Source organism: Anser anser, assembly GCF_964211835.1.
Source record: "Anser anser genome assembly, chromosome: 3".
Lineage (NCBI taxonomy): Eukaryota > Metazoa > Chordata > Aves > Anseriformes > Anatidae > Anser > Anser anser.
Window position 1 is genome coordinate 10378579 of NC_139722.1, and position 142022 is coordinate 10520600.

General features: G+C 45.0%; 3 protein-coding genes and 1 long non-coding RNA gene across 11 annotated transcripts; 2 read left to right on the forward strand and 2 right to left on the reverse strand.

Annotated features, from left to right (window-relative positions):
- Window positions 1–11172: 11172 nt before the first annotated feature.
- Window positions 11173–81608, forward strand: PUM2 (pumilio RNA binding family member 2). Of its 8 annotated transcripts, none has more exons than XM_083830555.1 (21): window positions 11173–11494; window positions 35130–35198; window positions 40379–40484; window positions 40779–40966; window positions 41610–41782; window positions 45111–45381; window positions 45683–45776; window positions 47618–47743; window positions 48926–49065; window positions 50683–50821; window positions 56973–57116; window positions 58129–58410; window positions 63187–63423; window positions 69957–70224; window positions 70780–70909; window positions 72769–72897; window positions 73158–73295; window positions 74954–75079; window positions 76091–76212; window positions 77475–77667; window positions 78626–81608. In XM_083830555.1, exons 2-21 carry the CDS (start codon window positions 35148–35150, stop codon window positions 78755–78757), a joined length of 3189 nt encoding a protein of 1062 aa, XP_083686681.1. In that variant the 5' UTR covers window positions 11173–11494; window positions 35130–35147; the 3' UTR covers window positions 78758–81608. The 8 variants fall into 8 exon arrangements, with proteins under 8 accessions (XP_083686681.1, XP_083686683.1, XP_083686685.1 ...); XM_083830557.1 differs by having other exon boundaries at window positions 11188–11494; window positions 72769–72903; XM_083830553.1 differs by lacking the exon at window positions 11173–11494 and adding an exon at window positions 11626–11807 and having other exon boundaries at window positions 72769–72903.
- Window positions 78725–112688, reverse strand: LOC310897203. Its single transcript, XR_014582124.1, has 3 exons — window positions 93390–112688; window positions 85636–86099; window positions 78725–82350 (listed from the first exon to the last, which is right to left on the reverse strand). It is a non-coding gene; the product is annotated as an uncharacterized lncRNA (long non-coding RNA).
- On the forward strand, window positions 92151–117843 carry SDC1 (syndecan 1). Its single transcript, XM_083830561.1, has 5 exons — window positions 92151–92452; window positions 113058–113139; window positions 114188–114675; window positions 114896–115025; window positions 115585–117843. Exons 1-5 carry the CDS (start codon window positions 92396–92398, stop codon window positions 115749–115751), a joined length of 924 nt encoding a protein of 307 aa, XP_083686687.1. The 5' UTR covers window positions 92151–92395; the 3' UTR covers window positions 115752–117843.
- Window positions 117844–126035: 8192 nt separating this feature from the next.
- LOC310896061 (uncharacterized protein) lies at window positions 126036–129610 on the reverse strand. The gene is made up of 2 exons (XM_083827900.1): window positions 127579–129610; window positions 126036–127503 (listed from the first exon to the last, which is right to left on the reverse strand). Exons 1-2 carry the CDS (start codon window positions 129035–129037, stop codon window positions 127289–127291), a joined length of 1674 nt encoding a protein of 557 aa, XP_083684026.1. The 5' UTR covers window positions 129038–129610; the 3' UTR covers window positions 126036–127288.
- Between the last annotated feature and the right edge of the window lie 12412 nt (window positions 129611–142022).

Here is a 142022-nt window from a genome sequence, read left to right on the forward strand (position 1 = left end):
TCTGGTCATGTTACAGAACTATTTCAATAACTGTTCTCCTGTTTTAATGAAGGATCTTTTCTGAAGTAGAAATGTAAAGCTCTGTGAAGGAGCTGAGAGGAGCTTTTCAAACCTTTGCAGTTCTTGCTTGTACAAATAAAGGATTTCTAATCTAATGCTGTAGAAATAGAATTTCTTCAAACTTGATCATGTCAAAATTTCTGTAAGACCACTCAGATAACACGGATTAATTAATTGGTATGTCAATAGCCTCAGTCAGTTCCTAAAGGGAATCTATTTCTAATCCCAAGATCGTTGTTACTCAGTTCTAACTGCTGCTACCTAAGGTAATAATGAATCTAATTAATCATGATAAGAACCTGAGGCTATTCCTGCTGAAGCTGAGACAGTCTGACTTCTCTGGATTTTTTTTCCATTGACTTTGTTCATTTTTTGGCAGGTATCAGCAGCGTGGAGTAGCCATAAGATATTTTAGCCAAATGGATTGGCACAATTATCAATGCATTTGTCAAAGCTGGCTATATAAAAGTGCACCTCACCACTCCACTTCAAAAAAAAAAAAAAGTGTATGATCAGGAGTGAAAATAAAATACTGCTTTCCCCTTCTGGGGAGTAGCAAAACTGTGTTCTTCAAGCTGTTGTGCAATAAATCTGCTACCCAAGCAACTCTCACTTTTCATGTACCTTTGACATTGCGATGGGTGGTTGCCATCTACTGGTCTCTGAACAATAAAGCAGCTTTGTCCAGTAAAATATGGCTCACTCTACATTACTTTTTTATCTCTTGCATTATAGATTAAAAAGGAATCCTACAATAAATATTAGTTCTTAAAAATTAATGTAGCACAAATAGACAGCATACTGGATTCGTGGATGAAAATTCTCCACAATGTCATTAGGGCTATTTTTATCCCAGCAATAGCTACAAGGACTAGAGGAAGCTAATTTAAGGTAAAGGCCAATGTCAGTAGTAAGATCTAGACAAAACATGTGGGCAACTATTTCGCAATATTTAATTTTAGGCCCCAGGAGTGGTATTTGGAACACAGCTATAGGTTTGGCTTCCTTGTACTGTGCTTGGGAAAGAGTTATAAATCTCAGAATGGGAAGTAAAAATAACCCACAGTCTGAGGATGGAGTGGCCAAAGCCATAGCCTGTAACTTCCTTCTGAGGCAGGCACCTTTATACCCACCAAAAAAAAAAAAAAAGAAATTTTAAAAAGTGCAAGGATCAAGATTTTCTTCTTTAGAAAACAAACAAGCAAACAAACAAACAAACAAAATAAGTTGTGCGAGATGAGCTAACAGTTACAGAACACATTCAGGACATCAGATGTGGGTCCGATGGCCTTCTCTACTTGAGAACACGGGAAGCCTTGAATCCAAGAAGGATACCTTCACCTCCACAATGCAGGCTTTGAGCTGTATTTGCGGGCAGATCGTGGTATCTGTACTTGCAATATAACTAGAGATGCCTGCTTGGAAAGAGGGAGGGAGTAAAGGCTAGGAAAGTGGAGCTCTGAAATAGGCCTTGCGCCCAGAAGAAAAAATGGGGGCAGAAGGAAAACATGTCCCAGGTGCCCTGCATGAAAATAGCAGAAGGAAAAGAGGACTCATTTAGAGATGTCAGCCTGGAGAAGGGGTGCCCTAGAGTGTTGGACCCTGATCCCCTGCCTCCCCACTGCCTCCTGGAGCTGAGACCCCAGCCAGCCTCACCCCACTGGAGTTGGTCTGGACTCACCGGGTCTGTCTGACCCAGGGGCCAGCAGGGCTTGGTTATCCCCCCAGGGGTCAGCAAATAAACTCTGGTTGTGATTCTAAAAACGCCAATGTGTGTGAGCTGCAGCTGGCAAAAGCAAACAGCCTGGGCTACTGGGAGTGGGATGAAAAAAATAGAAATGCGTGGCAGCCCTGGGCTTCACAACCACAATAATCACTAAAACTGAGCTTGTGTAAGTTTGGACAGTAACTGCCTTGCCCTGTGATGTTACAATAGCATATCTGAGCCCTGGGGATTAGGAGGGAATCTCAAAAATAAGAACTTACCATAAACTGAATTAGTTCTTCCGGCTGGGTCTGCAGGCAGCCTCCAGCTGGGGCCTCCGAAAGGTGAGCTCGAGGCTGCTGCTGCTGCTCAGTAAGGGCTCAGCACGTTCTGGGTCTGCAGCTATTAAACTTTGAAAGATTTCCTTTAGTTTCGCTGATTTTCTGCATGAAGAGGTAGTTGGTATCCCACATTTTGCCAATCAGATAGTAAACATTTTGTTCGGTTATCCTACTGTGTTCAGGAGGAAGTTACTCCTGTCGTACTGTACCTTCTCTGTGCTGCCCAATGGAGCTGGACACAGGGCACTAATAGCCCCACTCCTCAGTGTTTCATGGAAATACACTGAATTAAAAGAAATGTTACAGAAACTAGTAATGGAGTGACACAAAACCAGAACCATAGCTGAAAAGAAAATAATTACCGCTTTTATCAGTACTGATCCCGCCGCTGCTTGCAAAGGTCAGGAGTAGTGACTTGAAGTTTAAACAAATATCAAATAAAAATAGACAATTTCATTAGAAAGGTTTATAATGAAATTAGAAAAGATAATTCTGCTTCTAATATGCTTAGAGTAGCATTCTGAAGGTAAACAGGCAAATAAAGATTGCATTTTTACCAGTGGACCCTGCAAACATCAGAAACCAATACAAGCAGAGACAATCCCAAGAAACCCATGGAGGGAAACAGGAGAATATCTGTGTAAGTGCTCATCCCCCAGGCTGGTGGAGTAGTGATTTCAACAAAACAAAACAAAACAAAACAAAACAAAAACTATCAGAAAACAACAGTCTTAGACTTATGCTGGCTCCAGAACTCCCTGCCTTGGCCTTGCAGTTACTACACCATGTGCTGTTGCTACATTTTGATACATCCCAGGAAAGGAATACTATATTCATTTTTTTCCTTCATTCCTGTCCACATCCATATTTCCTGATTTGATATATCCATATATACAAATAGTGTATATATGCGTAAATATACAGTGTTCCAAACATGTCCTATTTTCTTTTTCTCTTCCTAGCATTGCTTTAAATTTGCCTTAATAATCTCTTCGCACCTGTCTGCACTCTTAAGGATTCCTTTCAAATCTTGGAATTAATTATTTTTATTTATTAAGTTTAATTCAAAATCAGATTATCTTGTGCTATATGAAGTCTGTTTTGCAGACTCATTATCAAATGAGTGCAGTCTTTCTAAATACCAGGATACAAATCAACATTTTCACTGAAAACTTTCTGCTAAGGAAGATTAAAAAAAATAGAATTAAAACACGGCTGTATTTTCAACTTGGAAATTCTGTTTAATCACTTAAATCCTCTCCTGAATTTATGAACAGATGTATAATTGTACTTTAACCGATACTAAATGGTTTATTATTTTTAAAACAAACTTTTACAACGCATGCTTAGAGCTTAATCTATAACTTCATGTTCACTATGTTAGGTATCACTCTATAATAAAACAGTGTTGTCTGTACAATTCTTTTTTAAAACATCATAATATTACTGGTCAAAATCATTCCAATTTTTCTTAGATGAAAAGGGGACAAAGCGACTGGATGTATATAACTCGAAGACTTCAAGACTTGACCGAAAAACCACCAATTTTTTAATGAACCCCTGTCCTGTAAGTGACATTCGTGGTTATACTGGCTGTTAGAAAACAGGACAGAGGACCAGCTGAGGTGCCGTTTGTTAAATGAATTACAACGCTGTGTTTTACACCCATTGAAAGAGCCACTTCTGCACTTTGTGCCTGCTCCTTTCCGCCCTGTGCAGCTGCAGTGTTGTGGCTGGGGGGTGCAGCTGGGGGCCTGAAGGCTGCTCCCTTTGCCATCGCTGCTGTGACAGCATCTTCCTCCCAACAGCCCAAGTGCCTGAAGAGCTGCTCGCCCGTCTGCCGCTCTTCTTCTTGCATCCAGCTCTGGTGGTGCAGCAGAGCAAAGGGCCTGCATGGGGACGGAGAAAGACACTTAGAGAACCACACCAAGGAAGAAAAACAGAGTAACATGGCCTGCAGCAGCTCATGGAAGTTTTGTGGGCTGCCCCTCTGCCTGTTTGCCTTCTTTTGGTCACCGTGCGAGTGCAGGGCAGGGCTGGGTCGTCTTATCCCTGCCTCACACTGCCATCCGCATGTGGGGCAGATCTGCCTTCCACTGTTCTTCCCCGCCTCTGGGGTGGGATGTGTTTCAGCGCCGCGTCGGGCACAGCACGAGGTCAGGCTTTGCCCACGCATGCTCCAAGCATTTCATTTGTGGAGTGGGTATGGGCTGTGCCACGGGCTCCTGGCCATGCTCGGAGCACTGCGAAGTCGATCTCATCCTAGGATAAGCTTAGTCAGGGACAAGGGGGCTCATCCCATCTCCATGCTGGTTACTGCCTAGCTTTTTAAAAAGCCAGCACAGGCGTTTAATTTTAACAGTCTATTTAATTATAACCTTGCCTTGACTCTGCCAAATGTCAAGGAAAAAAAATAATGTTTGCCTGGAAAAGCCACATAGGTTATGATGCTCTTCTCTATCTATCTCTGGCTGGTCCTTTATGAAGTTGGAACATGTATTTTGCAGTTAATGGCTCGTCTTTCATGGCGTTACCAATAGAAAAACTAATGATCTTGGGAAGAAAGTGATGTGTTGAGATTGTAATTACTCCCATCTGTAGCTTTGGTTGAAGTTATAAATAGATACGAATAAAAGGATGAAATGAATTACACATCTTTTTGTGGGCCTTACAGGGGAAGTGTGTGTGGGAGAGGGGAAAAAAATATCCTACCAGGTTATAATTCCATTTGGTATTTTCATTCGAGATTGTATGATGAAAAGGACTGTGCTTAAAGGCTTGCAGGATTCTTTCTGGTCCTAGATCATAGCTTCCTAATTGCCCTTGTCAGTGATGCAGTCAGCTGATAAATTCGTGACATAACGATGATGTCCAAGAATCCCTGTTAAGTAATGCTGTTCTCTTGAATGCAATTGGGTGAATGTACAGATGTCTTCCAGTTTTTAGCCATTAGCTAAAATGAGTGGAAAGGGACTGTCATTTATACACATAAAGTTCCTGTTTTGCAGTCCACTAACAGGATGTATTAGGAGGGAAGAAGAAGTTTTCCAGCTGAACTGGATTTCCGTCTGGAGCCAGCTAAAGCCAGTAGGCAAAGCAAGCCTCGGGCCGTGGGGTGTGGGCCGGTGCCTACTTTTCCTGTGCCAGGGGAAAGGGAATTGATTATTCCCCTTTGAACAGCTAATCTCTGCTTCCCACTTGCGAAGCTCTTTGCCCCCAGTGGTACAGGAACAGCAAGGGCATAGCTGGGTGGGTGGTGGGTTCTTCCCCGAGCGGTTCCTGCAGAAAAACAAAGTGCTGCTCTTCCTTCTCGCCCCGCCTTTTCCATTTTCTGCCACAGACACGGCTGGCTCTCGGGCCCCCACCCCTGCGCTGGGGGGTGCGGGTGCAGGAGCGGCTGTTGGGCCCAGATAGGAGATTAGGTGAAGACAGGGGTCCTGTACTGCAAGGGAGGGAGAGCTTATATCGTCGCGATGGCTTTTCTGTTTGGCTCTGTGTTTAACTAACTGCCTAGGAAGAGGAATGCGTTGGAAACAGAAGAGGTACTTCAAAAGTCTGTAAAACCTGCAGATGTAGTTAAAGGTAAGCCCACATATGTACGAGTACACTGGCACTGTTTATGCAATACTTTATGCAATGCATGCATAACTTTGACACCTACTTTTCAGTATTACAGTGCTCGACCATTTTGTTTATGTGCAGGAAGCAAGCTAGTATTTTCCTTCCTGAATCCCTCTCTGGCGTTGTGTATTCATTGTGCGATGCCTTGTTGCTCCGAAGGCACATTTGGCATAGAATATGCTTTGCGTTCTTTATGTGCCAAGGAGGGCTCGTGGGTATGCCCTCACAGGAAAATGGCAAGCCAGAAGGGTGGCCTTTACCAGCTCTGAGTCGATATGGCTGTGCTGCGTTTTGGTATTCAGATGATGTGTTCAGCCATGTAGACATATTCTGTTGCTTTTGGTCAGCCCTCTTGACACAGTAAGAACAGGAAATTCTGGGGAGCTTCAAGTATCATTAAAGATAAAAGAAAAAATACAGTAAATTACAACACAAGTGTAAGGATGTGTTGTAGTAAAATATAGTAATTACAACACAAGTGCAAGGATGATCACTGATGTCCAAGGCTACCTTAAGCAAAGTCCCCTTGGTGCAGAGCTAGTTCTTTTGATCCCTATAAGAAGAACCTGCTGAGGTCAGGAGGATCAGTATTGGATGCAGCAATAGGTATATGAGGTATTGATGAACCTGAGAAGAGACAAGTGATAGAAGCACACAGTACTGTTGCAGATCTTTGTTCAAGTTTATCCTCTGTACTATGGCTCCTGATCTGTAAGGATTCAGAGAACTTCCAGTTCATTTAAGTTACTGAAACTTCATGCAACAACATTACAATTTACGGATGTGCTGTTAGGATTCTTAGAATGGTTTTCCTTAGCAGAAAAAAAAAAATCCCATGTTCTTCCCACTCTCCCTTGTTCTGATATGTCTAAACTATCTTCCTCCTCTTCTAATTGCACAAAAGAAAATATTATCTTTTATTCAGAGCTCTTGTGATTACTTCCATTGCCTGGGATAGTTCTTTGAACTTCTTTCCCTTCTGTCAGAAATTAGAGTGTTTACTTATTACCGCTTGATATATGAAATGACTGAGAATCAATTTAATGCTTATCTTTGAGGCGTCATTCTTTGTACAGAGTAAAATACAGGATCCTCAGTTCTCAGAGCCATGGTCTGCATTCAGCATGAAGGGTTTCTGGAACTTATTTCTCCAATGGAAAGAAAAACATAATTCTATTGAGACACGCAGGCTTTTTTCTGGAGATAAGCACTGATAGCCACTCTGTTGCGAATGAGGTGAATATGAATCTAAAAAACAGCTGGCGTTATCTCTGGCTTTGCCACTCCGCAGCTATTCACATTCATGTACACGAAGTAATGTCATTAGTCACTCTTGTTCAGTTACAATGACCGACTCTGGTTGTTGTGACTCTGAGGTATGATTATGAACCTTGTTTATACCTCAGCCAATTACCAGGAGGTGAATGAGTCAGGGAGAAAAGCTGTCTTACTGGTGAAACAAGTGCTCAGCTGACACCTTCTCTGTGATTCTAGCATAGACTTACTTGGCAAAGCGCTTCCACAAAAGATACCTCTTTCTTGTAACAAGTTCAGGGAGACGTACTGCAGGGCTGCGCACGCCATTCAGCGATACCTCCTTCATGCATTTCCTTTAAACCTCTTGCAGAACAGCTCCTCTGGAAAAGATGATAACGTTTACAGAAGCAATGACCATCTAACTGAAGGGCAATTCAGCCTCCCTACATTTGGAAACAACAGCATAGTAATGAGGAAGCCCAAAAATTGGATCAGTGACAAAAATTATTAAAATTCAGCTTTGAATCTTCTGTTGGTTCTAAACTGAAGCATTCTCATTTGTACTTAGTACCTTATGCCAATTGCTAGCTTGTCCAAAAATAAAAAACCCACAAAAGAATAGATGGACAGGGGAAACCAATGAACAATTTTGAGCAATATAGTGGAATTGGCCTTCAGCACGCTGGTAGTGTGGCTGCTGGCGAATGGTTTACAGGAATCATACTAAAGGAAGGCCTTTTTGTAACAGTTTTTATGTCGTTAAATGGGGAATTTGAGGATGCTAAGGTAACTCGGAAGAGTTCTTCACCCCATACACACATGGAAAAGGGTTTTAAAATGTGTAGCTTTAACCACTAAAATTAGGCAGTTGCATACATGGGCCCAAATGTTTCTCTGTCAGAAGAGAGAGGACTGAGACAGGAGCAGGCTGTGAAGTTTGTAAGAATTAAGGCAACAGCATCAGCAAAAGCAACTGGACTGAAGAGTCAGCCCCGAGTTAGCATGGTGAATGGCTATGGCGGGGAACAGCTGTGCTTGTGGAGCAATGGTTTGGCAAAAGGATGCGCGGGTGGGAAAGTCCCTCTGTATGAAGAGCCTGCAGCGTGCAAGCAGAGCTCTCTGAGGCCCCAGGGACAGGCTGGCCAAAGGGGACTTTGGGTGCACTGGGCTAGAGTTCTTATCTCAGTAAACACTCCTAAGTATCACAGTCACAGGTGGCCTAAAACATGAAGTGCCAACTGATTCCTATAGCCATGCATTTAGCAGTGTGTCTGGTGAATGTAGGATTTCAGAATTCCTTTGGTTTTGTTGTTGGTGGTGGTGGTGGTTTTTTAATTAACAAATTGTATGTCTGTTGACAAAGTGGAATCCAGGACTGTGCATTAGTTGCCCAGATGTACTATGCAGCGTGTGGGACAATTAATAACTTCAGAACAGGATCTGCTCCTGTGGATGCACAAAGCATACATCTGGGTCAGCATATCTCAGAGATGTAGGTAACGAGGGATGTGCTGAGGGTATATACCACCACTCCAGGGCCCTGCTCTGGAATGTGGACAGATAGCTCTAATCGCCTCAGATCTGCAGTGCTGTGCTTCCCTGTGAAGGCGGTAGGTAGTTAGTTAACTGTGGCTCTTATTTCAGAGAGCCGAGCCAGGCTCACCCTTTTATGACTGCTCCTCACAGGCAGTAGCATGGTAGTTAGACTGCAAGGCCAGCAAGAAGATCTGAGACGAAGGAACTGGAATTCTTCTCTGCACCGTGACCGAGCTGCAGCAGAGGACAGCCGAAGTAGTCTGGTGATGTTCAGGATGCTCTGTAAGGAAATCAGACCTGTGGGGCTTAAGGAAAGGAAGCAAAGCTGGGTGCTCCCTAGTCCTGGAAGTGTAAAGGGGTTCATACTGGTTTAACTGACTGCAGCCTTCCTTAGGAACGTGCTTCTTTTCTGGAGATGCTTTGAGAAGGTCTATCGTATCAAGTTGTTTAATTTCCATGGAGAAATACCTCTGTTTTAATTAATTCAGGTTAATTATTTGCTGCCACACAAGATCTAACAGCCCGGTCTGTCAGAACTGCTGGCAGACGTGGATGTCCTGGCACAGCAAGAGGAATTTTGCTCATGTGGAGAGTTGTATGTCCTGAAGTATGTGGCTTTAGAAAACATAGACATCTTCAGGATTAGACACTAGCTGAGTGGGGATGGTTAGGACTGCAGCTTTCATTTTGAGTCAGTGCTCTTCGATTAATTGACTTGCCCATGGTTGCACAGGTATACTGTGGAGGAAGGCAACATTATCCCAGTTTTCCACGTCCCTGTGTATTTTTCTAAACTGTAGGCTGTACATCTGGTTAGTGTTTTTCATTGAGGATGATTATTCACAGGAAAAAAAAAAAAAAAGCAAAACTGTGTTAGTTTAGTTTATCAGAAACATTTGGAGTGTAAGCAGAGCCCAGTCAGCTGTTAATACCTCCTTTAAAAAAAAAATAAAAAAATAAAAAAGCTAAGAAAAGCATTTTGTAAGGGAGTGACACCAAGTTAACATATCTAAAGTATTAAGTACTTTTGAAGTTTCTTCTCAGAAGAAAGGTAAGAGAGGAAGACTTTTCTTGAACTTTTTTTTGTGTGTGTGTGTGAGCCATAAACCTTAGAGATGTTGTTAAACTGCAATGTATGTGGTTGTGGTATTTCTTTATTAGAAAAACACTTCAGAAAATAACAGTGATCGTATTTCTCAGAACAAATCCTGAACTGATCGCACTTGAGCATTTTTCTGTTTCTTTCTTGATCAGTTGGGGTTTTCCAGAACTGAGGAGCAGCTCGATGTAGAAGTTCTTCAAGCTTGTGCTTACCGTGTATACGTTGAATTCTTCCCAAACACTTAATGCTTTATACAAGCACAGTTTGACGCCGATCAGAATTATCCCGGACAAACTGGGTCTTCAAAAGTGTCTGCGCTGTAGAGCTGGCATAACATAGACCAGCTGCTGTTGTAACTTTGGGAGGGCAAGAACCGTTAATGGGGTTTCTTCAGTCCCAGCCTGCCCGCATGAAGGGAAGGTTGTGAACTGGGGGCTGTAACTTGGAGGCCTTCTCTCCTCAAGCAAGCAGGGGATCTGGCTTTCTGGCCCTGCAGCCCCCCTGGAGAGCCCGGAGGTGGCAGTGGGACAGGACGCTGGGGATCACAGGGATTAGCAGCATCAGACGTCTGGCTACTTAGCTGACTAGGATTAAGCTGAAGAAATCATCTTCATTTCTTGGGAAAACACTTCCAGCTCTATCGGGAGCTGGGAGCTTTTGTGCTTTTAATCACATCTATAAACAGTGAAAACAGCGAGTTTTCTCCCTCAATACACCCCTATTTTTAAGAACGCAGTTAGTGGTCACAGACACCTCGTCCCCAAAGGGCTGCAGCGAGCGGCAGCAGACACGTGTGGCGTTCCTGCACCCCAGCTCTCTTCTTCTTGTCCTGTAGCACCCAGAATTAGCCCTGGGACCACGGACCAGGCCTCCTTCTGCCTACGGGCGGCCGTGCTCCGCGTAACCGATAACGCGATCCCTGACGGTTCGACTGTGGATGGCATCCGCGTGCCGCTTCCTGAAATGGAGTATTCCCCAGCGGGGCTCCTTTAGGAACTGCTAAGAAGACAAAATAGCACATTTCCTGACAAAAGCTGTATTTTGAAGTGCCACGGACAGGCAGAGCCCCCCCCCTTTCCTTGGGGCTACTAAATGGGTAGAATTTAGGCTGAATTCGGCGTGTCTGACAAAGCCCCATTGCTAGCAGTGTTTATTAGCGTGGTATTCAAGGTCCAATATTTAACTTTCAAGGGGAGGAAACAATCGAATCCTCCCCACACCACCACATACCAATTACCGGCGCACTACTTTATTAATAACTCCATGCGTTTCTCTTTATTGTAAAAAAAACAAACAAACAAAACGTGACCCGCCCCGCGCGCCGCGCTTGGGACGAAACGCACGGAAGGCGCCGCTCAGCCCCTCGCCCACCCTTTTGTCCCCCAAACCCCGGCCCGGGGGGGACTGAGGGGGGCGTGAGGGAGGAGAGAGGGGAAGGAGAAGGGGAAGGAGAAGGGGACGGCGAGATGGCGGCGCAGGCGCCGTGAGCGGCGGAAGGAGCCGGGGGCCGCCGCCGCCTCCCTCCCGGTGCTGGGGAGCGCATGCGCTGGGGCGAGAGGCGGCGAGGAGGAGGAGGAGGAGGAGGAGGAGGAGGAGGAGGAGGAGGAGGAGGAGGAAGGGGGGGAGGGAGGTTTGCCGCGCTCTCGCTGTCCCTCTCCCTCCTCTCCCTCCGGGCTCGCCCTCCCGCCATGTTGTTGTGAGCCCCTCGCCGCGGCCGAGGGGGGGGGTGGGGAGGCGGCAGGAAGGAGAAGGCGCCGAGAGGAGGAGGAGGGAGGAGGGAGGAAGAAGGAGGAGGAGGAGGAAGAAGGAGGGCGGGGGTGTCCCAGGGCCCGCTCCGGCTCCATCGCAGCGAGCAGCGCCGCCAGCCAGCCCGTGAGTACCCGCGGGGAAGGGGTGGAAGAGCCGGGGCCGCGCTGCTTCACACCCCCCCCCCCCCTTCCTTCAATCCCCCCCCCCCTTCTTCTTCCAACCCACCGCCCCCCTCCTTTCCTCCAGCCCCCTTTTGTCTCCGGCCTCGGCTGCGCGCCGAGGGAGGGGAGAGAAAAGGAGGGGAGAGAAAGGAGGGGAGAGGAGGAGGGAGGGGGCCATGTTGTGGCAGGTCCCCGGGCGGCGCGGGGCCTGCTCGGCGGCCGCCCGCGCCTCGCCGCCTTTGTGTCCTCCCGCCTCGCCGGGGAGCGGCGCCGAGGTGGGGAGGGAGCGCCGTGAGGGGCCGGGGGGTGGGGGGGGGCGGCATCGTGCTCCGGGGCTGCCGGGGAAAAGGGGCCTCGGGGAACTGCCCCCATCCCGGGGTGGGTTGGGGAAAGGTTGGGGGGGAGGAATTAGGGGGTGTGGGTGAGGGGGGAGCCCCGCCGGGGGGCGTGGGGGCGCCGTTTTGGGACCCCCCCCCCCCTCGTTAATCGTGTGGGGTTGGGGTGAAGCGGGCTTTGTTTAAGCGGAATGGTGAAAACTTGTGGCTTTGTTGGTTTTTTTTTTTCCTTTTTTTTTTTGTTTTTTTAAACGCGTTTTGAGGGTGGAACGAGAAGGCCAAACGCTTGATAGAAGTGTTCAGGTTTAATTTTTCTTCCGACCTGGCCGCGCAGACAACAATAAGGAAAAAAACTTGAGAAAAATGCCAGCTGTCCGAGTGGATCCGACTTACGGCTCGGGTTTTTAATCTCCTTGGCAGTCCTTGCGCAAAGATTTTTGGCATTGTTCTGTTTCGTGTTTTTCATAAGCTCAGGCTCCAGTTCCTTGAGAGAAAATGAATATATTCGGGATGCTTTATGCCCGTCTGGCTCGCCCTTTGGAGCACGATAGCTGACCACCAAAACACGCAGCGTGTTTTTACGGGAGATGCGATAAAAGAGGTTTTTATCAGCTGGATTTCGGATGCTCTTTCGGAGTGGTGTAGCTGCGCACGAGCTATATAGGTCATTGCAAATGAGAATTGGTAAAACTTTTTTGTATCGCCTAATTGTTTGTCACTCATGTGCAACGTATTAACGGAGTACTTGGAGATTTCTCCTAGTGTATCTTTTATTCTCTTTGTTGAGTCTCAACTGAGAGGTGAGGCTTTTTTACTTACCGTGAGTCGATGGTATGGATCTTGGGCTGTGGAACATGAGTGCATTTAAGATATAATTACTACCTCACATTACCATTTTCAGATATAGAACGTGGTTTGCTGTTATATTTAGCAGTGTCTAGGTCTAAAACCAAGTGTTGACAATAGATTCAGTTTTGTTGAGAAGCTGAATTATTTTCTGCCTCTCTCTGATCTACAACTCCGTGCCAATCTGAGCACAGTGTGTTAGCTTGCTGGGAGAAGGAGGCTAGACTGAAAAGGCAAATGATAATTTGATGGTGGTATAGCTTGGGTTGCATGTGTAGAAATGACACGAAATCACCTGGCGGTTTTCTGAAGTGTTCAGAGAGTTGAAAATTTGGAGTTTGTCCCAGCAGAATGGTTAGTAGGCAAATGCATGTGAGAAACTGCTTGATAATGCACATTCTGTGGTTTATTCTGTAGATATTGCACGTAGGGAAGTATGTTATTTGTATAGGTTTTTTTTCAGGGTTAACTGGAAATTGTCGCTTTTTTCTGTAGCATCACTCTACTACTTAATGTTTTTCTCTGGTGTTTGGGATCCTGGCACAGTGCTGAGGTAATTACGGTCATATCTGATGTCATGACTGAGTTCATAGTGTGAGAAGCGGTTGGCTGAAGAAGCTGGACTTGCCTGTGTTTTAAAGAGAAGCTCTCTTGTATTGTGGCAGTGTGTATGGGATGTTGTGTAGCCTTGTGGTGCACTGAAAGCTTTGGGTACGTGTTTTCCTCATGGTTTGCTCTCGGAAGAGTTTCTTTGCCGTGTTCTCATTGGGCAAGGTATTGCAGATGTTTGGGGCAAGTATATTACCAGGACATCAGCTTGTTGAGTACTGTGAACTAGATCTGATTTTCAGCAGCATTTTCTGGTTCAGTTTTAGATTTATTTTTTTCCCCTTTGATTTAATGATACGAGTGTGTATTGAATAATCTGCATGTGTAGAATTTCTAAAAGCATTCTCTTTGATAACTTCATTTTTTTTTCTTTGTACAGTGGTTACTAAAATCCCAAAAAGATTAGACCAAGTGTTTATACACAGAGGCAAGTAATCCAGTAGATTGTTTAAATTCTTGCATGTCTTCATGCCTTTTTTTTTGAATGTAGAAGTATAAAAAGAAAATTTCACTGTGCATTGCACTAAAAAGAACCTTAAATTCTCTTGAATGTTATTTCTGTGTTGGGCTCTCTTGTGAAGCAAGCATTAATGCCCTGCTTTAAAAACATTTCTGATAGAAAATCTAGAAAGGAAACCACACTAGGCCGTAGAACAGACTTGCTTTATAAATACTTTTCATTGTATGTGTCACGTGTATAGGTATGTGAGTGTTATCAATCTTCTTTCTGATCTCCAATAAATTTAGTTGAAGATGCTTACCTCATCTGATGTGAACTTCCCCCACCCATAACATAGCTGTTGTCTTGATTATTCCACACAATGCGACCATTCCAGTGTTGTCACAAAGCCAGTGCCCAGGCTCCTGTCCCAGAAAAGGGACAAGAAGGCTTTCGCTTAACAGCTTGTTTCCTCCTGCCCTAACAACAAATACCAGCTATGTCGTGCTTCTAATAACGAAGTCGGAGGCACTTCATCATCACGTAGTAGAAAAGAGTTTCAAATGGCATCAGAACATGTGAACAGATTCAGTCCTAGCTGCCTCGGTGTAATTTCGAACAAGTTCTATAAAATTTATTTTATAGTAATGGCTTGTACGCTGAAGCTTTATGGCAAGGTTGAGTGTAAGTCCCTCTCAGAATACCTGCTGTGGCTTTTAGTGTTTTCCAGGCTGTTATGTGAAATGTTTAGCTTACAAATCAAGACCAGGTGTTATCTCTAGAAATATCTTTAAAGATTCTATCTCGTAATTCGTTAACTTTTTTTTTCTAAACACGTCTATTTAGGAACAGTTCTAGACAAACAGAAGAAATGTGTCTGAAGAGGTTATGACGACCATCTTTCTAGTAGAGAAAAAAGCATAAAACTCTGAAATACAGCAAGAGTATCTCTAATAATCTGAAATTGGAATTACTGCTAGTTCCAAGTCTGCATCTATTTCTGTATTCAAGTCCCACACTAAACTCCAGAGTGGCAGTGTGATCCTCTGTCCTCTGCAGGCTGTGCTAATACCACATCTGCAGCCTTTTTAACAGGCACAATTTTACAATATGTATTTGTGTGCATTGATCTAAATGATCTGATGTACGTTTCATAATTTTTGTTTCCAGATTTAATTTTTCATAAAGTTCTAAAATAGGTTACTTCTTACTTCACTGAGGAATTGGCAGAACTCTGTTAGAAGTAATAGGTCTGCCTGTCTTTATGCTTTAAAGCTTTCTGCAGGTAAATCCTAATTGAAAAAGATTGTGTCAGACCTGTGTTTGAGAACTTTGCTTTTAGTTTTCATCCTTTTATTTTGAGAAAGAAGTTTAAGACTGAGGTATCAAACTAGTTGTATAAATTCTATGCTGTGTGGCTGGTCTGAAGTTTTACATGGAATTCGTTAACAAATTTCTTCAAAGGGGAAGTGATTTTGAAAAAGCTGGGTTCGTGTGTTTAGTTCACGAGTATTTACACGTGCCTATTGTTTAAATACAAAGCTGGACTCACTGGATTCTACTAACCTTGTGCAGTTTGAGCTAGAAATAGCAAATACTACTTTTTTGACCCTTTTTTTTAAGCATCTTGCTGTTTATCTCCATTATAAGTTCCTTAAACTTCAGTTCTGTGAATGCGGAATGAGTTGTGTAGTGTGAAGAAGCCACAGAACTGATTTTAGTAACATGTTTTCATAGTAAAGCAAATACCTACTGTAGCAATACAAATAAGACAAAGTAGCTTTAGATCTTGTTATTCACAAAGCCATGTTTATTCAAGATTATAAAACCATCCTGCTATCATATATCTACACATACATACTTTCCCTTAATGATTGGATATGCAGTAGTCGAAAAGGCTAGATTAAAAATGTAGGAACATGTAGAGGGATTAGAGGGCTGTGGTTCCTTTTGTCTACATCTTCAGATCTAAGTGTCCTATTTTGGTTAAGTATCTTTCTATATATGTCAGTTTTTATTGTTTGGACTTGACGTTCTTGTTTAGCATGAAAAGTGAGATATTTCTGTAACTTGAAAATTCAAGTAATTCCTTTTTTTTCTCCACGAAAGTGCTTACTTAAGACTGTAGAGGAGATCTGGTTTCTTATATTTGTAGTCCTATTGACTTAGAAATTAGACCGTTTACCTACTAAAGATTGATAATACGTCAGTTATGGTAGACTGAGAATCGTGTGTCCAGGGAGAGGTATTTATTTTTTTTATTTTCTTTTACCTGCAGAGGATTTTTCCAACATCGGAGAGCAATTTTTGCTATTGTTGTTTATACTCGTTTCAAGTAGACTAAGTATTTCAAAAGGGAGTTGGCAAACTTCATTTCAATCTGAGCCTGAAATTTTTGTTTCATGAAAAACCCAAAATATACTATATAATATATAATATATATTATACTGTACTGGGTTAGTGGAGTTTAATGTCCATTAGTTACATAGCGTACCAAACTTGAAAGGAAAACTGAAGTTGACATACAAGAATGAGATGTAGTTCAGGTGGAGAAGTTAGTTTTCTGTGCTACTTCATTTCATGGTCTACAAATGTATAAAATCAGACATAACAGTATGACAGAGTTAGTGGTATTACACATCATGCTGAGTAATAATGCAAAAGAAACTACTGCCATTATGATCTGAAATTATATTTTGATTGTTTCTGGCTAGAAAATTTGCAGGCAACCATTTATAATATATGAAATTCTACCATATTAGTATACTGTCTTGAAAAAAGTATTTTATTTATTATTAGAGGCCTAATTTGATAATGGTATTTAAAATTTAAAGTTTAAATAAATCAGTAAAACTTTAGACAATGAATGGCTTGGATTTTTTGTTGAAATCCTAATTCTAAGAACTGCGCATTTAAAGATACGTAGAAAAGCCTTTTGTGTTATTATTAAGACCTTTTCTTTTTAGGTTTCTATGTGGAATGACGTTCCATGTGTCCTCCTAGGCATGAATGAAGTGGCCTGGCAGGAGACCAGAGGAATGATACGTGCCAACGCTGGTCAGGAAGCAAGTGGGGTTGGAATAGGGGTTGCCCCAGCTGGAACGGTAGTTGGAGCAGCAGCAGGGCTCAGTGCAGGTGGAAACACTCCTCACCCCATCCCTGCAACTGCAGTGTCAGGTGCTTCCAGTGTCCTCAGTGGATGTTCTCAGGATGGTTGGGTATTTCTTCCAGAGACAGGCTGGTGAGCAGCTGAGTGGCTACTCCAGGAAACACCGCTGGCCCACAGGAGATAGCATTCATATAGATCGTTCGGTAGGTAGCCTGTTTGTTTTACATTGAAACAGCGATGTTTGGTGTTCAGTCCCCATCTTTAAGAAAGATACGTGTGAGTTAAGCCACCTTTTCAAAGCCTGTAGCAATCCAAAGTCTAAAATACTCAGTTACTTCTATTAAAGCAGTTATAAATCAAACTGCGTAAAATAATTTCCAAATGCTCAGTTTGGACCTTTCATGTAATGTGTATAAGCATTTCATATTTCTGGGAGTACCTTGTTTTCATCAGAATGCTGTCAAATAAAACCTGAATTCATGCAAAACAATTTTTCTAGTTTAAAAAGGGACTAGCTTCTTGCCAGCTTTATGAGAAGTAATACGGATTTTGCACACAATCTTACTTGTTACGCTTGCAGGTAAAAAGTTTTGGTTGAGGTGAAATAGAAGCAGTACAATTAAGTGTAGATCAAAACTTAACATACTCCTGTTGCAGATGATAACCTGGGGGGAAAAAAAAAATCCAGTTTTAAGCTCTTACTCGCAAGTGTTTAATTGATAGAGCTTCCTCGTTTTTCTTTAAAAACTTGATTTTGAACTTCAGATAGGAATGTTTTTCCCCAGTGACTCTTGTAATGTGCCACCCTTAGGGCCACAAGGAACTTGTTTTACCTTCCCAAGCACAAGAACTTACGGGATGTGTTCCAAAGATGTAGTAAACGCAGGAGCAAGTGTAAATAAAATGTGCTGCTCTTAAAACCAGGAGTATCTGTCTGTTTATTTTTTCTCCAACCTTTTTTTTTTCTGATTCTTTGGTGCTTTTGACTTTTTTTTCTGGTTTTACTCTTCCACTCTTTTTCTTCCTTTTTCACCGATCAGTATAGCAAAATAAATCTTTTGCCCTGACATCCAGCTCTATGCTATATAACCTTCTGCGTTACATTTATACAGAAACTGTAGTGCAGCTCTTTAAAAAGAAAACTGCAATATTCTACTTGTCCACTTGGACATACTTCCTGAATGTGTGAAAATGTGTTTTTTTTTTTAACATTCAGTCTGTTACAAAGGCAGCTGTGCTGATTTTCACTAGCATTTCACAAGGCTCATAGGTTGTGTAGATAAAATTATTCCATCCTCAGTGGGAATCAGAGCTACATCTTAATCAACAGCCTTGTTTAATAATTGGTTAGATCCATCAAAATATTTCTGCATTCCTTTAGCAGGTAAATGTCATAAACATAAGGTGTGTTTTCAGGTAACTTGGGTGAGAGATTCAAGGGAACTACTCTTATTTTTTGTAGCGCTTTCATAATTTTATACACTATAAAAATTTGGTGAGGGGAAAACTGCTGTGCATTATTACCTGTAGGAAAATAGTATCTTCCAACTTGCCGTAATCAATACTGCCTCTGTTCTGCTGTTTTTCACTGTTCCCATTCATCCTTGGAAACATGAACTAGCAGAAATCACGTACAGATCAGGAGACTTCTCCGCTTGAGTTCTCTGATTTGAGTCTTCCTCTGTGTGCCAGTGCTTTAGGGGATTTTTGTTAAGAGAGAAGTTACTGCATTTATTTATTTACTTTAAAGAGGCAACTCTTGAGTTTAGAAGCACTGGATCAAGTGGGTTTTCTAAAACCTTAATTTATGCAGACTGGTAGGAACTCAACTAGTCACTATTGTTCTCTAAGCATTGGGTAGATAAGATCTCTGATGAATATATGGAGATAATTTTTTCTGATGCATTTGGAGAGAGATTGCAAAGAACATTAATAGAAATAAGTGTAGTAGATAACAGTTGTTCTAAGTAAGTAGAAATGAAGACACTGAAATCTTTTATTCAACATACATTATCTAAGCATATCTTAAAACTGTGGATTTGACATAGTTTTAGCACATTTTAGTGAAGTCACAGCATGTGAGACTGCCAAAACAATTTTAAAAATGCTTTTTAGATATAAATAGCAAGACTGAACCATTTTTTGTAAGACAGCAGAGCTCTAGCTCCACTGCTTCCAGTAAGAACTTAAACTGTATAGAAAGTAAAATACAAAATGGAAGTTAGCAATTTCAGCAGGGATTTTTTTCAAGTAAAAATAAAGCAATCCTTATTTATAATATATGAAAAATTCTTACGGTGATGTGAAACCTTATAACTCTTATGGCAAGAAACACGCATAAGCCCGAGGCCTTAGAAGGAGGATAAAGTAAACACAGAACGTGGAAAAGCCTTGTGTTCTCTTCCATAATAGAAGATACCTGAGACTTTTGACTGACTGAGTGGTACGGAGAAGTGAGTCAATACAGTTGTGCGCAGTTTGTTTTTAAGAGGAACATCAACTTGGTTGGAATCACCGATGGATTTTGAAGAATCTTCGAATTAGTTGAAGTGTTAAGGAAGTGAAGAAGTCTGTTCTAAGTCAGAATAATAACTTAATAAACATGCTCAATTCATTCCTGGGAAGACTAGAGAAACCTTATTTTGTTTTCTTGAAAGCCATCTGAAATGTCTGCGAAAGAACTGAACATCTTATTAAGCATAAGGCAAGACAACATAATAAAGATAATTATTTGTCTAGTAGGCTATTTAATTTTTGCTGCTGTTAAGACTGAAAAATTGCTTGTCAGTGTCCTTTTGTAAGGGATTATTTAGAAATGAACTATGGTAATTATCAGTGAAGTGTCAATTGTTGGAAAGCAGTTCATATGAATAAACTGTAGCATTGGAGGCCTTGATAGCATGAGGAAGCATCAAGTGGATTGGATGGTCCTGCAGTTCCGTGGCAGTACTGGCAGCTTAATGCGTGCTGCTCTGGAAATCATAGAATCATAGAATATGCTGAGTTGGAAGGGACCCACCAAGGATCATCGAGTCCAACTCCTGGCACCACACAGGTCTACCCAGAAATTCAGACCATATGTCTGAGAGCACAGTCCAAACACTTCTTAAACTCCAACAGGCTTGGTGCAATGACCGCTTCCCTGGGGAGCCTGTTCCAGTGCGTGACAACCCTCTCAGTGAAGAACCTCTTCCTGATGTCTAGCCTAAACCTCCCCTGTTTCAGCTTGACACCATTCCTGCGGGTCCTATTGCTGGTGACTAAAGAGAATAGGCCGGTGCCTGCCCCTCCGCTCCCCCTCGTGAGGAAGCTGTAGACTGCGATGAGGTCTCCCCTCAGCCTCCTCTTCTCCAGGCTGAACAGGCCCAGTGACCTCAGCCGCTCCTCACATGTCTTCCCCTCTAGGCCCTTCACCATCTTCATCGCCCTCCTCTGGACACTCTCCAACAGTTTAATGCCCTTTTTGTACTGTGGTGCCCAGAACTGCACACAGTACTCGAGGTGAGGCCACACCAGCGCAGAGTAGAGCAGGACAATCACCTCCCTCGACCGACTAGCAATGCCGTGCTTGATGCATCCCAGGATACGGTTGGCCCTCCTGGCTGCCAGGGCACGCTGCTGGCTCATATTCAACTTGCCGTCAACCACAACCCCCAGATCCCTCTCTGCGGGGCTGCTCTCCAGCGTCTCGTCGCCCAGTCTGTACGTATAGCCAGGGTTGCCCCTTCATCATGAAGACCATGGTGGAAAAACTTGAGGTGCCGCTCACATTTAAGAGAAGAGCAAGGAAGTTCAAACACACCACAGTTGAATGGAATTTACCTCTCAGTTGAGTTGGAAAAATCTTTGATGTGAAAACTTGTTTGACCCAGTGTCTTAAATTAAGTAGCCACTCTGCCTGGAGGCTGATATAATTGGCTCATAGAAGGCTTCAGAGTAACAGTCACATGAACGTGTGATGTTGTTAACACTTGTATTCTGTGTTTTTCTAAGGTTGCCTCAGCTGTAGCAACAGGAAATTAAAGTGATGGACAACAGTTACTCGCATGGCGAAAACTTCATTTGGGAAGAGTTGAACTACTCGCCAGAGGGGAGGGCTGTGCAGAATAATTGGCATCATAAGGGAGGGCAAGGCTGGAGAAGCACTCGCTTGCATGAGAGACGATATCCAAAAGTCTTTTGGCATTGGTTAGCTGAAACGTAACGCATGCACAAGTCCGTGATCCAAGATGACAAATCCCAAACTGTAATTTGAGTCAGGTGGCCTCCGTTGTTACCCCTTAAAATAAACCAGAAGGGAGCACGTCTGTTCAGTGAATGACAGGATTAAGCACAAATTTCTCAGTCTAGAACTAACTGTACCTGGGTTTCATTCATCTTCCTTTAGAATATTTAATATCGGAAATAGTTATAAAGGATAATAAGCTAAGTATAAAAAGCTGCCTCAGTTGGGTTTTTGCCTTTTCTCTCCCTCCCTTAAGAACAAAAATGTGCACCAGATTCTTTGCTGGTACCATATCTGAGGAAGACCACTGTCCGCTGTGGCATCATCCTTTCATTAACATCCCCTTAGGGCTGCAGGTAGGTTACTGATCATCATTAATGCACGTCAGTTCTGTGTGAATTTTTGAGGCTTAGTGATCAGCAGTCAATTGGTAATATTTGGTTTTACATAGATGAGGGTTTTGGGAAGTTCAGGGTATCTTTGCTTGGGTGTCAAGAGCACTTGCATATGTTCTTGCAGATGCTGAAGCAAAGAGGTACAGCAGGGGGATGCCGTCCATGCTGTTCATTCTGTATTCCTCCCTGTCTGCCCTATCTACTACTCTCCCTCATACCAATAAGAAGTTCATCCATTTATTTAAATGGAGTTATGAATTTGAAGATGAGGTTAGCTGCTTCTGTTCTCTTTGTCCTAGTAGAGGGGAAGGGTAGGAACTGTTGGTGAAAACATTCAAGTCTTGCAGCTAGGTCTGCCAGAGCTTCTTTGTCAGATCCTGGAGAAGCAAAAGAGAAATGCCGTGATTGTAGCAGCTTTTTTGGAGCTTCCTAAGGATAACGGCACTGTAAACAAAAGAATATAAATTGCATCTTTGCCCAAAGCTTCAGTTAGGCTTCAGTTGCTGTAACTCATTTCTGGTAGAATTTATAGGTTTCTGGAGAAGTTCTGTGAATGGCTGCTGACAAAAAATCCTTTTTGGGGTGGGAGGGGGTAATAGAGCAAAGAAGTGTCTTACTAAGTTCCAGAGCTTTTTTGCACTCATGGTATGGAGGAGGAACTGTGTATCGGTTTTTACAAGTATTGAGAATGACTTCACGAGGATCTGTTTGAATTAATTTAGCTACAAGGAAATGCGTGGATGTTATTAAACTAATAAAATGTGCAAATGTTTTAACGTTGTTGCCTCCAGGAGCAAATGGACAATTCCTAGCAAAAACTTTGCCTTCGATTTAAACAATAAAATTGTTTTTGACATTCAAATAAGATACGCACATACATTTGTGCAGTGGAAATGGGGAGATATTTTTCCCGTATGAGATCTCACAGCCACGTAGCCATCCCTTGGAACAACGATCGTCGTCTCATCGCTCAAATTGGGAACAACAAAATCTGTTTTCTCACCTTAGAGTGGGAGTCGCGTTTCCTGAATCATTAGTTCTTCCTTTTGTAGAACCCACGTAAAACCATCCCTAGAAATCTGAGTGAGCTTGCACACCGTATTTTTTTTTTATTTCCTAACTTTGCACCTTTAATTTAGTTTAAAAATAGTTTCAGTTGTTAAATAAATTTTAATTTTTTTTCAAAGTAGCTTTCATAAACAGATAGTTAAGACTTTCAGGTGCTAAGCAACTATGCAGCACGTAAATAGAGTCCTGCCAAAAGCGTAAGTTTTGTGCTAGATGATTGATGCTTCCTTCTCCTGGTCAAGTTTACATCAGTCTGAAGCTGTGTTGGAGATGGTTCATTTCTGTTTCTGCCTCACAGGTTCTGTAATAACCTTGTTACAAGTGTTGTCTTTTGGTGTTTTTCAGCATTTTTAATTATATTTTGCTATTTTCTTTATTTAATCACAGGAGCATTTTCCTCCACTTAACTAGAAACCCAGTAAATGAATGTCAAATTACTGTTTTAAGCAGCTTTTCAAATTTGCAAACTAGCAAAACTTTTCAAACCCCACAAATTACGAAGAGAAATGTTAGAAAGATTTTTTTGTTTTGGTTAACAGAGAGCTCAGGTGAGGGTGTTTGATTCCTCTTTTGGAAAACGTATGCCCTGTTAAAACTTGTTTAATAAGTTCATGACATTTTTCATCGTACTAGTGCTGTATAATTTGCAGGAAGTCCCCCAAGGTTTTTTGGGGTGAATTTTAAGGTGGTGACTTCTTGTGCACTAAAAAAAAAAGTCTTGCACTGTGCATTTTTGAAAAATCACTGTATTACGTGCTTGAGACTGCCACAGTTCTGGCAGCAGACTTAACTTTCATAGCCGGAAAGAGGTAACTGTTGTTCCCATCTCTTTCATCAGAACTAGGTAAAATAGTGTATTTTTTGGTGTGCTGCAAGGTGTTTTCATGTAATTTAACAGACCAAAAAGCATTGGGAACTTGTCTGTAATATGTTTCTTTATCTAGAGAGAGGAAACACTCTCTAGCTATGAATTCTGCAGATACCTGATTTGTGTTTATCAGTTTTGAGCACATAGCACGTGGAATAGCTGTCTTAATGGTCGGGACAATGACCCAAGGGAACGGTACAGAACTGCGACAGGGGAGGGTCAGGCTGGATATTCGGGGAAGGTTCTTCAACCAAAGGGTGGTCGGCTGCTGGCACAGGATCCCCAGGGCAGTGGTCGCAGCACTGAGCCTCCTGGAGTTCAGGAAGTGTTTGGACAGCACTTTCAGACACTTGGTCTGATATTTGGGTGGTCCTGTGCGGAGCCAGGGGTTGGACTCTGATCCTTGTGGGTCCCTTCCAACTCGGGATTTTCTGTGATTCTGAGGAGAGCAATTGCAGTCACATTCTGCCTTGTACAAACAAGTTCATTGCATGTAAGGTGTTCTTCAGAGACCTTTACTGAATCATTCCTTCCAGTCATGTTCGCTGTTCTGATGCATCTGCATACTTCCTACATACCCTGTTCACCGTTTCGAACCACGGCTGATAGTTTCAGCTCTGAGTTACTCGGCCAGTCCCCACATCTGCATACTGTCTCAGATGCTGTCAACCTGTGAACTGCTACCTCCTCTTTGTGAATTTCAGTACCGGTTGCATCTGTTACTGTAAGTACATTCACAAGTGTGCTTGTACTTTTTTTTGAATTTGTTTGTGCTTTCTGACATACCTCAACCTTTTGCCTGCCCTGATGCCTCCGAATACCTGGCACTTGTGCACTGTTAAGTGTCTTAGTGTGAATGGTTACTTTATTCTTACTTTACCAATTCAGTTTCTTGTATCAGTCTTTGTAACTTGCCTTATACTTAGACTGAAAGCTTTTTGAAGCAGAGCCCTTTATGCTTTCTTGTTCAGTAATTACTGTAGTGAGTCTGATATGGTACTCCAGCAAAACAAATGGCACGCAGTCATCTCAGCATTCTTTGATTTACATACAGATAAATTATCCTTTATACTTGTACAGCAGTAGTTCTGTGCAGAATCGTTTCAGGTCTGTGAGGAATTACTGACAGCAGCATAAATCTGAATGGTAGTGCTGCTTTTGGAGATGACGTGGAGAACGTGGGCTGCAAGCAGCAGACACATTCATGCACATTCATGCACCTTGGAGACTGACACAATGGGATGCACAGACCCCAAACTGCTGCTGGAGCTGGTTGAGGTTTCTTTGCATTTATTCCCATGTGCTCCTGGTTCTAGGCGGGTGTATGCCTGAGCCTGGTTCCAGACCTGATTGCTGTCCAATAGTGGAGTTTTGTTCCAGAGCTAATACTTTTGGGAGGAACTCTAGGGGAGTTTGTGTAGACACCCAGGATGAGCTGGTGGGAGCCGGTTAGTTTTGGAAAAAATGGCTGCAAGTAGTCATTCAGGCTTTCTGTAATTATGATGTATTTCTTCGTATTTTCTAATTCAATATCTTGTTGTTCAAGTTGTCGAGAAATAAAAATATTTTAAATTGGGGTCATTGTTAATTATTTTTCAAATACAAGTTCTTACCCGCTGATGTAGAATGTATTTAGCTTTCTGTTTTCGTGTGATTAAAACCAGGGCTTATGAAAATGTGTAACACTGCTTTATTGCACGGAGGTGCTGCCTTCTGTTTTTTGAACTACTTTGCTTTGGTAGTTTTCAGTAAAGTCAGGGTAATCGGGATGCTTATGTGTCTTTGTGAAGATTTATGTGAAAGCTTTTTCATTTTAGCGAAGACAGGAGGTTGGAATTCAAGAAGCATAGTGGTGGGTAAGTATGTGAAGGGAAGCAGGGAGGTAGCACATAACACATAAGATCTCCTTTAATTTGATAGATGGTTGTTCATAGTGTTGGTAATACACGTTTGTTTGGGGGCTTGTCTTTTCCCCCACAGTTGTTGCTTCTCTCTACTTGTAAGTTCTGTTGTTTACGTGCTGATAGCTACCTTCATAGACAAGTGCGCTTAAATTTTTGGTTTTCTAACTGAAAAGATTGAAGAATTTGGCTTTTAATCTATTGTTACGCAGATGTATTAATGCCAATCTTTGAACTCATTTTTGTTACAAACCTTTTATTATTTTCATTTGAATTGTAAATAGCCTACTTTATTTCCAGTAGCTTAATTGTCATCAGTCTGCGGTGTTATTGGAGACTTTTTTTTTTAAGTTCCTTTGAAGGACTATGCTGGCTAACGTTTAATGGGATATTAATGTCCAAGGCTAAGCTGCTGCTCTTACTGAATTAGAAATGAGGCTTATTGAATTAGAAGTAGTCTCTTTGTAGGTTTTTGTACAGTTGGCTGTTTTTTCGGCTTTTAGGCAATTGTAGAAATCTATGGCTAATTTCAAAATGCGTGTTGTCGAAAGAGAACATCCTTAGCAAACAGCTGAAAAAATTGATAACAGCCATTTCTGTGTGTCCATTCCATTGCTGTAGGCAGATAAAGTAGAAGACACATACTCTTCCCTATAGTAATTATTTTAAAATGCGTTGGAACAAGCACGCTTTAGTGTTCTCTGCATAACCTTCTCCGCTGTCCTTGATGTTATGCAGAGAGTAGCGCCTTGAAGAACGAAGGTAGATGTTGGTGCTGACTGACATATATTTGAAACTTTGTTTTTTTCACTGACGTTTTATGGTGGCGATGCAGGGGAGTTGTGTGTTCTAGCAGCAGCTATCCTTCAAGCAGCTAGGTGTCCGTGCTTACATAGGGGAGTGAGAAGTTTAAAAATCGTGAATTTCTTTGTACTAGTGTGATTCAACTCGCTGGCTAAAGAATTAGGCACTTCCATTTCTTCGTCTCTGGCTTTAGTAATCACTTTGAGAAGATGTGGTGGTTTCACCTTGATGGGCAGACAAGTTGCACCATGCTGCTCTCTCACTCCCCCTCCTCAAAAGAACACGGGTGAAAAATATGGTGACAGAAAGCTCATGGGTTGAGATAAGGACAGGGAGATCACTCACCGAGTGCCATCATGGACAGAACAGACTCAGCATGGGGAGATTAATAAAATTTATTCCTGATCACTAAGAGACTAGAGCAGTGAGAAACTATAATCACCTTCCCCCCATCCACCCTCTTCTACCTCCTCCTCGCGAGCAGGGCAGGGGAATGGGGAATAGGGGCTGTGGTCAGTCCCTGGCGCTTCATCTCTGCTGCTTCTTCATGGTCACTGCCCATCCTTCCCGAACTGAGCCTGCGGGGGCTGCCCACAGGCAGCAGCTCTTCAAGAACTGCTCCCACACGGCTCCGTACCACGGGGTCCATCCCCCAGGAGCAAACTGCTCCAGCACGGGGCCCCCACGGGCGGCAGCTCCCCCCAGACCCCCTGCTCCTGCGTGGGCTCCTCTCCACGGGCTGCAGCTCCGGCCCGGGGCCTGCTCCTGCGGGGGCTCTCCATGGGCCGCAGCCTCCTCCAGGCCACATCCACCTGCTCCACCGGGGGCTCCTCCACGGGCTGCAGCGTGGGGATCTGCTCCGTGTGGGACCCGTGGGCTGCAGGGGGACAGCCTGCTCCACCAGGGGCCTCTCCACAGGCTGCAGGGGAACTTGTGCTGTGTACCTGGAGCACCTCCTGCCCTCCTGCTGCACTCACCTTGGGAGCTGCAGGGCTGGGTCTCACTCCTCACTCTCCCAGCTGCTGTCGTGCAGCAGTTTTTTTTCCCTTTCTTAAATCTTCTCTCACAGAGGTGCAGACAGCGTCGCTTATTGGCTCTTGGCAGTGGTGGGCCCCTTTGGAGCTGGCTGAAACTGGCTCTTATCTAACATGGGGCAGCTTCTGGGCTCTTCTCACAGAGGCCACCCCTGCAGCCCCTCGCTACCAAACCCTGCCAGGTAAACCCAGCACAGATCCAACTGCTGCTGTTCCCTGGTTCCCTCTTACCTGCTGGAGAAATGACCTCTCTCTTTTTTTTTCCTCAGGGTACATTGTTTATTATTTTTCCACTTTTTCCCTGTTTCCGATTCTATGATATCTAAATTATATTCACTTTTCTGTTTGCTATGTAAAAAAAATACATTAGCAAAGAAGAAGCCTTGATTACAGTGTAGAAGGCTGATTTATGGAGATTTTTACTTGATTCTAGTCATGTACATTTTAATTGTTCTGATTCTTTATGAATTGTTAACAGATTGAATCAAAGCTTGTTGACTCTGTTAGAATGTAGTAGATGTATATTTAATTAATCATTACTATATATAAATTGTCCCTAGTTCCTGTCTGTGTGTAGATGATTTTTTCTGTACAAAGTTTTCATTTTCAGAAAAGGCAAATTTCATGCCTTTGCGTAGCATATAACCTACCGAGCACAGAAATTTTTGTCAATTTTTTAACTTTTTGAATAAAAGCTAATTATGAAGTCACGAAGGTTGGTGTCTTAAAATAGCAGTGCATCATTTCCATGTCACGCTTCCTGATAGCAGTAGCTGTATAGTATTAATACTCACTGACAAAGCTTTTCAGTGCAGAATAAAATACTAATGGGTGGAAATCCCTCATGAGTTCCTGAATTCCTGTTACCTTACCGGTGTCACCTACCACCGTGTTACGGCAAGGTGATGCTACTTGACTAGCTTAACAAGAAAAGTGCAGGTTTTTAAAACGAGAAAAAAGCAGTTTTGCAATGTGCATACATTAAGTAATCAGCATCAATTAAATAATGAGCATGTTTAGACAACTGCAATTCAGGCTTTGTTTCACAGCTTAGTTTTCAAACCTGAATGGATTTAGCGGCTTCCCTTTTTGTGTGTGGAATATTTCTGCAGTGGGGTTAGAGATGCTGAATAACATAACAGTGCAGTAGGGGGAAGGTTAAGAGTCTCACCTTAACCGTAACTGTTTATTGCTGAAGATAAACCTGTAAATTTTTGTGTATGAAAGTTCTTCAGTTGATTTACAAGGAGTAGAGTTCAGTCAGTCCCCCCCGCCCCCTTTTTTGGGGGGGGAAGAATTGCCTTTCCTTGTAGCTCATTTAAATAATAAAATAAGTGTCTAAATAATGTATGGGTAAATATTATTTTAATAAATTAAAATAAATTTCCTGTTCACAAAAACTCTCACTGCACAAGTTTTTATGGTTTTTTTTTTCTTTCCTCGTTGAAGCTGTCGGGTAAATTATACCTAAACATTTAAGCAACTTCAGATTTTTATTTTACAGAATTCTGTAATATTTGTCTTCCTGTTACCTTCCCTAGAAACTCTTTGGAGAGGTTAATTTTTTACATAATTAAGACTTCATTGAGAAATCTGCCAAGATATTTGGCTTGTATTTCAAGGCATGTAGGAACATATCACTTCAAATGGAGCAAACAGTGACTGTTAGGAACAGTTGCAAGTTCTGGTTTCACAGCCGCGTTATTATTAATTTGTGAGGCTGGTACTTCTGCCTGTGGGTGACTGTAGGGATTAAAGTCCTGAGTTTGAGGACATCTGACGGTAGTTGAGGAAAATTTGTGCCACTGAGCAAAACTTGTGCTGGTTGGGTGGAAAGAGGCGTAAAAGCCTGTGCAAGGAAGAGATAAGTTTCTTACATGACAGAAGGCTTGTTTGTGGGGAACGAGTGGTATTGCAGGTTTCCTAGAGCACATTTCATTTCACAGCCAGGAACAGAACCCAAGGTTTCTGAATCTCACAGGGCCAGTGTAACCACCAAATGGACCGAAGGAGGTGGAAAGATGTGCTTCGTTTTCCTCTGCCTCTCTTGGTGGAGGCGGTGTCCTGTTGGACTTGGTTTTTACTCTCTGTTGGTAGAGGACTGGGAAATGGATCTGTAATTGGCAGCTGTGCCAGTGTCTTGTGGGATGTCATCCGGCATATTGATACATATATGTATTTTATTTGTTTGTTTATTTATTTATTGCTGTTTGTAGGAATTTAGGAAGTTCCCTTCTTCAGCCTGCGTGATTCCAGATTCCTGGTGCCCCTACTGACAAACAAGAAAAGCAAGCAAGCAAGCAGAGGGTTACCCAGCCACTGGTGGTTGTGTATACACGTCAGGTGTTGGGGTCACCCCACACTTTTGTGCCTTGCATTTTCAGTGGGTCAGGAAGTGCTCTTGCAGCATGTTTCTCACTATGTGCTACAAAAATACTACCTCGATATTATAGATTCATTTTTTCACTGTCACTGGTAGGGATGCTTCTCAAACTTGTGCTCTAAGGAACAGTAACATGCAGTGATGGCTGATGTGGGGCAACTAAACTGACAGTAAATTTCCTTTTGTTAGAGTATCCGAATGTGTGAAGGGTCATGGAGTGCAAAAGTAAACATCTAGATCTCAGAGTATCAGTTCAGAAACCTAAAATATACAGATTAAAGAATTAATTCGTTTGCTTGTGGAAATTTTCAGTGGGTTTTTAGGACACTAATGAAACGAAAATCGTCAAGTACATACTGGGGAAAATACTGTCCTTTTGAGATTTTTAATGTGTGGATGTGTGTTAGAACTTAAAATAGGTTGCCTAAGTGTTTTTTCCGAAACGCCTAATGAAGTTGTTTTCTTAGACTGCTTCTTTAAGCAGTCTTGTAATTCACTTTGGAGTATTTAGGCAAGTCTGCAGTTGTGTTACTGTCGTATATGTTGCTCAGAAAATATTACTTATTTTCAAAATGCACTGTGCCTGTAGATGTTTAACTCAGGAGCATAAACGTCTACTGGGCAGCTTGGTATTGAGCGAGCTTTTGGCTCTTTGTTGCTTCAAAGAGGTATGAGTAGATGCATCTAGCCAAAGGCTGTTTTAATCAAACAAATGCCTTGTTTTCTTAAAAAGTTACGCTAAATATTTAGCAGTTTGTAATTAACTTAGATACAAAACATGGTTCCATTATTACTTATGATTCTAGAAGTTGCTTATTCAGCTGCCGAAGCGCTTCTGTTATCTGGACACAGGAATGGCTAGCCTCAAAACTAGAGTAAGGAAACTGTGAAACTGGCAACATATTCTGGAGTAGAAAACCATGTGTACAGCCCTGAACTACTGTATTTGATAGTAGAGGCTTTGGGGTTTGCAGTTTAGGCTTGTTGCATTTTTTCCCTTGTTCTTCGTTATAAATCTCTGCTAGATTTGTCTAATGCTTTAATTTATATACAAAAAATAGTATTTTTCTTCAGTCATTTCAAAATGCTGAAATGTTAAATGAGCTTTTTTGTATTTCTTGTCAAGTGTCCAACATAACAGTACAAGACAGGATTTAACTTAATTGGAGGGCTGGCAGAGTCGCTACGTACTGTGTTTCAAAATACCGCCATTTCTGTGTACCTATACTAGTTTAATTTGCTGATGTGAAGTCTCTGCCGTAAGAATATACTATATATAAGAAGATAAAAGCTGCAGAAGAGCCACCCCCTGTAGAAAACTACTGAAAAGGAATTTTGCACTGAAGTCTTTCAGCAAAACACAGAAGGAGGCTCAAGCATTCGCCTTGCGACCAGCAGCTTCCCTTTCGTTCCAGTCACGATGCTGTAATTGCCAGGTGTTGAATCTCGCCTAGGACCACAGCTTCAGCAGCAAAACCCATCCTGTGTTCTCTGTCTTGGGGTTACAGTATTGACCTGGGAAGGGAGAGATGGGAATCCAAATGTCTTTATGCAGGAAATGTGGCTTATGGGCTTCCCGGTCAGCTTGTTAGCCCACTTCTGGTGTGTAAAGTGAGAAGATCATCTCTCTTTTGATTTTAATTTTATTATTTTTCTCCCAAATATATATATTTAGAAAGGGCTTATCTTTGCTTGTTTTATCACAGAAAATATTTAGGAGCTTATTTGTAGCAGGATTCAGAATTATTGGAGAGAGTACCACTACTCTCTCCTATATAATACACATATAACTTCTGTAACAATATTGGAGAGAGTACCTACCTCTCTCCTAGGATTCAGGTGCCTAGATTCCAGCAGGGGAAATAATTTTAAGCAGCATTTCTTGGGGTAATTCTAGATGGCCGTGCAGTCAGCAGCCCGGCTCCTTGATGCCACCCCGAGTTCAGGGCATGGTTTCCAGTTTCCACCTGGTACCGCCGGTGCTCGACCCCACCGTGCTCCGGAGCAGCTCCTGCTCGTTGCTTTCCCCGTCCCAAATCCATGCTGCAGCCAGCTCAGCGGGCTGTGCTGGTGAAATCCCCATGCGCAGAAAAGGGAAAGAAAAACCTGAATCAAAGGTTAAACCCTTTACTCGATGACGACCGAGTTAATTGCAAGGGAAGTGGCGAAAGCTTCCACGGGAAGAATGGCTGAACTGACCTGCTCAGCAGTAGATCCCTAGGCCTTTTTACCTCTAGCATCAGCTCAGTTTGGTGGTTGGATGTTGCAGCGTTCAGAGGGAGGATTGTCTGGTGGACAGACAGCGAGGTAGGAACGAGACAGAGTCGAAATGAGAGCCCTACTCCGGGAGTTCGAACAGAGTAAAAGAAGGTTTTTACATATATGTTTAGATTTAAAATACATTTTTGGTATATATTACAGACAGGGCAGAGAGGGAGTGTAAATTCAAGAAAGAAAGCGTCTATATTTAAAAAAAAAACACTATTTTTGGACTCAGCGTTAAAACCTCCTGCTTAATACTGTGATGAATAATGGACTAATGTACGCCAGCACGTTGTATCCAGTTTCAGTGGAAGTGGAAAAAGAACGGTTTCAGAGTATCCATGAACTTTTTCCCCTTTCACATACTGATAGAAAATTCTGATCCATCCTTTTAACATCACTGTGTGAGAATTGTAATACCGAAAGGATTTTTTTTTTTTGGTGTGTCGTTTCCATTCGTGTGTAATTTAGTGGGCCCGGGGAATGATCTGACATGTATCAGAATTGTGGAACGACTGCCAGCTTCTCGTAGTAGGAAATGTTTGTTCGCTTTCAGCTCCTGAAAACTAAGATTAGATCTAGCAGCTAATTCCAAGAGCAGGTAGGTGGCAAATGGAGGAAGAGCAGACTTCAGAGTGATTGTGGGGGAGAAGACAACGAGAAAATAGATGTCACCAACCAAAACCATGAAAAATTTGTAAATGTTGAGTATGTTTGTTAATAAAAAAAAAGGTTCAAAGGATTTTTTTTGGTGTTGTTTTATGAATTATGCTAGCCAGGGAAGGAATAAAAGTTTTCTCAAACATTTTTGAATATTCTGATTTTCTTAAGGTAAGACCGTATTTTCTGCAAGAGAAATATGTCTTAAAAATGCATATTTCTGGAGCATATGAATTAGCTGAACGTTGGCACTGAGTTAGAGAAAACATAATTAAAACTTCCTGGTAGTGTGGATAACTACCCAACGTCTCTTTTCTCAGGAGAGGGCAGGTCTGTATGCGTGGTGCTAGGTGTAGCTGGCTTGCCTGTGTTGTAGATGTTTTCTTCTGTGGTTGTAGAGATCGGGGCTAGCACTGACAACAGCAGATCTTCTCCAGATATTAGTGCTGCTTGCATTTTCGCCAGTCTGCAAGCTAATCTGTGAAACCTGTATTCATGATACGGGACAACATTTTGTGGCTGCTGTCCTTGATGGAAAGGCAAACTGGGACCCTCTTTGCTCCGGTAATAGGACTGTTATTTTTCGTGCTGCTGGTAGCAAGAGATAACGCTAACTTAAATTTCGGCTTTGTAAGAAAGGGGCGAGTGAGCAGAACCAAAGTTCAGCGTACTCAAGTTTATTTTCAGTTTCAGGAAACTTCAGTTGACTTGAAACTCAGCAGGAAAAAAGAGTTAGCTGCGCTGTTACCCCGCTTCTTGGAGTGCCTTTTCTTAGAGATTCGGAAGTGTGTGTAGCCTTGTGCTTGAACTTTGTTGAGCTGGGGAAAAATAAGTATTTGCTGTTAGGTCTTGTACAAAAAAGATACCTATTTATTTATTTATTTAGTTGAACAGTGATTATTTGGGTAGAATTTATGGTAAACGTGGCAAACATGAGCTATAAATTTTGTTTTGAAGTCCTGTTAGACCACAACCACATATCTTGAGACAGAAGTACCTAAAGTACTTCTGAATTGTAATTGAAACTAAAGTGCATGACTTATTTTGGGGAGCGGCTTACGGTAAGATACTCAAGTCTCCCAGCCATCTACAGACAGAATTCTAATAAATTCAGAAGTTCTTCAAAACTTGAAACTTCAGTTTTCCTTTCTAAAAAATTCCTGTTCTTCTACAGCTCATTTTTCCATGTGCACGCACAAAGATTTGATTATCCCTCTGAGCTAATGAAGAGCTTGTTTCACATAGTTTACAATTAACCTAATTTTAAATTAATTTGAAAAATGTGTTTAGCTTTCTTTTTAAAGATACATGACAATCTGCTTACAGTGTTTAAAAGAATAAAATCAACATAATTAACTTAAATGTCAGCATCTCTGGAAAAAAGGCCAAGGTGCTGATATTTTTTTCGTAATTCGCTATGAAACTCAATTTGCTCTCACCGAAATTGTTCTGAATTGGCTTCGAAATCTGACTTTCAGAGGGAAGATTTCATCTTTGGTCTGTGAACTTTCAGAAGTATAGAGAGACAACCTCAAATGTAATGGTTTATAATGATTATGGGGCAATAACAGTACTTTAAGAGTAGAATGTTGAGATTAAAACATCTATTGGCAGGCAATAAAAACTTCCTCAAAGCTAAGAACGAATTGGTGAAGCTGCTTGTGCCGGAATATAAGCACAACATTTTCTTTGCCTAGCATTTGAGTATTTTTTTTAAAAGTGGTCTTAATGTGTTATCAGCTGTATGGAATAACTTTATTTTGCTGTATCTGTTAATGTGAACAGGTGGGTTTATTAGGGGAGACAAAATCCTTGGGAGAGACGGGCATCAGGAGGAAAACTTCGATTTTCCTTTCTTTACACTTGAAGAATTTGTTTTCATTATTTTACCCTGCTGCATCTCCCTAGTGAGAAAGACGGGAAGAGAAGAAACAACTCCGAACTTCCCTTTATTTGTTTTTCTAAGCTAATTATGGCTTTAAAAATTCCTCGTGGAAACAAATTTCTCAGGAGAGAACGCCCCTGGTGCTGCATGCCGTGGAAAAGGGGGCTGCTTGTCTCAGCACCAGCTCTTGCACTTGTAATACACCTTCTGTGTTTAAAAATACGAAATCCACCCCCACCACCCCCCGCACACACAGAAGAGTGCTATTTCCTGGAAGAAGGCAAGAGAAATTGTGCTCGTGCAGTCATGCAGTCACTTACTAGGCTGTGATAGCAACGCGCTACGAGTAGCTTTTGTGACCCGTCTTGTGAGCTTTCCTTTGTTTGCTGCTAAGTGTACGCAGTAACATTGTGTGCAACCAGCCATCCCCTTTCTGAACTATATTCAGTGCTCAGGTCTTCAATTTCCCTTTATTTATTGCAAATACAATATTGGTCACTGTTTCCGTGGTGAGTGATTTCCGTCTGGATATATGAAGTTTATAGTTTTTAAGTTTTCCGTGGAATTTCTTGCACGTTGTTTATTGTATTAACTTGGCTCATTAAATTGGTCATTAACCGTGGCCGTTCACGAGATCGAGACTCAGGTCCAGCCTAGGTTGGGTAGCAAATTTTGTGTGCTCTCAAGTGTTAAAAATGCGGAGTATTGCAGGCTAAACTTGTGAAAACACATTGGACTGTGTAACGGATCACTCTTTTTTTTCCCTTCCTGCAGGTCCGATCTGTGGATGAGATGAATCATGAGTTTCAAGCTCTTGCCCTAGAATCTCGGGGAATGGGAGAGGTAACTATCGAGGGCTCAAAATCCAGCGGGAGGTTTGGAAATTCTGATACAATCTAAGAAGTCAAAAACTATATCAAATGGAGTATATAGCTTCTTTTAAGACCAAATTGATTTTTCAGGCCCCTGAGATCTCCTTCCTAAGGTGAAGAATGAACTAAGTGGCTTGCAAGAGTACTGGGATGGGTGCTGTTACTGTGTCAGTCTCAGCAGATGACTGATACTGTTGGGGAAGTGACGATGTCATTTCTTTGAAACCTTGCTCAGTTTTATGAAACGAGGCAGGTTTTCATTGCCACTCTGTCTAAATGAGCAAAACAGTTGCTACCTCCAACAAGCCAAGGAGGCTAGGATCTGCAAGGGGTTTTGGCTTCAGGGAAAGAGGCACTGGCACAGCCTAGCAGAAATATGTGGTAATTTACTATGCCTTTCCTGTTAATTACTCCTTAAAAGAAGATTTTAATCTAGCTAGGTGGAGAGGAGGAGTTTTTTAATTTCCTTTTTTTTTTCTTTTTCTTTTTTTGTCAATGTACTTTTTGAAAAAGCTGTGAAGGTAATAGAGGGTAACTCAGGGAACTGCCTTTGAAGGACCTGAACTGTTTGAAAAGTAATGAGCGTGCATTAGGGTTACTTGCCATGGCAGGATATGGTAATGAAATAAATTCCTATTGAACAAAGATTTCAAATACTGGTCCATTTGTTTTGCTGGATAGTAGATAAAGCTTTTTGATAATTGAACCAGTGATGAGTGATATTTCTGCTTAATTTTTTAAAAAAAATTACAGGACTGTATGCTGAAGGGAAGCTTTAACTTACAAAAAACAAATGTCATGTTCTAGGTGCTGAACACTTCTTGGCTGACACGTTGCTATTCTTATTTGGTTTTTCTGATGTTAATGAAGCATTTAATGTATTCTGCAGAACTATGAAGATTTGTTTTAAAAAGAAAGCAGTTCTGGTGGAGTAATCTAGTATCAGAGATTAGTATTATATTGCGACCCTGAGCTTACTAGGCTATTACACCTTTCATTTTGATAGTGTCTTCCAGGTGTCTTCATTTAACACAGCTTTTCAAATCAGTGGGTTGACTTAGTAGTTTTCTTAATGTATTGCACAACAATAGATTAGTTCATGGAATGTATTCCAGGATGTTTTGACCTTCTTTTTTGTTGTTTTAACAGCCGTCCAAACTATTAGAGAAAATACCCTCGTAATTAGGCGTGTAAACTAGAATTGGTAGTTGTACGTTCTGTGCTTCCTTCTGTGAGGAAAGGCTGAGAGACCTGGGTCTGTTCAGCCTGGAGAAAAGAAGACTGAGAGGGGGTCTCACCAATGTCTAAACACCTGAGGTGTGGGAGACAGAGGGATTTGACCAACCTCTTTTCAGTGGTTTGTGGGGACAGGACGAGGGGCAATGGCCACAAAATGGAGCACAGGAAGTTCCGCACCAACATGCGGAAGAACTTCTTCATGGTGAGGGTGACGGAGCACTGGGACAGGCTGCCCAGGGAGGTTGTGGGGTCTCCTTCTCTGGAGATACTCAAGGCCCGTCTGGACGCCTACCTGGGCAGCCTGCTCTAGGGAACCTGCTTTGGCAGGGGGGTTGGACCCGATGATCTCTGGAGGTCCCTTCCAACCCCTACAGTTCTGTCATTATGACTGCTTCAGAAGGCTTGAAAGGGAGGTCATTTCAAGGGCTCTGCTTCTAGCTATCGGGGAGTTTTCTCCCTTAATTTTTCTCCATAGATAGGTAAATCTCTCTGAATTGAACTTAGTTTCTTGTTCATAATTCTTAGTCTTCTCGGTCTTTTTTTTCCACCCACTGGGATTCAATGCTTCCTAACATTTGGAGCCCATTAGGTCTTACTTTTCACATCGTTACTGAAATTAAGATTGTTTGTGAATCCTCAAGCAAGTATCACTTCCAGGTGCTAACACAAAGGAATATAGTACAGAATCTGTTTTCATTGTCCCAGAAAATATTTGGAAATAATACATTCTGGAAGACCTTCTGTGAAGGTATTCATCTGAGCTGGCTTCCGATAGAGCCTGGTGTGAGTCAGTATCGGGAACAGGACTGGTAACGTGAGCCAGAAGTACCGGTTCGTAGAGTCACGGGATGATCCTCAGCCTCTGTCTGTCTTGCAATTCACTGCTAATTCATTCCTTCTGTAAAGAAGCAGCCTGAAGTTTTATTAGCGAGCGATCTGCTGTATTGCAGGCATCTTTCTAAAAAGGTCTCCTAAAACTAGCTGTTAGACTGGTTAAACGCAGATGCTGCTTCTGGCTCCAGCTCGCAGAAGCTATCATGACCCTCAAGGTCACGATGATATTCTGAAGAAATACTGACACGTGTTGCTATTTCTCTTCTCTGGGCATCTGCTGTTTGCTATTTCAGGGCTGGCATATTGGGCTTCAGGACCCTTAGTTGACCTAATACAGGCATACATAAAAATTAATTGTCAAACAAAATATAAAATAATTTTATTCAATAACATCTCTTCTGACAGAAAATGAGAGAATCAATATGCACATAAATTTTGTTATAGGGAGAGTGTATCCATTTCTGGTGTCAAGACTTCATTTGGAGAAACTGTAGAAAGCTGTGTAGGAATAACTTCTGATCCTAAAAAAAAAGTCCTTATTTTAAGACCCAGTAATTGAGACTGCAGTTACTTATCTGAGCTGGTTGAGAGGCAGCTTTAGTGTAAGTGGTTATCGTCTATGCATAGAAAGGGCTTTGTTCATCTAGCAGAGACATAACGGGGTTCAGTGCCAGTACTGGAAAAGATACTTTGAGGGTACTGTTGGAAGAGCTTAGTAAGAAATATGGCAATTTTTTTCCATTATTTTGAATTAGGAATTGATGTATTTTTATAAAGTTTCTCTTCAACTACAACTGACTGTGTTAAATGCAGGAAATATTGAGCAAAAGGCATACCAAAGGGTAAAGCAAGGTGATTATAGTTACTTTTTATATTTGTGATGACCTGTTCTTGATTACCTTTTTTTTGTGGAACTAATCAAATGATTTTTTTCTTGCCTCTTAAACAGAAACACAATTACTCATTTTTTCTTTAATCTTAAAAAAAAAATTATTTAGATATTGGAGGGACTTCTTGTATGTGTTAAATTCAGCCAAAAGTTTTTCTTTAAATCTGTTCAATCTTAAATTTAGCCTCTTGAGGTATAGATGATGGCATTATGTTCCGAGTTGAAGATTTTCTCTCCGTACTGGAATAGTTAAGGCTGTAGGAAGTTGAGTGTATATTTGGAACTAGAGTATGCAGTTTCAAACAGAAGAAAAAAAACGCACACAAAACCCCAAACAAACAAAAATTAACCCACGTACTTTAGCCTGTGCACCTTTTTATCAGTGGACAGTTTCTTCCTCTGACAGAAATCCTGCAAATGAGTTTTGAAATCAAAGCCAGTGTTGCAGTGTGTTCTGCTTGAATTTGCTTACTGTTTGCCATAGTTTTGTCTGAACACCTGTGTGACGGTGGAATTGTAAAAACGATGCTCCACTTTCATACTGGAAGGTACCTGCTAATTTTATGACACCTAAGACACTGTTTGATCAGTTTTTTTTCTGACTTCTGCTTTTGTTATTCCTTACAGCTCTAATCTCAGCTGGAAATATCTTTGAATTTCTGTTGGGTTGCATTTAATATAAAATGTGGTTCTCTTTCCCTCTCTCAACACTGACATTTCACAGATGTCATGAAGTGCTTGCTTGCTGTTATAATAATGTCACAAAATGAAAAATAAGTAGTATCGTGGGCTTGGTACAAAATTACCACATGAAGCAGAAAAAGATTAATAGATTGTCTAGGTTGATCTGAAATTTGCAATCTTTTGCTTTTTAGTTGAGCTGTAGTTCTAAATTCCATGAATCTGTTTTCAAACCTTCTGATGGCTGGCTTCATCCAGCTCTTAAACCTGTGGTTAAATTAACATCCCGGTGCTCCCAAGGCGGTGGTGGTTCTCCCGTGTATTGAGGGAGAGGACATCTGTCAGGGCAGGTCATAACTGCGATACTCCTGCAATTATAGTACAATCCCATAAATAGTTATGTTGGGCTTTGGCTGTTGGTCATCTCTAACCCAAGTCTTTCTGTGTTACTGAATTTTTTATATAAAGAACGCAGGGATTTCAGTATGTAGCTTAGTTAATCAAAATATTTTTGTGATAAGAGTTCTGGGAGACACAGGAAACATCAATCAGCAATCCTTAAGTTACCAGAGGGGAGCTCCTTTCACCTCTGTTGTTTCATTATTAATATCTGTGACCTGCTAATGGCAGTCTTAACCTCTACTTTAAGCAGTTTTCATGAACTCTTTCAAAGCTACATTAAGAAAAAAACCTGTTGTTAATAGTTTCATCAAGGCTCATGTTAGGCAGATGTGAAGTTGAATGATTTTTGTCTGTCAGTTAAGCAACAGGAGAGAGATTCTTGTTTGTGTGGTGCTTCGGTCATGTCACGCGAAGCCTTCTGTTCGAAGGCAGTACAGAAGTGGTTCTGATACTGACAACTTTTCAACTTGAGCTTGAAACTTTGCTTTAGAAGGAGTAATGAAAAAAATCATACAGCTAAATGAAACGGCTGGTACGTGGAGGCTGCAAATGTGGTGGTCAGCGACTTGTAACCAGCAGATCCACATGGTCTGGAGCAGCTGACTTGTCACGGTGTGGGTTAGTTGCTTACTGAAGTTTGGAACGTGATGTGTTTGAGTGAGCAGAGCTTTATAATGAACTGCTTCTGTTTCTGTTCGTCATGATGGTGTTAGTTAAAGGCCAAGCTTCTGAGCCAAAACAGAGAGGAGGCAGTGTTATGTTAACGTTTCTGAGAGGATTGACTTAGTTTAACGCAGGGATTAATGTGATTAACTTTCTATCAGAGCTGCTTCTATATTCACTATCAGTTCTTCATAACTTCAGAATCTGTCTTGTTGGGGTCATTCGAACAATTTTTTATGCAGCATCAGCAACAACTTTTTAGTCTTTTTTTTCATTATTTCTTGGCTGTGCACGCTTCCTTATGTAAAGCTGACTTTGGTATTGGCCTCTCTAAAACAAATTGCCTGTCCTCTTTGTTATATTGTTTTTTTTTTTGGCTTTTTTTTTTTTTTTACCTATCTATAAGCATATTTTAAATTAACCAATTTTCACTTTTTAAACAGCTTCTACCTGCCAAAAAGTTTTGGGAACCTGATGATTCAGCAAAAGATGGACAAAAAGGGATATTCCTTGGTGATGAGTGGAGAGAGACTGCATGGGGAACTCCTCGTAAGTGATGAATATATGTACTGAAAAGTCAGTCGCGTTTAGTGTTATTTCAAAGTAAAACAGTACAATAAGTGTTAGGTATATGTTAAATTTCGTTTTTCCTTTTGTTTTAACTGTAGAAATCTATGTTGCACTGGTGGTTGTGTGCTAGAAATACTTTTTGAAAGTGAGATTTGGAATTTTTTATGTAATTGCATTTTGGTTTCATTTCATTTCTCATCTGTAATGAAATGCAAAAATATAACAAATTGTATTCAGAAAGTACAATTGTGATTATTTATTTATTTTTAACAGACCATTCTATGTCCCAGCCTATTATGGTACAGAGAAAGCCTGGACAGGGTTTTCATGGAAACAGTGAAGTAAATGCTGTATTGTCTCCGCGATCAGAAAGTGGTGGCCTTGGAGTGAGCATGGTAGAATATGTGTTAAGTTCCTCTCCAGCTGATAAATTGGATTCCCGGTTTAGGAAAGGAGCTTTTGTAAGTAATATAGTGTTAAACTTGATTAGTTATCTACTGTAGTCTTACTGATTTACATGGTTATATTTTCCACCTAATTTGTCCATTTTTTTTTATCTCTTCTTTTTAGAAGGAAGTGTGTAGTTGCTATCTGCCTTTCTTCCTTGGTTGGAGGGGGCAGAAGAGGTCAGAGGGAAGTGGTTTGGGAATCTTGACTAAATAGCTGTCTTAAAAACAGTACTTTCCTAATACCTTTAAATAAAGGTAGGAAAAAAGATTGCAAATCCATTAATTTAAAATCTGTAATGGGCTTTATTTTAGAACTTTCTATTTTGTGTTTCAGTATAAGGCGGTTTCATGTACTGGATGTTTTAACTGTGTAAGATAAAGTTTAATTTGAGGTGTTACTGCTTTAACAGTGCCGCTATAGTTAAGGTTGAGTTAGCTCTTCCATTATAAATCTTGGCATTCCTTTTCACATTCTGGCAGTTATTAATTGCATGTGGTTGAAACTTGATGACCAAGTTACCCACCAAATGCAATTTCATTGAAAACAAACTGTTTGTATTGTTTACGTGCACTGTAGTGTAGAATTAGGTCACCTTGTGGTGCTCCTATTGTGTTCTGTTAAATACTCAGAATCAAACAGATTCTTTTTCCTCAGGGCACTAGAGATGCTGAAACAGATGGACCTGAGAAAGGAGATCAGAAAGGCAAGGCTTCTCCATTTGAGGAGGACAAAAACAGAGATCTTAAACAAGGAGATGATGAGGATGTTACTAAAATAAATGGCAGAGGTTTGCCAAATGGAATGGATGCCGATTGCAAAGATTTTAAGTAAGCTTTTAACTGTTTCTCAAGAAGACAAGCATGTCTCTTAAGGCATTATTACAGTTCTGGTTTGTGTGTCAGCTTTAAGCATTATCCAGCTGCAGATTGATTCTTGCTGCTACCTCACGTCCTCCCTTTCCCACTGTGCCACATGTTTCTTAGGATGTCATTAGTGTGTGTATCACTTCTCATGAGACAGGTTCATCTTAATAAAGTCTTTCTTCAGAGTAAATGAGTACCTTCTCGATGTGGTGAATTAAAGAGGGATGAAAGCTTTCACCCTTTTAATTGCAAAGAAAATTCCTTTCTCTCTCTGCTTCTTTTTAATACTTTATAACTTTTGCATCTGATTGTTGTTGTAGAGAGATAGTCCTACAGAATTTTAATTTGCCTTCTAATTTTGCTGGTGGATACCGCAGTCTAACACAGCTACTTCCCCACAAAAGTTTTTGTAGAAACCATTTATTTGGCTAAGGAGAAACAATGTATTTCTCTATTCACACAGCTGAATGTTATCTATTCGCAATATAGAATGATGTTACAGTTTAATTGCTTTCTTATGAACCAAAATGGAGCAAGCTCAATGTTTTTGAAGTACAAACTCGTATAGGACAGCACAGCCAGCCTGTTTTTTTTTTTTTCCCCATAATAATAAAATGCATTTTAAATTGGGTGTTTTTAGAGGATTAATCTTTGGTTTTAAATGACTGGTGCATTTATAACTGTCACACAGAAGAGTTAGCAGGATTAGAAAACTAGAGTGCTGCTCATAAATTGGTATCAATGTGATGAATGTGACCGAATAGTTGTGATTTCATTAGTTTATAATTAAACAAGTATATTAAAATGTGTGTTTGAATCCCATATGTAAGTATTTCCTATCCTTTAAAAAAAAACAAATGTAGTCACCTGAGGCTAAGGAAGGAGTTTTCAGGCCTATTTTTCAGGACACGTTGTTGAAAAGAATATGTATCAACCATATCAGAGAGCTCAAACTAATTAACTCCTTTCGGATGCATTCCGCCATATGTGAAATAAACTTGCTTCCAATATTATAAGTAGCAAATGCAGAATAAATTTTGTCCCACTTTTCTTTTCCAGAATCTATTTCAGTTTTAAAATACTTGTTTGTAAAGTACTTTTTGTACTATTTAAAGAGGGAAATGACTAAAAACGAGTGCAAAAAAGCATCCAAAGCCAGTAAACCTCTCAAAACATAAGGTCATCCGATTTAAATGGCCCGTATAAAGTGATGGTATAGGGCCCTCCACGTAGAGGTTTATAATTGAAGTATTGACACAACTTTAACTATAGCAAGAACAGCACCAATATGAGGAGCATCCTCTGCTAAGTAAACATAAGTATTAACAAAGAAACTTTGTCCTGTCTGCCTCCTTGTATTTTTATTGTACTTACTCATGGCATTTTTTAAACTAAAATACGTACTGAAATAACTGCCTCTTCCTTTTGTTCTTCACTTTTTTGATGCTGTGTGTCACTTGGGAAGAATAAGGAATGTTAAATGGCTTCAAACTCAGGTTTATTCGTTGAGCAAGACACAGTTACTAGCTAGGATACTTAGATGATAGCCAGTACGTTGTAGATGATTGAATATGACAAACGTGACAAACAAAACAAACAACCGATGACAAACAAACAAAAAACCCTAGTATAACTGTGCTTTATCTTGAAGTATTTTGTCCAAAGTAGTAGAACATATAGTGCTGTTGACTTAGCTCACTAAATATCTCTTTAGAGTTGATACTAGCAAGTGCGTAAGTACTAGCAGATTTCTTTGCATTAACCTTATGCTTTGGTGAAGAAGAGGGACTTCAGCTTTGGAGCCCTGAGGAGGGAGGAGAACAGGTACTAAAGGCTGTGCCTCTATCTTAGAATTAGTCTTCTGGCAGTGTAGTCTTGGAATAGATACGATTTTAGTCCTGTAAGATTGCTTTTTCTGGTTATGAACCCAGTCTTCACAGATAAAGCAGACTTGACTGGAATTTGTGTGTTACCTGAGAAATGATAGATAGATATAATCACAGTGCTCAACACAACTAATGTGTTAAGGGATTATAGACTCTCACACAGCTCACTCCTGGTAGCTGACTTTAAATTATTGTCAGTAAAGAAAGGCTAGTCTAAACAGCAGGTAAGATACCAGTCCAAATTAAGGTACCTTAAATCTAACCAAATACAGGGTTGGGAATCTATTTAGGATGTGAATCTGCTGACGTCTCAGTTCAGGTGTTTGCGTGCAGGTGTTTGCAGGTGCACTGGGGGATTCGCCTGCAGTCAGTGGAGGTGCAGTCAGTACAGCTGTGGAGATGTGAGAATGATTCAGTTTTCACCCTAAAGTTAATTCCTAGTGACTGGTCAGTTGAGCTGCTATCTAGGCTCTGTCAATGGCACTAATTAAATTTTCATCCTCAGTGGGGTTTTAAACACCAGTGCACCTACAGATGCCTAAGTGTAGCTGTCTAAATCCCAGACAGTCACCTCCAGCTCTTCTCGTTTGGAAAGCTGAACTTCAGGGTTTTGACACAGTAAACAGTTTCCAGCTGCATATCTCTGACTTGCTGTCAGAAGAAAAAAGAGCACTCACATTTTTGCTCCATCCTAAGGATTTTCCTCCGGAACAATGGGCTGTGTTTATTCTTAGGAAAGTTGAGATGGAATTAATGGGGTTATACTAGGGACGCTTTTTTCCCCTGAGCAATCATCTGGTGTAGTCTATTAAATCGCTTGTGTAGGAAATGAAATGTTTTAATTGATTGCTAAATGAGGGACTTTCAGTTTTACTTAGAGGTGAAAAATGTATTGTTTGCTTTGAGATGTGAAGGATACTAGCTGCATTGTATGTTTGTCTTTCCTGGTGGAACTTTTATTGTTGCCTTCTCTTCCTTTGACGTGAGATCCACTTAGCCATGTCCTTTTATTTATTTTTAATTATTTCTCTTCAGTATGTTTTATAGTGATTCTGTCACCCCCAACATGCAGTAAAGAGCCATCCCAAAAGTTACAGGTTATTGCAGTTCACTCCACTTCACTGTAAATAGCCTCAAAGATTAGTTTGTTGTTCTTCTTACAGTGATTTAGAGACATGTATATTCTAAAGTTTAAAAGAAAAAAAGAAAGAAAAAGGAATTATGCTTTGAAATGAAATGTATCCTTTACCTTGAGCCATCAGTGCATGCTGGTTAAAATCAGTCTCTTGTGCTCCTTTGTAACATCTCTGTGTTCAGAGATCCCTTTAAAGTAGAAATGCTGTACTCTGTCAATAGACGGTGTTATTTAAGACTGTAAGAGTCTATCTTGAATTTCTTCTAAACAGTCGTACCCCTGGAAGTCGACAAGCCTCCCCAACAGAAGTAGCTGAACGCTTGGGTCCCAATCCTAGCACCACAGAAGGATTAGGTCCACTTCCCAATCCTACAGCCCACAAGCCTCTGGTAGAAGAATTTTCAAATCCAGAAAATCAGAATCTAGATGCCATGGAACAAGTTGGTCTTGATTCTCTACAATTTGACTATCCTGGCAATCAGGTACAAATGGACTCTTCGGGAGCTACTGTAGGACTTTTTGACTACAATTCTCAGCAGCAGGTTAGTACTGGACTTGAAAAGACGCCAGATGGGTCCTTTAAGTTATGCATTATCCTCTTTGATAGTTGTTTAAGCATGTAATGAATTTTGTTTTATTATATGTCCTTGATGTAGTTAAAGGGAAATATATATTTAATCTGGAAGAATACTGGTGCATAATTTTCCAGTTAAGTAACTTCTTAGGGTAGAAGCTTGGTTTAATCTTTTTTTTTTTTTTTAATAAATAAATCCCAGTCAATTATAGCCCTGACTTTTGAAAACTGAAGTGCTTCTTTTTTCTTTGTTTTTTTCTTTCTAATAGCTTTTCCAGAGGACTAATGCTCTGACTGTTCAACAGTTAACAGCAGCCCAGCAGCAGCAATACGCACTGGCTGCAGCTCAGCAGCCACACATAGGTGAGGTTTTTGTCGAGTGCAGCAGGTGTCTGTGGCAAATGTTTGTGTGTGATGCTCTGGTATACTCCTTTGTTTCACCTGCTCTATTCTAATTTATATAGACTGGTTGGCTGATTTTAGTGGTCCTCCTGAAAAATGCCCCAAATTATTGACTGTCCTGCCCCTAGAAAATACTGTATGCTGATTCATTCTTTTGTGTATTTTTTTTTACTTTGAACTGTTGTATGCAAAGAAATGAAAGTTACTTCAAAAAAAGTTGTTTTTCTCTTATAAGTAGTGATAGAAACAGCACTTTTGTCATGCTGTTATGCAGTTCAATGTTTTTGGTAGTCCAGCTAAAACCATTATATAGTAGAATTTGGAAATCAAACTTTTAGTGTTTGGGTTGATTAATTCTTTCTTTGTTAATGGCATCAAACAATACCTTTTGGTTTCTGGAATTATTCTTTAGCAAGAATTCTTGCTGTCTGTTAAAGTAATGCAGTGAATGAGTTGAATGGATAAAGTTCTTGCATGAAGCTCACTACCAGCTCAACAAGGAGGCTGTTTCAGTGACACCAGTATCAGTTTTATCAGCCACTGTGGCAAAGATGTGCATTTGGGGAGGGAGAAGCGGGTGAGGTTGGCACGTACGAGGAAGCAATTCCTCATTTACGGAAGGGAGCTCCTCAAATTCTGGCGCTGTAGGACAGATTTAAAGATTTCGGCCCTTTCGGCTCTCCACCACCAGGCTGCTGAGGTTTCTGCATCCGTGCATTAACTGCAAGGGGAAAAAGGGTTCTCGGTATCAGAAAGGCAGAAAGGAGGAGGAAGCAGCATCTCCAAACTATTGTCTTTCGCTCTCCTGTGGTATGGTGAGGGCTCAGTTTCCTCCATCAGCTTGTTGAGCTGGATTGCGCCAGGTCAGGCAGATTTAAGCAGGGATCGGCAGCCTACAGCTGGGCTGTAAAAGTGGCGGCTCTTCAGCATCATCCAGCTGAGGGGTACAGTCATGGGGTTGGAAGCACGGCAGGCTGAGACATCTGTGTGAGACCACGAGTCCTCTCTAATGCCTTGCTTTGACTTCTGAACTGCAAAGAAGCCCCTTCCTACTAAGTGCTGACAGAGCATTCAGCATTCGTAACAAATTTAGCAGCCAACCTCCTATTTGGAAGGAGGAACGTAGTTTGATGTGCTGTGCTTGCTTGGCTAGTTGGTGCCTCATCGTTGGAGAAGGTGTGTGAACCTGGCTGAAGAGGAAATCTTGGTAGCAGTGCTTGGCTTGATGATTCTTCAGTTGTTGCCTTCCATTACAATCTTTACATCAAATTTAGATGCTTGTGGAAGTGGGGTTAGCATTGCATAACTGGATAGTTTAAATCAGATACCTGGTTTTTAAATATCTGATTGTTGACTATTTTTTTTGCTACTGTCAGTGAAAAGAGATTTATGCATCTAGCAGGTGATTCTTTATCTGGCTGATGCACCCAAGATACCAGATGGTTTGTCTGATGAAGATTTAGTTGTAAGACTAGTGCGACATGTAGATGGTTAAAGTTTGGCAAGGTAAATTCCACCTGGAATAATCCATTCTGTTTAAGGGTGGATAGCTGTATACGAGATCAATTTCTTTGGAGTCTGTAGATCAGCAACACAAAGCTGTTAGGCTCTGGGAGCAGTAACAAAGGACTGGCGAGGAGAGAAAGAAGCTTTGATTTTTATAATACTGTATCTGCTCTGACAAACTTCCAAAGTGTAAGCAGTTCTGATTTTAACAGATATGCCTTGTGATATGTTTGGTTTGAGTATGATAATGCTTGCTAAGTATGTTAGCTATAATTAAACTCTGTTTATTACTGTAGCGGGCGTATTCTCAGCAGGCTTGGCTCCAGCTGCTTTTGTGCCAAACCCATACATTATCAGTGCTGCTCCTCCAGGTACTGACCCATACACTGCAGCTGGATTAGCTGCAGCAGCCACCCTAGCAGGTAACTGAATGCTTTCTAGTGTTTATCTTGATAATTTTACTGAATGAAGTTAGAAAGAAAGTCCGTCCTGTTTATTTTTTGTTAAATGTATTTCTAGAAGGAGGGACTTGTAGGGAAATATTTGCAGTTTTGAAATTTTTCACTCTGTAAAGGGGTTCAGTTCTTGTTACGTGTGCATTCTGAACATTTCTTTCCTTTGGACTTTTGCAAGCCACAATTAGGTTTCTTCTTTTCTAAAAAAAGTTTATCATTAATAAGGTTGTATCTGACATTAGTAGAACGTATTATTTTCAGAAGACGAGACAGCTGGCATTTCCTCCTACATTTTTACTCAGTGCATGAGTTTTCTAATTCCAGATTTTCTCCTTCCCAGTGGGCATGAGAATAAAGTGGGTCTCCAGGGTGCTAAAGAGGCCCAGACACCAGATAAGCCCCAAGCCCAGGAAAATCTCTTTAAAAGTTGATAGTGCTGTGAAACAACACTACTGAGTATTCAGGTCCCAGCTCAGTGCTCAGACCTGAGCCTAACATTTCGGAAAACACTAGAACTCTGGTTGGTGGTTTCACAGGAAAGGCAGTAGAACAGATGTATTATGTATTTGCATATTTTATTTATGTACAAGACAACGATATAAAAAGCTGTTTATAAGAAGAAATAATAGAACCCATAGAAGAATGTTTATTTACCAGCAGGTTGAAAGGTAAGTGTGCAAGATTAAGCGTATGCTGAGGGTTGTGATTTAGTAGGCAGGGAGGGAGAGGCAGTAGTCATGTGCACATGAAGGAATTACATGGAAGGGGAGGAACAGTGGATGGCCAAAGGCTCAGTAAATCACTGCTGGGGGGATGAATTTGGCTCATTCCATGACATCCTTTTTCCAGCTGTGGGAACTGATTTTGAGTGTTCTTTGATTAAGCGTTAATTACTCTTAAGTTTTTCCTTTTATCACCTGAGCCTCACAAGGTTATTTTTTCTTAGAGAAGTTATGGCTTCTTAAGAATCCTTTAAATTAACCCATTTGTGTTAATGTGTCATTTTTGCTAATATGGGAGAATTTATTTTTTAATACCGATTTTTGTTTTGGCATTTAGAAGATAGATCAATGAGAGATGCTACAAACAATGTAAACAATTATTTTAATTGGCTGCAACAGATAGAATAATCACGTTTTCTGTTTTTAGGTCCTGCTGTGGTTCCACCTCAGTATTACGGTGTTCCATGGGGGGTGTATCCAGCCAATTTATTTCAGCAGCAAGCTGCAGCAGCAAACACCACAGCAAATCAGCAAGCGGCTTCACAGGCACAACAGGGACAGCAACCGGTATGTTCTTCGTGTAAAGGAGACATGCCTTTAAAGCCCTAACTTAACTTTTTCAATCTGTAAAGCAGGTCAGATTCAAGAAGACTTTACTTGACTCCTTCTTGTTCTGTTGTAACAATGAGTGAATATTAATGAACTTAATGTTTGATTTCATTTTAATTCTCAATTTCTTTACATTACTGATTATCATAGTCTTAAAATTCACTTACTGCATACCAAATATTTGGCTTGTTTTGCAATCTCAATTTCTAAAAATAGATGAAAAATAATTCCTTGAATCTAGGTTGCCGTGCTGTTATGAGTTTACCTGTCCAGATAACACAGTGTGTGTACTTAAAGTAAAATTTAAAACTAATTTAGGAAAACTAATATGAGGGCTGGAAAAGAGAGAGAATGGTAGTTTATATTACAACATGCCTATGTTTCCTGTTATTTTTACCTTGGTAAATTATGACTAAACAATTGCTACAAGAACTTGTTGGGATTTTCTTTAAGTGATTTTAACAAATATATTAATTTTCTACTGTTATTCTGGATGCATTTTTGAAGCCTTAATGTGATACTCCAGTACAAACAAATGGCCTTTTTTTCCACAAACGAAAAATTCAAGATTTACAATAATGTTATGCTTGATAGATGCTTCAATGAATGTTAGTTCATTTTCTACTAGCTGTATGGTTAACTTCACTGCCATTTGTAGGATTTTGATGTATAAGAGATGACTTTGAGTTACCATACAGAACTCCAAGTTGCCTCATTGCTGTTTTGCTATTTGGGTGGAGCTTTCTTCCTACTGATCATGGTTATTGGTGAACTGCATCGACAGTTGAATTTGTATCTTCTCTCCAGTGGCCTTTTGCTTTGTCTATAAAAATTAATATCTAGTTGGTACAAATCACATGTAATATATTTTCTGGGGATATATTGTAAATGTAGGGGGTTGGAGTTGAATGATCTTCAAGGTGCCTTCCAACCCGAGCCGTTCTATGACACTGTTTTCTTCTTATTTTGGACCCAGAAAATATTTAAGCTGAGAGGAATAAAGTAGTTGCAATAATTTTGATTACTTTTCAATCTGATTGATTCCCATAGATAGGCTGTCAGAACATAATAAAAGAAACTTGTGTGGTAGGGTGATGCGTTACATGAATTTTTAAACCTTAATGGGTGCATTTTTACAGCATTGTTGGCAGAGTAGTATTAATTATTTAGACTACAAGCTTTGAAGTATTCATACTAACACTGATCAATGCCTGAGAGTAATGTGAGCAAGTAATAAATGTATTTGTCAAGGAAGGACGAGTGTTCAGTTAATCTGGATCACAAATGTTACTACTTTCAGATTTTCTTTCTTACTTCATACTCATTATCATTGATGGAGCATACATGAGATCTGTGGAGCAGGGCAGATACTTTGTCACACCTGTGAGCAAGTTCATTTGCTTGTTTTTGTTTATATATCCTTGAAACTGATAAGGTGGAGTATTCACAATGTGAAATTCAGAGCTAAGTATCAATTTGCATCAAATATGCAAAGCAACTGTTCTAGACCTTTTGCAGCATATAATGGACTTGCTTTTTCACCTTTTAAGAAAGTGTCGTGTTGGTCTGCTGCAGGTTCTGCGTGCTGGAGCAACTCAGCGCCCACTTACTCCCAATCAGGGTCAGCAAGGGCAGCAGGCAGAGTCACTTGCAGCAGCTGCAGCAGCAAATCCAGCTTTGGCTTTTGGGCAGGGTCTTGCTACAGGCATGCCAGGTATGTACGTCTATCAGTGAATTAAGAGTGTACTCAATTGTTAAAATATTGGTGTTATTAGATACCAACTTAACTATCAAAGTCCTGCTACGTTTATGATAAAGTGCTTAGAACTGAGTTTTACATAGTTACATGTTCATAAAATAATCGGACGGGATTCTTCAAACACAGGTTCATCGAGCATTTTTGATTTGAAGCATTTTCTCTGCTGTTACAAATGTATGCACAAGGGGTATCACATAATTTCATATATAATGAAGCAACTACATGCTGTCTTAAAAGGTTATGAATTGTCTAAGTAGTTACTCTGATGCAACATGAAGTAATAATTTGTCTTTCTGAAGTTTTTTTTTATTACCTGTGGCATATTATAATAATAATTTAAAATCTAAAAATCAGAACCCAAAAATAAATTTAAAAGGAAGTTACTGCCTTATTTCCTCTGAAGACCACAATGTGCTTGAAGTGGAGGTACTCCAAAGTTTGAAGGCTCAGATGTTTTTAGCAGGCATGGCTTCTGATTTCTGGGGAATGGTTATTCTGTGTCCCGGTACCTGTGTCATAAATTCATAATATCGGTTTGAATTTCAGCATCCTTTTTAAATGCTAGGTACAATTACCTGAGCAAGAACAGCTAAAGCATACTTGGCCCTTCTTCGGTATCAAAGTTAAGGTTTTACACAGTTAAATCAGGTAAAGTTGACGGTAGCTGCAAATGCACTTGACTTGTACAGGTTGTGTCCCTTGTTAGCAGTACTGTGAAAATGCCTTGCAGCCTGCAGACGGTGGATATGGTTTGTCACTGGATGCTCTGGGACTGCACCGTGTGCTTCATCCAGCAGTGGGATTTCATACATCTCGCTGCAGAGTAGACCGACTATTGTACTTTGCTGTTTTATAACAGCAATTTTTATTTCCTTCCATGCAGTACTATCTGCAGCTTTTAGCATCTTTCTCTTCCTCCTAAAATGAGAAGTCATCAAAGTGTGCTGTCATAGCACCTTTCAAGTGGTTTCTCTGCGCCTCCCCAAAGCAGCAGAGGCCTGCAAACAGTACAGCTTATCAGAGATGCTGTAGGCATCTTTGCAAAAGCCTCAAAGGCTTATCTGTGCCTTTTTGTGTGTGTTCTGTGGTTTGTTTTTTTGTTTGTTTGTTACTGCTGCTTATTAGTTCTTCCTTTGCACATGGAGCTTGAGGATTGTGGAGTGGCCTGTGCCTTGTAACAAGGTTGTGACACTTAGCTGTAGTCAGATGTGAGAAGACCTGCATTATAGGAAGACTTAAATATGGCATTATTTTCTAAAAGTATCCATCTTAAATAATTCAAGGGTAGTTCTTAAAGCGCACAAAAGGCAAAAGCCCCCTCTCATCTGAAGTGCAAAGAGAATGTTTGAAAGCCACTAAGTCTATTTCCAGAAAAATTATTGTTCTCTTTTAAAATCATCAGAAGTGAAATACTTTGGTCTTTGGAGTTGAGCAGCTACATTTTGAATTCTTCTGGTCCTAATGGAGCTAGTCATTCAGTAACAAGAGTTCTTAAAAACCAGACAGTTTCTGGTAAGAAGAATGCATGAGGCAAAGTCGGAGCGTATTCCCAAGTTCATCGTCTATGTTCAGTACACATTTGTTTCTACAAATAAAACCAGTCTTTATCACAGAGGAGGGCTGCATTCGGCTTAGTCATCCAGATTTGGGAATTTCCATGGCCTCAGTTGCCTGAGGAGCTGTTGTGCTCCCAGGAGATGTAGCTGCTGTACAGATGCTGCAGGGCTGCTCAGTTTACCCTAAATTAGGTGTCTGGTGGCTTAATCACTCTGGAGGCTTCGTTGCTTGTATAGGCTAGGTCAGGTGTAACTTCAGTTATATCCAATTCACCCACGTCTAGCTGACACTGACTGCAATGGTGCATCTAGCGTGCAGATGGACGTCATTGTAGAATGGCTTAGGGTGGAAGGGACCCCAAAGATCATCCAGTTCCAACTCCCCTGCCATGGGCAGGGACACCTCCCACCAGACCAAGTTGCTCAAAGCCCCATCCAGCCTGGCTTTGAACACCTCCAGGGATGGGGCATCCACAGCTTCTCTGGGCAGCCTGGGCCAGTGCCTCACCACCCTCTGAGTGAAGAACACGTATATAAGTTGTCTGAATTATGTGCATAAAACATTAAAATCAACAGTTTCTGTTTGTAGGCATTGCAAGTTTTATTACCTAGAAGAATTTGTAGTGTGCCATTGCACAGGGCTGTGCGTTCTGTACCTCCTAGTGATACGAAATACAAGTCAAATTTAATTGTGGCAGGTATACAGGGAGTTAAGGGTATTGGCAAGTTGCAATGGTTATAGCAAGTCTAAATCATTTACTGATAGGAAAATACGTTCTGAATGTGATTTGTTGAGAGGAAAAGCGCAGAGATAAGGCTGTGTATATCTTTGTCAAGACAAGCAAAAGGATATAGCAGTTCGGTTCTCAGTGAGCTTGGGAGACTGAAGCGGAGGATGCAACATTTAAAGAAAGAAGGAAGATGAAGAGCTGAATAAATTTTCAAATCTGTATGCAGAGGAAAATAGCCGGATCTTGGGAACGTTCAGAAGGAAGAAGCTGTAAATTTTCTACACAGGGACTCCACAGTGACTTGCAGGTTATGATCCAGAGTGGGGGGAGAGGTGTCAGGGTGGTGGTGTTAAAAGGGGCAGATAATTGAGCTGGCAGTAGGAAGTGTCACATCTGTCAACTTGAGCAGAGAGAAGTGACAAACTTTGACATATGTTTGGCGTAAACCTGTGTCATCAGCGAGGGAAGATGCATAGAGAGAAAGGAGTAGGAGATCTGGGCAGAGCTTTGTGTTATTATATATATAACAAAGTGAGAAGAGTGTATGAACTATCCAATGAAAGGCACTGAAGAAATTATTGGATGGATAAGAGCAACGCTGAGCATGGGTTGTAAGAGCCAAGAGAACATAATCTCCTCTCATTTTCTCATTCTTTAAGAACATTTAAGGTTTGTGTGACAAGAATCCAAAAACTTTTCAAAGTGTGGCTTCGGAGACATTTGGAAATGATTTCAGTAAAGCAGAACACTGGTAAACCAGGATGTTTATTTTAGTATTCCCTGCTGATCTTAAGACAGTAAGTGTAGATAGAGCAGCCGAGTCCTAAGATGAAAGGTGTGCTTAGGATATGATTAGGAGGCAGAGTGTGCTTTTTTTCTTCTTGTTCCACTCTAAGACCACAGGAAGCTTGAACGTGAAGTCACCGAAATGAGGTTCGATGGTTGTTAATTTGAAGGGGAAATCGCATAGCCACAGGGAGGAGGAGATTTGATGGAGAGGTAATAAAAAATGAAACACGAGGAGAGAGGGAATTAGAGTGGAGAAGACCTGGCAAGTCACCATCATGCCTTCGAGAAGGGAGAAAGCTGGGAAATAGTGTCTGTCGTTGTGCATACCTCTCCGGGGTAGGGCGCAAAGCTTGTCGAGTACGGTGTGATGAGGGAGGGGATAGCAGAAGGCTTCAGTTTTGCTATGAGAGCTGCTCTTCAGTTACGTGATCTGAGATGGCATCTCTGAAATCATACTTACGATGTCAAAGCAAATCGTTTTAGACCTTGCTTTGAGGCTCCAGATGCACTTGGCAAGGTCTCAGCTATTAAATAGTCTCTGTGTTGCTTTCTTCTGGTGGTTTGAGTAGAAGGCTGAGAGATTTTATTATGTGTCACTTCAGAGACGAGGAGTATGGAAGCATCCCTCAGTTCTCTTACGTAGCTCGGGCCTTCTGGATGGGCTGTATCTCGATGCTAACGACCTAGCTTATTACTAGTTTTAAATGACCTGTTTGTGGTTGGTGTGAGAGTGGCAAGTAAGCGTCAAGAGAATTGCGGATTTTGTAATACAAAGGGCAAGTGCAAGTTGCTTCTGTTTGTTAATTCAGCGGTCATCCTTGTCAGTTACTTTAGGAAAACTGAAATTAATGTATTAAACCGTGTTAGCATTAATTCCAGAAAATTTAATTACTACAATAGTGTAAATTTTTTTTTTATTTTTCTTTTTCTTCCCCACCCCAAGTATTTCACATTGGAAAATAGGCTTATTTACATTACGCGGGCCTGAAGTCATATAGAGTGCTGTGTATTAGTTTCAGGTGAGCACAAGGGTGTAAATATATGATCAGTCCTTTTTTATGTAGCTGTAGCATTATCCATGGGTTCGAACGTCTGGAGAGAGTAGGTGGGCAGAGCAAATATTGGTAATTGTTAACCAGTTCTGAGTTTTGAAAAAGTGTTTTTCTGTGATACAGCAACAACCAAAAGCAGGACCAACATGATCTTACCAATTGAACATGCTATGAGTAAAAGTAGGAAAGGAAAAGGTAATTAAATATTGTTAAATTAAACATGGAAGTAGTCAGTCTCACTTCTCCCTAGCTTGGGAAAGCGGCAGTCTCAGTGGTGAAGGTGGTGGAGCAGCACAGCTCAGTTGTGTAGGTGGAACAGGCAGTGGCACCGGCAGTTAAAGTTCTCTGACCAATGTCATTGTAAGACCCCCGCTTTGGTTCTTTTTAGCTAAGTCTCCCTGTGTTGCTGATGGGGAAAGAGAAGGTAGATGCACCTGCACCTAGAATGCAAAGCAAATAATGAGCAGTGAGAAAAAACAGGTCGAGGATGATAGTGCTGACGGGTTTTCATAATCAGTACTGTGCATTCATCTTCCACCTGGAATGCACCTGAACTTCTGGATTTTCATTGCTCCTTTCCAGTTCGGTTAATATCTGAGTCTCCTTCATATCTTCGGATTTTCATAGTGTGAGAGAATTTGGACCTGAATCTCCAGCTTCCCTGCCCATAGCCACCAGGCTGTAGGCAGCTAGCGTCTCTAGCTCTGTTTTTAAAGCAAGGCATCTGAGCAGAAGAGATTATACATCTTGTTTTAGAAATTGAGGAGAACAGAATATGACTTGAGAGCCTGGTGATGAAGGTACCCACCTGGAATTAGAGGCCCTGGTCCTTACGTTGAGGTCTGTACCTGTTTCTGGGAGAACTTAAGAAATTATGCCCTCTGTTAGACCTAGATTTGAACATAAATATTGACTTCAGGTAATGTGCAAAATCTTGGTTCTTGCGTGTACAAAAACAGTCGTTTGGGTGATTTTTGCAAAATCTTGTGTTTTTTTTTTTCCTTAATAATATGAGTAATATATTTGAATATGGAAGGAATGTTGAAATTCTCTTTTCTTACTGCTTTATAGGAATAGTCAAACTAAAAATTAAAGCTACCTTTCCGTTGTCAGTATCCTTTCCTAGGTTATTCTAGCTCTTGTCTTCCATTTTTAGGGATTCTTATTCCAGTTATCCAATTTGACTATAAAGTATCAGAGCTTGAAAATTAATCCTCTTGCTCTTGTACTGAATAAGTGGCTTTTTGCTCTTTTGTATCGTTTCCTTTGCTTCATTCATGTCTTATGTACTATTTTTCTTCCTGTTGCTTGCTTTTTTCCGTTTTCAACTCAACTTCCTTTCTCCCCCAGTTCCAACTCTGTCAACTGAACGAAATGGTACTTGGATTACAGTCTGTGTTCTGTGAAACTGACTGGGACTAGATCATTTTTATTGTTCTAAAATATTTGTGTGTGTGTGGAGCACTCCTTTCATGATGTATTTTTGTCAGTGGTCTTTAAAATGTGGCCAGGCAATGTAAGGAGTTGCCAAACTTGCACATGGTTTGGCCCTTAAACTGTATAGGTTTCAATACCTTTTCAGGAGTATGAGAGAATTGTAGAATATTTAAAATTGCTAGAGAAAGCTCATTCAGCAGTGATCCAATTCTGACAAGTTGTGGCGTTACTGTACCTTTTCAACTGGGGTATTGGAAACTTGATTTATTAACCTTGAAGATACACACAACTTCAGATCACTAAATTTAGCTGTTCTAGTTTCTTAAAGATGATGTAGAATACTCCTAGGCTTTTAGAAGATTTTGGCACTTTTACAGTGTTCTTTTTTTTTTTTCTTTTGATGTCTGGTTGATGTTCTGGGGCACTACTGCAGAAATGCTGTTTTCCCTATCGTGGTTTGGTGCCAAGATATTTAAATCAGAGAAGCGTTGGCTAATCAAGACAACCTGTACTCCTAATTCTTTTATTCTGTATTGTGTAGGCTATCAAGTACTAGCTCCCACTGCCTATTACGATCAGACTGGTGCCTTAGTAGTAGGCCCTGGAGCAAGAACTGGCCTTGGAGCACCAGTCAGATTGGTGGCCTCAACCCCTGTTATAATCAGTTCTGCAGCAGCACAAGCAGGTAAGTACTGGGTCTTACAGGGAGCTTTCTTCCCATTTTGTACTGAATTTTAGTAATGTTAGTTGACTAGTATTTTGTATTGTTGATTTGGTTGGTATGCATCCTGTGAGGCTTTCCAGCTGTAGAGGATATACCATACATGCTCTTTATTTTTTCTCCTCCCTTTCTCCACCACACACTGCTGTTTTGATGTTTTTCAGAGATGCGGCTTTCCTTTTATTTTTTTTTAATTCAGATTTACAGTCCACTCCCCATCCACATACAGGCACGTTTCTGCAAATGCTGCTGCTTCTCTGATGAGAACATTTTCCCTTTTCCTCTCCCCATGCATATAACATGCACTGCTCGTTGCTCCCCAGAATGGTGTCCTCTAGGAAGCATCATTTCGTTGCTTCAGCCTGGCAGAAGATGATAAGAGTATTCTGGGGCCTTGCTATGCTCTTCTTATGAAAGTATTCTTTTTTTTTTTCATGAGAAGTATGGCAAGGAAAAAAATACTTAATGGATAGCAGAAAAGGAAAATTAGAAATGTGAAAACTATAGAGCTTTCTTCGGTTCAGTCTGATACCACTTTATTAAAACAGTGTATTTATCGTATTTATTAAATTAAAATCCAAAATATTAACACGAGATGAATTAATGTTTAGAAAATGAGATTTTAAGTTAATCTATAAGCTTCCTACTGTGACATTAGTTGCTGAAGACGTCTTTGTTAGCTGCAACTCTGCCATTGTGAGTTTGAGTATCGAAGCACAGTTCAGTGAACAGTAATGTCTTACATGTTTACACTGAAAATTCTGCATCTTTGAATAGCTTATAACATATGCTGTCTTCATTTTTTCCTGTTGTAATTAAGACTGTATTATATTATAAAGTCTCTTTTAGTCCTTTAATATGTGAATTTCTGCTTGTTTAAGAGGGTTTCATAAAAATAAGATTTAGATCTGAATAGTCCATTTTCAGTCAGAAATGTTTGAGAGAGTAATGATGATTGAAAACGTGTGTTTTACAGCTGCAGCTGCTTCAGCTGGAGGAACAGCAAACAATCTCGCGGGAGCCACGAACGGTCTATTTCGGCCCCTTGGTGCCCAGCCACAACAACAGCAACAGCAAACAAATAGTAGCCTACAATCCAATTCATTTTATGGCAGTAACTCTTTGACCAATAACTCCCAAAACAGTTCCCTTTTTTCCCATGGTCCTGGCCAACCAGGAAGTACATCTCTTGGCTTTGGAAGTAGCAGCTCTTTAGGAGCAGCTATCGGCTCTGCACTTGGTGGATTTGGCTCATCAGGTAGGTCGTTAACATAGTGAGGACATTGTGAGACTCGTGTGATAAGGGAAAAAAATGTATCTGTATCCAGACACATTATATGCACATACATTTCCAAAAACAGTGTTGAAAAAAGGTTGTTCAAGTTTAAAGCAAATTATAGGAGAGGAAAAAGGGGGTTTAAATTCAGTCTGTATTCAAGATAAATTTTTGAAAAATACCCTGTAGTTACAGATACCTCCAAAATATTTTTCCATATTGAGCATTGTACTTCGCCCCAGAACTTTATATTGAGTTTTTATTAAGCTTATTTTTTTTTATTTGCAAACATGTCTTCATTTTATGTTTAAAATAACAATTGATTACTTTTAAGATACGCATTCTTTTGTTGTTCTTCCTATATCAGGAAAATTTCCATCTTTTTCTTTTTTTTAATATCACATGATACTCTAAATTTAATCTAATATTGCAGTGTTTCTTTCCATAACATTTTTTGAGGATTTAGGCTGTCGTCCTGGAAGGACTTAAAATCTAATAATAGTCCTTGTTAATTTCAATAGATTTAATCTTAGATACAGTTAAGCAGAGTTTGGGGCCTTAAATTATAGCAACAGATGTTCCTGTTTGTGTTATCAAATAAAAAAATAAAATAGTGTCATCTTTTGTATGCTCTATAGCAGAAATTTATTCTCACAGATTTAAATATAAAAGGTAGGTTTTCCTATATTTAAGGTTCAGCATTAGGAAGGGAAGTTAGGAGTCTTTTCTAAAGCGTATTTCCTTTGGCCTATTAGTGTCTAAGTTACAGAACTGATTTGCTTACTTTTATTATTTTAATGAGATATATGGAGCATATTTATATTATGTATCCTGCAGATGTGTAGAAATTGGAAGAAAAAATTATACTTTAATGGTATTTTTCAAAGCAAATTGCCCCGTGAGACTTTATAAAAATGTTGAAAGGGGCGTAGAAAGTGACTATTATTACAATATAGCTCAGTATATGGAAAAACAGAAGGAAAAACACACCCTTCAGTGTTAAAACATGATACCTTTCATTTGGTAACTAAGTGGAGAATAGTGACATCCAATTACTGCATACCAACGCTGAGATCTCAGTATTGTTTTTTCAAAAAATAATCTGACAATTTGCTTTAACAAAACTAATGCTAGGAAATCCAGAATAAAGTTTTACACTGGTCCTCTCTAACCCCTGCCTTTAAAGAGTGGAGTAGGGAACTCTAAACATGCTTTTTTCAATTATTTATTTATTTTTTTTTTAAAAAAGGCCACTCAGATGGGTAGGGCTTCTTAACAATTTTCTGTAGTGCCACAGCAGGTAAATCTCACAAAACAATCGTGCTATCCCAGTGCTGTATTTTGTAGTGCAGATTTTTCCTCAGCTACTTTCAGGAGTTCAGTGAATTCTTAGCAGCTGTGTTCCGCTCTAGATACAGTTTCATTTCATTGATAGATGTGGTCATAAGCATATCTGCATATTTAATGCAGCGCACCCATTTTAAGTCTCTAGATAGAATACTTTTAAGCCACAGAAGTCTCTATCCAGCATTATCACAAGGACCTCCATACAATACAAATTTTAGTTTTGTCTCCTTAAGAAGAAACAGAACAGCTTTTTTTTTTTTTTTTTTTCCTGGCACAGGAGATGATGCCTTTTTCTTGTAGCAAAGTTCAGTTGCAGAGCCTCGTGCAAAGCCTTTAGCACAGACAGCACGTTCTGAAATCTTGCAGCCGTGTCCTAGGTGATTTAATTAGCCTGCTAGTTTCCACAGGGAAGCAGGAAGCTTGTGCTTTTGCAGTTTGAGAAGTGCTGATGAAAGGTGCTACGTAAACCTGAAAGATTTTTAGTAGTATTACTGGAGTAAAAGTACATTGAAAGTGCCCTTCTGCCAAGTATAAATTGTACTTGCCGTAACAGCCACTTAAAAATATGCTTCCTGATTTTAAAAAATAATAAAAAAGCAACAAATTAAAAAAACCTGAGCTGTATGTACACATGAATTGAATTACACAGATGAGTACTTATAAAAACGCTGTTAATGCATGTTGAGGCAAATTAAAAACGAGTTTAATTTTTGATTTGCCAAGGCTTCAGCTTATCTGTAGCTTGTCTAAGCGTGTTGTAAGGGCTGGATTTCAGTTAACGTATTCCATGAGGTCTGACAGATGGCAGTACTGATCTTGCCCTTACACCTTGCTTATGTTTTCAGTTGCTGCGGGGAGGGAGGGGGAGAAGCTCTGTTTAAAAAAAAAAAATAAAAATAAAAAAAAAAAAGGCAAAGTTGAGCCTGTTCTAGCAGAATGACTGAGCAACAAAGGAGAAAATAGGAAGAGGCGAGCGTATCATGTAAATGAAATCACGTTACAGTCCTCTTTTATTACAAAGTTATTCACACTCCACTTTAAATATTTAGGTACACGATAAGGTACTGCAGCTTAACAGGTAACTGAGAATTAGATCGACCACAGCAGTTTCCCAGACGACTTCTTTCGGCTTGTAGCTAACACAGTTAAATTTGTTTAGTGATAAAGAGGGCTGAGCTAATTCAATTTATCTTGTTTCCGTGAGCTTTGCTTGTGTGTGTGTAAAGATTCAGCTCAGCTGGCTCGTGGTAACTTGTCAAGCTGCAGTAATCTAGCTGAATGAGAAACCCTAAGGTTTAGCTTCCCCCCCCCCCCTCCATAGTCAGTTGGAAAAATAACAATCCATCCTGTAGCATTGTAGTAACACGCACGTAGTTCATCAGCTGAGCCAGAACCTGTAGAACTAGTCTCAAACCTCAAGATTTCTTTCGACTGTTCCCTTAATTTGCTCTTCTTACTCTCAGTCTCCTTGCCTATTTAGCCCAGTATCTTTTCCTCCTGGCTTCTCCTCCAGTATGTGTGCCTTCCCAGCTTCCAGGCGACATTTATCTCCCCTCCTGCCCCCAGTATGTGTCTGTTGCTGCTCGTAGTGTGTGGTGTTCCCATCATCAGCTAACCGTTCCAGGCTCTTTGCCCCACAGTTGCATACACTTTCTATAGCCTAACTTTTCATCAGATCTGCTTTCTTTTCCATCCTCAGTTCCACCAGTTCCGAAATTGCCTGCCAGTTTCCTTGCAGTCTCCTTGTTGGCTCCTTTGTCTACCTTTCTCTCCTCCTGGTTCTGGTTTCTTTTTTTTTTTTTTTCTGGTCTATTTCTTGTGTTTGGCTTTTGTCTCCTCTGCATTTGAAGTAGATCACTTCTGTTCCACACTGCCTGAGGGTCTTCTGAACACAAGGTGGGATCTTGGACAGCAGCTTTAGAGTCCGTTTTTGGCATGGTACACAGAAGCCTAGAAGTACAGTTGCAGGAAAACCTTTATCAGCCATCTCAGACGTGCCATGAATGGGCAGGAGTTTTGAGTTTTCAGCGACGAGTCTGTACCAGATCTCTGCTGAACTTGGATGAAATGTGATTTCGCTAAGATTTTTGGCTCAAAGAGAGCATGAAAATAAAGGTCTCCTGTTGCTAGCGTGGTGATCTGAGTAAATGAAAGCATTAAATTCTCAAATAATAGGTGGCTGGATTACTTCATGAAAGTTGAAGCATCTTTCCTGCTTTCCTAAAATGGCTGTGTCATTTGGGCAGAACTTCTTTGAACAGTTTGGTCCAAGGAGGTACTTGCCATGAAAAATATTAGCCACGTTGCTGATGTTAGGAACAGCCAACCTCTAGTCTCTTAAAATGGGAAGTATCAGGCGACCTTTATGCTGATGAGGGTAAGGATTATGGAAGTATAAACTTGGACCTTTTCGTTTTTAAGATGAAGTAGAAACCAATCTTCCAAATTCAGCTGAAGAAGCAGCTTTACATTACCAAAATATCCATAGTCTTGGTTCATTGATATAATAATTTTCCAGTGTTTCAAATAGGCACTATAGTTAAATATTTCACTAGTATGCAACAGATAACAGAATTTAACATTTCTAAAAGCTTTCTGTTGTTCTCCTAATTTATCCTAGACTGTTCATCGCCCTGCTGAATGATGCTGTGCAGGATAACCAGTCCTTCACTAATACTCTGTTAGCCAAACAAAGCTTGTAGTCTAATTTGTTTGTCAGAAGTAGTGATAGCAGTAAAATTATGTTTTCAGTTTCTCACCTTAATTTTCGTATCTCTGCTCTGCTTCTCCTCTTCTTCTTAGCCTACTCCCTCTTTATATTTTCTTTCCAAAATGCTTCTTTGAGAATCATAATTCTCTCGGGGAATTTTAAGTAGTCATTTGTTGTTTTTTTTTTTCTTAAAGATGAGGGGCTCACAAACAAGAGGAAGTTCAGAAACAGCTGAATAGTGACATAGTTTATTTTCTAAACCCTTAAAAATTTGTTTCTAGCCTTTTGCCTGCACTCAAGTATCGCTGACTAATAATTTCTGTTGGAAAAAAAATCTTGAAGAGTTTAGTGGGAATATCTTTAGAAGCACTTACTATATGCAGTGACACTGTAATCTCATAAATCTCGTGTTTGTCCCAACGCCTGAAGCCAGGGTGTTCAAATGGAGTACTGCAATATTACTGTGAGAAGTCTAGAATGAAATGTTGAAAGACATGGGCATTGATGAAATTACTTACCAGTGGTATGTTTATACCCACTTAGATTTACTTAAAAGCATGTGTGGTTATCACAGTAATTGTCTTTGTCATAACGATTGCTGTAATTATTGTGATCGCATCTGTTATTGCCCAGCTGTAGTTGGGGATTAGGTTTTATTCAGTTGACACTGTGTAATTAGGGTCTTTTTATTTCTTCTTCAGTTGGCAGTTCTGCAAGTAGTAGTGCCACAAGGAGAGATTCTCTATCTACTAGCTCTGACTTGTACAAAAGATCTAGTAGCAGCCTAGCACCCATAGGGCAGCCATTTTACAATAGTCTGGGATTTTCCTCCTCTCCAAGTCCAATAGGCATGCCTCTGCCAAGCCAAACTCCAGGACATTCACTTACGCCACCGCCATCACTTTCATCACATGGATCCTCATCCAGTTTGCATTTAGGTAAAAACAACAAAAACAAAAAACCAAAAAAAAAAAACCAAAAACCACGTTTTGTTTGTTTGTGTGTATGTATTTCTATGTGTAAAATTATATGTTGCATAAGAGATGTCACGTTACCTTTGCTGTTAAACAGTTTTGTAATGAAGAGGGCCCCTTCCTGAAGGCTGAAGAGCACAGTCAAATGCTCGTTGATTTGATAGTGGAGGGCACTCGAGCTTTTTTGCGGTATCGGGCCAACAGCTGATTTTTCTTCCCTTGCAGATGGCCCAGTAAGATTTACCCATCCCTTTTGTACTATGTGAACTGTCTGCAGTATGCCGAGCAAAGGTGCATTATTTTTGTTTGTGCTCCAGTGTGTTCCCACTTAAGAACATTTTAAGACGAGTTTTGTGTTGAGCAGTGAAGTGACTTCCACTGCTGTCCCTTCCCATGATAAAGTGAGCAAAGCTGTCGATGTAATGTGTATTGAAAGGTGATTCTGAATCAGTGAGCCTGCTGCCGTACGGCCCCGATGCTTTGCCAGGAAGACAAGTGCTTTACCGCCAGGCTGGTGGAAGAAAAGAAAATGTATTTATTAAAGAAACAGCAAAAGCTTTGTCAGGGGTGGCTCTCTGTTATCAGATGTATTTTTAAGGAATGATGACAGTAATCTCAGAATTTTTTCAGCTAGCTAGATGACATGGGAGCTCAATCTTTAAAATAAATAAATGTTAAAATCTAAAGAAACTCCACCACAGCCTACATTATATTTAAAAGAGAATGCCTCTAACCTGAGGTTGCTTGATAAACTTCCTTTTTTTTACTGCAAATATTTGCAGACATTTAATTTGAATGCTAAAATTGTAAGACAAAACTGGGTACGATTATGAGATTGAGTTGCCTGTTGCTCCAGTGTGCACTCCTGGGCATGTAGTAGGAAACCTAACCCCTATACTTTGGTTTAGTGCAAATAAAACAGGAGAAAAAATAATGAAAAGTGCCCAACAAAATACACTTTGTGAGAAATGTGTGATTTCTGTAACAATGTTAAAAGTAATTTAAATATATTACATTTGCAGTTCAGTATCCCCTTCATGGTTATGTGCTGAATACCCAAAGTAAAACTGGGCAAGGGGATGTTTCAGCACGTTTTATTTTTTTTACTTACCTTTTTTCCTTTTCCAGGTCTACAAAGTGCACCTTTGGGCTGAGACCAAGCATGGAAAGTTTCAGCCCAAATGGAGGCTTTTGAGAAAGTTCTGAACATCTGACAATGGGGTTATCATGGAAATCTTTTTCTTTCTTTCTTTCCAAAGTACTCTCACAATAGTTTTCATATTACTGAAAACTATACTTAAGCCAAATTTTGGAAGGCATTATCTAAAATTCAAAACATTTAAAGTCGTGTTGCTTTACATCTGGTAAATGCTAAATAAAAGGCTTTTAAGTTTTGGAGAAAATAAGCTGCAGTCAGTATAGAGGACTACCTCTATCAGCAAAAAATGTTAATATATACTGATTATAATCTATTTCAGACTGTTTGGCAGTGTGAACTAAGTATAATATTTTGTTAAAATCATGTACTAGATCAGTGTGTAAAAAGCCAGAATGTACAGTTGTACTCTGAAAATTGACACATTTTTGGCTTCCGTGCTTGCAGCCTCTTCGTCTTCCACAAGCAGTGGACTTTGTTGATGGGTAAACTTTTTGCTGCCTTACCAAATCAATCTGAAGTTTTGAATTTGAGGCTCTCTTGCATATTTGCTTTCATTAAAAAAATGCAGTGAATTTTTTTTAGCATTTCCTGCACTCTGCCCTTTGTGTTATGTCATCGTGCAGTTGCATCCACGACGCACCATTGCAAAAAGTTGGAGACTTTTTCTGCAGTTGTCTGTCCTGTTAAATTTATTCTGCTTGTGTTCATCCAACACTCTTAGAAGATTTGTTTTGTTCTTACATTAAAAAAAAAAAAAAACTAATAAAGGTGAAGCTTTTTTGCCAAATAAGAAATTACACCTGAAATCGAGCAGGGAGTGTATTTTGCGAAGGGTCACCCAGTCACTTTTCAGAGTAGAACAACATTGTAAGTTCATGTCTGCATGCAGTTTCCATTGGTACTCTGATAATGCCTGTCAAATGCAGCTCTCCCTCCACCTTCAAAACTTGTTGTCCTGCCTGCTTGTATCAACAGGTTCAGCTAAGTTTAACTCCTGTTTTAAAATGGGCATCAAACTCGGTTGCTCCTGTTTCAGCCACCAGAATACTAGAGCACAATCGTGGGGAAGGGTGCATGGTTTTATAACCCCTTTGTCAGACACTGCTGCAATTTGTAGCTTAAAAAAAAAAAAAAACACAAAACAAAAAAACCACAACAGTTTCCCTTTTACAAGAAACTTGTGATATTTTGCTGTTTTTATCTCTTCTCGCCAACTCTTACCCAATGTCCTAAAATGGGAACGCACTAATTACTTTGGTCTAGTGTCAGTTTTCCTGTATCTGAAGGGATTTATCGGTTGTTTGTAACTGCTTCTTTACTGTAATCAGTTGGAGCAGCAAGGTCATGAATTTGAACTACCCTTTCACTCCCAGGGACAAAAAGTTGCAAACAGAAGTATTCTTCCCGTGTTATAAAAATTCCTTTAGGTTGGCAGCGCTTAGTTGTTGGGTGGTACGTTGCAGCAATTCAAGGGTTGGTTTTAGGGATAGGATTTTCAAAATCTGGGCTTTTGGAGGTACTTATTTTCAGTCTGTGCTTTGCAAACCAAGCTTGTTGGTAGATCAGGTCGGTGTTTTTAGGAACGGGTTGTTCTGGGTAATAGGGCTATGCCAAGGGACCTCCATTCTGGGGAACCTTGCGTTGCCTCTGTCGTGTACCTACTCTGTAGGACTTTGGTAAACCAGGCACAATAAGCACTTGCACTGATTCCTAAAATGCATATGCATGTATATATATAGTCTCACACACACGTACATAGTCTATTATTTCCCAGGAGTAGATGAAATGTTTACTCATTTTAGCTGAGGATGAGATTAAGCTGATTTTTTACAGATATAAAAATATTTTGTAGAAATCAAGTTTAACATGTTTATATAATTTTATGTTTTACTAGAAAATAACATCGCTGACTGCATTTAAACAGCAGTTTCTGTGCAATAAATCTGTTTTATGTCTCAGTTAGAAATAATTGAACCAAATGCTTTGGTAATAAGTACTAACAGACTAATGCTATCAATAAATCTGCATAGATCTAGGTTTTAATATTTTTTCATACTGTCTTTTACATTAAATATGTTGTCTAAGTTGAGGAGTTAATAATTTAACATGATTTATCTCCTTAAAGCTTAGTAAAGCTCTGTTTTAGATGGCCTATATGCCTCTTACGCCTCTGTGCCTCTTCTTCCCTATGGACTAGGCACTGGGATTTGGGTTCAATTAAACTGTAAAACAACTTAATAATATTCCTTGCATTGGAGATCTTCCGTTTACAAGATCAGGAGTGATAGCTAAGTGATTAGCTACAAGCTGCGTGCTTTATTCCCCAGTGGTTTGTAATTGTGCGGACGCACGGATTCCTGACAGCAGTCTTCTGAAGTGCCAGCATTTGCAGAAAAGTTTAGACTAGGTGTTTGATCCAGTAGGGTGTGGTTTTCTGTGTGTGTTTTTTCCCAAAATAACTAGTGAGAACTAGCCTGTGTTACCTTCTGGTATGGAGTCAGACTCTTTAAAACAGTATTAGGAGTTCTTGAAGAGGATGGGGATGTGGTAGGCTCATCACGAGGATTTGGGTAACTAGAACTCAGATTTCAGTTTTTCAGTTCTAAGCCGTTCATAGTAAAAGCTTGTGGGAAGGAGAGCAATTGCCTTCAGTGTCCACACTAAGGCTTAGATGGCTTTGGACAGAGAATTTAATGAGACTATAATATTTAAGAAAATAGTCCTCTGTATACAAGAGTATAAGTACCTGTGGCAGTAGGATTTCATTTTGCGGGCTTTCTTATTTTTCAAATCTGAAAAGTTGTCACTGAACTACAACATTACCGCAGAAATAAATTTAAAAAAAAAAGTTAAATCTGATTTTTGTGAAAAAAGTCCATCAAATCACAGTTTTTATAATAGTTTCCAGGGTTTTACAGCTTAAGCTTTTGAAGTGAAGTGTGACAGTTTTCTCTAGGAATGATGGATATATAATATTTTTAGCCATCCTGTATTATGACCCTGCTTACTGTGATCATCTTAGGTAGTTTTGCAGGCTAGACAGGAGTCTCCCAGGTGCAGCATTGTCTTCTTAAGCCTTAAAAAGGGACCATTCCCAAATTAGACTGAGGAAGGACTTGATTGATAATCTTGAGTGTGAATTGTATGCGTGCAGTTTTACTACACACATAGAACAGTTGTTAAAAAGTAGGAAGTTTATTAATTTAATTGTTGGATAAATTAGCGCCTTTATTTCATACTTACATGGAGGCTCAAGTTTAAAAAATATATATGTTATTATTATTATTAATATATTGTTACATAAAGATGGAGAAACAATTCCTGACTCCCATGTGCAATTTGACTGTTCATGCTAATTGGACCCATGCAGTATGTAAACTCATAACTGAAACTATCCGTTTAGTTTCTGGCAGAGAATCGAGCATGTGATCAGGAAAGCAATAGAAATGTTAAAACAGCCCAATAAGGCTTCTTTTAAACGGGCTTTGCTGCCCTCTACTGGCATGAAATACTGTTACTGCACAGCACTTTCAAGGAAGATAGGTTTCATTCCAGTGTTTTAATAATCTAGATCACAAATGCCATGTTTTCAGGTACATGGTTTCTCTGTTGTTTAGAAGGCCGTTCCTAGGAGGAGAATCACTGTAGAGCATCCCTCTGCATCCTGCTTCACCTGCAGAATGTTGGGTTTCTTTTCTATTTGTCTGTTAGTATCGTGTCGCTGTCGTTTCTCTTCTGGAAATAGTTGTAGTCAATGAAAACTAAAAATGATAGTTGAAGCTGGTTTTTTTTCTGGCTAGAGAGAATTAAGAGGCTTTAATTTTAAACAAAGAAAAAACTAGTAATTTTTTAAGGTATTGTGGGACAAATTACTTACTGATTCTTTACTAATTCTTACCACTGAATTTGGAAAATTTAGAAATACTATATTTATTTTAGGGCATAATCCTATAGAATTCAATAAATGTGATGCTTGATATGTCTTGCAGAGCACTAACATATCAGATCCTGGTATTTCGATTTGGCCTTTCGAAAAAGATACTTGACCATTAATACATTACCAGCCCACTGTAACTGTGTTGTTGCCTGGCCTTATAAATGCTTGGAACCAAAAGAAGGCTTGGCTGGGGCACTGTCAGCTGATACATTTTTTTGTTCACTTTGTAATAGAGCACCATTCAAACAGCACATACTGCAATTTGTTTTAAATTCAAATTTAGTTGCTTCTGTTGACTTTGACAGGGCTTTCAGTTACTTTCTAGACAATTCGTGGGGAAAATGAAAATATTTTTTCTTTTTCACTTTTTACTCAGTGGTTTTAGCTTGGTATTTTTTGCATACTAGAGTTGAGGTATTACGTCCTGCTTGTTTTATAGCAGCATTCCTTTGAGAAAGCATACTGTAGTTGCAAAAGATGCATTGTCTGCATGCTTATTGTGATAATTGCTGCCTGTTGTGCAGGAGAGAGGCCTTGTGGCAGAGTTCAGAGGGACGAGAAGTGATGGACGAGCAGTGTGAGAGGGGGAATTCACAGGGCTGGGAGAGGATGGCTGTAGGTGGGACCACTAGGAAAAGGAAAAGGACCAAAGCAAAGCAGTTCAGCTCATAGAAAGGAAGGAAAGACAAAACGTAGTGAGTGGTGCATGTTTTCACAGCCAGAGAAGGACTTGATGTTTTTAAAAGGAACTTGTTTAACATGTCTTTTGGTTGTTTTAGAATTAAGTAGAGCATTCTTAGTTACCCGCTTTGAAATTTGACACGTTTAGTGCGTAGAGAGAGGTACCAGATTTAAAGCCTGGGATGCTGAAGTCATCAAATATCCTGCAGAACGGGTACAGCCTGACAAGAGGCATCACACGTGCCTCCCCAAAAAGGCCCTTTCACGCTGTGAATTGACAGAAAGGTGCCTCAGCAGGGACTGAAGGGTAGTTCAGATTTCATGGTCTGTTTTGAAACAATTGGCTAACTTCAAGACTACTAACAAGAGTCTGAACCGGCGTTGCTTGTGAAGTGGAAATCTGCCCGCTAAGCCAAGGCCCACCCAGCCCTAAAGTTTCTGTATGTCTGGGTGGTCACTTTACTTGCTTCGTTATTCTCTTCTCACGAGATTTCTTTTCCTGGTGCCCTTCACGTAAAATGAAACCGAGGAGGAGAATGGTTTTATTTCTTGGCAGATAAAGCTATCTAACTCCTCAAACCAAAACGAGGTAAACGTAAATAACGAGACACCACTGTTGTTTCCTTTGGCTCCAAGGGTATCTGTAGTTGTAGTACACTTACTGTTTTGCTGTTGTTTATTTTCCTTACGGCTTTCACTGACAGAGCTGCTTCCTTGTAGGAGGACTGACAAATGGTAGTGGTCGCTATATTTCTGCAGCACCTGGAGCAGAAGCAAAGTATCGCAGTGCGGCAGGTACCTCCAGTCTTTTTAGCTCCACCAGTCAGCTCTTCCCTCCTTCACGCCTTCGTTACAGTAGGTCTGATATTATGCCTTCTGGACGCAGTCGATTGCTGGAAGATTTCAGAAATAATCGCTTCCCTAATCTTCAACTAAGAGACCTTGTTGGACATATTGTTGAATTTTCTCAAGATCAGCATGGTTCTAGGTAATTACTCTAGTAAAGTTAATGATGTTTTACTGCTTTGATAATGCCATATTAACATTAAACGTGCGAATGAGCTGGGACTCTTCTTAATGCAAAGCATGCCAGTAATTGGAGCACGTGCTCTTACACTGACCCCTTTCTTTTCTAGGAAATTGCATTATAACAGTAGTATAAATTTAGCTGCTTATAGAAGTTTTCAGGTTAGGAACAGCCTTATAACTAGGCTTGTAAACTCTAGTTTTTAAGTATCAAAAAGGTGTTGATTAAGAAAACAAAATAGCTGGCGTCTGGAATGTTAAAACCATTTTTAGCAATACATCATCAGGTACTTAGTTATTGTTCTTATTCTTTTCATCTTTAATACTTTTCAAATGAAAGTTTTAAGGATCATTATACCGAAATGCATCCTTTCATATGCAGAGGCACTACTTTCATTTTAATAAGTTCTATAATGTTGAATGCTCACTTCAGAGTGTTGAGGTGTCTCATTGAAACAGTGTTTGAGAGGTTTTCCTGTTGTTCATGTAAAGCATAATGTACATTTTTTGCACTTAGATTTATACAGCAAAAGCTAGAGCGAGCTACTCCAGCTGAGCGCCAGATGGTATTTAATGAGATCTTGCAAGCAGCATATCAATTGATGACTGATGTGTTTGGAAACTATGTAATACAGAAGTTCTTTGAGGTAAGCCTAACACAAAGTGTATGAACAGAAACTTGAATGAAAAGCTGTAAAGTCTGATTAAATTTAAATTTATTTTTTTTCTTAACATCATAGCAGAGTTCTACTGGACTCTCACTACAGAACCCAGGGGTCTAATAGTGCACACATGTTTTCTGTTCTGTTCCACCCTCTTTTTTCATAACAGGCTTGAGGATTATAGGCATTGCTTTCTTTTGCACTGGTGATGCACATGATAGTGAGCAGCATTGGCTGCACACTCAAGCTTTTAGCTTAATTTACGTAGACTTTCAATTAGTGGTGGGGAACACAAAGATTTGAAGGATACTCGTAGTGGTTACTGCATCTTGGCAAAAAAATAGGTCTGGAAAATGTTCTTGCACCCAGATAAATAGACGTGCGAATTTGGCCAGTGCTCTGAAGGAACTTTTATCAAACACTGTGTTCAGGCAGAAAAAAAATGAGGAAGGGCTGTTGTATGATACGTTCAGTACTAGTAAAATTAGTATTTAAAACTGCTGTGCTTTTGTGTTGTTGTTGCCTTACCAAAGGGCTACAAGATTCAATCTATGGAGAGGAGAAAAGGCAATGCCTATGTCTTGTGGGAAAAAAAAAAAAAAAAAAAAAAACACAACGTAGGACAGATCTGAAGCATGGTGTACTTTAAATCAAGGACCATATCAAGATACTTCGTTGGATAGAAAGTGAAGCTGGAAAATGTTCAATAAGAAAAAGTTGCCCAATTAGAAATACAATGCTCACTCTAAACAGGAATATAATTTTTTAATAAGTCTACAAAGCCTACAAAATAGTGTGCTCATTTTTTTTTGTCCTGATATTCTTTCTACAAAATCAGAATATCTTCTGAAAAGCGTGGCTGATGTATAGTATATAAGTTCCTGATCTTGCTCAAGAGAGATAATTATTGACAATTGAGAGTTGTTTTATCTTAATTTTGCATAAGAGTTCCCAAGAAAAATGCATTAGCTCTTACGTATATTAAGGGACTTTGTTCATCATCTAAGTGGGAGGGACAAGTTGTTGGAGCTTTCTTCAGAGCTTTTGGTGACTACAGGTGTGGGTTTAAGATTTCCCACAGGGTTGCGTTATTCTGAAGCCAGTCTGACCTCTTCTGTGTTAAACAGGAAGCAAAACTGAAGGTTGTAGTGACACTACGGAGGGAATGATATTGGCAGGAGCTAGCTACTGCTTAAAAAATGTTGGTTGGATTATACTCTTAATACAGCCAGCATATAAAAGCATTTTGATTTTGCTCTACAAAGCTCAGGTATTTTTATATTTTCCAAAGTGCTCATGGTGGGAATCATCCTTCAAGTCACACGAAGTTACCAAGAAGCTGCTACAGGGCAGCTGCTTCTTTTTGTTATTTTTGGTTTCTCTTTCTCCTGTTACAACTTGCTTACCGTATATAAGATGTAAGGTATAATGACCAATACATATTTGAGATGCTGGAGAATATGTAATTTGAATTAGTATGTTTTGGTAATCTGATGTAATTAATTTGGCTGATACCATTTGCCTAAATAAGTGGGTTATTGCATTTAAATCTTATTCTGTATTCCTACAGATGGTCAAGTATAAACTACTTAGATTTTTTTTTTCTGCTGCCTTTAAAGTCATGCAGTTGAAAGCAGGTGTGTGACTGGAAGGTAGAATATTGCAGAATGTTGCGCTGAGGGGTGGGGGAAAGCTTTTGTAAATATACCTGTCAGAGGTAAAAAGGGAAAAATCATTCAAGGCCCAGTAAATCTTTAACACATCATGAAAGTTCTGACTCTGTCATGTAAATTCCAGCATACTTCATGTCTTCATTTGTTAACAGCATATTTATTTTCTTTTAGTTTGGAAGCCTGGATCAAAAGTTAGCCCTAGCAACACGCATACGTGGTCACGTTCTGCCATTAGCCCTACAGATGTATGGTTGTCGTGTTATTCAGAAAGCACTTGAGTCTATCTCACCTGACCAGCAGGTAATTGTAAGTTAGAACAATATTTTTTTGTATTTTATTTCTTTTTAACAGCACCCACCTTTTTACTTGCTTAAATTGTGGATGGTTCCCTTCATTATGAAAAGCCCTAGGGACCAAAAATAGTTTAAATTATAAGGTTGTGATATGCAAGTAGATGACCAGTGAATAGGAAAAGTGGACAGTTAGAATGAAAAGGGGACTTTTCATTTTTTTGAAGAAAAAAAATCACTGAAAAGATAACCTTTTTTTTTTTTCTCCAGAACGAAATGGTGAAAGAGTTGGATGGTCACGTTCTGAAATGTGTGAAAGATCAAAATGGAAACCATGTTGTCCAAAAATGTATTGAGTGTGTTCAGCCGCAGTCGCTCCAGTTCATCATTGATGCATTCAAAGGACAGGTAGTGTTAACAGTTTGTTTCCTTTTCTGTAGGGTTGCTTTGATTTGCAGATCTTTTTCCATCATTTGCATATACAAGATAGCATTTGACACTTTACCAGTCAGCTCGTATTAAGTAGGATTAAAGGAGGAGATGATAAAATGGAAAAGCTGTTGAATAGACAGTTTACACGCTGTAAAAAGATGAATATGTTGGAGCTGAGGATCTGGAAAACCTGTTTGGATGTGCTATAAATACCGATAGAAGTATTTGGCTTATGGCCAGGCTGTTTGAGTTTTGTGATGTGCAATTTTAAATTTCCTTTATAACTTTTAACATTGCTATTTTTGATGTAATAATAAAGTATCTGATCCGTGGCATATACTTTTCATTAAAATTTCCATTTTTTTCTTCTGTTGCTTATCTTATACGTCTGTCTCAGTGTTTTCCAATTAATACCTATCATTAAGGAAGTACTTTGAAGAAATAGTAATCTGTTCCCTACACATGGGCTAGTGTTAAGTGAGAGGCAGAAGGTATTTGTTTATTTAAGGATTTTTTTGTTATGTTTCCAACAAAATTACATTCATACAAGATTGGTATTATGCCGCGGGCTAGAGAATACGCTGCAGCTAAATAAGATTTTAATATTCTGTGACAAACATGTACTTTTATAGTCGCAAAGAATTGTAAAACGTCGTACTAACTTGGCTGTGTTGCTAAATTTTACTTTAATGGCTGACCATATGTGTTTCTTAGCAAAGTCTACGATAAATTCTCTCGCACTTACAACAGCACTACCAGAATTATTGTCGTACGTAGCAGTAAATGGTGTACCAAGATGCTGAGGGGCAGGTCTTCTTGCATCAAAAAATGCATATGGGGTAGATGAGGTGCAGTTTCTAAACTATAAGTAGAGCCGCATTGACTAAAATGTGACTGCCTATTTACTGGACATCCATCTACAAAACCAAGTCGTATATTTCAAAAAATACACATATTAGCTAATCTCAAATGGCAAATGAAAAATACTGCACTTCAGTCATGTCACCCAACGGTTATGTATCTTTGTCACCTGCTTGTGGATCTCTGTCTAGTCAGCCAAGACTCTCTCTGTTCAGTTCTGACCGATACTGACTCTCAAATATTCTGAATTAATCCCCAAAACACAAACCTGAAGAAGTAGACAAAAGAATAAGTAAGATCATGACTGTACGTTTTAAATACTTGTTTACAAATGTTATATATGTGTGAGAGGGAATGTGAAAGTTGTGAAAATCAGCTACAGTATTTGAGCTCCTTTTTATAAAAGACAATCTTCAAATCTTAAAATGAAGAACAAAGTTAAACACTATTCACCTTTCAAGCTTTCCTTTTAACTGAGGGTCAGACTTCCAGGGTTTTCTTTGCAGCTAAGCAGGCCAGAAACATCATAGTGAAAACTTGGGTTCTTAGGCAGCTTTATCATTACCGGAGTCCTTGATAAAAAGAGATATGATAAATGGCCCCTTGATCTTTTTTCTAGCTTTTACAGGAGATGGAACTCTGATACTAGCAGGCAAAAGTGTTCATATTTATATAGAAGTAGTTGACAAGTTCAGTTCCGTTTTGAACATGGTAATAGTAGCGCATCTGTAAACTTCAGTTGGATTAACTTAAATTTGCAATTCTGTTTTAAGGTATTCGTACTTTCTACTCATCCATATGGTTGTAGAGTAATTCAGCGTATTCTGGAGCACTGCACTGCTGAGCAGACTTTACCAATCTTAGAAGAACTGCATCAGCACACAGAACAACTAGTACAGGTTAGTATATTCCTTTTTGTAACGCATTGTAGAGCTTTTTGATATTATCATAATTTATTCCCGTTTCTTAGTGTATGAAATAGCTTAAATGCATTTGTTTCTTTTTAGCGTTGTAGACATTGATTTTTGTCTTTCTTTCCTTCCATAGTTTTAATGAAAATGAATTTGGAAGTTGGGAGGCAAAGAAGATATAAAAAGCCTTTTCCTTACACTTTTGGCTGTAGCTTCAAGTATACATTGTACATGCACAGAATTAGGTTTTGGGTTTATTTCTTTCTATATTTATTTATTGCAAAGATTGCCTTTTTGTAGTTTCTCAGTTCATTCCGGTGTCCTTCACATAACTTCTAATAATATCTAAATACAAATAAATTATCAAAAATACACGTTGTCAGAAATGTACGTTGCACATTCCTACACACAAAATATATGTTGCATATATATACACAATTAGGGCATCTTTTCTAAAAGAAGGCCAGGCTAAAGACCTTATACATGACTTCCTGTCTTGGTCTCAAATGAAGAAAATTAATGGTTTTGAAATTGAATCAGGTTAAAATACTGGAAGAGACTTGTTCAGTGGGAATTTCCACGTTAAAAGGCATGAATTGCCTTTTGCTTTGTCTTCAGTCTAGTTTACCTCTCAGTTTTTTGTATATAAAGTCTCTCTTAGACTGTATATGTCTTGAGGAACCAAATTTCAGGGAGATCTTACGGCTGTTACAGAGTGATGATCTTAATTTTGAAGACTTGTTTCTCTAAGAGAATAAAAGGTACTCTAGCAAAATGCCATTTTTACAGAGTATTTCCATTTTCCATGTAAATTTTGTGGTCCATTAAGTAATTCTTGATGCAGTATTTTTTGCATCCCTTTGTTTCTGTGTTGTTGACATTACAGCAGTTTTCTTATATCCATATAAATAGTAAGTTGAAAGTTTATACAAATAGACAATAGCTACATGGATTGTTTGGTATGAACACAAAAGAAAATTGAAGTCATCTTATTTTCAGGATCAATACGGAAATTATGTTATTCAACATGTACTGGAGCATGGTCGTCCTGAAGACAAGAGTAAAATCGTTTCAGAAATAAGAGGAAAAGTTCTAGCTCTGAGTCAGCACAAATTTGCCAGGTATTGCACAGCTTTCATACAATATTAAAGGTTCACTAACCTTCTAAAGTTGTAGTATTGGATTTATTTATCGCGTTACTAAAAGATTGTTATTTTTCCCTTGTGTAACGTTTTCTGAAATTTCATATTTTTATAGAGATGAACGGTAGTGGTATCTTACCCTCTGTGAAATACTAGATTTCGGGAAAGAAAAGGGGAAATGCAGCTCTCCAGTAAAACAAATGAGATTTTGTGGGTTTTATGGAGTGTCTTGTGTTCACCCTCTATGAGCTCGGGGAATGGGCTTCCAGACTCCAAGGAGAGGCGTATGAGAATCCCCAGAGCCAGATGAAAAGCTCTCCTAGAAGTTGCTTGATACACTGCTGAGCTAAGACCTCCTGTTTTTTTTCTATCAGTCCAGTCAAGCAATTTCCAAGCATAAAAAGGCTAGCTGTAAAACGTGGTGCTTCAGCATGACAAGAATTTTATTCACTAGGAAGACTCAAAGTCTTTTTTAGAACCTAAAAATCATCCTTCAGTGCTTTTAACTGGAAAGTAGATTGCACCTTTTTCAAAGGAAAATATACTTCAGAATTCATCCTGGATGGTATAGTGAGACTAACCTTGTCGCCAATCTTAAGTAGAAATGTGCTGTGATATTTTGAGGGCATGGGTTTTTAAAAATGAGTTGTATGCAAAGCAGCAAGTTTGTCTGGATTTTATTTTTCTTTGCCTAAATAGAACTATTCACATTCTTCTTCTCCTTGGAACTTGTTTAATTTCTAAAGCACAAACTCATGACAAGAATAATTTTTTTGCTGGCTTATAATCACGGATGGCATTTTCAGCTTCCGAGACATCTGGAGGTTGGGGACTTCATCTACACGAAGAAATATTTGAGGGTTTCTCTGATCTAGGCATGCTCCTGAGAAGATCCTTTATTCAAAAAGCAGAAAGCCTTCTACCTGGCTTTCTCTCTATCCTAAAAGGGTCCACAACTAAAAACAGATGTACTACAGTACATATGCAACCCAAGGTCCAGTATATCTACCATAGGCCCAGTGGAGAATCTCTCCTAAAAGTATCAGAAAATGACTTTTGGTGGTAATCCTTTACCTTCCTCAGGTATTACAGAGTAAAGATTTGGAAATGGGGACTTAACATATTTAGAATGGACTCTTCAGTGACATTAAGGCACCTGAACTTGTTCAGATAAATGTAAAATTGCTACTTGGAAGAATGTTACATACGAAGTCACGGAGTGCATTTGTCTTACTTTCCAGCAATGTGGTAGAAAAATGTGTAACTCACGCTTCTCGTGCTGAAAGAGCTTTACTTATCGATGAGGTCTGCTGCCAGAACGATGGTCCTCACAGTGCCTTATACACCATGATGAAGGACCAGTACGCCAACTATGTTGTTCAGAAGATGATTGATATGGCTGAACCTGCTCAGCGGAAGATCATAATGCACAAGGTATATTGGTTTAGAAAATTTTCTCTTTATACTACTACCTTATCTGTTAGAATCTCTTTCCCTCTAGACTTAAAACTAGCTGGGTCTGTAATCTAGAAATTGGTGTATAAATGTTACATTCGAGGGAACTTGATAAGGCATAATGTATTCAGGTCTCTGAGCACTGTTCTGTAAGCCGAAAATGTAAATCTATAGAAAAGTCCTAAAAGTTGGATTTCAAATCCTCTTTTGGTGTCAGCTTTTCTGTGAAAATACTTCTTTTATGTTGAAATTATTTGTCATGTTTATTAACATAATAGAAGAAAGACAGGTTTGTCTTATTTATATTAGCATTACCTGTTATTATATAAAAGCCTTCTGCAGTTTCCTCTGAAAAGATTCCCATACTTCCAACAGGTGGTCACATTTTCTAGTTGAGAATACCCAGAGAGAAACAAAAATGCCATTGCCCCAGTTGCCCCAGGCTATTTGCTCCCATGGGAAAACTTTTTGGGGGTGTTCTCCGTTGCACTACTGTGCCCCCAGCTGTTCAAGTGCTGGGTTGGATTCAGGGAATGTAGTAGGGGTCGGACAGCTCGGCCTCATCCGCCACTGTGGGTTAGGTCACATGTGAAAATACCCCCCTTAAATACCCCCCTTAGGTTTGCCTGGTGTGTTTACATTGTGTAGTACCAAGAGGTTTTTTTTGTTTTGTTTTTTGTTGATGTTTAAGAAATCCAGTAGTCTAAAGTCTGGTTTCAATCATCTAAAAGCAGAAGTGGAGAGTCATCAGTTGAATTATTTATAATGTGACAGGTACATCAGTTGCTTTGTGATTCAGCCACCAATTCTACAGCTTTCCAGAAACTTCCAAAACTATGAAATGACAGGTTTCTGTTATTTCTTATAGAATTGTTCACAAGTGTACTAACTCTGCTTACAGTTTTTGAGGAAAAAAATGACGGGTTTCTTCTTACAGATTCGACCCCACATCACAACTCTGCGTAAATACACCTATGGCAAACACATTCTGGCCAAGTTGGAAAAGTATTACCTGAAGAACAGCGCTGATCTGGGGCCAATTGGTGGACCACCAAATGGGATGCTGTAAAAGACAAAAAGAAGAAAAAAAAAAAAGGAAATGGAAAAAAATTTTATTGTGAATGATCAAAACATACAACTTAACTATAAATGTTCTGATTTTTTTAAATCTATTTATTGACTTTGTTCATCCATTTGTAAAATTTTTATTCTTTTGTATATTTTTGGGGAGTGAATTATAAAAAATAATAAAAAAAAAAATCTCCAGCCCTGATCCGGAGACCTATCAGATTGGACGGCTGGCAAAGCACAGAATGCCTGTATATGATGTAATTGTATCAAAATAGCTGTCACATATTTTGTAAATTTTTACCTTGTAAAGTCACTGAAATAGTTTTTAAAGGGAAAAAGTACAGTATTCTTTTAATACACTGGCTTGCAATCTGGTAGGTCTACCCAACATCATAGCACAACAGGTTTATAGAGTTGTATATAGAATTGATCCTTATTTTTCCCTTTCGTGTGAAGTCTTTTATACCAGATTAAAATTGATCAGCTGCATAAACATTATTTAACACGTCAAAAAGTTAAGTTGTGTTTTGGTGGTTCACAACATACTATTCAAAAAATAAACTGGGCACAGCAAATTAAAATAGGGAGTAATGAAACAATGGAAACTTCAAAAGACAGTTTTCACCACTTTGTGGACACACTTTTTTTTTCTTTTTTTTTTTTTAATTAGTGCCCTAAGGTTTTCTCTAGCGATGTATTAAAACTAAAAGTGCTGTATATACTTATATATTTAATTGTTGTACAAGGTAGAGGAATAAAATGATGGTGGTACTTCCATTCAGTAAAGTACACTGTTGGAAAAGGAGTGAACCCTGTATTAACTTTACAGTCAGTTTTACAATGCAGGAAGAGTAGAGATTTGTATTTTTTTATTTTGCATATAGAATTGTAAGGATTTGAAAGTGTTGAGCATTTATTTTGCTTTCTCACTGTAGATGCAAAAAATAGGTATTGATGAAGAGAAAAGGGGCCACTGAAAAGTAAACTTGATAGCTCAACATTTAAGCATGATTGATTAAATATCCAGATAGCTTTTTTGCTTCCTATAAATATATGCATTGTATACGTGTAGTTAATAGGTGTAAGTTTACAGTTTGAAAACAAATCTCTTGTTTCGATGTTTATTACAAGCCTTGCTAATTTAGTAGTGATGCTTACCTTGGTTGTACAGATGTACATTTGTAAACCTTCATGCTGTAAATGTAATTTGTTTTACCCTTTTTGGGACAAAAATTTGCATTTTAGTGTATATTCATATCCCCCTTCCCTTTTCTCCCCCTGGCATATAGTGTTGTATAATGTAAATTTATTTCAGCAAATCAAGAGTGATTTTTTTAAATTCTATCTTTATATGGTTTCAGAAATATGAACCGGCTTTCTTTTTATCTATTGTGAGAAACATTATGTTTTGTTTATAACATAGCTGTTGATTCTGTTAATATGGACACTTTGGGAAATCAATCTGTTCAAATTTTAAGTCGGGATAATAAGCATAGCAAGAAAGAAGTGGACTGAAATACTTGGTTATCGCAGAAACCAATGCTTCTTCCATCTTAATAAATGTGGCATGATTTTTTTGTACAGAAGAGTACTGTATTTTTGAATAGCCTTCTCCCAGCGTAAAGCAAATATGTATGATACTGTCAATTTTTTTCTCTGGACATATGACATTGTAACAGTAACATAAAGATGATGTACATTTACAAGCGGCCTTATGTACATTTCCCAATGATCTTTTTAAGGCAGAGTTGTGACCATATGTGTATAATTAAAATCCTTTTTAATCCTTTGCCTATGGAAATATTTTGGAAAAAAAAAAAAAAGCTTACTTTGTATATTCAGTTTCTGAAAGATAAAGAAAGTGCTTTGTATGTTGTCGAAGTAAGTATTTTGTGTAAAACGTTCATTTGGATGGCATAACCCGAAGTTTTGATCACCAAGATAGGTTGAAAGCAGTGTCGAGCATCGATCAAATAAAAGGCTGTAATGGTAGGGCTCTGATCATGAGGAAAGAAAATAGTAGTGGTATTAACTTGTGTAAGGAATTATGTTGTATTACTGTTTATATCAGGTTGACGTAAGTCTTATTAAAGCATACATCTGAGTTGCTACTTTTTTTTTTTTATATGGTAGCGTTAAATCATTAATAGGCAAATGTGAAAGTTTCTTCTGGCCTACCTTTAGTTTCTGAATCTGTCATTTAATGCCTGCATTAAGTGATGTAGTAGGCCTAATTATTTTTAGTAATGGCATTTCTAATTGCCAAATAGTTTTTGAATGGCAGTTCACAAAATTCCCTTCAAGAGGCACAAGCCTTGTCATTGGAGCCAGGGCTTTCCTGTAGTCGCACAAAGGATGGCATTTGAGCATCTTTTTGAACGTGTTAATTCTCCTGAGTATTTTTTTCTTGTGCATAAATGTTGTATGTTATAAGCTGAAGAGCTGACATTCTCTCCAACATGAGGCATTAAATTAGGCTTTTGGGAATGTCCAGGCAGAAATTGGTAGTGTCCAAGTAGCACTCATGCCATGGTTGAATTTAAACAGTCCTATAACCATCATCCCTAGTGTTTTCAGTACCTTGAACATCTTCCACTTGCTATCCTAAAACCTTTTTTTTTTGCACAAATTATATGCAGGAACATGATCACTGGTTTTCCTTCCAACTACTTTAGGCTTTGGGTAGAACCACTAGACTTTTTGCTATAATATCGCTTTTTGATATACATTGTTTATGGACCAGTTTGATTAGGTTTGACTCCAGGTGGCTCATATCGAATAATGTAATGCTCACTTGTATATACTGTAAAAAATCAAAATGAAAATGTGTGAATAACACTGTGTGAAATACATCTGGTCTTGTGTTTTTCGTGCAGGAAACCAGCATTTCGTTTTGTTCTCAGTTAACGTCTCTCGTTTGCTATCTGTGGAGCTCAGCTTTGAAAAGGTACCCAATCGACTTAGTGATCTGAGGAAAATCCGTCAATTATTTGAGAACCCTGTATTAGGTCATTCAGATTCCAGTTCTGAGCAGCTAAACTTCATGTTTTCCTAAAGAAAAATGTTTACCAGTGGGGGAATAAGGCTACAGCCTCGCAGCAGTTTCTTTGCCCTGCTGAAACCACGGTGAGTCCCCGAGCATTGGAGAGGGCTGGGAGCGGTGGCTGCTCTTGTCGTCACTGCACCCAGTCTTTTCTGTTACTCCAGGATTTTCTTTCAAAGGGCCATTTTTGGCTTAAGGTGGGGAGTGAAGTGGTCTAACTGCAGGGGAGCGGGTGCACTTTTTGCTGTTGCATAAACCCTCCTAAGCGACCCGTTATGGACACAGAAGCCATAATGCTTCTTCCATCGCTGACTGCTGATCCACTCATACTCTCACTGGAGTCCAGGGAACCTTGAAGCTTCTGCGGCCATAATGTGTAGGTGTCTCAGGGTGCTGATGGCACTGAGACACTGCTGTAGTCCCTCCTCGCTGTGCCCTGGGGATCAGGCATTTTTCCTCCTGGCCTGCTGGGCAGCAGCCTGGTGATCAGGTTGATTTGTCGACCAGTTTCACGCCATGAGGATGTTTGATGTTCAGCATGCTAGTACCTAGGAAAAAGAGTAAAGAGTGAGGTGGCAGCTCCCACTGTATGTCATTCAGGGAAATACAGATGAGAGAAAGATCGCGAAAGAGTTTTAAGATCTCATGGCTGGTGCTGAATATTGCAGACTACATCCAAGTCATGCAGCTGGGGAGAAAACCCAATGCCAGCTCCACAGATAAACAATTTTCTACTCGATGGTTGTCATCAGGTCACCCCAGAGCCCTAATGCTGAATTTTATGTGGAGAACAGTCGCTGGTCATTGTCCATCTGGGTGGTTGGCACCTTGTTTTGGAGCTTTGCTCAGTGGTGGTGGTGTAGTTCTGTGTTGCTGCCTGAGAAAAAAGGAAACCACGTGTTGTATCTGATCTCTGCTGTCCCTGTCCTGGTCCCCAACCTGCAGCTGTCACTTTGTTGACACAAAGGTCCGTGTCTTGCAGAGTTCCTGGTAGTGCTTGAAGCGGTCCCAAGTCTGTGGACAATGCTGGTGACAGGACGCGTGTGCTACAGACGTGTTTATGTCACGCTGCCTGAAGAGTTTCAACTTGGAGTATTCTCTGTGGTTGTAAAGAACATCAGAGCTCTCACAGGCTCCATCTGTGCCTGAAAATTGCTTACTCGAGCACCTCTGGGCTTGGGAATGGAGAAGCCTGGTTTCTCTCGGGGACAGCAGATCCTGTCAGGCACGTGCTTGGTTCCTCAAAGTCCAGAACTGGGCTAGAGATTTGGGAAAACTTAGCAGATGTCCAGATCCTGCCACCCCGAAAGATGCTCAGAGTGATGCTGCAGAAGGAGCCGGGGGTGTTTGCAGCGCTCCTGCGTGGCAGAGCAACCTAGGCCTCCCCTGCTCCGTCACCAGAAGGGGTTAGAAAGTGGCACCGCTGTCACAGAAAGCAGCCATGGGTCACCTCCTCGCACTCGGAAAGGACGGAGAGGTGGCCAAAGAGTGGCGGCACCCCAGCTCCAACACAGTCAGGGCTGTTCCTGACTGCTCATGCCATGCCTGTGCTAGGGACAGGAGGCAACTGCTTTATCAGAGACTGAACCACAGCCCGGTGTTACACGCTAGGTTTTGTAACGCAGAGGCTGTCAGAAAGCTGCCACCCTGTGTCAGGAGCCAGGAGAGAAGCATTCAGTGTGACCGACCTACCGGTGCTCCTCAGCAGCGTGGTGCAGGAGCTTTTCCTCCATTGGCCCCGTGGACAGAGCTTATTTTCCTTTGAATCAGTTTCCTTTATCAGCCGTAGGGGTTTGAACCCGCTTCTCTCACCCCACAGGAGCGTGGCCTAACCGCAGGGAGCTGGGCGGGTTCACTTTCTGCTGGATTTGGGCTGGGCTTGCAGCAGGGCTTGAACCACTCGTTGCATCACATCAGCACAAGATGGAGCATGACTCCGAAGCGCGCAGGTGGGAGTGGGTAGGCCCTGCCCCTGAGATCCTCGTCTCCACCTTGATTCTCCCAGGCTCCCTTAATGTAAAACACGTCTTGGGAGCAGCACATCCCCATCCTTAACCGGAAATGCTCTGTGAGGCTTTTCTTTTTTTTTGTAGCAGCTGAAATGGAGGAAGGAGTCTATCCCTGAAGTCCCCCTTCGTTGTGTGAGGAAGAACCACGTTTCTTCCCTGCCAAGCCTGGGAGGCCAGGGGGGACACAAACCTTCCCCTTCTTCCCCTTCCCTTTCCCCTTCCCCTTCCCACAGGGTGCAGGCGCCGGAGGCTGCTTAGGGCTGGCTTGCTGGGCTGCTGATCACAAGGCAGGCTCGCACGCCACGGATAATCCTTACCGCCTTCCCTCTCTGAGAGCCGTGATACAGCACCGGGAACTCTTCTCAGCGCTCCCCACGCAGGCTCAGTCCAGGAGGAGGGAGTCAGGAGCCCACGAGTTCACACAAGCAAGGTCCTGGGAAGGTTTCCTCTCCCAGGTGGGTCGGCCTCAGCCCTGTTCCCTGTTCCTTTGCATAGATGCTGCCGTCCGGAGGCTGGTGGAACGATGAAAGCAATTGCTCGTTAAGCAAGGGTTACGGAGAGCTGAAGAGCCAAGGATGGACGATCTCAGCGCAAGCCACAGAACCAATTCCTCCCCCCCACACAGAAGGATGGGATGAATGGAGCAGAGTTCACCCATCAGCTCCAGGCTATACGCTGATCTCATTCAAGTGGGCCACGTGGCTCTCAAAAAAAGCCTTTTTGTTCAAAAAGTGACTATCCTAAGTACTCAAAGACTCACATGGTATCTCCCATTTCCTTGAAATGGCATGTGTCTCAGAACCTGGGGCTTGGCTATTCACCCCACTTTGGGAGCACTACTCACTTGGGTCCTGCTGGGAAAAGGGCTCTCACCCAGCCCTACCCTCCCTAGGACACACGGGGAACCAAAAGCCCGGAGATCTGTTGGGGCATTAAAGATCAGTCACTCCACGTCTCTGCGGGTGCTGTGCAGCTCCCGCTGTCCTCTCAGAGAGGATCCCAGGATTCTCCCGGGATCCCAGCTCACAGCCTCTGCTGTGTAGGTGTGGACACTTCCATGTGGACATACCCCAGGAGAAGATCCTGTTGCCTAATGCGGTGCCTGGTGCCATTCGAGGCACCCTGGGGCACCCGAGAAACCCGGACGGGGCAAGGAAACATCCCCAAGGGATTGCCTCAGCCTAGCCTCTAGCTTCTGCTCCAGAAGGGCATCGATGATGGCACCAGGCACCTGCATATAGGCCATGGGTCTCTTCACCCAGAAGGCACCAGAAATTATTAGCAACTTTTAATAAATCGTTGATTAAAAGAGGGTAGAAGGTAGGGATAGGCCCGAAGGGTTTGCTGGGGGTGGGAGTGGGAGCAGCTTAATGTTGGAATAGGATGGGATGAGAAATGGAGAAATGAAACATGCGCATCCCTGTGCACACACTCAAAGCTGCTGTAAGCACCACGTAATAAAATTCATGCTCTGAACTTTTGGGTAGACCTGTGTGGTGCCAGGAGTTGGACTCGATGATCCTTATGGGTCCCTTCCAATTTCGGATATTCTATGATTCTATGAACCATCAGGACTCCTCTGATTATAAATACTGGGAGGAGAGGAAGAGGAGAAGGAGCACTTGGGGAACCCAGTGGTATCTTTAAAAGACAATAATAATAAAAAGGCACCTTTATGCAAAGCAAAACCTTCACTCTAGGCCTCCATATGAAGTATATGTGAATCAGAATTTTTTTAAAAAGGGAGGAAAAAAAAAACAATTCAAATACCTGTGTATTTTACACCTAAAATACCTAAAACAATTAAAAAATATATTAAAATACCTAATTAAAATTTACCACGTCAGCCAGTGCTGCTCAGAGCAGGGCAGGCAGCGGGCACACGGGCCATGCACAGCTTAAACCTGGTGCAGAACCCAGCTCTGTCCCCCACAGACACACAGGTCAGCAGGACGGGTGGAGAATCGGTGGGTGAATCAACGCTGTGACAGCAAGGGCTGAGAGACGCTCGTACCGCCCGGAGAGGTACGGTGGTGGAGTGTCTGAGCCAGCCGGTATCTGCGGAAATGTGTAAGTAAGTGGCCTCAAAATGCTAAATGAAGGATGATAATTACAGCAGGATGCACCCTTTTGGTTAATCGGGAGGAAAGCCTGTGTGTTATATCACACGAAACTGATGGCGTAGTCACAGCTGATAGCTGGAGTCAGTTATAGGAGCTGAAGTTAGCGCAAGCACAGCATTCCTCAGAGATCCTTAGATAATCCGGGCTCCAGATCACACCAGCTTACTGAAAAAAAAAAAGAAAGAAAAATATCAAAAAAGCAGATTTTTTCACAATGCTACGAATGTCGTCTAACAGGCAGTTACTGAAATTGAGCTAAAGCCTCTGATGCAGCCTAACCCTGCCCTCAATGGCTGCTCTGCTGCAGCATCTGCTTCTTCCCAGACCACAGCCCTTTTTGCATACGTGGGCGTATTAAACCTGCTTTGGCAGAACTCCTGGAGCTATACGTGCTCATTCAGATGCAGCAGAAACACCTAGCCCAAGTCACTTGGCTGCTCGCAAGTGACAGTGTGAGAGCACACGGTGAACGCGTTTGTACAGCCGTGGACTGAACACTTCTAGATTTCGGTTACAGGTCCTTAACTTCCATCCGGGACTTTTTAACCAGCAGCACAGTGCCAGGTTATGCAAATGCTGCTCGCTGACTTCAAGGGTACGTTGTGCATTTGGTACGGTCAGAGGGAAACGGGCACGACATCCCACAGGGAGAACTTTTACAGCTTTATGCAAGTTATTCGAGCATCCAGGAGCCTCTCTCTCAAACCAGGACAGTGGAGGAGTACACAGAGGAAATACAGGAGCCCTTTGATAAGAGATTAAGTACTTCATTCCTCTGAAATCCCTACCTCTCCCAGGCAAATAATGGGTCTCTGTGGCACTGCCAGAAGAGGCCGTAGAACCAAAGCTATGCATATTTTTTATTCTCACAGCAGTCGCCAGGGCAGTAAAAAGGCACTAAAAAGGCACGAAATATCACAGCCCCTCTCCTACAGGACGGCAGGCAGCTGTGAAGTGTCCAGCTCCCGTCCGTGAGTCGGAGGGACTGCAGCTCAGGCATCCAGCCTGTTCATCCAGGTCTCAGCACCGATGTGTATTGGTGAACACGCGGAGGAAAGCCCCTGACAATTGCAGGCTGTAGGACCAACAGAAACACCCGCTGCAAGAGCCAGCAGGTACCCAGCAGCAGATGTGGTGGAAATAGAGCGGCTCTGGCCTCCCCGTGCCTCCTCCCTCTTCTTTGAAGCTCCCAGCAGCAGCAGCCTCCCGTCCGAGTGCTCCTGGGAAACGTGATGGCTTTCTCTCTCTCCGTGCTCATTTTCGTGCCAGGGCAAACCCCGTTCTGTGCTCAAATTATTTGGGGTCACAGAGGTTGAGGGATCACACACTGCAAGCCAGTGTGAGTCACTGCCAGTGAGCTGTCCTGAGCTAACCACACGGGTAAGTGAATCACAGAAATGCAGAACAGACTGAAGAGTCTTGGCCAAGGGGAAAAAAAAAAAAAAGTGGTTATTCAGGTGAGTGCTTTGAGAAATACCTGCCTAGTCCACGAGCCCTGGGCCTGGTAGACCAAAACAGTTCAACAGTGAAAGCACCAGCCAGAATTACAGCAAAAGGCCTCATTAAGAGAGAGCTAGTCAGCCTTTTTTGTGGGCAACATCCACGTAACTTCAGCCAAACCCCACGCAGGCTAATGGGAAACCCTCCACAGACTCTGATGTGCCAGCCCCCAAAATCCAGCTCTGAGCGTGGAGGATCCTACCAGGCCCTCACGTGCGGCATCAAAGCAATGCAGCTGTTTTTATCACAGCTGTTTAGGAAAACTATCACAGAGGTGGCATGCAACTGCCAGCTGGGCTTTTGCCAAACGAAGCTCTGCTAAATTCAGTTGGGAAGTATTTGGCTAGTGGCACAGAGTATTATATAGTTTTTGGTGTCCACCCAGAAGTTGTCATTAGCGGGACCCAGGGAAAGGGGATGGAGGAGAAGACAAAAAAGCCACCAAAATCCGTGGGAGAGGCAGCCAAGTTGATTCAGCTGCTATCTATAAAGCCAGCGCTGCAGCCACAATGACACTTGGACCACTAGGCATTGCATTGTTCATACTGAAAGAAAAGAAAAAAAAAAAACAAGAAAAAAAAAGTTTTTGCAAGAAGGCTTATTCTTGTCCAAATAAGCCAGGACATCCCTTCCATCAGAGCATTACATGGCGGAGCAGAAAGGAGCCCAGAGCAGACATCCATCCCCTCAGGCCAGCTCCACGCTCCCCGCCTTGGGGTGAGCTGTGGGGAGCCTGCTTTGGTCTCTCACTTCCTGGGAGGGAAAGCCAGGAGGCAAACAGAGTTGCTCAGAGATCTCTGACTCACTGCAAAGAAGGCTGGACAGAACAAGCAAAATCAGATATCACCGTGCAAGCGCACTGGGTGGGTTCAGGTGATCCTGCTGTAACTCACCATCGGCATTCGGAAGGGTCAGAATCAGTTATTTCTACGTCAGCGCAAAGGGACAGCCAAAACAAACTGAGCAACATTCGCCCAGGCATGGGAGGAGGCAGGAAGAGAGTTAAGTGTAGCCGGTACTGCGACCCTGAACAAAGAGCGACAGTCTGGGGAACTGGGGACCGCAGTGCCTGTGCTCCCAGAAGACGAGCTGGATGCCAAATGTTGCGCACCAGTGGACAAGTTTTGGTAACGCAAGGTTGAAGGCCCAGGCTGCTTCCTCCGCAGACTTGTTCTTGCACTCGGTATTGATTTAAGGCATGGGCGGATTGCTCTTTTGTTGCTGCAGGGAGCTAGCAAGAGCAGGATGTGATCCATGGGTAACAGAAGCTTAAAGGGAACTTAAAGGGGAAGGAGTAGAGAAGGAACAGACTAGCAGAGAATAAAACTTTGCAAATCCTCTTGGTCTCTGCAGTCTCCAAACAGACCGCCAGCCACATTGCCCTAACATCCTCCTGGCCCTTTCAGGACAAAAAAAATTCTTCCTCTTCCACCCCCAGGTTTTAGGTCACCAACCACAGGTCTCCTGTTGCCAGCTCACCGTTCTGAGGCACCGTCCATGGGAAAAACCCAGACACAGAAGGGAATTTCACTGACAGTGCTTCAAGCCCTCATCAAATACAACCACTTGTTTTGGATGCACTTCCCACCTCACTCCAACCAGTTCCTGGGGCAGACTTTATCTGAATGCATTTAACATCCCATAAGTGTACCTCTTACCTCTCTGTGCAGCCCAGTGATCAATAGATTCAAGGCTTTCAATCAAGGTCTTGTCGACACCTTATAGCTGAGAGAAGTGGAACACATAAGGTGCTGTGGGTTTCCCATTCTTATAAACCCCCTTTAATTAACTGAGGTACCCAAGAGGGAAAAGTGTCCCCTCTGTCACAAAAGCAGCAACTGAGAAACAGGCAATCAGCAGCAGGGAAGCCAATTATCTGAAGCCAACCAGAGATGGCACCCATCGGTGCTGAGCTGTCAATTCCACAACAACCCCAGTAGGCAGGCAAAACTGCCTGTACACTGAAAGCCACCTCACTCTTCGCATATACTCTAACCTCCCCCCGTGTATTAGGGAATATACTCCCCTTCTTCATCCCGAGGTGTCAGGCTGTAATATCCTAGACAAGTCTGTCTACAGGTGAAGTCACTGAGGTGTGATGTGTGACCACAAGGTCCTCCAGACCTTGTTGAGGAACTCAGCTTTTTCTAACCCAAGTCCATCTGTTTGCACTCTGTTAATGCACCCTCTATGGACACACGGCACCAGACTTCAGCAGCGGTCATCTGCCCTGCAGGCTCCACAGCTGCTGGTGGTCACAGGCGACGAGAGGACACACGGTGAAAGTGGCCACCACCTCATGCTGCTGTAGATAGGTCCAGCACCTGGAAAGCCAGGCAGGCAGCTCCCACTGCTGCATGACACTCACATTCACAGGGCACAAGAGACGATGGCCTCTGCTGCAGAACACTGTGAAGAATGGTGGTGGTTGCCCAACAGCAAGTCGCCATCCCAGCTCCCCCCCTTGCCTCCGCTGGTGGCGGAAGCAGCAGGCTGGGTTCGTCCCCCGGCTGTGCTTCCCCTCTTCCCATGGCAGGACACAGTTCAAACCAGCCCCTCGTCCCCGGGGAGGCCGAGTTCAATTGGGCTACGCTGCTGGAAGCCCTTGATCCACTTCTGGGAAATCCCCACAGCTCCACTGTACTGGGCAGAGACAACCAACTCGTATCATCCCCTGAGCGCGGGGCTGCCAAGAAACTCCTTTCCATACAAGTCTCATCTGGCTTTTCAGCATGGAGCTCTTTTGACTGAAACCACAATACTTAGCATGCTTCAATGATCAAGCAGAGGGCAAGGGAATGTCACTGAAAACACTTGGCTCCCAAACACAGCATTGTTCTTCCCCTTACCCCATTCACAGATCCTGACCAGAACATCCCAATCAAGCTTTAAATGTTTTCTAGCAAATCCAGCAAGTAGTACCACAGTGCTATTTGGTCTCCCATCTCCCCGAACACACACGCGCACACACTCGCATGAAATCCATATGTCGCGAGGCCCTGCCAGCGCCTCCGCGCAGCTCACAGAGGCAGCCCTCACGGCAGCGTTTCCTCCATGTCCGCAAACTTCCAGCACTGGACACAGCCCGGACAAACCGGCCTCTGCCACATCAAAATAGCTGAGAAGGGTGATGAGGGGCTGCATGCTAATTGCCCGTCACGCCATCGCAGCTGGGATGCCCCCTTGCCTGGACTTCACCACCTGCACATGAAGCCCACCTCACCAGCGCTGCACTTCTGGGTGCCACCAGCTCCAGACATCTGTCAGCCTCCATCACCCCTTTGTCCCGCCCGGAGCACAGACTGCAATGTGGTGGCCATGCCAGGCACCCACGTGCCCCCATAGTTTTTATTTTGCCTCCTTTCTCCACCCCACTTTGCCTTTCCGCCCCACCGCCTCACGCCCTGTGGCCATCTTGGCCACAAAGCCACAGCGGCGCCATCTTCTCCCCAGCAGCCCCAGCATGGGGGAGCGGAACATGGCGGCCACGGCCCCACTGAGGGAAAGGCGGCATGGCAGGGGTTGTTCTGAGGAACGCTGCACGCGTAATGTAAGAGAGAGGGAAAGAAAGCGAGCTAATTAAAGACACGTGATAAAATCGTGAGAGTTTTAGCCACATTGAATATCCAATTAGGTCTATTAGCCTTTGGGCCACAGCTGCGGAAAGGGATCCTCAGTCTGGCAGAGGCCTGCCGTCCCCTTCCAACACCCGCCCGAGGGCCCTGAGAGACACCAGAAGCGCTGATTGCAGCTCTTTTTTGTGTGCCCCCCCCCCTATTCGTTCTAGGACAGCACAGCCCCATGGCCACTAGCTTGGCCGTGTCCCTCCTCCACCCCGACCACCCCACAGGCACGCGGTGCCCACTGACAGTGCCACCAATGTGCACTCCCAGCAGCAGCACTAGCTCTTAAAAAGTGTTTTTAATTCTTTCCTTTTTTTTTTTTTTTTAAAGCCTGCGCAGACATTTGCTTGCATTGTTTATAGCCAACACTCCAGCATGTGCTGGCACACACACACAAAGGCAAAAAGAAAAACAACCCGACAACTGAATGGACTGGGAGCAAACAGGAACTGCAGCCCCGGCCGTGCGAGCGGGGTAATAAAACTCGGCCCGTGCTGTATTTTGTGCAGGATTTTTTTTTTTTTTTTGTATTTTATTGCCTGCTCCGTTTGCACTATCTACGGCGAGACGTGCAAAGAGCGCAGGAGAGCGCTCAAGTTGCTTTTAACTCCGGAGGGCACAGCCAGGCAGGAAGGGGCTTCTTTGAAAGCAGCCCCTTCGTGCCGCAGACCCGAAGCAGCATTTTTTTAAACTCGATTTTACCCCTTTGGAAACCCCTGTCCCAGCAGCAGCAGCACGGCCCATTCCCCACTTCTTTTTGGGGAAAAGGAAACAAAAAGGGGGGTGGGGGGGTTGTTCAACAGCATCGTTCCCACAGCGGGAAGGGAAGGGAGGGCTTTCAAACTTCTCCTTATTTTTAGCCAGGAGGAAGGAAGCTCGGCCGGAGCACGGCGGCGGAGGAAATCGGGGAAGGGCGACGCGAGGGGAGCGGCGGCTCCGGGCAGGGGGGGACCGGCGGAGGGCGGCCGGGGGCTGGCGGCGCAGGTAGCGCGGGGGCGGGCAGGGCCGGGCCGGGCCGGGCCGGGCCGGGGCAGGGCTGGGGCCGGCGCGGGGAGCCGAGGGGAGGGGAGCCGAGGGGAGGCGGAGCCGGCCGGGGGGTGGCCGTAAGGTGAAGGTTGTTGCAGTGGGTTCATTAAAAGACAGAGTTCAACTCCTCGCCGCCGCAGAGAGAGCACGAGAGCGGCTGGGGAAGGGAGGGTGAGAGAAGAAAAAAAAAAAAAAAAGAAAAGAGGAAAATATTGGAAATTCCAGAGTGAAAGCCGGCAGATTTTTCTAAAGCGTACTCCGAGAGGGGAACCCGAGAGGAAAGGGCAGTGCCGAGCCCGGCGCGGAGGAAGGATGATCGGCGCGGCGGCCGTGTGGCTGCTGGCGCTCTGCCTGCACGCTGCCCTCCCGGTGAGCCCGGCGGCGGGGGGCTGCGGGGGCTGGGGGCTCTGCCTCGTCCGGCCGGCTCGGGGTGGTGGTTTGGGAGGGGATTCAATGGCCTTTTGTGCTGGCGGGAGCCTTAATTCAAAGCAGCCCCGCTGCTGCTGCTGCTGCTGCTCCCGACCTGCCGGCGGCTCCGCCCCGCTGCGAGGCTCCGAGCACGCCGCGGCCACCCGGGGCCCCCCCGGCCGGTCCTTCGGGGCTGGGGTGAGCCTCGCATCGGGCCCTTTGTGGCCGGGGAGGTGCCTTTGTGGACCTCTTTTTGTGCCGGGCAGCGGGTGGTGGTGCCCCGCTGGGGGGTCCGGAGCCTCCCGGGGCCGTCCCCTGCTCCCCTCTGCCCTCCCCGGCTCGGTGTGCTCTTCCTCCCAACTCCGGCGCTCCAGGAGGAGCTCCGTGCCGCGGGGAGCTCGGGGGGAGGAGGCCCTGTGGGGCTGCAGCCTCGGAAAGCCCCGGCTCCCTGCCGCAGCAGCAGCCGCCAGATGTCATCCGCGACTAGAGGAGAGGGTGTCTGGCCCAGCGCTGCCCGACGAGGGTCTGGCCGCAGCAGCCTCAGCTCCTTGTGTAGGAGCTCTCCTGGTGGTTTGCGTGGGGTGGGAGCCCTGCTCGGCACCCCCGGGGGGCACACAGCCACCCTTTGCTTACACGGTGAAGGGTGCTCGCTCCCCAGGTGCTCGCATGCATCGCTCGGGAGCCTTCAGCCCCACCAAGCAGCGAAGAGCAAGCAGAACCTGAGGCTTCGTGTGGGCAGGAGCATGGGAATCAAAGCACGCTTCCCCCCTTTTTTTTTCTTATTTTGTTCAGAAAGAGTATAATTGATTTGAAACTGGTCTGGAGACGATCTACAGCGGTAGTTGGATAAGGAGTGGCAGAACAAAGTGCACAGCAGGACCGAGGCTGCTCAAAATACCTGTGGCTTTGCTGCGCCGTCCTGCCTGCGGGCTCTGCCTGTAGATGTGGACATCCAGCTGGCTAGCACACATGGTAGTGAGTAGTTAGTCCATGAGGTGGCCAAAAATGACAAGCACGTGAGCGTAATCAGCCCTGCCTCGTGGGGAGAGGGCTCTGCTCCTCGCTTCTGAATGAGCTTGCTAATGAATAAAGTGGAAAAACTGCAGTTCACTTGCAGCCTCTGCAGCGCGTTTGGATAAAATCACCCAGTGATAAATGTTTCTTATTAGAAATGGTAAAGGCATGAAGTGAATGCTCGTCTGGAGTTTTCCTGTGCGTGGGGAGACGGCCTGGCTGATGCTTCGGGTTGAGGGACGTCCTGGTGAGCAACAGAGGAGTCCTCGGGGCTCTCGGTGGTGACTCAGCACTGAGGCTGGTTCCCTCCTGGGGACCACGTGGCCGCCTTCCCATGTCGAAATGTCAGTGACACAGATGAGGCTGCCTTTCCCACCCAGCTGGAGCAATTAGGCTTTAGCATCAAGTGGCCGCGCTCGGCGCTGAGCGGAGAAAGCAGAGTGACCTTACGCAGTCCTTTGCATGTGGCAGGTCACGGCGTTATGGGTGCTGGCATGGGTGTGCTGGGCTCTTGGTGGTCCGGTTATGGGAGGGTGTCCCACTGCCTCTGGCACATCGCCTGACCCTTGGCTATCGCTGCAGGACTTAACTAAGCAGCAGGAACAAGAAAGTGGCCAAATGATAGCTGTTTTCTTTCTGAGCACTCTTAGGAGCAGGAATAGTTGTGGGTTCCTTTCCTTCCTCAAGATAACACTTTGCTACTCAAACATCTCATATGAGATTAAAATTCCTCTTTGAATTGATGGAGGCATTGAATTTCTTGAAATAAGAAGGCTGATGCATCTTAATGGATTAGCTTGATTATTGTCCCAAAGGGATACTTTTGTGGGATATAACCCTGCCTCAAAGCCAGGTGAGCATGGAGGAGGACAGCGGACAATCCAGCCTGCACCTTGAGGAGAACGGGGTTTCGATTGTTTCATATGGTGTGGGTGCGTGCTGGTGGTTAACGCAAGCTTAGCAGGGCAGGCAGAACCTTTTTTCCAAGGGTGATGTCATTGCTATCTGAATGCAAGCTAATTAGAAGAAATTAGGTAGCCTGGCTTGCTTATTAAACATGTAGGCAGTAGATAAGAAGGAAACACTTTCTTCTGTAGAAGTACCCACAGAACAGCGTCACATTATTTATCAAGTACTGCAAACAGCACTTCTCCTTGTGAGCCTTGCTTGCTGGTGGCTCCCTCTGAAAACAGTGAGTCAGCTCTGATGAGAGCAGAGAGCAGTAAGCCACGGTTTGTGCTGGGGAAGGGGGCTCCGCTGCGAGTTTCTAGCCTTTTGTTACAGGTTTCTGGCAGTTTTAAGTGGCTAGAAGAGCTAACACTTTTAATGGCAGCACTCTGAAGCTTCTGGAAACCAAACAATCCTCTCTAACAACCCAAGACAAGTTGCAGCAAGTGCAAGAAACCTGTAAGCCTTCTAAAATTAAGTGAGTGCACTAACCTGAAATGTAGGCTGCTGTTTTAGCAGCAAAATTGGTCCATTTTAAGTATGTGTTTTGCATTGCTAGTGGGTAGATGTCTCCAGGTGGCCTGTATAGTAGCGCCTTGTCCTAACCTTGTTTGATGTGGCTCTTGTCTCTGAGGACCATCGTAATGCCTCTGAGAGGGACACTGCACAAATGCACGTGTCATCTGGCACCTAGGGAGCTGATAGGAGTAGATGGAGGAGGGAGCTTCCTGGGAGAGAGAAGACATGACCTCTTTCTCCATCCCTGGAGGTGTTCAAGGCCAGGTTGGATGAGGCCCTGGGCAACCTGATCTAGTGGGTGGCATCCCTGCCCATGGAAAGGGGGTTGGAACTAGATGGTGTTTGGGGTCCCTTCCAAGCAGAGCCACTCCATGATTCTTTCCTGAAGAGGTGATGTCAGTGATGAAACTACTGACGCAGTACAGTTTTATCTTAGATCTCCTCTTCATTAACTCAGAGCTCTTACTACAGAACTTCAGGACAGCAAGACCCTGATGCACTTGCTGAAATGTGGGATACTTCAAATGGCACATGGCCCTCGGGACAATGTTCAGCTGACGTTAAGACACCTCAACGTAGGTGTCTACGTGTGCGCCAGGTGCCCAAGCTCTTACTATAGTCACAGCAATGTAATCAGTCAGCCAAACAGAGTGGTTATCTGACCAGCTCCTGCATGTCTGCTTCAAGGTGAATGGCTCTGTCTGGACTCAGTTGACTGGATCTTGTTTTGACCGTAAAGGGAGCACAGACACCTTCACGTTAGCTTCTTAATCTGGGAGCGATGCAGCTGAAAGCGCTGCTCCTATTTGTGAAACTTTCCTGCTAACCCTCTCCATAAACAAATGGTCTAGACCGCCGCTGTTCCTGTGCCAAGAGAGCGAGCAAAGCAGTGGGAAACATCAGCTTTCAGCTAGAACAACAGCTCTCTCCTGTTCTGGTGCAACAGGATCAGTGCCTCCGAACAATAGCCCAGCCTCGCTCTGCTGCGGGCTGCGGAAGAAATCAGGGAGTATAGCTGGCTTCCGTATCAGCGCTCTGACGTGAGAAATGGGAGCAGAAACATACATGCATGCGTCTTCTTAGAGGGAGAAGGAACTGTGAGCTTTTGAGGGGGGGATTAGAGTATTTTAGTATTTAAAGATGCTCTTTATTTGTGGATTAGAAGTGAGGCACCTTTGTTGCTCACTAGGCTTTGATACAGGCAGTGAATTTGCAAAGAGGAAGCTGTTCTGACCAGCGGTACGAGGAGCTCTGGTATTTCTTACAGGTTCATTTATCCTCTGAGCTGAGAAGAAGACGCTCTAAAGGCCAGGATCACATGCTGTCTCCTCTGGAGCTTGGTGCTGAGCATCAATTTTCTTATCGTGTCCCTAAGTTACGAGTTGAGTAGCATGCTCCATTTGAACCACTGCTCTGCTAGGCTCTTGGCGTACCACAGAAATGAGCTTTATCTGGCCTGGCTAGGAACCTGGGATAGCGCACTTTCAGCTGTGGAGATGCTAGTGGAGAAGTTCCTGCACTGTGAAGCCTCACCTCAAGGTGAGATAACATTTGGACCTCCTACAAGCAGCCCTTGTGGAGCAACATCTGCTAATGTGGTGGTTTCCCAACCTCGCAGTTTCTCAAGCAGTGCTTGGCTGCAGTTGACGTTCTAGGTCTTGTGGAACCGGCACGGGTCCAACAGAATCTGTTAGCTTGGGCTCCTTGCCACGCCAGGCTGTAATGTTTGTATCACACCGCTGAGACCAGTCTCACCAGTGAGGCCTGCTTAGCTGGATGGGAACCAGTGTGCTAGTGGGGCTTGGACGGGGCTGGTGATGGAGCTTCCTGTTGAGTCACTGCAGTTCCAACTGAGTCACGGAGATGGTGCAAGTCATGGCGTTCCTGCGAGGTTTCGAGTTCGAAACTCTTCTGGGTTTTGATCAGTTGAAGCGCTCTTGCTGCTTCATTTGCGCATCATACTGCCCTGCTCTCTGGCAGAACTCTCTCTTCTCCACAGCCCTTACTTTTTCTATATTTTTGGTTTTTTTAATTAATAATAATTTCATAATAAAATTTTGAAATTTTATGAATATTTTAATGTCCATTCATTTTGTTTCCTAGCATTCAGGGTCCTTCTGATACCTCAAAGCTCTTCAGGATTGCTGTTGCAGAGTAACTCCTGACTAAATCGAAGGCAGCGATATAAGACGGGGACATGCTTGCCAAAAATACTCAGGGTATCTTGCCTTTCGTGGTGGCTCTTGCCACCTCCACCGTGTAACTTTACAGCACCGCCTGAGCAGTAACGGCGGTACCTTGTGTGCCACGCAAGCAGAGGCTGGCAGTCCTGGTGCTTGGCTGTAGGCAGTCCCAGGCACACGCTCCTGTCTACCAGCCTTCTGCAAAGTGCAGCTGGTTCGTGGCTCCTTGAGGTGCCCTGGCTCCATCGCCTGTGCGTACAGAGCCATAGCTCCAGAGGGGGGTTGCTCTTTTGTCTGCCTGTGCCACGCGATGAGGAGCTCGTTGCCTCTTAATTGGAGGGAAACCTGAACTCCGTTCCCGCTGTAAGGAGAGAGCGACAAATGCTTTCTGGGCAGCACTGCAGGCCAGGACTGCCCCGTGCTGAACGTAGGAAAACTCTTCTAATTAGTTTCTAATGTCGGTGTCAGTAAATGTGGTCAGCAGCTCCCTTGCATCTAGGGATTACTAGAAGAGCAGACTGAATATTGAAGCCAGAGGTGGGCAGGGGAGAGTGGAGCCAGTCTGCCATCTGGAGAGCAAGCAGTGATTAGCGTAACAATTTCCAGATGAGAGCTTTTGTGAAGCTCCATGTCATGGCGGTGCTGCTGTGGCTGTGTCGGTAGGGAGCTGTTGCATGCTCCCCGGGAGCACACAGGGCTGGCAGCTACAGCGCTGTAGGAAGAGAGGCTCTCTCCTGTCCCAAAACAGGACCTTACTGACGCCTTTTTGTATGCTTCTGAGACCAGTAGAGTGGAGAAATACACACTCAGAGGTCTCCCCTTCTTGTGGGGTTTGTTGACCGGCTCGCAGCAGGGTGTGGAGGCTGTACGCCCTGACCCCAGGACGGGTGATCTGGGAGGCTTGAGCGCCTGCTCTCTGCACAAGCACAGGAGCTCAGGGCAGCCTGTGTCTACCAAAATGTCCTCCAGGGGTAGGAGCATATCTGCAGGAGACAGGATGTGATATCCCATTGACCAGCTAATAGATATCTTTGTTAGTGACAGAGCCCAGACCTTCTTTGGTCAAGGAGTTGGGGGGTAAGAAGAGTAAGAGTCCAAACCCGAGGAACTGCAAAGCTTGCTTGACTTCGTGTCTGATACAAACAGTAATATAAGTGATATTTTTCACTCTCCTGCTGTGCTCTGTGCTTATGAAACTGTAATAAAGACTCTCGCACTGGCGGATCTGATGGCCAAATGAGATTTGTCCACCTCACTGGCTCTACCGGGGTGTAAGTGGCACCTACGTGCAGTGGAAAAGTGGTAGGGAGGCTTGCATCGAAACTTGCCTAACAGCCTGCAGCTAGACAGCTTTGACTTCTAAATCTCTTTATGTCCTAACGGAGGAATCATCTAGATCGTGACTACTTTCCCATCAGCGAACAAAGCGCCTAACAAAAGAGGCTGACTCTGGCATGTCTGGGCAGTGGCAAAGGAGTGCTCTGCTATCGGGCACTTACATCAACTGACTCATGGCCCTGAACAGGAACGCTGCGAGCTTAATCCTCCAGCAGCATCGGCCCCGCTCTGAAGCATCTCTAAATAACTTGTAAAAGGTTCCTCAGCAGTCATGGCTGAGAAATGGTGGTGAGCTTCTTGCTACAGAAGCTGGGAGATGTGATCGCAGCCCTAAAGTGCTGAATGCGCCGCGTGCCCCCTGCTCCCCGGCACGCAACCAAAGGGGGTAAAAAATGACTCTATTTACTTGTTCCTGTAAGTTAAATGGGCTGGAAACTGTCCTGTGGCCAACTTAAATTCTGGAGTCCCTGTCGTAAAGCAAACCTTCTTTTCTTACCTGTCCCTTAATGCCTGCCCCCTGCTCCGTTCTGCCTCCAGATCGCCTGCCGAGGAGTGTTCCCATACATCATTTGGGGGCATACCAGTTGGCAAGGCTCACAGCTGCCTGGGATCGCTCTAATAATTTGATGGTGTAGATTGTGTTCCAGTGCCCGGGGATGTTCCCTGATGTTGTTTAATTTACTAGTATGGATGTAGCCGGTGGGTCTCTGGCAACAGGCCCAGGATATTATGAAATTGTGAAAACTGCTGTATACAGTAAAAGAAAGTGAAAGCCCTTAATAGGATATCACGGTTCTCTCGGTGAATACTGAACCTTTTGGATGCATCAGAAGGATGAGCAACTGCAGCTGCATGAGAAATCCCATGGAACCAATCAACCGAGGGCTGCAGGGTGAATAATACAAAACAGCAAAGCAGTTAGTGTGGTCGTGATGGTGCTGGTATATGTCAGCGATTCAGCCCGTCCTTGTAGTATTAGCCCACAAGGTTGGTCCTTCAGCATGTTTTGTTCTGCTTTCTTTAGAGGTCTGTTGCGTTGACTAGAGTTGGTGGTCACTGAGTAGACCCAGAAGTTTATTCCTGTATGAAATCTCTTCAACTTGGTGATGTTTGAGCAGTGTCTTTAGAATTAGTTTGATCTACTGTTACGTAGCATCTAGCTATTCTGAAGATACTCCTTGCCTGACCTAAGGGATGTTGTGTTAGGACTAACTTGGTACTACAGCACTTTACCTTGCATTGCAGTTTAATGGCTTGTGTTGCTGTTTTAATGATTTGTCTTAATGGTGGACAGTCCATCAGAGGTGGCATTAGTGATCTCTCTTTCCTCTTCATGATACAGATGTGTAAAATTCAAAGATGTCCAAATCAGGACTTGGTGAGTCTTAGCAGCCCATAAGAGACAGGAGGAGTCCAGACCCCACAAATGTGGTAATGTTTCCCCCTAAACTCAAACCTCGTCCAGTGACTGGGTGACTTCCCTGAAGCAAGGCCATGGGGAGGGCAGGAGAACCAGCTGTAGGCCCAGACACGATGGCATGAGGTAGCTGAAGCTGGTAGCTGTTATAGTGAGACTTGGATCAAAGGCAAGCGCTATGATTTGACCCGCCTTGCTCAGAGCTCCCTTCTACAGATGTGGTACTGAGCGGTTTAACTGAGCTACTCTAGATCAGAATGGATTAGTTTAATCTTAACCCACGAGGTAGTTACTCAAAAAAAAGTTTGCTGCTCATTTCTGAAGTGAGTAAATCTTGGTAATTGGAGCGTAATTGCAGCAGCAGGATTTGAAAACTGTTTCTGATGGGAGTATTCGTTCGATGCTCCAGCTTTGAAACGGTACCTCTACACCCTCATGACTCAGCTCGGAAGCACACCAGCCAGCTTCCATAATCTCATTCAGGTGTTGCATAATTTAACTGTAAACGGGGGCAGTAGCAAGCAACTGCTGTCAGACCTTTGTCTGACGAGCAGGATTACCAGTGCTTCGGTAAACCTGAGCACAGAGAACACGAGAGCCGTCGTGCCGAGAGCTTGAGCTCTGTACCACTTACTATGGGTAGATCACTCGCTGTATGCTTCAGTGGTTGTGGGAGTGCCTATTTCCATGGAGGAGGGAATTCATGCAGGTTGAGCAGTGTTGGAATAGTTGAGTGAGATGTGGTCCAGCCTGTGCCCACAGGCCAAGCGTCCTGCTGCTGTTTCTTCCAAGGAGGCAAGCAGTCCCTGAAAGGCTTATGCACTGCTTTCCTTCAGCGTGGGCACCGGCGCTCAGGAGCTGCTAGGACTGTGTGGAGGGAAAGGGTGAAGCTGAAAGTGCCTCTTGGGATGGAGGAGCAGGGTGTTCCCCACCTGAGATGTGGCTGCTGCATCTGGTAGAGATGTTGGGTCCTTGTGTGCACAGCTCAGCCATGCTCGTGTAACTGCATCTGTTTGGCAGGGATGACTTCTACATTATAAGCCATCTAGACTTAGTCAATGCTGTGAGGTGCTGTGGATAAAACAGACCTGATGGCATGCCTCCTGATGTAGGGGAAGATGTAATTTCTTCATGTCGACGCTGATTTAATTGAAGCTGGAAATGGTGGGGCATAGAAACAAACGCAAAGAGTAAACTTAACCATACAGTGGTAGAGTAAGGTCTGCCAAGATGCAGAAATCGCACTCGGATCAAAAATGAAATCTAAAGCTGCTTGCATGCTTCTCCTGAGTCCAGCAACTGGCTGCTGGTGGAGACTCGCAAGTTCCCTCCAAACAGACTCACATCTGGCTGATGGGAGTCCTGCTGAGCAGCACGGAGTTCCTCAGAACGACCTAGCGCTTGGCTGTAGCATGACCAAACCGAAGGGAGTTGCTGAATGCCAACTGTTGGCTCATTTTGTTGCCCGAGCCTCATTATCTTCTGCAGCTCCCTTGCAAATAGTCGCTGCCTCCTGTAGCAGGTTGGCAGACAACAGCAGGAAGGGATCAGGCTGTGGGGTGTGACTGGTCCTGCCATCTGGTGCGCGCACATGAGACGGACACGGGGCTGCTGTCCGGGCAAGCCACCGGCTCTTTTTGGGTGCTTTTTTTGGGTACTTCCAGCTCCCTGATCAGTTGGCCCCTCAGGGGGGTGTGCCTGGGGAGGGATGGTGCTGGAACTGAGAAGCTGGGAACAAGATCTTTGTCGAAATACATCACTTAAAGGTAGAAGATGTCTGGCGTATGGGTATGGAGAATGCAAATTGTTAGGAAAAAAGTTGTTTAACAAGCTTTGGAGGCTTCATCATTTCTTTTTCTGGAGCAAATGCAGAACTTATAAAAGCAGTCAAGAAGGCCCTGGATTGTTGAGTCTCAGGCTGGCTGTCACGACACGAAAGACTTGGTGCATGTCCCGTAGGGTCAACTACAGGCAGATCAACTGGAAAGCTGAAGCAGAGTCTGGCAGCAGCTGGCCTTACAGATGGCAAGTAAACCTGCCCCTGAAGTGTCAGTGGGTAGTAGTTCTTGGTGTCTTGTGCATAGACAGTTACTATAGGATATACCCAATTTCTATAGGATGTATCTACGTCTAAAAATCTTAAGTCTGGGTGGCTCCACTGTAACTTTAATCGGAATATCCTATCAGCATTTTTTTTGTTGTTGCAAAGCTAACTATTTGTAGATCTAAGTAGCCTTATTAAGTTTATCAGCTAACCTTCTTTAGCTAAGACCTTTGGTACCTTTGGCGACCTGTTGTCAGTGTCCCTGCTCGAGCACAGGGGGCTGAGCCAGGTGACTCCCAGAGGTCCCTTCCGATCTCGGTCATTCTCTGATTCTCTGATACCTGTAGGGTTGCAAGCTCATCGTTCTGCTAAGGTTAAAACACCTTGCTAGCTGCTAGGAACCAGAAGTACCGCTAGTAAACCCTTAGTTTGTTATACCAGGATTTTTGTCTGAAATTTGGATTTCACTGAACAAGCTTAGTGCTACAAGCACTTTGCTCAAATTAGAGCCTGAATGTGTGTCACTAATACAGTGAAAAAGCTTCTGTGATCCTTCAGGAAGATCTTACGGCTTTGTCTCCTGGCTCCTTGGCATATCTCGCACTAGGTAATTCCTAGAGTTCAAGGAGGAGAGGGAAACTCCCAGGATTAAGATAAGAACCTGGGTCTTCTCCTAGCCCTGTGCCTAGATACTGAAGGCTGTTGCATTCACTCTTGCCTGATAACAATTCCTGGAGGCCGAAGGTATTGCAGGCTGCATCTTGGCTTCCCTTCCTGAGGTGAAGCAGAGCATCTTCTTCCCTCCCAGAATACTGCGTAGCGTGGTGGTGGGGGCACTTCTGGGAACACATCTGCTCAGGTCAGAGCACTCACGTAGCTCTAGCCTTGCTCATGCTGATCACACGAAGGCTGGTATGGGGCTAATATGAAATGGGTTCCACCAGTTGTGTGGCATCTGCCTCCAGGAAGCGAGCTTCCCTGGGACCAGAGGCACGTGTGTGTTTTCCAGGTGCTGCTGAGTGGCATCAGTGACTCAGCGTGCCACCAGCCTAACTTGGAGACCTGCGATGCTGGAGAGCACACCACACTTTCCTATAGACATGTCTCCAATTTCTGAGCTGGAGCTTCCTGAGCTTCCTGACTGGCTGAAGATGAAAAGATCAAGTTGTGTTCCTGTGGGACCAAGGTGTCTCCTGTGTCCTGGCGCTGGTGTGCTGCAGGCTCCCACTCCGTTCTGCAGTGATGGCCAGAGCAGCAGGAGCACGCAGGTCTGATCCTGTCGGCATCCTGGTGCGTGGCCTCCAGCTGCACACTGACCAGTTTGAGCTCATAGGCCTACTGGAAGAAGACAGCCTCAAACGGGACGATGGGAGACGCTTGCTGCTTTACAACCCTGGGGCTGGTGAATCAGAGAATGGCTGAGGTTGGAAGGGACCTCTGGAGCTCACCTGGTTCAATGTCCCTGCTCCAGCAGACACCCGGAGCAGGGTGCCCAGGACCACATCCAGGCGGCTTTCGAAGATCTCCAGGGAGGAGACGCCACAGCCCCTGGGCAACCCGTGCCAGTGCTCGGTCACCCTCATATAAAGAAAGTGTTTCCTCCTGCTCAGAGGGAACCTCCTGCGTTCCAGTTTGTGCCCGTCGCCTCTTGTCCTGGCACAGGGCACCACCAAACAGAACCTGGCTCCAGCCTCTTTGCACCCCCCTTCAGGGACTGATACACACTGATAGGATCCCCCCAGCCTTCTCTCCTCCAGGCTGAAAAGCTCTCTCAGCCTTTCCTCACAGGAGACACGCTCCAGTCCCTTTATTGTCTTTGTGGCCCTACACTGGACTCTCTCCAGCATGCCCACATCTGCCTTGTACTGGGGAGCCCAGAACTGGACTCGCTACTCCAGGTGTGGCCTCACCAGTGCAGAGTAGAGGGGCAGGATCACCTCTCCTGACCTGCTGACAATACTGTGCCTGATGCAGCCCAGGTGTGGTCCAAGGCTGGGTCTGAGGGAAGATCTGCAATGCTAATTGATCTGCTTTGTTGGGATTTTTGTTCTGGTGACAGTCCTCACTGCTGACCCTGTAGCACAGGACGAGTGGGTGGCTGGAGATGGGGCGAGGAAAGGAATTCATACCCAGCTGCAAGCCAAGCTGTTTGTGGCAACAGAGGCCAGCACATGGATGGGAACAGGTAGCTGATGACAGGGGCTGGTTTCGCTGGGTCTGCTGTTGAAGACCTAAGGTCAGTGTGTACATACGTGTTGGAGGGCAACACTACAAAGTTCAGCCTCCATTGAAGTGGCTGTGGCTGCCGCTGGCTGGCCTGAGGGGAGTTGCTCAACCCCTGCCTGAACCCCGTAGCAGGGGCTGCGTGCGCTGCAGTCACCGTGCTGGTGAACTGGCCGAGCTGGAGTACGTGGTAGCCAGAGGGCACGTGGCTGTGCTGCTGCAGGGGGGTGAAGGCACACCAGGAACCTTACTTAGCTCCTGTCACTTCTGATTTTTGCATCAGGAGGGTGATGTCTATCTGCATTGTGGTTACTGGTGTGCATGGGTGGTGAGTTTGGGGCTGCTGAAGTCCTTTACTGGATGGGTTTGTAGTTCATAAAGATATCCTGTGACCTGCAGGATACACCCGTCTTGTAACCTGTACTTTCTCTGGGTTCCTGGCAGTGGCAGCCCGCCACTGGCTTTGCCTGAACTAAGCTAATCTTGGTCTGTGCTTTTCCAAACCAGTAGGTGAACTGGCTGGTGCTGCAAAACTCAGCCTTCCCGGCTGTTTTTTTCTACGCTAGAAGCTAAGAAGTGCTGGTGACTTTAAATCGAAGGGTTTTTAGGCAAGTTAGTGTTGTCCAGTCCCAGCTGACACAGCTCAGTGCTCACCTCTCAAACCAGCTGAAATAGTCTGAAAGCAATTCCCCCGGATGAACTGGTGCTGTTGGCTGCCTGGCCTCGTTTTGCTGCACCTACTTGGCACAACTCTTTGAGATTATGCGTTGGCGCTGGCTTTCCTTTGCTATCTGAAGAAATGAATGACTGAACTATCAAGTATGCTAAAGAGCTGCAGCGAAGGCTCTTTAAAGAAAAGCAGTTCTAGCATAAAACTGAGCTGACTGCTTCCCATGAGGTTAGCTGCGGGGAAGAGAACTGCTCATTAGGCTGCGTCTTCCAACACAGGCTGCCTTGAACGTGGGAGACAAAAGGTGCCCGTCTCTTACTGGGACTTCTTGGGCCGTATCCTGACAGCCCACCCCTGTCCACCATCCAGGTGGAAAAGCAGGAGCGCAGGATCTAACTGAGCATCTCCGTATTGCTGAAGGACTCCCAAGACTTTTAGGGGAGCTGGTTATGAGAGAGAACATGCGGTGTGTTATTGCTGATGCCGTGAGTGGTGCGTGGCCACAAACTTGCTGGCTGTGGAGTCCGTAGCCCCGTGGGACTCTGGCTGCCCTGGCATTGCTCAGGGCTGAGCAATGGCCCCAGGGCTGTCTGCTGAAGGACGTGCAATGCACTCCCTGTCCAGTGCAGAACTGAAGTTGCCCTGGACGTCTCATGAAGCTCAGGTGGCCTGAGGCAAAAGCAGTGCGACTGCTACTCTGACCGTGGCATCCATCTAACCTTGGCTGCTGTGACTAAGGAGCTGTGTTTAGGAGGTCAGGGAGGACTTAAAAGCACTCTTGTCAGACTTAGGGACCAGCTTTATCCGTCATGAACAAACAGACTCACCGGGAGAGAAGTCTCCCTGCGGCCTCTCTCCTTGCTTTGTGTGTAGACCTGCGCGGCCCTTTGAGTCAGCCTCTGCTTTGCATCTAGCCTGCAGTTTGAGGGTGGCGGTGCACATTTCCGTAATGCACGTCTGTGGCAGGGTATTTTACTGCCACCCCCCCCGCTGCAGGGGAGGTGAATGTGTGTCGGCATCCCAGGAACCCGGGCTGTGATTCTGGAGGAGTAGCTTCAGCAGCCCTGGCTGCCGCGCTGCGCCAATACAAACACTTGGGCATTCATGCACCGAGCAGGACTGGAGAACTGGTCCTGCTGGAAAATTCTTTGCATGACGGTGTTGGCTTTTTTCTTTTTTTCTTTTAACCAGACCAGTTCCCTGATCTGGTTCACCGTGAGACTGCATGAAGAGCTATGTCCAGGGAGCATGAAGTGACATGCTCAGGGGGAGGCGGTGGGGCGAACAGCCTGACGTGCAGGATGTGAAAGCCCAGCTGAAGGTGGCAGGCCGGTTCCTTTTGACTCTTGGCATGGCGATTGCTGTGTTTCAGCCCTACTTAATTTAAGAAGTTGCCTTGTCACAGTAAGGTGAAAGTGTAATACTAAGGACAGCGGCGTGGTAATTTCAGAGTCTCACCCGATAACTATTAGGACTGTAGCTGTGGTGCACATGGAGTAGCTATGTAGGCAGTGCCCTCAGCCCCAGGCAGTAATTCCATTGCCTACGAAAGGGCAGGCTCTGGGTGCTCTTCTTCTTTGCCACTGCACCTTGCTCAGAGGGTCACAGTATGCTTTTACAGCTGTGGCCATGAAACTTCACAAAAAAAAAAAAAAGTAAATCAAAGCCTAGCAGACAATGGGCAGTTCTTAGAACTGGTTCTGCCCATAGTGGAACAGATCCTAAAAGCTCTCATCCTATTTTGAGTCAGTGTTGGAAGGTGTCTCACTGCCTGCAGAGCCAGTTGCCGGAGGTGACTGCTCTGTGATGATCGGCCGCTTTGTGCTTCAAAGCAAAGCAGCTGTGGTCGCATCCATCTAAGGATCTCTCCCTCAGACATGGTCCTCCTCTCGAGGCACCAGCCAAAAACAGAAGAGGAGGCCAGTAAGAGCTTACTTGGCAATGGTTTTCCAGATACAAACGGAGATCTGATAGAGAAGCAGCCGCATTAACTGGTGTACTCGCCTCTTGCTGCTGTTGCAGTGCTCGCCTCGCAGAGCAGAGGAGCATCCTTTGTGTTCCACTTGGCAGCTGCCTGACCTGCGGAAGGAGCCCCCAGGAGCCACGTGCCAGCCTTACTCCAGTTGATACAAGCTGAAATGTGAAGTGGTGGGGATGCTGAAGCCTGCTGGGGCACGGCAGAAGCTGTTTGGAGCAAAGGGGAACGACACCACCTGAAATAGGGAGGGCAGGTAGCGGTAGTGCTTTGAACAGCCTTGATCGGAAGGCTAGCTGGGGATTAAAAAATAATCCTGCTGTGCAATCTGTGGGCTGCTCGTGGGACAGTTTGTAGCTGTCTTTCTGCTCTTTGACCTCCGCTGGAAGTCTGCTCCTTTGGCTCTTCTGGAAAGAGAGCTACTTCATTAACCTGCAGGGCCACCAAGCAAGCTGCTAGCAGTGGTGCCTCTCTGCTGCTGGCTTCTGGTGGGTCAGACCTGCATGCAAACATCACTGCTGACTTGCCACATAAAAGCCTCAGTTCTTTCAGCTGCTCCAGGATTTAAGTCTGCCTGTTAAAATTGAAGGTGTGCGTGGCTGACAGTGCTAGCAGCCTGTAGCCTGCAGGAGGAGGGGGGATAGGTGAGGAGGCTGGTGGCTCTGCTGTTCTTTTTTTTCCTAAGAAAAGATTGCTTTTCTTAAGCTGTCTGAAGACCGTGGACAGCTGGGACTGGAGTTAATCGTGTGTGGGTTTATTAACTTGAGAATATCAAGGTTTAACAAAGCTAAAATTTCTTTCAGCAGGAGGTTTTGTCTTCCCACACGCTAATATAAATATTTTGAGGTTAGGAGTTCTTTAAGCTGCTCTGCCTCAGATAGCAGTTCTGTTGGACAAGCTCTGCTCTTCAGTCTATAGAAAAAAATAAACCTTTCCATTTGGCTTCATTTCAGGGCTGTTCCAAATCCTTGTGCAAGTCGTTCATGCTTCAGTGTAATATGTGGTAGGCAACCTAGAAAGCAAATGCTTATCTTATTCGTGTAAGTCTCTTTAAACAACATTGCAAGTCATTGGTTTTGCTTCCCCTAAACTTGGAAGAATCCTGCAGGATGCTCAGGGAGGTGATTTGGGTGGGAGAGCTCATTCAGCTGAATAAGGAGGATTTACCACTCGGAGAAACAAATGTGCAAATTTAACAGTGTTATTCTGATAAAGGAGGATTTCAAGTGTTTCTGACACTGCTGTAATAGGCTGATCCCTAACTAGGATTAATAAGAGTGGGATACAAATCGTCCTTAATCTAGTTTAGGGCTTGTAGGAGCTTGTGGCAAAGCCCGTGTTTTTGCTTAACCTCAAAGAGCAGTTTGAAATAAGCTGCTTCCTTTTACATACACCATGACTTCAAATTAAAGAAATGCGGTTCCCAGTTTGGGCGGGGTAGGATCAATAAACTATAAATTTCCCCTTCAGCATGAAGCAGTACTTGAGATCTGGGCTTGAGCGGGGGGGAACTCCACGACAGCACAAAAAGAGTCGTGTGTCAAGGCTGGGATCAAGACGAACGCTGAAGAATGGTTAGAAATGAAGCATTTGAAAAAAAAAAAGTCTGTGTCAGACTTCTGGAGCCAATAATATTGCTAATGAGTTGTGAAAGTCTGGCCCGTTCTTGATTAAATGGAAGATGCCACTGAGCAGCTTTCTGGTTGTCCCAGCAGAACTGAATAACCATTGTTCTGTAACAATGCAGGGCTCAGCAAGAGCAGAACAGTTTCCCGAGGGTTTCCCCCAAACAGGCGGCTTTGTTACTGGGGGAAGGAGGTCCCCACTGCTTACCGGGAACTGGTCAGTGCCATCGAAAATGCTGTGAAAATGTTTATCCTTCGCGTGATGCAGCCGAGTTTGGCATCACCAAACTGCAAAGGATTTCCCTGGGCTAGGCAAGTATTTCTGATCGGTTGTGTAGGGTGCTTAAAAAAAAAAAAAAGGCGTTATCTAAATCATAAAAAATCAGCATGTTGTAAGTGCAATATCAAAACTGTCAGCTTTTTGACTAGAATATATGGGATGCTATCAGAGATCTGTCCTTAAAGGATCCACAGCCTGAACTTAGCTGTGTTCATCCAATTTCTCTGGAATCAATTATAATGTGAATGGTCTGTAAATAGTCCTAAGGGCCTGGAAATTAAACTGGATGATGATGGAAGTGATTTCTGAAAGCACGTTGACAGTAGCTAAAGTGATACAAAATTGTCGGTAGGGCAATCTCGCTTGAAGCTGGAATTTATTTCCAGCTCTTACACATGATGGCACAACCTGGAGATTGAATCTGTGTTCTGCACCCCTAATCCTCCTGACTTATCAAAATCTTTCCCATTGGTGAAACTCATCTGCAGCAAAAGGTCATGGAAAAGCCTTGACCATGAGGTTTCTTTATCTAAACCCAAATTAGTTCAATCTCTTCCGATGCTGTCCTGAGTCAGTGTCTTATGTTAACCTTGCTGTGTCTGAAATCCTTCAGCAGCTGATCGTTATAGCAGGCTGACCTTTCGGCAGTGCTCACGGTTTGTGGTGTCACAAGGAAAGGTTACTCACTGCCCTTCCCTCCTGCCGAAGTCTAGGGAGCAAGAAGGGCGGTCTTTATGTAACTGTCCACTTACATAAATTAGGCAAGTGTTCCTTAATGGAAGTGTAGTGAAACTGGATGAATGCACAATGGCACAGCACGGCCCTGCAGATGTTTGCACTGTGCCGTGCTTGCCCTTCCTCTCCGAGGGGTACCTAGCTATTCCTGACAAGATACAGAAACCCAACTAGCCTTCGGACAGGTACATGGCAAAGGCTACGGAGAAGCAGGAAGTGCAGCAGTCTGGGAAGAGGCTGAAAACTCAGGTGTGAGGGGAAATGGAAGGCTAGGCTTGCTGAACATACTGGGATAAAAAGGAAGGAAGCATGGCATGACTGAGCACCCTCACCCCTTAACACCAAAAGGGGAAGGGGTGCTGGTTCGGTAGTAAAGATCAACATTTGCTGTTTAATTTCCTGACAGTCTGTGATCCTTTCTGCTGTGGTTCTGCGGACCATCAAATCTGCACAGGTGTTCTTGGAAATCCTGTATGAGCTACCCCTGAATTCAAATTTGGAGGGAAGTTAATCTTGATCCTAGGTAAAGGAGTGTGGAGCCTGGTCTTAAACTGTGTTTAAGTCTTGTTCTTCAGTAAAAACCTGGAGGGGCTGCTAACAGCTTCAAGGCAGCGTCTTTCCATGGGGAGGAAAAACTGAGTGAGAGAACAAAGGGCTGTGCTTGGTGCTGCTGATGGAAGAAAAGAGGGAGAAAAGTGCCCCCAGGCTCCCCTGACCACCCCAGTGGGGCAGTGTCTGAAGTCTGGCTTCACTTGTGAACTTACTGGAAAGGAAGCTCAAGGGAGCAGAATTCGGGAAGCCAAAGTCTTTCCGTGTTCTTTGGGCACCAATGGTTCGTGCTCAGATCTCACTGCGCTTCTGATATTGCTCGGGTGAGTCACTGGTCCTGGACACAAGAAGGAAAGCGTACGGGAAGTACTTACCTGACCTAGTTTCCATGGGTGAGTGCATGAGCACAGTGCAAACAAGCAGGGACAAATCTAAAAATCCAAATCACCTCATGATGTGCAGCTAAACATGCAGGACAATTTCTTCTTAGAAATTACTCCAGAGATATTTTAGAAGCCTGAAGATTTTAATTTTTTCTCCAGTAGAGAAGGCAAGTGACAACCAAAGAAGGCTGCTACAAAAGGTTTAATAGTTTGGTGATCCACTGCATACTTTTGTCTTCAGAAAAGTCAAGCCTTTTAAACATCTAATGGGCTGGTTAACCGCTTTGGAATCTAACTGTTCTATGGAAACGTGTAGAATGGATAAAGTATAAAGGAAGGAAGAGAAAATTGGACAAATCTGGTATCTTTAAAAAAAAAAAAAAAGGTAAATACAGCCATATAGGTAATGAAGTTGACAGTGAGAAAGCCAGCAGTGGTATGACCTGTCAGACAAAGCAATGGAGCTAACTTCTTCCTAGGATGAAAATAGAGTCTTGCTCAAGGTGTAGCCCCAATAACAAGTGGTGTTCCTCAGGCATTGGTATTGTTGGTATTGGGACCGGAGCTGTTTGACATCTTTGTTGGTGACATGGACAGTGGGATCGAGTGCACCCTCAGCACGTTTGCTGATGACACCAAGATGTGTGGTGTGGTTGACACTCTGGGAAGGGATGCCATCCAGAGGGACCTGGACAGGCCTGAGAGGTGGGCCTGTGTGAGCCTCATGAGGTTCAACAGGGCCTAGTGCAAGGCCCTGCATCTGGGCCGGGGCAATCCCAAGCACAAACACAGGCTGGGTGGAGAATGGACTGAGAGCAGCCCTGAGGAGAAGGACCTGGGGGTGGTGGTTGATGAGAAGCTCAACATGAGCCGACAATGTGTGCTTGCAGCCCACGAAGCCAGCCATATCCTGGGCTGCATCAAAAGCAGCGTGGCTGGCAGGGTGGGGGAGGTGATTGTCCCCCCCTGTTCTGCCCTTGTGAGACCCCACCAGGAGCACTGAGCTCAACTCTGGGGACCCCAGCACAAGAAGGACGTGAAAGTATTAGAGTGAGTCCAGAGGAGGGCCACAAGGATGATCAGAGGGCTGGAGCACCTCTCCTATGAAGCCAGGCTGAGGGAATTGGGGTTGTTCAGCCTGGAGAGAAGGCCCCAGGGAGACCTTACAGCGTCCTTCCAGTGCCTAAAGGGGGCTACAGGAAAGCTGGGGAGGGACTCCTTGTCAGGGGGTGGAGTGACTGGACAAGAAGTAATGGCTATAAACTAAAAGAGGGTAGATTTAGATTAGATATTTGTAAGAAATGTTTTATTCTGAGGGCAGTGAGGCACTGGCACGGGTTGCCCAGAGAAGCTGTGGATGCCCCATCCCTGGAGGTGTTCAAGGCCAGGCTGGATGGGGCTTTGGGCAACCTGGTCTGGTGGGAGGTGTCCCTGCCTAGGGCAGGGGGATTAGAACCAGATGATCTTTAGATGGTCCCTTCCAACCCAAAAGCATTCTGTGATTATATGATTATATTCCTTTTTAAATGACACTACGTTAAGGCAAGGTAGAGAACTACACTGAGCTTGGTGCGAAGCTGGCAAGAATGTATGTTCCTCTTTTTACATAATAAAATGAGATTTCAGTCCTGATAAAACCATGATCAGAAACAGACCCCACTTCTGTGATGCCGTGCAGTTATCTGCTAAACTTGCAGATTGGGCAGTGCTGGAAAGGGGTAGTGAGGGCAATCTGAGGATGGGATAGAAGTCAAAATTCTGGAAAATGGCAAATGCAGTTGGACAGGGAAAGATGAAATTTATAGGAAGCAATGACTCGTTGGGTAATGGTAGTCCTGCAGAAATAAACCCGCAGCTAGACATGAGCTGAGAGTCAAATATGTCCACTGATGTGAACAGTAAGTGGAGCCAGCAAGTAATCACTGCTTTATTTAGTGTTGTCTTCTTTGGATATCCTGAACAGCTTTGAACATTGTGTGTTATGACGAACAGGTGCAGTGGAACAGGGATTTGGCCTCTTGTTTCAGCACTGAAATGGGGCTGCTGGTTATTGTACTCCTTGAAGCCTAAATGTAGGAAGCTGAGGGCTGTATTGTCCTACATGGAAGGCTGGCTTCTGTCTGTGATATGAGTGTTGACATTTATTAAAAGCGAATCTCATTCTACTTCGTTAGATGCTGTGGTTTCGGATATCTGAACACAGATGGGACTGAAAAAGGCAGAGCAGCCGAAGTTTTCTGTTCCTTCTTCCTTTCCCCACCCTTAGAAGCAATGTGGTAATTCACAGATGAACAGGTTGGTAGATAGCAAAGAAGTGAGCAGTCAAAACTTGCAGCATCATGGTTATGTTGTGGGTGGACTGAGCATCAGCTGCTACCGAGATGCAGCTCTCTGAATGGACTCCTTGCTTTCTTCTTTCGCAAAGCAAGTACAACCTGGAAGCAGCACAGAGAAGGGAGACAGCAAGGCTGACCTTTCTGACATTAATCAGAACTTCTCTTTTGGGAAGGGGGGACAGAGTGAAGAAAGATTCTGTGACAATGCTGTCTGGGCAGAGAAAGTTTGTGTAACCTTCATGAGCCCTTAGAGGAGACTCTGCACAAGCAGCATGATTAGTTTAAGTTATCTCATCAATAACACACCTTTTCCCTTCCTCTTTAAAGCAAACTACAAATCTGAACCTTCCTCCTGAAGATCTCGATTCATCTGGTGATGACGATGATGGTTTCTCAGGTTCAGGTGCAGGTGAGTTATTAGCACTTGTACTGTCGGTGCTTGATCCTTCCAGAATGTGCCAGCTGAGATCGTGATGAGCATCCTGGCTAAAAGGAGGGGAGAAAAATAATCACACCCCTTTGCCCCAGAATATCAGAGTTGGGAACAGAGCAAGAGCCTAATCTATTCATCTTGTATTGCTTTAGATATTAACAATTAGCAGAAAATGAGTTGTAGGAGACTTGAAAGGGAGCAGAAGCAGGTATGTCATTGCTAATATGAGATACCGCATAAAAATGTTATGAAACCACAGTGATTCTTTACTTGTGGGGCACACAGGCAGTAAGAAGGCTGTTTGGCCTCTCTCACGAGCTAGAAGGAGATACCATTTGAGGGTGTGTAAACCCCTACCTGCCGGCATACATCCAGCACAAATTTTATCTGTCATCAGATGTGCAAGTTCCCATGGGCCGTAAATTTTTTTTTAAAACATAATAAAGGGTTTTTAGGGTGGGGAAAAAAGTCTGTCAGAACGATTACTAAATTCATGAGAGACATCTTTGGTGTTCAGTGTTGAACTGAAGTTGAGATCCTACTCTGCAAAGAGCAAAGCTGTTGGAAACTAAACCATGCTTCTGCTTCCTTCCAACCACAGGCTTGATTTTTTTTTTTTTTTAAGATGAAATTCTGCATGAATAATACCACCAAATGTGTCAGTGACTAAAGGTGTTGTGTATATGGGTGACTACTCTGAATTGCATAAAAGATACTTAGGGCATAAGAGTCAGAAAACCACCCTGAGCAGCCAGTGTACTGGATAGCAGACATCCTCCTTGTAAGCCTGTCTGCAAACAGACTAGCACTTGTGCCATGGGATAAAGCAGCTAGCAAAGTGTTAAACAGCACATTGGTCTGTCCTTTCCTTGCTGCACTGAAAAAGATAAAGAATTACAAAGTGAACTGCTATTAGTATGAAAATTGGCTGTGCAGGTTAGGCTTCCTCCCTTAGACTAGTGTCCAGAAGGTAACTGTTAATAGGTCTCTGAGCTGGCCCAGGTTAATGTTTTTTGTTTTGCAGGTCCCCTGACTGACCCGTCTCTCACCTGGAGAATCCCAGCAGAGCCAACTAACTCCTCGTTACCAGCAACACCAGTGGGTTTCAATGAGCAGCTGTTTCCCAGAACTGAGAGCCGAACTGAAAAGGAAGTTACAGCTCCCCCTGCAACTAGTAATGTGGTGACAGTGGAGCCAGTTGTAGCTGTGAAGGATGAAGTGCCCATCCTGGGCTCACCTGATGAGAAACCAACAAACGATGTCGTTACAACAGCGAGAAGCCCCACTACTCACTTTCCTTCGGTGCTTCACGTAATTCCTTCAGAAGCCTCAGACACGGTCCACGAGCTTGAACCTAAAGCCCCTGGCTCTGACACGCCAGACACTATAAACATACTTCAGACTGACTCCACCATCCATCATGAGGGAGGCATCACTGCTGCCCCCACGGCAGCTCCAGAGGATGTAGCACCTACACATGAGGAGGTTTCTGAAGATGGCTCCGGAGACCCGGTGAGGACTAGTAGTTTTGACACGCTTTCCAGAGAGATGGCTCTAGTAACTTTGTAGTAACTTTGGTTTGCAGAAGGGGTGGTAACTTGTTAAAACCAATGATCAGTTTAATATGTTATATTGGTGGAGGGCTTTAGATGAGAAAAAACAAAGCTGTGGAAAGTCTCCAGTAACAGCCATGATGAGAAACATGAATAACCTGCCTTGTGTGTCCCAACAGGGAGACTTCATCTTGATTAAAGATGAGGATTTGGTCCCCACCCAGAACTCTGAAGTGCCGGCTGACTCTGGGAGGAATGCCAAAGCAGCAGGAGCCTCGGGAATTATGGACAGGAAAGAAGTTCTTGGAGGTACCTGATATTCTGGATTTCTAGCTGGTAAAAGTAGACTCCTGTAGGAGTCTCCCAGGCAGCAGAAGCTGCAGTTCTGCAAGTACATCTCAGAGCATGGAAGTGAAACTTTTACATTAGAGCTTTCTGAAATGAAGGGGGTGATCTATGGTTTTGTGTTGCTGAAACCTTAATGGGGCAAATTTTATTCTGATAATAGCAAAGAAGACACCGCTAGTTATCTGAAATTTTGGGTTAAAATCTATTCCTTCACTCAAAAATTAGTGTAAAACTGCTCTAATGCTGCCTGGGTCAAGAGTTGAACAACACTGCCTTGCTCCATTCATTGGGCGTTGCAGCACGGCCCAGTGGGAGATCTATTTCTGTAGATTTACGTGCGGATGAGTAGGCTCTTGGTAATGGAAGGATGACTGGTTTTGGGGGGGGCAAAAGGACAAAGTCGTTTCTGGAAACCATGAATTGAGGGATCATGCTTTAAGGAACAACCTGGAAGCGTACGATCAGACTGACGTTATCTGGCGTGGCGCTGAGAGTAATTTGTGTTTTCTCCCCCTTTCAGGTGTTATTGCTGGAGGACTAGTAGGCTTGGTGTTCGCAGTGTTTCTAGTTGCATTTATGCTGTACAGAATGAAGAAAAAAGACGAAGGAAGCTATTCACTGGACGAACCAAAACAGTCTAACGGAGGATACCAAAAACCACACAAACAAGAAGAATTCTATGCATAAACTCTGATCTTCAGGACACTTCTTATTCCATCTTTCTTGGACTCTTCTCTCCCTGCACATGGACCTCCTAGTGCGCTTTGCATTAAACTTAAGCCATATGATCATTGGGTTATTTGCCCTTACCACCTTGCCATTGGAAATTTTTGTAACTACAAAGTAGATCTGGATTCACTGAACATTCCCTGCTTTCTTGCACAACTTTTTTTTTTTTTTTTTAAACAGAAGTGGGACTGCAAGTTCCTAAACTCGCTTTGGTTTATCTAAAGACTGCTGGGGCAGGCGGTGGGGAGAAGATAAGGGAGCACTGTATGTACAAACCTCTTGATATTTAGGGAAAAGGATGGCAAGAATAAACGATTAACAGTGCTCAAATTCTGTATAGCAGGGATCCTTCCTATTTAACTCATAGATGTGTTTTAAGTGTAACAAATGGCTGCGCTGGGCAGAAGTTTGGTACACTGCAATACTCGATCTCTTTCTAGCTGCCATATTTGGAGCACTTAATGCCTGTGAAACATCATGCTGACCATGACTCCTAGTGAAAGGAGGTGTGAGGGGCAGGGTAAGCAAATGACTGTCACGTGGTTTAAAATAACTTATATTTTGGAAAAGATCACACAACATTATCCCGCACTCTGAACCAGCTCCTAAGCAGCTGGTACATGTAGTAATACAAAACCCCCCCCAAACTAAGTAGAGACTTCATGTTACCAGTAGCATTGGTCTATCCCGCTACCAGTGCTGCTTTTGATCCTTCTAGGCTTATGCAAGAAGTGGATTTTTCTAAGCATTCTCATCTCAGACATTCCCTCTTAGGTGCTGAATCTAGGGTTGGCTGTCGAGCTGTAAATACTCCGACCCCATGCTACTGTGGAGTCGCCAGGTGGCTGATAGCACATCGTAGCACCTACCTCTCTGTGCCCTGTTCACGGTGGTTGTCTCAGAACGTGGTCAATGCTACGACCTTGGCACACAGGGGTGGAAGGTAGAAAGCAGCATATCATAACTTCACAGCTAAGGAGTAGAGAAACATGGCATCTTACCCAACTCTGAGGAAGGCTAAGTGCAGATGGCCTTAAATATATACAAGAGTTGATGTGCTTGACTCTCACGATTTCGGAACGCCTCTCTTCAGAAGCTGTTCCTGCACTTTGGAGAGAAGCAACTCTAGGGATGTCAGACTAGCAAGGGCTGAGAAGCACCACCTTGAGGAAAGTCTGGATGCCTGAAGCTGTTGGTGGTCAATGTGTTGTCAGATACAAGACACCGAAGCCTCATTGAGGGTTTGGAGTTCTCCAGGGTACATCAAAACTGAGTGAGAAGAGAAGTGTGGTGTTCTGCACAAGCGTTACTTCTGCTCTGCCTTCAGCTAGCTTCTTGCAAGTTCAGTTCCTCATCACTCAGCACAGAAGGCACGGGGGGTGGAGGAGTGTTTACGACTGATGTAAATACTTGTGCTGTTGAGCCAGAGGGAATGATTGGAGAATATTGGAGAATATTGCAACAGCTGGTACAAATGTTGCAGGTTAACAGTAAAACTTAAAAACCTGTGTAATTTAAATGAAGTATAAAACACTCCTGAGCTGCTACGCAGCTAAAATTGGTGCCTTCTCTACAAACCCAAGAAAAAAACAATTTTTGATTCAAAACTCTTGATGCACAAGAAAAGCTTGTGCATATATGTAGCTGGCTGTTTTTAAGTAAAGCTGCAAAGTCCATTATGTCTTTTTTTTTTTTAACTGAATGAATTTTTATAGGTTAATGCAACAACCGGATGGTGTTAATTTCAGCTGTAATTCTTTGCTTTGTATAGGAATGTAGAAATGTTGTTTGATAGGTTTATCTTTGAAAAGAGTCTTGTAAAGCACAGGAAGATAAAGTGGTAAACTTCAGTTGTACCTCACAACCTTGCTAGGGGGAAAGGAAAGACTGTATATTTTGGTAGTCTAAACTGACAGTTTGTGAAACAAACATGACATTCTGTGTTATTTAAGTGGTACAAATGAGATATGGGTTCTAACAAAAGATGCAACATTCGGTTATCTGTATGCCCTGTAAAGGTATACTGCAATAAATGGCATTTTGGCAAGAATGCGTCTGATCTGAGTGTTGCTCTACATCATAACTTCACAAAGTAGATGAGGTTTGTAAGACTTCCCAGGTCGTTAAGGAATTTGGATTCTACGTATGAAGTGTGAAGCTTGGTGCTAAATATAAGGATGCTCTGTGCAGAATGGGGCATGTGTGAGACGTTTCCTGCTCACCCTGCATGGGGTGGCGAGCTGTGGGGAGCAGAGGCTTGCCCAAAAGCTGTTCTTCAGAGCCCTGTAGCACTTCACAGTGCTGGCCTGGGGAGCTCTCCTTGCTTGTGCAGGATGCCACCATCCCCAGAAGGGTGAAAAGGTTGGAAGTCTTCCATGGGGATCGCTCTTATGACCTGGCTTCTTGCCTCTAGGAGGGCTTCAGGATGGGCAGCACCAACTCTTTCTATTAAAACACACTTCCCAGGAGGAATGTGGAGACTGTACCTCCATGGAGGGAGAACAGAGCAGGCCTGTCCTAAATATTCCGCTATGCGGCATCAATTACTTCTGGGCGCTGCAGCTTGTGTTGGAGGAGATGGAGCAAAACAGAAGTAGAGCAAAAATGCCCTTCACAAAATAGGGAAGTCAAAGCTGCTGCCTGTCCGCGTGGGTCACATTGCAGCCTACACAACAATTTTCATTTATGTGGCTTTGAGCTGTAAGAAACTTACTTTTTAGGTGGTGTTTGTAAACCAGCCACAGTATTTTTAGTTTGTAATCTTCCCTTGCCTGCACTGGAACCAAGTGGGCTGTGTGTTTCTGATCAGAAAGTGTTTGGAGGAGTCTTGGTAGGCAGGCTTTGAGATGAGGGGACTCGGGGATTGAATTTAGAAGACTTTGCTTCCGTAGCAAAGCAAAGCTGTAATGTGTTTTCTAGCTGCGTGCCAACTTCACCAGCCCCTTAAACCGGGTAAAATTGTGGAAGACCAGAGATAACTGTATTGCGTAGCAATATTACCAGGATAATTCCCTTCCCTGGGGATTCCCAAGACCTCTCTTTCCACTTTCCTAGTCAGCGATCATGTGGGAAGTTAGTGTGTCAGGGAGGGGAAAAAACAAATTGGTGAGGAAAGTGGGAAATTTCTGTGCCTAAGCCCTTACAAATGAAGCCTTTTGATCCTCAGAGTGCACTTGAAGGAAACTTTGTTGTACCACGAGAGAATAATCTACAGAAGAGAGACTCGGCCTCTGTGTTCTGGCACGGGGTAGCCTGGGTTTTCCTGAGTCATGTTTCTATTCACTGTGCTTCCTGACTTCCTTCTTCATCCATACTGGAGCAATTATCACATTTGCTCTTGTTCACAAGTGAGATGCAAAGAATGTGGCTGGCAGAAAACCTGACCCCTTCTTTGTTCTGGAAAAATGAGCTGGAGGGTGTAAATGCATCGGATGTCAAGGAAGGCAAACGATGAGAGCAGGAGGACTTCTCACAATTCTCACTTTGTCAAGTTGCATTAGGCCCTTTAAAGGAAACTAAAGCAAATCTAAGAGGCTGTATAATCTCGTAATTGAAATGGGGAACGAGGGGGGAAAAAGAGGGCAACTCTGTGGGGGTACTGAGAAGAAAAGCTGTTTCAGATGTGGTCTGAAGTCTACATAAATGCCTTATCTGAGACCTCATCATGACTGGCATGTAAAGTATATTGCTGACAACCAGTACTAGAATAAAGTAAAATTTGCTCCATTTGAGGTAGCGTAAAACAAACACAAACCTTTAAATAAGCAGGAGATGAGAGAGAGATGCTCAAAACCAAATAGTTTACTTGGCATTCTGGGGTGGTGTTTAGCTTATGGGACTGGAAGCCAGACAGGCGGCATTTTTAATGCGCTTGTCAAAGCAGAGGACAGCAGTTTTACTGCAGACTATGAAGTGCAGCGGCTGTGCTAAGGAAAGAGAAAAGAAAAGGTCTAGCCTCAGCAGTATGCAGGATCTTACAAAATGGCTTGGCTGATAGAAAAAAAAAAATAAAAGATAGGTCACTGGTACATGGGATAAAATATAAAACAGACTCACCAAAAGTAGATCAGGCCAGACTGATCAGCTCTCTTGCTATCTGATAACATTTTTTCTAGTCAGAGGCAATCTAATCTAGCCGGACTTCAGGAACACAATTTATCAGTGCCGGGCAGAAAATGAATTGTTGAAAGAAGGAAGCTCGGGATTACTAGCAGAATGGTAAGGTGGTGAGGAATGGGCTACAGAGAGCCTGCAGGATGGGGGCTTGGCAGGGAGACCTCGTCTGGGGACGTCTCTTGAAATGTTTTCAATAAACTGGAATGGGGATACATGGGGTTAGGCTCACTGCTGCAAATTTGTGAGGCTTCAACAGTGCTGAGTATCAAGAGCAGACTACTTGTATGCTCTGACAAGTAACAAGTAGGATCAACTTCAATAGTACAAGGTCAAGTGCTGGAGGATGAGGAATTTCTCCTCTGGACTGGGAATAAGAGAGGGGAAGAAAGTGCTATGTGAATTAGCCAGTTAATGATAATTATCTGTGTGATGCAACTTTAAAAAGGAAAAAAAAAATGCAGGATGTATTCGTGAAGGCATTTCCAGCAAATGGAAGGAATTTTCAGCATCATGGGTATCACGATGGGTGTCATTATACAAAGAACTAGTGAGCCCTTCACTGACTTTCTGTAACGCCCTAGGATTCATTACTGCTGGGAAGGAACAGAGAAAAAGTATTAAAATTGGGTCCGGTGCATTCTGCTTTGTGTGTGCAAACATACATGTACATGTGTGCATGTGTGTGCTAACTGGAAATGAAAGTGGGAACTAGGTAAGGACAATCATTAACTTTAAAACAGAATATAAGCAATGCTTTTAGAAGGGGAAATTTTATTTTAAAATGGCGTAAAGCAAAGAATAAATTGTTAAAATTTAAAAATAACGACAGATTAACACTTGGACAGATAGATCTATCTCAGAACACAGCTGTTGTTCGTGTTTAACACAAGCCTTGTGACTTTGTTGTACAGAAAGGGCCTCTACATGAACCCCCGCGTGGCTGAGCCAGCCATCAAAGCACTTCTGACCCCGAGAACCCGCCCTGGGGGGCAGCTGAGATGTGCCATCAGGCCCAGGGTCCCTAAACTGTGGTACATGTACTTCTGTGGTACGCAAACTATTTCCTAATAGTGTGCAGAAAACAAACAAACAGAAAAAAAAAATCCAAAAATCCACCATCAAAGCCTGCCCCATCTGCCTTTTCTCTGGAAGTGACAAGATGAGCCAGCTAGATCCCTCCGGTACACAGAGTGACGAGCTCAAGGCTTGGGGACAGGAGGAAGGGACTGGGGAAGGGAAGGGATTTAAGAAACCTGTGCTGGTGCCACCAGTGCACTTCTCCCTCTAAATAGAGCCTGGGAACTCCTCTTTTAGGCAACTGGCTAGCTGGTTTCCTAGGGTGGTAAACCAGATTGCATTTCTTTCTCAAAGGAGCAAGGTTGGGTGCCAGCAGAAACTCAGCTGTAGCAAGGCAGCTTCTGAACAAGAACTGATGCTGGTGCTACCCTGCAAGGCAGCGGCTCCTGTATCCCATCAGGTCTGGTGTCAGGAGGTGCTGAGGGCAGGGGGCTGCTCCCCTGGGAGATGCTCCGGGCTGCTGTGACTCCTGAAGCACGGAGCACGCGCTGCTCATAAACCCGTTGCTGTCCTGCACAGCAGGGCTGCCGGATGCCGCTCCCCTTGGACCAAAAAGCAGCCAGCTGCGTGAGCTGAAGGAATCACATCGGGCTCTGTTATTCTAACAGATGCAGCCAGGTGTCTTCCAGCAAAGCCCTAGCTGGGGCTTGCTTAAAAGTGTTAAAGCTTAAGATACGCTCTGTGGGGAACAAAATCAAACCAACTGGAAGTAATGTTGAAGTAATTTCAAAGGGGCATATAGGGATGTTCTTGTCTTTAAAAATAAAAATAAAATCATGAAACAAACACATGAAATCCCCCAAGGATTACAAGTCCTGGAAATAATGCAGAGATGAGATAAAAAGAGAAAGTCTGTATGGTTCACAATTGAGCGAGAGTATGGTCCATCTAATTACTTATTCGTCCATACCTGGAGGATTATCGGAAATGCTACATTTGCTGGCAATCAGAAATCATCTCCATCACCCATCTTCTGTGCTCTGAGGCCTGCGCAGCCCAGCTCCGAGTGGACGCCAGGGTTTGCCAGCCCTTCAGGGACAGGCACAAAAAGGAGCAGGACAGAACAGGCTGCACGCAGCCCTGCTGATGGAGGAGCCGGTCCCTTCCCACTCGGCACATCCAGACCTGAAGCTGACCTCATGAGTAACTTAAAATAGGAGTTGAATCTTAAATCCTCGCAACTTAGAGGTATGGGACAAGAAGGTCTCCTTGGCGTTTTATTGTTCTCAGGGTGGCACAGGGGAAAATATGGTGGGTTTGGAGCTACATTACCTGCCTTTTACACAGATTGAAAATGTGGCTTTATTTTTATTGCTATTAATACACTACTGGAGGAAAAAAGAACGTGCGTATGCTCTTGAAAACATTGGTTGGGACTACTCTTCCTGCTTGAATACTGCTGTTAATATTTGATAGCAGCTGCCTGAAAACAGAAGCCTTTGAACCGTTTATTGTCCTTGGGAGGTGGCAGCGTTTTTTTGTTTGTTTTTTGGTTTGTTCCGTATTTAAACTGAGCCTAGCTGCAAGTTTCGTGGGCACGGCATAAATGATTAGAGCTCTGTTCAAAAGTATTGTTGGTTTGAAGTATTCTTTTCGGATGTTACCATTTGTACTTTCAAACAAAACCCCTACTGATGAGGCGCAGCTCTGTGTGCTCGCACGGCTCCAAGGAGTGGTTGTGCGGTTACTCCACAGTGAGGATTAGTCACACATTAACCACAGCTGTAAAAACGTCTATGGGAAAATTACATCCAAACACTGAGGGCCTTTGAGTCGGCTGCTTATGACTGAAGAGGTGGGTTTCTGTATCATTTTTCTTCAGCATTGTGCAACATACATCTGAGCTGTTTACTTTGCTATCACGATGCATCATAGTTTTTCCTCTGGAGGTCTTCTACTTCAACCCTTTCCGCAGACCATGGTCTACTGAGGTCTTACAGGTGGTGCTGAGTCAGCCAGTGTTTCCAAACCAGGAGGTCTCAGGGGGCCACTCACAGTTAGTTTAGTCACACTATTTCATTGCTACCTGAGGCAAAGCAGGTAGTGCCAAATGATGACTTGGGGCCCTGTGGTTATAAAAACTTCAGGCCCGTGACACCTTTCTCATTACCAAGCTGGCAGCTAAAGCCTGTAGCAAATTCCCTTGGTTTTCACTCAATAGAAAACCATCACCCATCACTCTTGTTCTTCCTTCTACATGCACCTACACCCCATTCTGCATAGGCAATCAACTCAGCATGGGTCCCGCACTCAGTTTCCAAGTCCCGCTCCTCTCCAGACCTTCTTGGAGCTAGTAAAAATGAAGAGCTTAGAAGGGAAGGAGAAAGAGAACTGCATCCCCCCCAGAATGTGGGGCTTGGCACGGCTGCTCTGTGCATCGAGTACTAGTCTCTGACAGCCGTGGGTCCTGCAGGCCATGTTCCAGGGCTTCATGAACCAACCCTGGCCTCTGCTATCCCCCCGTTGCTGTTGAATTCCCTTGAAAGAAAGCTTAACGTGAAGGGGGAGGGCAGCGCAGATGAGATACACAAATAGGAATGCCTTCTCCAAAGTTGCTTTGGGCAAAGGAAGAAAAGCTGCGCTCACGAAGAGCATGTAATTACCATGTCCTCCGCCCCACCCTTGCCTTCTCAAGAGAAAATTCTCTCTTCGTACACCAGCCTGAATTTACTGGCTTGCTCCAGGCCCGTGTCACATGGCCCACTGCAAGTCAGCAACCAACACAGCCTCTTTCATACAAACAAGCGAGGCTCCGGTAGACTCGAGCTGCCCGTTAAGCTCTCTGGTACCTCTGCAAGAGACGTCCCCTGTGGGGACCCTCATACCACTTCCGTGGTTGCTTTCTGAAGCCCTGTCCTCACTCTGGCTCCTCCCTAAGAGAGGCAATTTTGGCTGGGGTAGGAGCCAACGTATTACCACAAGGTGAGAAGCTGAATCGCTCTGGGAACTTGCACGTTTTCTGTGCGCTGAGCTCACTCCCCCCCTCACCAAGCGCTGCTGCCTGCGGAGCCTGCTCCAGCTTGTTCTGCTAACCTAGAGCCATGGGTTTCAGACCGTCCTTCCCCTTCCCCACCTGCAGTGACTAATGGAAGGTTGCCTCAGGCTTCTCACGTTCTCCTTGCACAGGGCAACATAAACTCCAACTCTGCCTTGAGCAGGGAGCCATTACTCTTGATCTAGTACAGCCCTCTGAGAACCAGGAGACTGGAAATCAGACCGTGTGGCAATCCCCAATGTCAGGAACGGGACCCTAAAGCCTGCCCAGCACAACTCCCCCAGCCATCAGTGCTGTCCGCCCTTGCCACTCCACTGTGGCCCCTCAGCCATGTCCTTGTGCCCACCCACGCCCTGCCCGCACCTGGCAGCCCCCACGCAGCTGCCACCACTGCAGCCGCCCCATTTCATCTTGCTACACAACGAGAATGTCCATGAACACCCCCAGCTGCTCAAACAGCCAGAACAGACTAAAGAGGCTTATGGAATAGACTGGATAGCTGTGGTGGTTTAACTCAGGTGGACAGCTGAGATCCGCCACAGCCGCTCTCTCACACCCTCTCCTCAAAGGGAAAGGGGGAGAAAATACGATGGAAAGGGCTCAAGGGTTGAGATAAGGACAGGGAGATCACTCAACGATTATCGTGACGGGCAAAACAGACTCAGCATAGGGAGATTGGAGAAATTTATTACCTATTACTAAATGAGAAACGAAACAAATAAAAAACAATTAAAAACACCTTCCCCCCCTTTACCCTCTTCTATCTCCTCTCCCTGAGCAGTGCAGGGGAACGAGGAATGGGGGCTGCGGTCAGTCCCTGATGCTTCATCTCCACCGCTCCTTCACGGTCGCTCTCTGCCCCTGCTCCCCGTGGGGTCCCTCCCACGGGATGCCGTCCTTCCCGAACTGAGCCTGCGGGGGCTGCCCACAGGCAGCAGCTCTTCAAGAACTGCTCCCTCACGGCTCCGTACCACGGGGTCCATCCCCCAGGAGCAAACTGCTCCAGCACGGGGCCCCCACGGGCGGCAGCTCCCCCCAGACCCCCTGCTCCTGCGGGGGCAAAATTTCTGAGTTTTGACCTCAGAGTTTCCAGCTCCTGTACCTACCCATTCAGACCACCCCAGCCAAGGGGAGCACCGCTCCCCAGTGTGACCACTCAACAGTCCTTTGGGCTTTCTGACACAGGAACAGAAAGCAGCAGGTGAGAGGGAGTCCCCAGCAGCCTCAGTGGCATCCACAAACCCAGGGCATGGCCGGGGCCAGGCCCGTGCCTGCCCCAAGCGTCCTGGCCCAGGCTGGCCAGGCCTGGCTGGGACACGGCCTCCCGTCCCAGGCAGGGCCTGCCTCAGCACCAGCCCTGCCTCCTACCTGCGGCTTGGCCCTGGGCATCATGGAGAAGCAGGCAAACGCCAGCAGCAGGAGCCACAGGGAGCAGCAGAAGGCCCAGAAGGCTTCTGGGCTGGGGAAGAAGCCCAGTACCCAGGCATCAGCCATGCCTATGACTTGCCAGAGAGAGCCAAACTTGGCTGGCATGAGGAAGATCGGCTGGACCGCACTCACGGTCCCCTTGCTCCACCTTCCCAGCTCAAGCTTGTCCCTCTTCGCTCGTCAGCTCGTGGCAAAATGGCAGCCAGCCTCGCTCAGCCCCACTTATATAACCTGCCCCCAATTGTGATGCGTGTTGACTCGGGGTTGCCATCCCACACCAGCTGTGGTGACAGCAGAGCTCAGCCATGGCAATGTTTGTGACGCAGGGACAGCGGGGATGAGGTGGCCCTCCCCGAGCTGAACTAAACCACAGAAGGTGACCTTCATCCGAGCACCAGGCAGCAGCCAGCCCAGCCGGGCCAGCTCAGCGCAGCAGGGCCACGGCCTCTCAGGGGTCTGTCCTGGGACCAGCACTGTTTTATGTGTTTATCAATGACAGACAGTGGGATCGAGTTGCTCCTCAGCAAGTCTGCAGATGACACCAAGCTGAGTGCAGTTGATACAACAGAAGGAAGGGATGCCATCCAAAGGGATCTAGACAGCCTAAAGAAGTGGGCCCATGGGAACCTAATGAGGTTCAACAAGTCCAAACGCATGGTGCTGCACCTGGGTCAGGGCAATCCCAGCCTTGAAGATGGACTGAGAGAAGAACTCATTGAGAGCAGCCCTGCAGAGAAGGACTTGGGGGTTCTGGTGGTTGAACGGCTCAACATGAGCCAGCCGTGCAGGCTTGCAGCCCAGAAGGCCAACTGCATCCCGGGCTGCATCAGCGGAGGAGTGGCCAGCAGGTGGAGGGAGGTGATTGTCCCCCTCTGCACTGCCCTTGTGAGGCCCCACTTGGAGCACTGCGTCCAGGTCTGGGACACCCAGCACAAGAAGGATGTGGGGCTGTTAGAAAGGGTCCAGGGGAGGACCAGGAAGATGATCAGAGGGCTGGAGCACTTCTCCTATGACAAAGGCTGAGAGAGTTGGGGATGTTCAGCCTGGAGAAGAGAAGGCACTGGGAAGACCTCATTGCAGCTTTCTAGTACTTAAAGGGGTCTTATAAAAAAGATGGAGAGTAACTCTTTGCTCATTCAGATAATGACAGGACAAGGGGGAATGGTTTTAAACTAAAAGAGGGGAGATTTAGATGAGAGGTTAGGAGGAAATTCTTCTTCAGAGGGTGGTGAGGTACTGGCACAGGCTGCCCAGAGAAGCTGTGGGTGCCCCATCCCTGGAGGTGTTCAAGGGCAGACTGGATGAGGCCCTGGGCAACCTGATCTAGTGGGTGGTGTCCCTGCCCATGGCAGGGGGGTTGGAACTGGGTGATCTTTGGGGTCCCTTCCAACCCGAGCCATTCTATGATTCTATGATTTTATGATTATCCGTCACACCGGATATCCGGACACCCCACCTCATTGCTTTCTGCCCTTTGCTGCCTTGAAGGACTGGCACTACTCCCAGCCCGGGCATGCAGTTGTGGTATGCAGGAGACCTCCAGGGAGCTTGGCAGCCCATGCTGCCTCTGAAAGCCTCAGGGGAAGGCCACCCCCAACCCACTCCTCCCCACAGAAGCAGCCAACAGAGCTGCCAGCCTTGCCCATGCAAGGAGGGCCCAGTAGTGAGCAGGGGAGCCGCAGCGCTTCCCCAGGAAATTAGACACTCGCCTATGAGCTTGTTTCCACTGACACATTTATTGAGAGAGACCCCAGCCCCTGGTGGGGCTGGCAGGGATCTGCTGCTTGCTGGCTCCATGCCCTGCTGGGTCCTGCTGAACCTTGGACCAGTAAGGGGAAGAGTGTGGCCAGACAGGGCAGGGGATGAGGGCTCCCGGATTTCAGTCTTCTTTGTGGTTCTGTGAGCACAGTGTGCTCATGATACCGGTGCCAGGAAAATGTTGCAGAAGCTTCCCTTGTGCGATTACAGGGATTGATACGACACCTCTGCGCCCCTCTGGCTGCTGGGTGGCCGTGATATTCTTCTGGCCCTGCTGCCCCTTGGCCCTGTCTGCGGATGGTTTCTTCTCTCCCACTGTCTCTCCTCCAGCTGCACCTGGGACTGCAGTTGCAGTCGGAGCCAAATTCTGGGAGTGTTCAGTCTCTCCCGCTGTCTTTCCTCCAGCTGCACCTGGGACTGCAGTTGCAGACGGAGCCCAATTCTGGGAGCTTTCAGTGGCAGACAGATTGTGGTTTGGGGCTTTGATGCACTTAGGGTGGAGTCTTGCGAAGACGGGTCCGTCCTGGGAGCATCCCTTGTCCTTCCGTGCCCTCCTACGTCTTCTGCGTGGCACGGCCCCGGTGCCCTCTGCTGCTGGGTCCATCCTTGATTGCCCCGCGTTGTCTGGGAGCTGCTTCGACCGTGAAGCCTGCACCTGCTTCTGCACATCTTTAGCAATTTGTTTGGCTTTGCGGCAGTCTCTTGGTGCTACGAGGACCTCTGGTATGTGGGGCATATCAAGAGAGATCCAAACGTGGTGTGGAGGCCGTGGTAGAGCTGAGGGTCTGTCCCCACTGGAGCTGTGTTTTCTCTGTGGGGACCTTCTTCTTGGAGATGCTGGTGTCTCCATGTCCCCTGTAGTGGAGATGCTGGGGCCCTCACCCTTCTTATCTGATTGACCCCGCGGAGCTCCCTTGCTCTGTGGCGACGCCTGCTCTGCCTGGATGGAAGGGGAATCCCCTGCTGCCCAAGCGTCCTGGTTCATCTTGCTGGTGCCAGGCAGGGTCGTCTTGCTGGTCGTGCTGCTGCCGTTGGCTCTTCCTCCACACTCCATTTTCTGGCGGGATCTGTCCCCATCCTCCTGAGGCTTCATCCCCTGTTCCACTCTCAGAACAGCTGCTGGCACAGAGTGGACAGGCTCAGTCTGGGAGTCTTTTTGTCCCAGGACGGGGTCTGAAGATCTTTTCATGTGAGCCAGGATCCTTGGTAGCCCGAAGAGCCCTTTTGACAGCTTTTGTCCGTTAGGCCCCTCCAGATGACTGTTCACAATCTTTTCCGCACAGGGTGGGTCCTCCTCCACAGGAGTCACCACCACATGTGGCTCTGCTTGCCGCTGGGGTGATTGAGGAGCTGTGGCTGGGACAGCTGTCCTTGCTTCCAGGACAGTGGCTGAAAAGCTCTCCTCACAGGAGAAAACCATCTCTGACAGTCCAAATTGCTTTTGGATATACATTTTTTCCACTGCACGCTCCAAATGATTTTTCACAGCCTTGTCTATGAAGGTCAGGTCCCACACCGCGGGAACCGCCTTCATATTAGGCTCTTCTTGCTTCGATACTTTCGAAGCAGAGGCTGGATCATTTTGTGGAGGCTTGTCCCCATCGGCTGGCAGGCGCTGTTTCTCCTCCTCTTTCTTATTTGAGCTGAAGTAGTTCAAGGCCTCCTTGGATTTCTTTTGTGGCAAAGATGTCTTCATTTCCATGGAGCGGAATTTGGGCACCTCTGGAGGATGGCTGGGAGCAGCCTCCTGGAAATGGATGTGTTGCTGCTGGTGCACACTGCTGGCCCTGTGGCATCTGACCACTTCTTTCCTGCACGGTTGGCAAGTGTCATGGTCATGCTGCTCCCCTGGGCCAGCCTTGGGATGCATGAGGCCAGGCTGGACCGCAGAAGCATGAAGCCAGTCTTCTTTCTGCAGAGGAGTGGGGGTAGATGCCCTTGAAATCTCTCCGGTTTCGCTCTCCCTGATGGTAGTGCAGGAGATGGTGCTCCAAGAGTCCAGAGAGGTTCCTGAAGAGCAGCTGGTTTCACTCTCTGTGTCAGAAGTGGTAGACTCACTGCTGTCCTCTGGCAACTCCAAGTTGAGCCTGTGAGGAGGAGGAGGAGGAGGAGACGGAGAAGGAAGATGATGGGAATGCTGAGCCAAGCACCCCAGTATCAGGGTGCCCCCCAGTTTTAGGGTGCTCGGCCCCCTCCCCGTAATATTAGGGTGCCCCCCGTAATGCTATGATGCCCCCCACGACTTCGGGGTGCCCCCCAATAACGTCAGGGCACCCCCCCCCAAAATATTAGGGTGCCCCCCCAATATTAGGGTGTCCCCCTAGTATGGGGCTGCCTCCCGATAACATTGGGGTGTCCGCCCCAATAATTTTGGGGTGCCCCCTCCGTAATGTTAGGGTGCCCCCCCAATATTAGGGGGCTCAGCCGCCCCATAACACTGGGGTACCCCCCCCCCCCCAATTTTAGGATGCACAGACCCCCCCCCAATTATAGGACTCCCCCCCCACCATTTTAGGGTGCCCCGCCCCTCCGGGGAACCCCCGCAATCTCCTCCCCCCCCCCTTCAGGGCTGCCCCGCGCTCCCTCCCCGGACTCCATTTCCCGGCGCGCCCCGCTGCACAAAATGGCGGCGCCGCGGGGGGCACGCCGGGAGCCGTAGTCCGGTGCAGGCAACGTGCAGGGCACCGCCTACAACTCCCAGCACCACTCGCGCGGCGCCGGGCGGCACGCCGGGACTCGTAGTCCGCGCGCGGCGGGAGGAGGTGGCGTGGCCTCCGTCTCCTAGCAACGCCCTCCCGGGGGCGCGGCGCGGGGCACGCCGGGACTTGTAGGCGCCGCCGCAAGATGGGGCCGGGCTCGGGGCGGCTCCGGGGGCCGCCGGCGGGGGGGGGGGGGGGGCAGCGGAGACCGGGGGGGGACCGGAAAGGCTCAGAGCACTCCTGAGCACCCTGGGACTCTCCCTCTGCCCCGAAGGAGCTGGCAGGCTGTGTCATTTCTGTGGGGTCCCCCAAGGTCCCTTGCCCAAGGCTCCCTCTTGGCCGGCTGGGCACAGAAGCTCCATCTGCTCCAGAAAGAGAGGGGACACTGCTATCTCTGTGCCTCGGCGGTAAATCCTTCTGCAAGGGCATTGCTCCTCGGATTTTAGTCCGCAAGTTTCCCTGTGCCCCCCCAAGCCATTGCACTCATCCATGCCCCCAAACCCTGCCCCTGTTCCCTCCCCGTCCCCTCCTCGGTGGCCCCACATTTCCGTGTATCTGTTGAGGTCCTGCTGAGGTTCTTGTCGAACAGTGTGGCTAGTTCAGACAACTCATCCACATTTGCATGCTCGGGACATCTGCAAAGGGGCAGAGGGCAGCTGCTGCCACTGCAAGCGCCCCGCGCGCTCAGCTCCCTTCCCGCCAGAGCCACCCGGGCTCTTCTCACTGGCTCAGAGCCGGCAGCGGGCGCCTCTGATTGGCTCAGCTGTGGCGGGCCCTGGGGCTGTTGCCGTGCCTGGGGGCCATTGGGAGCGGGCGTCACACAGCGGTGGGCGTCTCCTCACAGAGCGCCGCCATTTGCCAGAGCTTGGCCGTTTGGGCGCAGAACGGGTCACCCCTCGCCTCTGCCGCACGCAGACTGAAGAACAGCCGTCAGAGCGCACATTCAGTACACTCAGTACAGGCACGGACACAGGCTGAAAAGTCGAGGTGTCCTGTGCTGGCAGCAGGGTGCTGCAGTGACGAGGTGCCCCTGTACTCAGCCCTGCGCTCCTGACCCTCCAGAGCACCGTGAGACAGAGGGTTACATTACTAACTTAGGTCATTACTAACTCCATTTCATCTCGCTACGCAGATGCCCTGGGACACGGCCTCCCCTGCCAGGCAGGGCACCCAGCCCAGCTCTGGGGCTGGCCCTGGCTCCCGCTGACCCCTCTCCCTGCCAGGCAGGGCCTGCCTCAGCACCAGCCCTGCCTCCTACCTGCGGCTTGGCCCTGGGCATCATGGAGAAGCAGGCAAACGCCAGCAGCAGGAGCCACAGGGAGCAGCAGAAGGCCCAGAAGGCTTCTGGGCTGGGGAATAAGCTCAGTACCCAGGCATCAGCCATGCCTATGACTTGCCAGAGAGAGCCAAACTTGGCTGGCATGAGGAAGATCGGCCGGACCGCACTCACGGTCCCCTTGCTCCACCTTCCCAGCTCAAGCTTGTCCCTTTTCGCTCGTCAGCTCACGGCAAAATGGCAGCCAGCCTCGCTCAGCCCCACTTATATAACCCATAACTGCCGCCGTTTGGGATGCGCGTTGTCTCGGGGTTGTCATCCCTCCCCAGCTGTGGTGACAGCAGCGCTCAGCCAGGGCAACGTTTGTGATGCAGGGACAGCGGGGATGAGGTGGCCCTCCCCGAGCTGAGCTAAGCCCCAGGAGGTGACCTTCACCCGAGCACCAGGCAGCAGCCAGCCCAGCCGGGCCAGCTCAGCGCAGCGGGGCCATGGCCAGCCCACCTCAGTGCCGAGAGCTGGCCCTGCGCAGGGCCCTGCAAGACCTCTGGCTTCTCACTAGGTGAGAAGCGCTTCCCCAGGAAATTAGACACTCGCCCATGAGCTTGTTTCCACTGACACATTTATTGAGAGAGTCCCCAGCCCCTGGTGGGGCTGGCAGGGATCTGCTGCTTGCTGGCTCCATGCCCTGCTGGATCCTGCTGAACCTTGGACCAGTAAGGGGAAGAGTGTGGCCAGACAGGGCAGGGGATGAGGGCTCCCGGATTTCAGTCTTCTTTGTGGTTCTGTGAGCACAGTGTGCTCATGATACCGGTGCCAGGAAAATGTTGCAGAAGCTTCCCTTGTGCGATTACAGGGATTGATACGACTCCTCTGCGCCCCTCTGGCTGCTGGGTGGCCGTGATATTCTTCTGGCCCTGCTGCCCCTTGGCCCTGTCTGCGGATGGTTTCTTCTCTCCCACTGTCTCTCCTCCAACTGCACCTGGGACTGCAGTTGCAGACGGAGCCACAGGACAGTGGCTGAAAAGCTCTCCTCACAGGAGAAAACCATCTCTGACAGTCCAAATTGCTTTTGGATATACATTTTTTCCACTGCACGCTCCAAATGATTTTTCACAGCCGTGTCTATGAAGGTCAGGTCCCACACCGCGGGAACCGCCTTCATATTAGGCTCTTCTTGCTTCGATACTTTCGAAGCAGAGGCTGGATCATTTTGTGGAGGCTTGTCCCCATCGGCTGGCAGACACTGTTTCTCCTCCTCTTTCTTATTTGAGCTGAAGTAGTTCAAGGCCTCCTTGGATTTGGAGATACGACTCCTCTGCGCCCCTCTGGCTGCTGGGTGGCCGTGATATTCTTCTGGCCCTGCTGCCCCTTGGCCCTGTCTGCGGATGGTTTCTTCTCTCCCACTGTCTCTCCTCCAGCTGCACCTGGGACTGCAGTTGCAGACGGAGCCCAATTCTGGGAGCTTTCAGTGGCAGACAGATTGTGCTTTGGGGCTTTGATACGCTTAGGGTGGAGTCTTGCGAAGACGGGTCCGTCCTGGGAGCATCCCTTGTCCTACCGTGCCCTCCTACGTCTTCTGCGTGGCACGGCCCCAGTGCCCTCTGCTGCTGGGTCCATCCTTGATTGCCCCGCGTTGTCTGGGAGCTGCTTCAACCGTGAAGCCTGCACCTGCTTCTGCAGATCTTTAGCAATTTGTTTGGCTTTGCGGCAGTCTCTTGGTGCTACGAGGACCTCTGGTATGTGGGGCATATCAAGAGAGATCCAAACGTGGTGTGGAGGCCGTGGTAGAGCTGAGGGTCTTTCCCCACTGGAGCTGTGTTTTCTCTGTGGGGACCTTCTTCTTGGAGATGCTGGTGTCTCCATGTCCCCTGTAGTGGAGATGCTGGGGCCCTCACCCTTCTTATCTGATTGACCCCGCGGAGCTCCCTTGCTCTGTGGCGACGCCTGCTCTGCCGGGATGGAAGGGGAATCCCCTGCTGCCCAAGCGTCCTGGTTCATCTTGCTGGTGCCAGGCAGGGTCGTCTTGCTGGTCGTGCTGCTGCCGTTGGCTCTTCCTCCACACTCCATTTTCTGGCGGGATCTGTCCCCATCCTCCTGAGGCTTCATCCCCTGTTCCACTCTCAGAACAGCTGCTGGCACAGAGTGGACAGGCTCAGTCTGGGAGTCTTTTTGTCCCAGGACGGGGTCTGAAGATCTTTTCATGTGAGCCAGGATCCTTGGTAGCCCGAAGAGCCCTTTTGACAGCTTTTGTCCGTTAGGCCCCTCCAGATGACTGTTCACAATCTTTTCCGCACAGGGTGGGTCCTCCTCCACAGGAGTCACCACCACATGTGGCTCTGCTTGCCGCTGGGGTGATTGAGGAGCTGTGGCTGGGACAGCTGTCCTTGCTTCTAGGACAGTGGCTGAAAAGCTCTCCTCACAGGAGAAAACCATCTCTGACAGTCCAAATTGCTTTTGGATATACATTTTTTCCACTGCACGCTCCAAATGATTTTTCACAGCCGTGTCTATGAAGGTCAGGTCCCACACCGCGGGAACCGCCTTCGTATTAGGCTCTTCTTGCTTCGATACTTTCGAAGCAGAGGCTGGATCATTTTGTGGAGGCTTGTCCCCATCGGCTGGCAGACACTGTTTCTCCTCCTCTTTCTTATTTGAGCTGAAGTAGTTCAAGGCCTCCTTGGATTTCTTTTGTGGCAAAGATGTCTTCATTTCCATGGAGTGGAATTTGGGCACCTCTGGAGGATGGCTGGGAGCAGCCTCCTGGAAATGGATGTGTTGCTGCTGGTGCACACTGCTGGCCCTGTGGCATCTGACCACTTCTTTCCTGCACGGTTGGCAAGTGTCATGGTCATGCTGCTCCCCTGGGCCAGCCTTGGGATGCATGAGGCCAGGCTGGACCGCAGAAGCATGAAGCCAGTCTTCTTTCTGCAGAGGAGTGGGGGTAGATGCCCTTGAAATCTCTCCGGTTTCGCTCTCCCTGATGGTAGTGCAGGAGATGGTGCTCCAAGAGTCCAGAGAGGTTCCTGAAGAGCAGCTGGTTTCACTCTCTGTGTCAGAAGTGGTAGACTCACTGCTGTCCTCTGGCAACTCCAAGTTGAGCCTGTGAGGAGGAGGAAGAGGAGAAGGAGAAGGAAGATGATGGGAATGCTGAGCCAAGCACTCCTGAGCACCCTGGGACTCTCCCTCTGCCCCGAAGGAGCTGGCAGGCTGTGTCATTTCTGTGGGGTCCCCCAAGGTCCCTTGCCCAAGGCTCCCTCTTGGCCGGCTGGGCACAGAAGCTCCATCTGCTCCAGAAAGAGAGGGGACACTGCTATCTCTGCCTCGGCAGTAAATCCTTCTGCAAGGGCATTGCTCCTCGGATTTTAGTCCGCAAGTTTCCCTGTGCCCCCCCAAGCCATTGCACTCATCCATGCCCCCAAACCCTGCCCCTGTTCCCTCCCCGTCCCCTCCTCGGTGGCCCCACATTTCCGTGTATCTGTTGAGGTCCTGCTGAGGTTCTTGTCGAACAGTGTGGCTAGTTCAGACAACTCATCCACATTTGCATGCTCGGGACATCTGCAAAGGGGCAGAGGGCAGCTGCTGCCACTGCAAGCGCCCCGCGCGCTCAGCTCCCTTCCCGCCAGAGCCACCCGGGCTCTTCTCACTGGCTCAGAGCCGGCAGCGGGCGCCTCTGATTGGCTCAGCTGTGGCGGGCCCTGGGGCTGTTGCCGTGCCTGGGGGCCATTGGGAGCGGGCGTCACACAGCGGTGGGCGTCTCCTCACAGAGCGCCACCATTTGCCAGAGCTTGGCCGTTTGGGCGCAGAACGGGTCACCCCTCGCCTCTGCCGCACGCAGACTGAAGAACAGCCGTCAGAGCGCACATTCAGTACACTCAGTACAGGCACGGACACAGGCTGAAAAGTCGAGGTGTCCTGTGCTGGCAGCAGGGTGCTGCAGTGACGAGGTGCCCCTGTACTCAGCCCTGCGCTCCTGACCCTCCAGAGCACCGTGAGACAGAGGGTTACATTACTAACTTAGGTCATTACTAACTCCATTTCATCTCGCTACGCAGATGCCCTGGGACACGGCCTCCCCTGCCAGGCAGGGCACCCAGCCCAGCTCTGGGGCTGGCCCTGGCTCCCGCTGACCCCTCTCCCTGCCAGGCAGGGCCTGCCTCAGCACCAGCCCTGCCTCCTACCTGCGGCTTGGCCCTGGGCATCATGGAGAAGCAGGCAAACGCCAGCAGCAGGAGCCACAGGGAGCAGCAGAAGGCCCAGAAGGCTTCTGGGCTGGGGAAGAAGCTCATTCCCCAGGGATCAGCCATGCCTGTCGTGTGCCAGAGAGAGCCAAACTTGGCTGGCATGAGGAGGATCGGCCGGACCGCACTCACGGTCCCCTTGCTCCACCTTCCCAGCTCAAGCTTGTCCCTTTTCGCTCGTCAGCTCACGGCAAAATGGCAGCCAGCCTCGCTCAGCCCCACTTATATAACCCATAACTGCCGCCGTTTGGGATGCGCGTTGTCTCGGGGTTGTCATCCCTCCCCAGCTGTGGTGACAGCAGCGCTCAGCCAGGGCAACGTTTGTGATGCAGGGACAGCGGGGATGAGGTGGCCCTCCCCGAGCTGAGCTAAGCCCCAGGAGGTGACCTTCACCCGAGCACCAGGCAGCAGCCAGCCCAGCCGGGCCAGCTCAGCGCAGCGGGGCCATGGCCAGCCCACCTCAGTGCCGAGAGCTGGCCCTGCGCAGGGCCCTGCAAGACCTCTGGCTTCTCACTAGGTGAGAAGCGCTTCCCCAGGAAATTAGACACTCGCCCATGAGCTTGTTTCCACTGACACATTTATTGAGAGAGTCCCCAGCCCCTGGTGGGGCTGGCAGGGATCTGCTGCTTGCTGGCTCCATGCCCTGCTGGATCCTGCTGAACCTTGGACCAGTAAGGGGAAGAGTGTGGCCAGACAGGGCAGGGGATGAGGGCTCCCGGATTTCAGTCTTCTTTGTGGTTCTGTGAGCACAGTGTGCTCATGATACCGGTGCCAGGAAAATGTTGCAGAAGCTTCCCTTGTGCGATTACAGGGATTGATACGACTCCTCTGCGCCCCTCTGGCTGCTGGGTGGCCGTGATATTCTTCTGGCCCTGCTGCCCCTTGGCCCTGTCTGCGGATGGTTTCTTCTCTCCCACTGTCTCTCCTCCAACTGCACCTGGGACTGCAGTTGCAGACGGAGCCACAGGACAGTGGCTGAAAAGCTCTCCTCACAGGAGAAAACCATCTCTGACAGTCCAAATTGCTTTTGGATATACATTTTTTCCACTGCACGCTCCAAATGATTTTTCACAGCCGTGTCTATGAAGGTCAGGTCCCACACCGCGGGAACCGCCTTCATATTAGGCTCTTCTTGCTTCGATACTTTCGAAGCAGAGGCTGGATCATTTTGTGGAGGCTTGTCCCCATCGGCTGGCAGACACTGTTTCTCCTCCTCTTTCTTATTTGAGCTGAAGTAGTTCAAGGCCTCCTTGGATTTGGAGATACGACTCCTCTGCGCCCCTCTGGCTGCTGGGTGGCCGTGATATTCTTCTGGCCCTGCTGCCCCTTGGCCCTGTCTGCGGATGGTTTCTTCTCTCCCACTGTCTCTCCTCCAGCTGCACCTGGGACTGCAGTTGCAGACGGAGCCCAATTCTGGGAGCTTTCAGTGGCAGACAGATTGTGCTTTGGGGCTTTGATACGCTTAGGGTGGAGTCTTGCGAAGACGGGTCCGTCCTGGGAGCATCCCTTGTCCTACCGTGCCCTCCTACGTCTTCTGCGTGGCACGGCCCCAGTGCCCTCTGCTGCTGGGTCCATCCTTGATTGCCCCGCGTTGTCTGGGAGCTGCTTCAACCGTGAAGCCTGCACCTGCTTCTGCAGATCTTTAGCAATTTTTTTGGCTTTGCGGCAGTCTCTTGGTGCTACGAGGACCTCTGGTATGTGGGGCATATCAAGAGAGATCCAAACGTGGTGTGGAGGCCGTGGTAGAGCTGAGGGTCTTTCCCCACTGGAGCTGTGTTTTCTCTGTGGGGACCTTCTTCTTGGAGATGCTGGTGTCTCCATGTCCCCTGTAGTGGAGATGCTGGGGCCCTCACCCTTCTTATCTGATTGACCCCGCGGAGCTCCCTTGCTCTGTGGCGACGCCTGCTCTGCCGGGATGGAAGGGGAATCCCCTGCTGCCCAAGCGTCCTGGTTCATCTTGCTGGTGCCAGGCAGGGTCGTCTTGCTGGTCGTGCTGCTGCCGTTGGCTCTTCCTCCACACTCCATTTTCTGGCGGGATCTGTCCCCATCCTCCTGAGGCTTCATCCCCTGTTCCACTCTCAGAACAGCTGCTGGCACAGAGTGGACAGGCTCAGTCTGGGAGTCTTTTTGTCCCAGGACGGGGTCTGAAGATCTTTTCATGTGAGCCAGGATCCTTGGTAGCCCGAAGAGCCCTTTTGACAGCTTTTGTCCGTTAGGCCCCTCCAGATGACTGTTCACAATCTTTTCCGCACAGGGTGGGTCCTCCTCCACAGGAGTCACCACCACATGTGGCTCTGCTTGCCGCTGGGGTGATTGAGGAGCTGTGGCTGGGACAGCTGTCCTTGCTTCTAGGACAGTGGCTGAAAAGCTCTCCTCACAGGAGAAAACCATCTCTGACAGTCCAAATTGCTTTTGGATATACATTTTTTCCACTGCACGCTCCAAATGATTTTTCACAGCCGTGTCTATGAAGGTCAGGTCCCACACCGCGGGAACCGCCTTCGTATTAGGCTCTTCTTGCTTCGATACTTTCGAAGCAGAGGCTGGATCATTTTGTGGAGGCTTGTCCCCATCGGCTGGCAGACACTGTTTCTCCTCCTCTTTCTTATTTGAGCTGAAGTAGTTCAAGGCCTCCTTGGATTTCTTTTGTGGCAAAGATGTCTTCATTTCCATGGAGTGGAATTTGGGCACCTCTGGAGGATGGCTGGGAGCAGCCTCCTGGAAATGGACGTGTTGCTGCTGGTGCACACTGCTGGCCCTGTGGCATCTGACCACTTCTTTCCTGCACGGTTGGCAAGTGTCATGGTCATGCTGCTCCCCTGGGCCAGCCTTGGGATGCATGAGGCCAGGCTGGACCGCAGAAGCATGAAGCCAGTCTTCTTTCTGCAGAGGAGTGGGGGTAGATGCCCTTGAAATCTCTCCGGTTTCGCTCTCCCTGATGGTAGTGCAGGAGATGGTGCTCCAAGAGTCCAGAGAGGTTCCTGAAGAGCAGCTGGTTTCACTCTCTGTGTCAGAAGTGGTAGACTCACTGCTGTCCTCTGGCAACTCCAAGTTGAGCCTGTGAGGAGGAGGAAGAGGAGAAGGAGAAGGAAGATGATGGGAATGCTGAGCCAAGCACTCCTGAGCACCCTGGGACTCTCCCTCTGCCCCGAAGGAGCTGGCAGGCTGTGTCATTTCTGTGGGGTCCCCCAAGGTCCCTTGCCCAAGGCTCCCTCTTGGCCGGCTGGGCACAGAAGCTCCATCTGCTCCAGAAAGAGAGGGGACACTGCTATCTCTGCCTCGGCAGTAAATCCTTCTGCAAGGGCATTGCTCCTCGGATTTTAGTCCGCAAGTTTCCCTGTGCCCCCCCAAGCCATTGCACTCATCCATGCCCCCAAACCCTGCCCCTGTTCCCTCCCCGTCCCCTCCTCGGTGGCCCCACATTTCCGTGTATCTGTTGAGGTCCTGCTGAGGTTCTTGTCGAACAGTGTGGCTAGTTCAGACAACTCATCCACATTTGCATGCTCGGGACATCTGCAAAGGGGCAGAGGGCAGCTGCTGCCACTGCAAGCGCCCCGCGCGCTCAGCTCCCTTCCCGCCAGAGCCACCCGGGCTCTTCTCACTGGCTCAGAGCCGGCAGCGGGCGCCTCTGACTGGCTCAGCTGTGGCGGGCCCTGGGGCTGTTGCCGTGCCTGGGGGCCATTGGGAGCGGGCGTCACACAGCGGTGGGCGTCTCCTCACAGAGCGCCACCATTTGCCAGAGCTTGGCCGTTTGGGCGCAGAACGGGTCACCCCTCGCCTCTGCCGCACGCAGACTGAAGAACAGCCGTCAGAGCGCACATTCAGTACACTCAGTACAGGCACGGACACAGGCTGAAAAGTCGAGGTGTCCTGTGCTGGCAGCAGGGTGCTGCAGTGACGAGGTGCCCCTGTACTCAGCCCTGCGCTCCTGACCCTCCAGAGCACCGTGAGACAGAGGGTTACATTACTAACTTAGGTCATTACTAACTCCATTTCATCTCGCTACGCAGATGCCCTGGGACACGGCCTCCCCTGCCAGGCAGGGCACCCAGCCCAGCTCTGGGGCTGGCCCTGGCTCCCGCTGACCCCTCTCCCTGCCAGGCAGGGCCTGCCTCAGCACCAGCCCTGCCTCCTACCTGCGGCTTGGCCCTGGGCATCATGGAGAAGCAGGCAAACGCCAGCAGCAGGAGCCACAGGGAGCAGCAGAAGGCCCAGAAGGCTTCTGGGCTGGGGAATAAGCTCAGTACCCAGGCATCAGCCATGCCTATGACTTGCCAGAGAGAGCCAAACTTGGCTGGCATGAGGAAGATCGGCCGGACCGCACTCACGGTCCCCTTGCTCCACCTTCCCAGCTCAAGCTTGTCCCTTTTCGCTCGTCAGCTCACGGCAAAATGGCAGCCAGCCTCGCTCAGCCCCACTTATATAACCCATAACTGCCGCCGTTTGGGATGCGCGTTGTCTCGGGGTTGTCATCCCTCCCCAGCTGTGGTGACAGCAGCGCTCAGCCAGGGCAACGTTTGTGATGCAGGGACAGCGGGGATGAGGTGGCCCTCCCCGAGCTGAGCTAAGCCCCAGGAGGTGACCTTCACCCGAGCACCAGGCAGCAGCCAGCCCAGCCGGGCCAGCTCAGCGCAGCGGGGCCATGGCCAGCCCACCTCAGTGCCGAGAGCTGGCCCTGCGCAGGGCCCTGCAAGACCTCTGGCTTCTCACTAGGTGAGAAGCGCTTCCCCAGGAAATTAGACACTCGCCCATGAGCTTGTTTCCACTGACACATTTATTGAGAGAGTCCCCAGCCCCTGGTGGGGCTGGCAGGGATCTGCTGCTTGCTGGCTCCATGCCCTGCTGGATCCTGCTGAACCTTGGACCAGTAAGGGGAAGAGTGTGGCCAGACAGGGCAGGGGATGAGGGCTCCCGGATTTCAGTCTTCTTTGTGGTTCTGTGAGCACAGTGTGCTCATGATACCGGTGCCAGGAAAATGTTGCAGAAGCTTCCCTTGTGCGATTACAGGGATTGATACGACTCCTCTGCGCCCCTCTGGCTGCTGGGTGGCCGTGATATTCTTCTGGCCCTGCTGCCCCTTGGCCCTGTCTGCGGATGGTTTCTTCTCTCCCACTGTCTCTCCTCCAACTGCACCTGGGACTGCAGTTGCAGACGGAGCCACAGGACAGTGGCTGAAAAGCTCTCCTCACAGGAGAAAACCATCTCTGACAGTCCAAATTGCTTTTGGATATACATTTTTTCCACTGCACGCTCCAAATGATTTTTCACAGCCGTGTCTATGAAGGTCAGGTCCCACACCGCGGGAACCGCCTTCATATTAGGCTCTTCTTGCTTCGATACTTTCGAAGCAGAGGCTGGATCATTTTGTGGAGGCTTGTCCCCATCGGCTGGCAGACACTGTTTCTCCTCCTCTTTCTTATTTGAGCTGAAGTAGTTCAAGGCCTCCTTGGATTTGGAGATACGACTCCTCTGCGCCCCTCTGGCTGCTGGGTGGCCGTGATATTCTTCTGGCCCTGCTGCCCCTTGGCCCTGTCTGCGGATGGTTTCTTCTCTCCCACTGTCTCTCCTCCAGCTGCACCTGGGACTGCAGTTGCAGACGGAGCCCAATTCTGGGAGCTTTCAGTGGCAGACAGATTGTGCTTTGGGGCTTTGATACGCTTAGGGTGGAGTCTTGCGAAGACGGGTCCGTCCTGGGAGCATCCCTTGTCCTACCGTGCCCTCCTACGTCTTCTGCGTGGCACGGCCCCAGTGCCCTCTGCTGCTGGGTCCATCCTTGATTGCCCCGCGTTGTCTGGGAGCTGCTTCAACCGTGAAGCCTGCACCTGCTTCTGCAGATCTTTAGCAATTTTTTTGGCTTTGCGGCAGTCTCTTGGTGCTACGAGGACCTCTGGTATGTGGGGCATATCAAGAGAGATCCAAACGTGGTGTGGAGGCCGTGGTAGAGCTGAGGGTCTTTCCCCACTGGAGCTGTGTTTTCTCTGTGGGGACCTTCTTCTTGGAGATGCTGGTGTCTCCATGTCCCCTGTAGTGGAGATGCTGGGGCCCTCACCCTTCTTATCTGATTGACCCCGCGGAGCTCCCTTGCTCTGTGGCGACGCCTGCTCTGCCTGGATGGAAGGGGAATCCCCTGCTGCCCAAGCGTCCTGGTTCATCTTGCTGGTGCCAGGCAGGGTCGTCTTGCTGGTCGTGCTGCTGCCGTTGGCTCTTCCTCCACACTCCATTTTCTGGCGGGATCTGTCCCCATCCTCCTGAGGCTTCATCCCCTGTTCCACTCTCAGAACAGCTGCTGGCACAGAGTGGACAGGCTCAGTCTGGGAGTCTTTTTGTCCCAGGACGGGGTCTGAAGATCTTTTCATGTGAGCCAGGATCCTTGGTAGCCCGAAGAGCCCTTTTGACAGCTTTTGTCCGTTAGGCCCCTCCAGATGACTGTTCACAATCTTTTCCGCACAGGGTGGGTCCTCCTCCACAGGAGTCACCACCACATGTGGCTCTGCTTGCCGCTGGGGTGATTGAGGAGCTGTGGCTGGGACAGCTGTCCTTGCTTCTAGGACAGTGGCTGAAAAGCTCTCCTCACAGGAGAAAACCATCTCTGACAGTCCAAATTGCTTTTGGATATACATTTTTTCCACTGCACGCTCCAAA

Bases quoted from the DNA above. Each gene is read 5' to 3' on its own strand.
- SDC1 (XM_083830561.1), top strand. From the start codon at position 92,396: ATGATCGGCGCGGCGGCCGTGTGGCTGCTGGCGCTCTGCCTGCACGCT. The intron at 113,140-114,187 runs GTGAGTTATTAG...TTTGTTTTGCAG, and splicing joins TTTCTCAGGTTCAGGTGCAG to GTCCCCTGACTGACCCGTCT. The intron at 114,676-114,895 runs GTGAGGACTAGT...GTGTCCCAACAG, and splicing joins AAGATGGCTCCGGAGACCCG to GGAGACTTCATCTTGATTAA.
- LOC310896061 (XM_083827900.1), bottom strand. From the start codon at position 129,037: ATGCATCCCAAGGCTGGCCCAGGGGAGCAGCATGACCATGACACTTGC. The intron at 127,504-127,578 runs GTGCAGCTGGAG...CTGCAGTCCCAG, and splicing joins GTCTGCAACTGCAGTCCCAG to GTGCAGCTGGAGGAGAGACA.
- PUM2 (XM_083830553.1), top strand. From the start codon at position 11,709: ATGTTGTGGCAGGTCCCCGGGCGGCGCGGGGCCTGCTCGGCGGCCGCC. The intron at 72,904-73,157 runs GTAAGTTAGAAC...TTTTTTCTCCAG, and splicing joins CACCTGACCAGCAGGTAATT to AACGAAATGGTGAAAGAGTT. The intron at 73,296-74,953 runs GTAGTGTTAACA...TTCTGTTTTAAG, and splicing joins TTGATGCATTCAAAGGACAG to GTATTCGTACTTTCTACTCA.